The sequence below is a fragment of the Lissotriton helveticus genome, chromosome 6 (genome assembly GCF_964261635.1).
Source record: "Lissotriton helveticus chromosome 6, aLisHel1.1, whole genome shotgun sequence".
In the NCBI taxonomy this organism is placed as follows: domain Eukaryota; kingdom Metazoa; phylum Chordata; class Amphibia; order Caudata; family Salamandridae; genus Lissotriton; species Lissotriton helveticus.
Genome location: NC_136067.1, coordinates 172,978,543 through 173,122,721, shown reverse-complemented (window position 1 = coordinate 173,122,721; position 144,179 = coordinate 172,978,543). Strand labels below are relative to the sequence as shown.

Here is a 144,179-nt window from a genome sequence, read left to right as displayed (position 1 = left end):
TATGCTTACTATGCTCAAATAGAAAAAAGATAAACAACATTGCAAAATCAATAATGAGAAAGAAGAAGGAGCGATGAGAAAGAAAGAAAGGAAAGGAGACAGAAAGTCAGAAGAAAAAGAAAGGAGAGAAAAAAGAGAGAAATAGATAGAAAGCAAGAAGACAGTACACGTCCAAAACAGACGACTGAAGATCATACTTACGAACACAAAACGCAAACAAAAACGAGGGTCGTGGCATCAAGAGACGACGGCGACAACATCAAGAGAGAACACCAGGCCTCCGCCTCTAGGAGTCCAAAAGGCAGCATACACAAACAATATGACACATCGGGATAATAGGAAAAAGGGGAACATCTGTAAAAACGAGAGAAATGGAATAATGAATATAGTGACTGAGAAATAAAGGAAAAAGCATGGAATCAGATAAGTCAAAAGGGAAGGTAAATATATAAGGGTAAGACAACATCAAACTTGGGACAACGAGGTGTGAACAGAATCAGCATAACCGAGGTATCCTCAGGCCCAAATAAACATGTCTGAAGGTGTCCATGACGCCCGCTCCGTGACGACGAAGGAATTCTTGGAGAGCTGCAGGATCTTCGAACGTGGTGGTTTTATCCTTATAAGTAACCTTGAAAAGACACGGATGGAGAAGGCCATATCTAGCATTAAGGGCTCTCAGCTGTGGACGCATGTCCAGAAATTTCTTCCGACGGTCAGCAGTAGCCTTGGAAACATCTTGTGACAGGAAAAGACGATGACCCTCCCATGTAATTTGTTTCTTGAGTTTGGCGGCTGAAAGAACCTGCAGGAGATCAGTATATTGTAAAAACAGCATGATGACTCCTCTAGGTTTAGTAGAAACTTTAGGACCAAGATGGTGAGCTCTTTGTATATTGATAGTAGATAGGGCTGGTGTGTCCAAGAGTTTCGGAAGGAAAGATTGGAAAAAAGTAGTAGGGTTAGACCCCTCTGTAAGTTCAGGAAGTCCGTAAAGGCGGAGGTTATTTCTACAATTCCTTTTCTCCAAATCCTCCGTCTGTCGTTTGAGATGTAGTATTTCAGCCTCCATGGTGGGAATATAAGAGCAGGAGGATTGAAGAGATTCTGTCGATTGTTCCAGGATTAGAACGCATGAATCCTTGGACGACCATTTGTCTTGCATAGTCTGTAATGCCTTAGTGGTTCCATAAAGGGCTTAAGAGCGCGCAGTTCCTCCAAGATGAGATCCTTGGATGAAGAGGACGAGGCGCTTCCAGGAGAAGGAGGATCCTTTTTAAGGCGTTTGGTAGAAGATGAAGTCAATGGTAATTTGCTACCATTATGGGACTTGGGAATAGCGCCCGGCATCTTATCAGGTTTAGACACAGCATCATCCATATCCTGAAGAGGAGAGTCCGAGTCCGAACAAGCAAGTGTCTTGGTAGATGTAGAGAGCTTCAAATTACGAATTTTCCCCAGGTAGAAGTGCAATAAACTGATTGAGAATAAAGCAGCTGCCACCAATGGTTGGAGCGTAATCAGAGCTTGATGAACATGGAAGGGTTCATAAATGTAGTAGAAAGTCTATGCAAACAATGAAGCTGAACTTAGTCGCGACAGAAATTCCAATGAGGAAAGAGTAATGAGCTGTAAATCGCAAGGAGTCAGAGAAGGTAAGCAAATCATCCAACGGTCAGGGTCGTAACATTGAACCAGGGTAGCATTGCGCACTCTATTGAGAGAACAGCGAGCGTGAGGAGCAAACAAAATGACGGCCGGGACCAAAAAAACCCGAGTTGCAGTAGAAAAACCACATAGAAATCAGTAATTACTGCTTGAAGTAGGTGTCAAACTCCTTTTAGAGCCAGGAAGCATGGTAGGTGAATGATAGGAGGTAATTAGGTATCCGTAGAGGAGCAGGGAGGAGGAAGCGCGATATGAGCGCAAAATGGCGGACGGATCTGTGAGGGCCGAGTCGCGGCAATAATTTGCCAAAAAATGCACAGAAAAACAAGAGAACGAGGGTGCTGGGCTCACCACATGTTCCCAAGTCCCAATCTGCAATTGGTGTCAGGAAGCTTCTGACGAGTGCGGCAAAATATGCAGGAACACGGAGGCCGATGTCGGAGCTCCGACGCTACGCCGCCATCTTGGCCGACGCGCAAGCCACCCCCCGTCAAAGTCGCTTCTAGGTCTTCTTTTTCGGTTGGTGTGAGCTCGTCATTAACCACTAGTTGTTTTATGGTACTGGCGTTACTGTTTTTTAAAAAAATATATATATATTTTGGGCACTTTTTTAGCGCCTGGTTACCTGAAGGCATCCCAGCGCTAAGGACACTAAATCAAGATCATAACATGTCATATCCGGGAAAAGGAAAGGTTTTCAGCTGTTTCCGAAAACAATGATGATTAGATTGGGAACGAATATGGAGGGGAAGACAGTTCCACAGTTTGGCAGCAGAATATGAGAACATACGGCCTCCAATTCTAGTGCATTTAACTCTTGGAACTACTAGAAGGTATTTACCCTCAGATCTAAAGGCTCTTTTGGGCTGATAGGGGAGGATCATAGCCTGAACCAACCTAGATCCCTTTCCTTCCAGTGACTTATGTATGATACACATAGCTTTGAATTGAATCCTTTCGAGGATGGGAAGCCAATGAAGTGAGGCCAGAGCGGGTTTAGCTGAGGAGCTTTTAGGAACATTTAAAGAAGCCGAGCTGCGCAATTTTGAACAGTCTGTAATATTTTAGTGGTGGATATAGGGGCTCCAAGATAAATGACGTTCGCATAATCTAACCTAGATAGGATCAATGCTTGAATTAATAGTCTTCTAGCCAAGAAGGGAAGAATGGAGAGGATTTTTCTAATCATCCGTAAAAGGCCGTAGCAGACGCCTGCCACTTTCCGCGCCTGTTCCTTGAAGTCTAGATTAACATCCAATGTAGCTCCTAAACTTTCTATAGACTTTTTTGGGAGGGGAGAGGGTCCTAAGTTGTCGGGCCACTAAGAGTCTATATTAGACGGAGACATTTTGCCCAGAAGCATAATTTCAGTTTTAGCTCCATTAAGTTTCAAAAAGGAGGTATCCATCCACCTCGCCACTTTTTCCAGACAGGATGTAAGGGCCCCTTCTGTGTTGTCATTTTTATTCAATGAAATGATTAGCTGAGTGTCATCTGCGTAGGTGACAATCTGCACCCCAAATGGGGTGACAATATGTGCAAGAGAACTCATATAGACGTTAAATAAGGAGGGGTTTAATGCCGATCTTTGAGGAACTCCACAGGTTAGAGGCACTGGGTTGGAAATGCAGTATTCTTCAAGACAAAGTGGATACCGTGAAGGTGGCGTTCTTTGGGGGAGGACCAATCAATTTTTTTAACATGTTTATGTGAAACACCTGGGTACGATTTGGGGTTATCTGCAACTTATAGGTAGTTTTCCCGATAGTAGAGATTACTTTGTACGGGCCTTTCCACTCCACTTTAAATTTCTGAGTAGCTGTTGGAAAAAGTACAAATGTCCAGTCATTCACGCTCAGTGTTCTCCATTTCTTCCCTCGGTTGTAGTAGTAGGTTTATCTTTCCTGTTTCTTAGTGAGGTTTGAGTAGGCTAGATCGCGTAGTTTCCTGATCTATGTTTTTAGTCCTTGGATGTATTCCAACATCCCTTTGGTCTCTAGGCTCCTCTCTTCTTTCTCCCAGTCCTCTTTTGTCATCTCCAGGAGGCTTCTTGGTTGTCTACCGTACAACATTTCAAATGCTGAACAGCCTATGCTGCTTTGCACTTGGCTTCTTATCACATACAGGGCCAAGGGTAACAACTGGTCCCACTCTTTGGCGTTCACTTCCAGCATCTTCTTCAAGGTTGAATTTAAAGTCCCGTTCTATCGCTCCACTCGTCCATCAGTCTGGGGGTGGTAGACGGAGGTCTTAATGTGGCGTAGATCCAAGACTTTGCATACTTCTTTCATAAGTCACGAGACGAAGGGGGTCTCTGGTCTGTTAGTATTTCTCTTGGAAATCCCACTCTTGAAAATAACTCTAGGAATCTGTCGGCTATGTTACGAGTGGTGGGGGTATGGAGGGGGTATGCCTCGGGAAAACGGGTCGCATAATCAACGATTACTAGCATGTAGATGTTTCCCTTTTTGATGCAGGGCAAGGGTCCTATTACGTCCATCCCTACCCGCTCGAATTAGGTGCCTATCACTGGTAAGGGTTGAAGGGGGAGTGCTGGGGGTCCATGGGTGTCCCTTCTCTGACAAATGGTACAAGACTGGCAATGGGATTTTATATCTTTGTAGACCCCTGGCCAAAAGAAATGCCTTAACACATTCTGTGTGGCCTTTTCTGCCCTTGTGTGCCCAGACGTGAGATGTGAGTGGGAGAAAAAACATAATTTGGTCCCTAAAAGATACGGGAACTAACAGTTGTTGTGGATCAGTGGGGGTAGCCTGGCAATAAAGTATGCCCTCTTTTATAAGGAACCTTGGGTATGTGTTGGTGGGCCCATCCTGTGTGCTATGTGCCTGTTCCCACCCATTGTATAGGGTAGCATCATTGGCTTGGGCAAACCTGAAGCTGCAATCCAAAAGCCAGGGCTCGGGTGTTTTTAGAGTGGGGATTTACCCCTTTCCCCTGTAGTCTGTAGGACACCCCTGAAAAGGTTTAGAAAATCGGGCGTGTCTGTCCCTATGATTAGATCTTCAGGAAGGCTATCTAACACCCCTACTTTTATGTGGCTCCTTTGTCCGGCAGAGTGGAGTATTGTTATTACCACTAAGGGGTAGGGCTTTACATCTCCATGTACACATTGGATGTGTACTGTGGAGTCAGGCATCATTTGATCTTTGGTTACCCACACCCCCTGTATAACCGACTGCTTACATCCTGAGTCAAGGAGGGCTCTGAGCATCTTGCTATTCACCTGTACACGTACATGAAACACCGTCCCCATTTTGACGGTGTACATTATGGATTTCGGAACGTAACCCAGTTCCATGGGTTCCTCCTTTGGCTTCCTCTGGGGCACATGTGAGCTATGTGCCCCCACTCCCCACACTCAAAGCATTGGGGCCCTTTTACACCGGGTAGTTCGTATCTGATTTGTCGCGGTTTGGTTGGCTCGGGAACCTTCGTTTTTTTGTCCATCTTGAGGTTTTGGTGGCGCAGCTTTTCACATTCCCATCCCGCCACCTTGGGCTGTGCCCGCAAAAAGGTAGCCGCCATTTCTATGGCCTGTTGGGCATTCAAATTCGTGTGTTGTTGCAACCATTTCTAGGTATTGAAAGGGAGCGCCTCAAAGTATTGTTCCAAATAGATCTTTTCAATGATTTCTTCCTTGGAACTGGTGTTTGGGGTTAACCATTTATCGGCTGCCATTTTCAGCCTAAAGAACAGGGTTTTTGGGTTCTCCCGGGCGTTCCCTTTTCCTTACGGAAACGTACCCTGTTTGCCTCAGCATCAAGGCCTAGGTGATCAAGAATGATAGTTTTTATGTCCTTGTATGGGGAGTCTCCAGAGGCATTTGCCACTTGATAAGTGGCTTGCGCCTCTCCAGTTAGGAGAGGTGCCAGGAAGTACGGCCATTTCTCCAGGGGCCAGCTACAGACCCTTGCCAACCTTTCAAAGTTTGTGAAAAACGTGTCCGGGTGTTCCCCTGGAAGGTATTTTTGCATTGATACTCCAGCGGGAGTGGGGTGACTGGTGCTTCGGCTTTCTCGTATGTCCCAAAATGGACTTGTCGATGGTTCCGCCACCATCTTTTGTAGACCATCTATCTGGGCAGAGATGGTGTCTTTAAACACCTCGCAGTCAGCTTTAGCGGAGGCCATTTGTCGCTCGACAGCCCACTTGAGCTTTTCTTGGGCCTTTATGAGATGTTGGATCAAGGCTTCCATCTTCAAATCACAGATGGACTCTTCTTTTATGCCCGTATTCTCCACCAGTGTAACGGGGTCTGAAGGAATGCGCAAGAGACTGCGTCTGGAAAACAAAGGTTTTATTTTCAAATAATCAGGCTTCTTGCGTTCAGCCATTTTAAACATATAGTTATCATACAAGAAATGAATTTGCAGGGTGTTGCAGAGGGACTTCCTCCCCAGGCTTGGCTCCTCCAGGTTCTTGAACGGCTTTCGTCAGTGGACAGGAAACAGAGGCATGAGTGAGTCAGCCACGCTCCTCCAGGAGCGTGGATCGGCGGAGCGTGTCTCCGGTGGCCTCCTGGCTTCTTCGGTTGTTCTGCTCTCTCTCCTCCTCCCGGGCTGGTTGTTCCCTCCGACGGTCTTGGCTTTCCTCCACAGTCTTGGGTCCTCTCTTCCTCGGTCTCCTTCGGCTCTTCCGCGTCTCTGGTGTCCGTGCACACCCACATCTGATGGTCATCCTCCCTTATTGGTCTCCAGGCTACGACGTCATCTCGCGGGGAGGGGCTTTCCACCAACGCATTGCAATTAAAGGGGCCAGTGTCTTTCCGAAGAGGCTAGGTCCGGGAGTCGGTAGCCAGTCTTCCTGTTGAGGGGAAAACATAGGGGAAATTATGTCATGCGGTTCCCACCAGTCACCCGACAATTCCATGGTGTCCTCGCTGGCATTGTGACATCCCTGTAATCCCATAGAAGCTCCTGGACAGTTCAGCTGGAGCCCATGCAGACAGGCAGAATCCCTGTAATCCCAGAGAAGCTCCTGGACTGTTCAGCTGGAGCCCATGCACAGAGGCAGAAGTCCCTGTAATCCCAGAGAAGCTCCTGGACAGTTCAGCTGGAGCCCATGCACAGAGGCAGAAGTTCCAGTAATACCAGAGAAGCTCCTGGACAGTTCAGCTGGAGCCCATGCACAGAGGCAGAAGTCTCAGCTATCCCAGAGAAGGTCCTGGACAGTTCAGTTGGAGCCCATGCACAGAGGCAGAAGTCCCCGCTATCCCAGAAAAGCTCCTGGGCAGAAGTTCCTGCTATTCCAGAGAAGCTCCTGGACAGTTCGGCTGGAGCCCATGCACAGAGGCAGAAGTCCCCGCTATCCCAGAAAAGCTCCTGGATAGATCAGCTGGAGCCCATGCCCAGAGGCAGAAGTTCCCGCTATCCCAGAGAAGCGCCTGGACAGTTCAGCGAGAGCCCATGCACAGAGGCAGAAGTCCCCGTTATCCTAGGGTCCTCTCTGAGGAGGAAATCTTTTATTTTGTGGAATGAGTTGGACAGTGAATTAGCAGTGGGCTTGTACCAACTGCCCAAATTGTGAATACCATAGAAAATGTTCTGCAGTCCGCTGATCGTTTTCTGTTCTTGGACTTGGATGGGCCCTTTGTTGATTAAATGTATCCTAACTGTGGAGCCGGAATTCTCACTTCCTCTGGTCTAAAAGTAAGCCAGGCCTTTCCCAAACTCTGCTTTCCTGAAATGATGCTGACTGTCCTACAGTAGAAGTCCTTAGCTAGCCCAAGACCTTTCATGCAAAAAGCAGCTGGGAAAACAGATGAATTACTATTCATAAGGAATCAGAAGGGAGAGAAATGCTTGTGACGCGTTTCAGGCTCCTGTCCATCTTTTCAGGCCAATGAAAAGTCGTGTTGTAGGCAAAGGGATGCATGTTTGTTAGAACTTTTAAGCAACCCACTGTGGATTTGACTGGTTGAATGGGGTCGTTTGGACTGGGCACCTCACACGAGGAGCAATGTGGGAAGCACTTCAAATACCATAAGGCCGAGTGACAAACAGCGGCCACACCCACTGGGGATGTTACTAACTTTGACAGCAACAGGCATCCCTTTGCCTACAACACGACTTTTCATTGGTCCGAGAAGAAGGGCAGGAGCCCGAAACGCGTCGGCCTAGAAATGCTTTTAAAGACAGCCTCGTTCATGCTGATAGCTTCCCAATAAATGTGTCAGCATACTTACCTGTGTGGGCCCTATTCATTTGGAGGCACTTCTTGGTTGGATATATATATATATAACATCTTTTTGGGTAATAGAAATAATGCTCGGTGTTACAATCTCAGTGACTGGTCCCCACCAGTTTGGTAATTGAAAACCAAGATGATTTCATAAGTGATGTCATTTGAGATGTCATCAGTGATGTCATACATGATGTCATAGAGCATGCCATGAGTGATGTAATATGTGAGGTCATATGGAGTGCATGGCGGTACGCAAGTTATCGTTAGCTCTAACTATAACTGATTAATTTCTGTGTTTTATTTCAGTTCAAAACATTAATGTTGTCACTAACATACTCACCTAACTATATTGTCACTTTGCCCTTTCGATTTTTCAGTGAATGTGTGTATATATAGACCTACAAACACACACAAAATGTTCCTCTAAGTTACTGTGATAAAATTAAAGACATACCTACTGATTTATGTACCGAAGACATAACTGAACCCATAGAATCTTCCCCTTGGGGTACCCATATTGATGTCTAATAGCTCTAGGGATGTATGTCTTTGTGATAACATAATTGGGATTTATCAGTATCGGTTTCCAAACATGCACTGAAATGTTACATACATTGCCTGGTGCGCTGTGTTTTTGGCCATAGACCTAGTAAGTGCAAAGCACTAGATTGTACTGGAAGAGGCATCAAGGTATCTAAAATCATTTGTAACTCCGACAGGCATTTTCCAGTCCAAGTAGATGCCTTTCGGACTTGTAAGTGCTGCATCAGTATTTCAACATAGCATGATGGAAATGCTGGAAGGGTGAGGGGGAGCCATCACTTTCCAGGATGACATATTAATGTTTGAGAAAGATCATGCTCAATACAATAAAAAAAATTTAGAGAGAGTACTCTAATCATTGCCAAGTAAAGTGTTAGATTTAAGACTTGATAAGGACAAGTTCAAATCTGAACCAGTCTGAAGCAATGCCATGTTTAAGTTAGAATGGTTGCTCTTCATCCTATGTTGAAGGGACAATTATGCCGTTTGAGGGGCTGGCAGAGTTCTATGTGAAATATGTGGAGGATTATGTGTTTACGGTTGAACCCGTGTGTAGTAAGGACAATCCACACGTGGTTGGATTCAAGAACGTTTATTCAGTTCAATATTTCACAGGTGCTCCCAGCTTGACAGGACGGAAACTCTGAACATTCTACTGCTGCCTTCAAGTGACAGCTCGGGCCATACCAAGTGGGAAGGAAGCGGGAGGGGGAACAAATGGGAGAGGGAGAAACCAAGTGCAAAGCTACAACACATCATCCTCCCTAGGGAGACATGAGGGGGGACGGGCAAAGGACAGCTGAGAGAGGAGGCAGAGAGAGAGAGAGAGGGAGAGAGAGAGAGGGAGAGAGAGAGAGAGAGAGAGAGCGCGAGAGAGAGAGAGAGAGAATGCGAGAGAAAATGAGGGAGAGAGAAATACAGTAGAGCATGGGGAGAAGAGATAACTGCAGAGATGCTAACAGGAAACGCAGAGGGTCCTACACAGAAGACCTGAGCCCCGGTGAGAACCTGGGGACAACAAGAAGGATGAACCCAAGGCCTCTGCCAACACTGGCATGGGACCACTACAAACGAGATCAACAGTCTTTGTAAGGGCGGGGTGGAGGAATACAGTAACGGGAGGGTGGTAGCCTGTAACACTATCTACTCTCCACCCCCTTCCCCCATTCCTACCAACCGTAAGGTGACTAAAATTCCCCATAGTGTCCCGGTTACATCTGAAAGGGAAAGGTAGAACAAGGGCCGGGGACCCCAACATCCTGTCCACCCTGGGCCTCTAACTACTTAACCAGGGACTGTGGAACATAAGTCTCCTAATAATACAGGTGTCTGTGCTTAAGTAAATAATGTAGACACTGGTGGGAAATCACTACCCCGTAGTCATACCCAAAAAAAAGGGGCCAACACTTCAGACTTCTAGTTATACTCAGTAAAATGTCTCATGTGATATAACTGTAAGCAAAGGCTATAAGTTCTGTGGTGTCCACCCCAAAGTCAATCTTCTAGTAATCCTCTGTTCCCAATTACACAGGGGTATTCTTGCTAACGAGAGTTATACGTTCTGTGATGACCAACCAATAGTCCTGGCCTTAATCCAATGTGGAAACACGGACTTCCCAGGCGGACGCTGCTGGGTAAATGATTCCTAGACCTCCTGTTTTTCCGCTATGTCAGACATCCACCAGTCAGTACCTCAGATTGGTTCTATTGTGCACCGGACTTCTCTCCATCGTGTCATCACCTCCTTTCCCGGAGAGTGATAATAACTTTATGATCTTTTCCTTGGGTAGTTTTCTGGACCAGACCGCACTGCGTCTGCGCCTTGTAACCCCACAGACCTCATACTCCTTTTCAACCTCGTTGTCTGGTCTAGACCATCCTCCCACTACGAATTTCTTTCCATACTCGGCACCTGAACCTCGGGACACGGGCTCATTGCATGTAACTTCATGCCTCTCTCTCCTAAAATTTAGTCGAACAGGATTAAACTTTTCCTCCTTTACACCTTTGATGGGAGTTACCCTACATTTTCCTTTACTAACAGATCCATTTTCTTTTTTCCTGACTTCTTCACCATTCCCCTTCACTGGTTCCTTGCTTATATTCTTTCTCCTCTCAAGTCCTTTATGTGTACCCTGTTTTGCTTTGAGTTTGTCCAAGACCACATTTTTTCTCCATTGCACTCTCCAAGCAGTGCTTTTCCATGCCCCCTGACTCTTATATGGTGGTTTCCTTTCTTTTGACCGCTCAAACCAGGCCATTGGTGTACTGTTGGTTCTCACTCGATCACCCCTGAGTTCATTGCTTCCTAGGTATATCATTAATCTTAATATCTTTTGTTCATCCTTTCTCAGACCGGAGGGTTCCTTTACCGTGATGTAAGTCGACTTCCTTGTACTACTTTTCTCGTTTCTCACTTCCAACTCTTTGCCCCCTGTTATGTTATTGTCATCACCTATGTACGTTTTAAGGGATATGTTGGTCTCCTTGAGTTCAAATTCAAAAGCTTCCGCTAGCTTACTTTCCCACAAACTCGTGCTCACCGTAGAATAATGTGACACAGAACCAGCTCCATTATAAATTTCACTTCCTCCAAAGTTGATAGGACACCCAGGGATAACTTTACTCATGTACATTTCCGCTTTGTCATCCTTGTCCTCTCTGACATTTTCGTACCCTTGTACATCACGAGACTTCACTTGCATATAATGGTCCCCAGTATCTTCCATAACATCTTCACCGACATTCCTTCCAGCTCCCCTTTGGTCCTTCTTTTCAGTGTTAATGTAGACTTCTTTCCCTCTTGCACTTAAACTTTTCAACAATATCTCCACCTTGTCATTGGGAAGTAATGGTTGTTCCTCATTTCCTATTGTCTTTTCAATGTTAATATACACTTCTTTCCCTCCTGCATTTACACTATTCCGCAATATTTCCTCCCTCTTGTCATTTGGAAGTACCGGTTGTTTCTTGTTTCCTTTCATTGCTAAAAAAATGCGAAAATATTCCTTCCTCACTTCCCATGTAGCTGTTGTAGTACCATCCTTTCCACCAAATGGCCCCAGTGGTGGTAAATTGTACACTCTGTTTTTTCCCATGTTTATTTTGCAATCATTCCCGATTTGTTGTACCCCTCCAGTAAGTTTCGCTATGCGCGATATCATTTGAGTTGCTTTTGTTTACTTAGTTTTAAGTTCCTGTATTATTCACTTTTAACTTTGAAGTGTGACAGTTGTGTACTAGTTTCCAGAAATTCCTACTCTTTATTCACCTTGAGGCTCCAGTTCACTTTTACTCAATTATTTATCTCCTTTTAATCTTTATACACTAGACTGGTGCCTTTTGGAAGGGGTTTCCCTTCAAGACTGACACACACGTTATATTTCCTACCCTACGCGGCGTCTTCCTCATTCAAAATGGCCGTCAAACGCAAACGCGGTATGACGTTTGCTAATGACTGAACGCTAGGGAAACTTAATTCCGGATCTAAAGAGTCACCTTCCCCCTTTCCTTCCTTTTGTTAAGAATATGGCACTATAATGTCTCTTTATGGTGCTTCCTCTCGCCGTGCTATTTGTTCGAAGGCTTAATTATCCTTTTCCAAAATGTGCCCCGTCGCACTCTTGTTAAGTCTACATCTCAGAGAAAAACAGCTGTTTTATGACAGATACTCACCTATTTTAATTTAAAAACTCCTTGCGCATTGACCTCGCGCTGCGCGTTTTAAATGTGACTGCTCAAAGTCTCTTTACCACCCTGCGCAGTCCCACGCACCTGGCAGCTTCTGCTCTTGTTTATTTTCTGCACCCCTCAGTCCACGCACCTGGCAGCTTCTACTCTTGTTTATTTTCTGCACACTTCAGTCTACGTGGTTTTTACTTCTCAATAGAGCTGCTCCCCCTCGCACTCTGCCTTGCTTCACGTAAACTCAAAAATGCCGTCTCAGAGATACATCGCTCCCTGCCTCTCACACTTCTCCTCCTCCCGGCCACCAAGACTCACCAGATAAGCCTTGCTCAGTACAGTGTGCATACACTCCGGGTCTTCCTAATGCTGTTAGTCGACACCTCCTCCGCTAAGCGCCGAGGTGAGTCTCACTTCTTTCCTTCCGGCCGTTTTCCCCTGCGAGGGAATCTGCCCCTCAAGTGTGCCTCAGCTTTCCTTAACCCCGTTGAGTTGTCATGCGCCGTCCTATTCTTCCTGGAGATTTACATACTGCTTTATGTTCACAATGGACACCAGGTGGCAGTGCAATATCCCGTAAGCTATTGGGTATGCGCTGTAAAAATGAGAAAAATATCACCTCACACGCTCCTGAATGACGACGTTTATTTTGGCTGCACTTTGTTGATGTGTGGAGAATTTCACTTAGAACACTGTTTGCGCTGAATCACCTCAAATTCACTTGCGGTACCAGAGAACCCTTCGTACCACTGTCTTGCTAATTTCACAACTCAGAGACCGATGCTCTTCACCTTTGTTTTGCGCAAATTCCTTCCTTTATGAACTAGGTTTCCATATCATCACTGAAGCTTTTCTCACGATAAACCCCAGTCCAATTTTTTTTTTGCTTCTTTGACTGTCACGTTTCTTATGCAACACATTCAAGGCTCATTTTATCAACTTTATAACCCAGTGTCCGAGATTTTAAATTCATTCCTTTCTCCGCTCAGCTCCTCTCACTAAGCTCAATCTGGTCACTTCATTAACTTTCGCCTTCTCTTGTGTTCAACTACCTGGGTCTTACTTCTCTTTAATATTTCTTTCCACACGAACGCCCAAGGTAAATCATTAATTCGTTATATCATATTTTCTTGTTCCTCGCCCCAGCTCATATCATTTCAAGGGAGAACACCACACTGGCTCTGGCTCACCAGTATTCAACAACTCGGGTCTTACCTCTCTTCAATTTCTCATATTCCATTAGAGCGCCCCAGTCACTTCATCAAATGATTTCCTCATGTTTTCCTTGTCCAAGCTCATTTCACTCCAGGGGAGAGACACCACACTGACCCTGGCTCAGCTCCGTTTCCTCCGTCGCCAAAATTGTAGTAAGGACAATCCACACGTGGTTGGATTCAAGAACGTTTATTCAGTTCAATATTTCACAGGTGCTCCCAGCTTGACAGGACGGAAACTCTGAACATTCTACTGCTGCCTTCAAGTGACAGCTCGGGCCATACCAAGTGGGAAGGAAGCGGGAGGGGGAACAAATGGGAGAGGGAGAAACCAAGTGCAAAGCTACAACACCGTGCGATCCTTACTCAAGAAAAACATGACATTTGTGTGAGCTGATGAAGAAAAAGAAACATTTATGTGATTAAAAAAAGAAATATGTCACATGCCCGCTTAAAAAGCTTTATAGCATTAAGCAGTGGGTGATTTCTGTGGACATAACCCCTTTCTCCAATACCAAAACGTCGATATGGACAGAAACAGTGGCTGTTGGTGTATGGATTAAGGACGGCACAGAAGACTCAGAGAAACAATTTTTCGTCGAGCAAGAGTTATTGGCTTGCAGCAGGGTGACTGAGAAGCACTACCGCTGCATCTCCGTAGGGAACCTAGCCACCTTGTTTTTCGAAAACAACTGAAAACTCTTCCGTTTCCCTAAATCTTTCCGCTCTTGATCGTCAGTCTGCTCAGCGCTGGGAGGCCTCCGGTAGCCATGCGCTATATAAGTGTCCTTTTCATTTCATTTCATTTCAAATACTGAAAGCTTTGGTGGGGAGCCAATCTTGTCATCCAATCTGACCACAAACCCTCTGAACAAGCTATCACTGGGTGGAGGGAGTCTTGGTAGCAAAATTAGCAAGTTTAGCTGCCAAATTCCAAGCATTCTAGTTTGTAATTAAAAACCTGCATTGAAAGATGAATCAACTGCATGTTGTTTCTTCCTTTGCCAGCCTGAGGGATGGAGAAGAGCAAGTATTAATGTGTGGTGAGGTGACTTTTTAACTAAAGATGTTGGGTCAGCTGGGGAATGTTTGTTTGGAATAGGACTTGGATAAACTATGCAAAATGAATGCCTCCTAGAGGTTAGGAAGTATACTGACACAGACTGGCCAAAGGAACAGTAATAACAATGGAAGATGGAAGATTAAATATTTAGACAACATCTAAGGAGAATTGGTGTGGGAGAATTAAGTTTTAATGAGAGATGCTAATATTTCGCCATCATTTGTTGTAAGAGAAAGGATTATTACTCAGGGATTCAAAGGACATGTTGGGATGCTTGGCACCAAAGTGATATAGCCTCAGACTCCATTTTGTCTGTGACATTTTATTACACCACGTGAATAGACCCGTATTTTCATGTCTCTCTAGAATACAAATTAAATGTGTCCCATAGGACAGTACAGCAACCATCACAAGTTGGGAGGAATCTGGCTGTCCCTAGGAAAATGGCATACAATATACCTAGTTGTGTTCCTTTTTTTGTTACACACTTCTTTATTGAAATTTTGAGAGTATCATATGAAAACAACAACTACAAAATAAGTCCTCGCAAAGTACTCGGCACTAAGTACTAGAATACATGAGATCCTTAAAGGAACAAAAAGATCACTAAAAACAAAAGTAACAAAAGAGCCATCACGCTTAACCAGCACAATATAAACATTGCCCGAAACGACCTCGCCAAACATAACACATACCCCACAGAGACAAAATACCATCATACCTGACCAACCACCACCACATACCCTGCCCTTGCAAACAAACTAAAGACAGAAGTACTATAATTGTATATAATAAAGGGATCAGATCTGTTTGTCATCTAGACACAAAAACACTCCAGCTGCCAACCATCAAATAGACAAAAGAAACAGTCCCATGCATGAGAAAAAACAATTAAGGTTCACATTCAATCAACTAGGGACCCTATAACTCATCGTAAACGTGGAGTTAATCGTGAACCTTGTAGATATGGCATTCATATCTAGAGTGTGATTTTTATGTAACAGGAGACCACTTGCCCAAATATTTAGGAGGTGAATCCAAGCCGGATTGCTCTCTTACTTTCTATACTTTTGCATTATGATCATTTGAACTTTACTGAGTTCTTAATTGACTGTACTTTAAATGGGCTTTGCACTCTAACTTATTGACTAATTTATTTTGACCTTGCTAAATTGATTCCTGTATGCCTAAATTTCTATAAATAAAATCTCTAAGATTAAGGCTTCTCTGTCTGTGTTATGTTATGTTCTAAAGATTTGTACGGCTCAGCTTATCACCTGTGACAGTATTCAGGCACTGGAGCAGGAGTGAAGGCCCGGCAGTGATCATAGTTGAACAGCCAGGTCTTCAGCTTTTTATGGAAACTTTAGGAGAGGAGTAGCCGTTCTAACGTGTAGAGGGAGTTCATTCCATCTTTTGGTGGCAATGAAGGAGAAAGCACATCACCCTGTCTTGCTTTTGTGGATGCAAGGGATTCGAATGCAGGAGAGAGAGGTAGAGCACAGTTGTCTGGAGGTTTGGTAGAGTTGCAGTTGGTCATTGAGGGAGTCTGGTCCTGTGTTGTGGACAGCTTTGTAGTCGTGGATGAGAAGATTTAATTTGCAGTTTTTATGGATGAGTAGCCAATGCAGTTCTGTGAGGTAGGGGGTGATGTGCGTGCTTCTCTGGTCGTATTGGACGGGTCTGGTGGTGGTGTTCTGGATGGTCTGGAGTCTTTAGTGAGTTGTTTGGAGATGCTGACACAGAGTGCGTGGCTGTAGTTAAGTCTGCGGCTGATGAGGGTTTGGGTGACCATGCATCTTGTGTGCGTGGGGAGCCATTAAAAGATTTTTCAAAGTATTCTGAGGATGTGGCAGAAGTATGCAATCATGGCATTGAGTTGTTTGTTCACGGAAAGCTTGTGTGGTCAAGGATGATGCTGAGGCAAGGTCTGTGGGGGCGAGTTTGGGACCGAGGTTGGTCGGCCACCAGGAGGGGTCCCAGGGTACGTTCTTATTACCGAAGATTAGGAACTCGGGTTACTCCGTGTTAAATTTGAGGCAGTTCTCTTGCATCGAGTTGGACATGCAGGATGTGAAGTTGTTCCTGGTGGTGGTGTTCATGTCAGTGAGGGAGAGGATAAGCTGAGTGTCATTGGCACAGGAGATGATGTCGATGCGGTCGAGAGGTGTCATGTAAATGTTGAACATGGTTGGTCTCAGGGAGGAGCCTTGAGGGATTTTGAAGACGAGCTTGCTGTATTCGGAGGTGAAAGTGGAGAGTCAGACTCGTTGTGTCCATTTGGAGAGGGAAGAGGCGATCCATCTTAGGGCTGGTGTTTGGATTGCAGATTTCTGAAGCCTGACGATGAGGGTGCCATGGGAGACAGTGTTGAATGCAGCTGAGAGGTTGAGCAGGATAAGTGCAGCAGTTTTTCCTCTGTCCATGATTGATTGGATGTCATCCGTTGCAGCCAGGAGGATGGTGTCCATGCTGTCGTTGCTGCAGAAATCCTGACTGGTTTGGGTCCAGGAGGTGGTGCAGTTCACGATGGGAGGAGAGCTACTTGGTCACTTCTTTAGCTAGGACTTTGGCCGGGAAGGGCAGGAGTGTGATGGGCCTGTAGTTGCTAAGGTTTTTGGGTTTGCCAAGGGTTTCTTCAGCAGAGCTGTGACCTGTGTGTGTTTTCAGCTGTCTGGGAGATTTTTTTTAAGGACGGAGGAGTTGATGATGATAGTGAGGTTGGTGCTTATCAGTGTGCCTCCTAAGTTGCACATGTAGTGAGGGCAGGAGTCCGAGGGGGGCCGCAAGTGGATAGTTTGCATGATTCTGGCCAGTCATTTGTGGTGAGGGGGCTCCAGTTTGTTAGGAAGTGGGTACTCTTGATGGTGGTCAGGGTTGCGTGATGATGTCCTCTATCGTGGGTTGGGGTGCGAAATTGGAGTAGATCTTGAGAATTTTGTTGTGAAGAAAATATGAAAGGCTGTCGCAGAGGGTTTGTGAGGGGATGATGGTTGTTGGAGGTGGCTGTTGGGTTGGTGAATTCTTTGATGATTTTGAAGAGTTCTCTGCCAGAGTTGGTGCAGGATTCAAGTCTGGTCATGAGAGCCGCTTTCCTGGTTCCCTTGAGCTGTGCATGCTGCCATCTGAGTGCAGATTTGTATGTGTCTTGTGAGTTGATGTCTCAGCTGGTCGTCCATTTTCCTTCCAGCTGTTTACAATAGCACTTGGAGCCTGTAAGGTGCTCCATTAACCACCATGCTTGAGTGCAGGTTCATGCATGCCTGTTCTTCTTTATGAGGGCCAGGTTATTGGTGCAGTCTGAAATCCAACTGTTGAAGGTGGATAAGTTGTTCCGTATGTAACCAGTGAGGCTTGGTTGGATGGATCTGAGACTGAGTAAGACCAATGCTGTTGAGGCGTTCTAGGAGCCAGTGGCGTTTTGTCTGTACGGTCATCAAGGTGGATGTTGAGGTCTCCGAGTAGGAGGAAGTAGTTGGATATAATGGCGATGGTGTGGAAAATGACTAAATTAGGTATACATAAGCGGCGTTCATTTATGTTCACCACAGCCACTGTTGAAAGTAAAGTGAAAATCGTGAAACAATGGCCACGCCATCTTGTCCCTTTTTAGGCCCCTTCATGCACGTAAGTGGCAGCCATTTTGTGTGCCATAGCCTCTCTGCCCACTGCCAATAGCCTGCGCGTCTCTCCCCCTCACTCCCCGGCCTCGCAAGCATCCCCCCCCCGCGCCCCGACAGCCCCCGGTCTCTCCTGCTTGGGCCATAAACGCACCTCCAGCGCGACCCTGTCTCCGAGCCACATCCCGTGCTGAACCCCCTCACTCTTTCATCTCATTCATAGAACAGGCCCTTTGATAACTTCTTCCTCCCTGCCCGATTGTCCGACCTGATCCCAGGCCATCACCTAGCCCAACAGATGCAGTTTATTGCCCCCTACAGTAGGACCTCGCCTCACATCAAAGGAGCGGGGATTAATCAATGCCTTCACACCCCTAGATCCGACCGATCGCCCGCATTCCTGTTCCCAGCGGAATGTCCAGCTGCACGATAGCCATCATGCTGAGATTTGGGTGGGGACCCCTACTGTAGATATGTGTGAGAACGGGCCTGAACCGGGGATTCCAAAGATGCCTTTTTCGTACTTCAAAGCAATACCACGGATGTCATAAATGTAATAAAGCCATAAACTTGTGTATAAGAGGCCAGGCCTCAGAGATGCGGTTAGAGCACCTCGAGAAGATACCCTGTTGTCTGATTTGACGTGTTCTGCTCCGTCGGAATAAACTCCTGTTTCCTGCCTTCCAGTCCCCAGCGCCTGCCTCTTTGTTTGGTAATATTGAATGGTATGAGAGGCGGCTAACGCCGGGCAAATACTGAAGGGTTCTTGGTCGAATTCGGCTCTGCCTTTTTACAATGGGGTTGATGAAATCGGTGAGGAGGTTGCTGAAAGTGGTGCAGGGTCCTGGTGGTGGGTAGGCGAGGGTGCTTGAGATGGTTGTGAAGTGGTTGAGTTGCAGTTGGAAGTGTAGGTGTTCCATGAGTGTGGTTGGTTCATCCGAAGAGGTGGTGCAGATGACCGTGTCCTTGGGGATGATGGTGAGGCCTCCTCCAGGTTTGTGGAGCCCTTCACAGTGAGTGGTCTGGGGATGGCTATTGTGACTGCGGGAGTGGAAGATGAGCAGTTATTCTTGTACAACCAAATGGATTTTATGTCTCTGTCAATTGAAATTACCATTTAGAAAGCTTTGAAACAGATCCAGCGGGGAACACCAAAATCAGTATTGGGATTACACTACTCCCAATCAATCAGGCGCACACTGGGCAGTCATGAAATTATGGACTGGTCATACTTACTTATTTCTATACTTATAATTAATGTCAACAACTATTAAACATGGATGTCTTATGGTTGCTGTTATTAACAGCAAAAACTGATAAACCTTTAATAATGAAATTCTTAAAATTAAAATCTGATAAAACTTTTGTAAGAACCCTACTACCAGTGGCGCTCATGGAGGAACCCTGGAGGAAGCTTGGAGTGGGAATTGTGAGCCCATTTAATGTACATAATGGGAAAAGTGCTTATACTGTAGTTGCTGTGGACTATGGTTCCAAGCAGCCCAAGATGAGAATTTTTGAAAGGTATCACAGCTGGTATGGTGATTAATTTTAAGGTGATTTTCTGTAGAGAGGGTTTACCTGAGTGTCTGTTGTTGCGCTCTACCTGGTTCTATTTGCATAACTGATGGGCCAGGAGCTGGTTAATCCTTGAAGGATTTTGGTGCTCCGGACTGAACTTGGTTCTCTGTTGGCCTTCAAATTACAGGTAAAATGAACATGTGACTTACAGGATGACAGAGTAAGCTTAAACCTTAAAGTTTTCGTTTCAGATTTTAAGTCATACAATATATCAAATAGTGTAGCTAAATTAAATCAGTAGTTCGGAGTGTATAGCTCAGTCAGAATACAAAATTAATCAAACAACTTAGCAAAGTCAGCACAATACAGAGTATAAAATGGGAGAGTAAACTGTCAGGGATTTGCATTCCAGGGCCAGGGAGAAATGAGCCCTAACAAATCCAAAAAGTCTGTATTTTTATAAGGTTCTGAACTAAGAATGTTACTCATTTGGGACTGCTGCACATGGTTGCTACCACATGGGCCAATCAGAATTAAGCAAAGTGAAACAGTTGCAGAAGAATATATTTCAAAAGGGTCCCATAATTCTATAACATGGAGCTTCTCACAATTTCTTCCTATACTAAAACAAACATGGTTAAATTTTTACATAGGTTTACCATGACAGCTAGGTTAGACTTTGGACAAATACAATTTTGCTGACTCAACAAGTTAATATTCTTGGGAAAGTAAATGTCTTGTCTGGGAAATAGCATTCAGAATTATTTGACTGTGATATTTGAGGCCTATACTCTCTAAGTTAGCATCAATTCGGTTTTCATTAGTGTGATGCATTTAATTTTGGAAAAACAGCTACATCACATCTTCTGTCATATCACGGTCCATAGAGAGAATTCTTTTGAATATATGAATGGGAGTGGTATCGCACACTAGCGATCATGTGTCATCGTCCTGAAACCAGTGGTCAAGTGAAAGACTTTTAACTGTGTTACCAAGGAAGATCTTCAGCTGGCAGCTCTAGGACACATCTGTTGGAGCAAAGCCCTGCAAGCTGCATTGCTTTCATACAGAACCACGCCAAATTCTGTAACAATGTGTGCGCCCTATGAGATATTGAAAAGACTTAAGCCTTGATCACACCTAGCTCTGTGGTTGTTGAAGTGCAGACCTGTTATCACAATTGCTTCAAAGGAAGCAGTGTATAAGAGGGTCCTTAAGAAGGTTGATGAACACAAAATTAAGATAGGAGGGTACATGGGTGAGGAATATGGAAGAGTCTTCTGCAAGGTCCGAGCGCTCCGATAAAGCATGCTAGGAGAAATAAGAAGTCACATTCTATCCCTGTTAGGGTGACTGGGTTGTTCAGTGGGGCAGTTAGGAGTGAGCGAGGTGGCTTCTGGAACGTAGCTGGATTTAGATTTTCTTTTATCCCGGTGATTAGACTGATTTTGACCAGGACACAGGAAGTGCATACTGAGCAGGTGATTCTGGGTTGCCTACAATGGATACTGATAAAACTACTTGTTTGCCAGAGGGATCTGGTGAGTGGCTTGGGATTTTCTACCACAATCTGGAGAGTTGGAATTCTGCTCCTAGTGCTTTGAATGGTGGGTCGACTAAGGTCGGTCCTAGGTCCCACTTAGATAGCTCTGAATGGCATACTGCTGTGAGGCATAATTTGAGGTCTGACCGAAATGTTTTGTAAGCAACAATTCAAGGGCCTGAAAACTGTTTCCTTCATGACAGAGAGGTGGCTACCTTGTCTATATAAAATAACTTCTGACACCTTATTGTGGGAAGCTTTTTGGTCCACAATAACTCCTTGCAGTCAGTTCTGCTGTGTTTCTAGGGTTTTTTATTTTGCAGTTTTATATACTATGAACTCGACCCAAAGCTAAAGATATTGGAAGGCTTTACATCAGCCCCATTTACATTACGCAGGGAGGCATTTATTAGGTCGAGCCTTGGCAGTGCATGCGCTGTCTCTTTGAAACATGAGGTATTCACTTTGTGGGCTTATAGCCCACCCATTGCTTATTTATTCATCCCTATGATTGTCATTCAGAAATGCTAGCTTGCTAGTGGTTAATCCTTCCTCTTTGTCCCTCCATTTTGTTGTTTGATTTCCTCCCATGGAAAAATGTCCAAATACTGTTAACATTATGCTTCTGTGTACATGTGTTCATTTTGGGCACTATTTTTTCTTTGATTCCTGCTCGTGTCACTGTTTACCCGTCTATGGTAGTTCAGCTTCGGAGCCCATCACTTAATCTTCCCATCCCGTTCAAATACTGAGATTAAATGTTAGTCTCTTCAGATGCTGTTTTTGACATTTGCCTCGTTAATCTTCTCTGACTTTAAAGTGTGAGGATTTTCCCCAAACCCCTCCTGCTTCCCTGCTTTTTAGGTCTCGCCTGTCAATGCGCATGCGCATTGAGCAGAGCGAGACTATGGGGGCTTAAACAAAGCTTACCTACACTGGCGATTCACTGGCGATTTGATGAAGTGCATGTGCACTTTTAACTCAATGCGCAAGCGCAATTAGTTAAAATGCGCGTGCACAGCATCAAATCGTCAGCTTAGTGCCGCCAGCAGCTCTTCCCGCTCCGCCCCCTGCTGCATCAAAGGCTTGGCGCTCTGCCTCAGCCCAGCCATTCTCCTCCCCTAATTACCCCCTGCGGCATCAAAGGCTTTTTCACGGCCGGCTGGCCGTGCTTTCAGTTCACGGCCGGCCGGCCGTGTCTCCTTTTCTTTTTTTTTTTTCATTAATTGAATGTCTTCCAGCAAGCTCTCCTCATCCGTAGCTTTAGGTGTGATGACAGCATTTCCTTATAAGATTACTGCTCTCTTGGGAATATATGAGGGCAGGAAGCCTTCTGAATTCGGCTGATCATTATCAGAGAGTGTTTTGGTGAAAATACGGGACTTTTCTTATGCGTGCTGCTACAAAAAGAGCTCAGCTCTCCTTAGCTACGGGAAAGCTGTTTGGCTTACTTCTGCTCGCTCAGCCAGCAATTGTGCCATGTGGTGTGTTTTTAGCTTTACTAGCTCATTGGTGTGTACTGGCTTGCCACTTTGCTGGAATAAAGTACCGGCCATAACGTTGAATATGACTTTCTTTTAATTAGTTCACCAGTTTGCTGCCAAGTGAATTTGAGAGTAATAGTGGCAATCATGTTTGAAACTGCATAACGTGAGCGAAATAAGCTTGCAAGCCGCAATCACCCCACATCCACCACATCCACCACCACATCCACCACATCCACCACCACATCCAACACATCCACCACCACTTCCACCACATCCACCGCATCCACCACCGCATCCACCACCGCATCCACCATCACCACCACATCCACCACCACATGCACCACCACCTCCACATCCACCATGACATCCACCGCCGCCACATCCACCACCACCACATGCACCACCACCGCATCCACCACATGCACCACCACCGCATCCACCACCACGTCCACCACCACATCCACCACCACATCCACCACCACCTCCACATCCACCACCACCGCATCCACCACCACCGCATCCACCACCACATCCACCACCACATCCACCGCCACATCCACCGCCACATCCACCACCACATCCACCGCCACATCCACCGCCACATCCACCACATCCACCACCACCACACCCACCACCACCCCATCCACCACCACCACCCCATCCACCACCACCACCGCCATCGCATCCACCATCACCACATCCACCGCATCCACCACCACCACATCCACCATCACCACCACATCCACCACCACATCCACCATCCATCCACCACCACCACATCCACCATCCCATCCACCACCACCGCATCCACCACCGCCACATCCACCACCACATCCACCACCGCATCCACCACCACAACCACATCCACCATCACCTCCACATCCACCGCCACATCCACTACCACATCCACCACACCCACCACCACCACATCCACCACACCCACCACCACTACATCCACCACTACCCCATCCACCACCACCACCGCATTCACCACCACCACCGCATCCACCTTCACCACATCCACCGCATCCACCACCACCACATCCACCATCACCACCACATCCACCTCCACATGCACATCCACCTCCACATCCACATCCACCTCCACATCCACCATCACCTCCACATCCACCATGACATCCACCGCCACATCCACCACCACCACATTCACCACCACATGCACCACCGCATCCACCACCACATCCACCACCACATCCACCACCACCACATCCACCACCACATCCACCGCATCCACCACCACCACATCCACCACCACATCATCCACCACATCCACCACATCATCCACCACATCCACCACATCATCCACCACATCCAACACATCCAACACATCCACCACCACTTCCACCACCACCGCATCCACCACCACCACATCCACCACATCCACCACATCCACCACCACATCCACCATCGCCCCGACATCCACCATGACATCCACCGCCACATCCACCATGACATCCACCGCCACATCCACCACCACATCCACTACCACCGCATCCACCACCACTGCATCCACCACCACATCCACCACCACATCCACCGCCACGTCCACCGCCACATCCACCACCACATCCAACACATCCACCACCACATCCAACACATCCACCACATCCAACACATCCACCACCACATCCAACACATCCACCACCACATCCAACACATCCACCACCACTTCCACCACCACCGCATCCACCACCACCACATCCACCACCACCGCATCCACCACCACCACATCCACCACACCCACCACCATCACTTCCACCACCACATCCACCACAGCCACCACCACATCCACCACATCCACCACCTCCACCACATCCACCACCACATCCACCACCACATCCACCACATCCACCCCCACATCCACCCCATCACCACCACATCCACCATCACCACCCCCACCACATCCACCACCACCATATCCCCCAGATCCACCACCACCACATCTATATGTGTGTGTGTGTGTGGCTATGTGTGTGTGTAGGTGCAAATGCAATGTTCTTGGATTTTCGTCACAATAAAATACACTGAACATAATCTTCACAAAAGTTATTTACAAACGTTTAAGCTATTGCCATTATAAATTACAATAACATTTATTTAAGTAATAATTATTTACAAAATTAAAAGCCATTGTTATTTGTAATATCAATACATCTAAGTCACGTAAATACAACACACATTGCATTACAAATGCTATAGGTGTCACATTTGCGAAAGTTAAAACTATTGACATTGTAACTGACAAAGGTATTAATTTTGCTATTTTTAAAACCAACACATAAATAAAAAAAGTCAAACTTTCCTAATGCGAGACCTATTGCATTTCCAATGCTTGTTGCTTTAGCAAGCCTCAGTCACTGGACTTTCAGCAGCCCAACCTTGCAGCAAGGCTTGGGCAACTCCCATTGTATTTTCTCTGATGCTTGTTTATATAATGTGAACTCAAGCAACCCAAAGGTGTTGGAGCGCTTTACATGAGCACTAGTTACATTCCACAATGTCAGATTAATATTCAGGGGCCAATTATGGAGCGCCAACTCGACTGACCCAAAGGTATTGAAGCACTTTTTAGGTGTGGAGAGGTTAAGTGATGATGACGCTGTCCCTGTTTATTTATTATTTCCCCTTCACCTGACAAATGGGAGCAGAATTTGGACCTCCCACCTCCTCCCCTGTCACTGCATGCCCTACCAGCTGCCTATGCCTGTCGTCCTCCTCCTCTCAGAGCTCTAATTTCAAAACACATTCACAGCAGCTCCTCAAGGACTGTGGGGTATTTGATTTTATATAATGTGAAATCAAGAGACCGAAGGTGTTGGAGCACTTTACACGAGTGCTAGTTACATTACACATGGTCAGATTAATTTTTGGGGGCATTTTTATTGAATGCCAACTCGACTGACCTGAAGGTATTGGATCGCTTTACAAAAGCGCTGGTTACATTACACAAGGTCAGATTATTTTTTGTTGTTGTTTTTAAGTGCCTGGTGATTAACTTGTTAACCGTGGCGGCAATTCTGCCGCTTAGCGGAGTGTATGGGGCTGCATCAGCCAACGGACGTGCGCAGCACTACGGAGGTAGTGCTCGCGACCGCCGTTGGCCGACAAACGCAGGCAACGGGTTAACTAGTGCCAACGCCGTCCCTATTTATTCATCATTTCCCCTTTACCTGACAAATGGGAGAATTGTTTATGTTGTTGCTATGGCCAGTGCTTCTATACCCATGGGGCTGGGACAGAGGGCAGGCCGGGGACTTGCTGGTAAACGGATGGTGCAAGCAGAGTTTTGAATGGAAAACTCTGGAGAAGGGTGCCTAGTGAATAGAGGCCTTGGGGGGGAGGGATGTGATGTCTCTGCCATTGGAAAGCACTTCACTGCAATCACACACAGAATGTTACAGTGCTGTTGACTTGAATCAACACGTGTCTTTCTGTCTGTGTGTTAAAAAGCCTTGGAATGTGTCCATAAATGTTTACTGAAGAAATCATGTATTTCTGAATCACACTGCAAGACCCAATGTGTAGTAATTGTATAGCTCTTCAATACCTGACAGCACACACCCAGGATAACATGTTGCATGGCCAAATGCTTATAAGGTTCCAAAGGCGAGACCTATTACATGCATGCCAACATTTTAGAAGAGGAAATTGGGAGATTTTTTTTTTTAAATAATCAAGAGAACGTATTTCTCCGATAGACTTCTATTGAGGCCTAAATCTGGTCTATTGTCATGTATTGGAACTAAATGAAAATACCCATTTTTTTTGTTATCTTTCAGGAACACAGAGAAAGCACTATGGGTTGCAGAGTGAGCGTGACAAAAGTGTTGTGCACTAGCCTGCAGGAGGAGGTTACTGGCAATGCATACTCTGAGCCAAACAAGACCAGTCCCTGTCTGCAGAAGCCAGCAGAGGAATGAGATTTTTGCAGACAGGAATCGGGAGGCAGGAGACTAGCCTTGCAATCGGTAGTCTATACTTGCCAACATTTGAAAAGAAATTCCAGGGACACCATGCAGCACAGCTATCAATTACTTACTTGAAAATGTACCACAGCCCACTCCACCCAACCCACATAATTAGCATCATTTAACTCTGCCTACATATCATAGTGCAGATTATAGGGTCTACTCAATAAAGAGAGAATTGCAGGGAATTGAGACAGGAATTTAAAACTTGAGGCCAAAGTACCTGAGTTGGAAAAATTCTCCCATTCAGCTGTATGGGAGAATTGTGTCCAATTTGGCTACTTAGGCCTAATGTTTGAAATTCCCATCAATTCTGTCTTTATTGAGTAGGCCTGTGACTTGGCAGGGCTGAAGTGCTTTATCGGGACTGTCCCGGGATAGTGAATTACCCGGGACAGTCTCCAACTTGCTGGGACTGTCCAGGGCAATAAGTAGACAGTTGGCAGCTATAGCTATAGTTGTTTCTTTGTGGGCTGTAACTTTGCTGCTTTTTAAAACACCCTGGATTTTAAACTTTTGGGCTTGCCATTGCTTTGAGAGTCGCGCTGCGGGACTGCGAGGACCAGCAGCCCGAGCGCAAGATCATTGCCGGCACCTGGGACTCTTCCCGCCCACTCCTGACCGTACCATATAACTGCTCGCGGCCCCTGCTTCGCGGGCGCCGCTCGTAGCAGTTTCTTCGTGGGCTGTAACTTTGCTGCTTTTTAAAACACCCTGGAGTTTAAACTTTGGGCTTGCCATCGCTTTGGGAGTCGCGCTGCGGGACTGCGAGGACCAGCAGCGCGAGCGCAAGATCATTGCCGGCACCTGGGACTCTTCCCGCCAACTCCTGACTGCACCATATAACTACTCGCGGCCCCCGCTTCGCGGGAGCCGCTCGTAGCAGTTTCTTCGTGGGCTTTAACTTTGCTGCTTTTTAAAAGACCCTGGATTTTAAACTTTTGGGCTTGCCATTGCTTTGGGAGTCGCGCTGCGGGACTGCGAGGACTAGCAGCCCGAGCGCAAGATCATTGCCCGCACCTGGGACTCCTCCCGCCCACTCCTGACTGCGTTTAGCCGCACCCACTTCTGCATTCCGCGGGACGCGCACGCACGCGCCGGGCGAAGCCCGAGCCATGCGCGGGCCCGTTTTAGCCCGTTCGAGCCCGAGAGAGACCGGACCGGGCCCACTCTCTGTCATCTGCTCTCGGTAACTGGTGCTCGTCTTGGTATAATAGTAAACCCGCCTACAGATTCTGATTATATTATGTCTGCACGTGAGAGCAGAAGTAAAGCTGCAAGTGCAGGGACGTTATTAAATGGCACCCTGGATCATTATTTAATAAGAGCTAATTCGGTAATTGACCAAGGAATAATTTTAATGGAACGACGTGTGTCACAAGATTTGGCGATGGCTAAAAGATCCTCCATGGGCCATTTTGCGACAGCCCGTACACCTGACCATACCTCAAAAGCTAATCCTACCGAAGCCCAAGCAGTTATTCACTGCCCTCCTACCCCCCATGAACAATCACACATTCTGCCCATGAATGACTCACAAATATCTGAAACACTAGAGGCTGTTTTAACTCAAACGAGTGTAAATTCCCCTGAGATATTAAACACTAGAAAATTACGGGAGAGACGTGAGGGCGCAATTCCAAAGAGAAAGAGGGCTTACACGACAAACATTGGAGGTAGGAAATCTAAGGTAGCTAAAGGCACGGGTAAGAGTGATATTTCCTCCAAGCCAAAGGAGGATAGCGGTCGGAACACCCCGACTAGGCATGCCCTTCAGCCTCCGGTCACATTAAACCAACGTTTAACTTCCGGAGGTGATGTTAACATCGTGGGCAGAATCGAGGTGGAAGACGATCCCTTATTAAAAAAACTGGGGGCCCTGTTAAAATCTTCCATTGAACCTTTAGAATTTAGACTTTCACGTATTGAGAAACAGCTCTATCAGTTGGAATGGACTACTAGGGGCATGTTAGATGTCACAAATGTAAAGATGCCATGTTTGGGTACTGCCCAGTTAAACATGGGACCTGAAGAACAAGTAATTTATAAACCTCCTCCCCTGGTCCAGCAACCTAATTCAAATACTCTAATCGTACCAAAGTTAACACCCCCTGTAGAACCCGCTAAACCCACCTTGCATTCTATGGGAGGAATTATTACCAGACCCTCCAGGATATCGCGATTTCCCAATTTGCAAAAAAATCACGAAATCGGCAGTTTTGTAAAAATGCAGCGATTTTTACAAAACTGCCCGCGAAATCCGGCACTTTCTATTGGCTCCGTGGCTCTCATCACCACGGAGCCAATAGAAAGGGTCGCGCAGCATGTATATACCCCCACCTCACCTGTGCCGCCTCACCTGCTCTCCCTGCTGCTCCTCCTGCTGCTGCTCCTAGAGCCTTGACGCACGCCTGACCCTCCCTCCCAGGGTTTCGCGGCTGCGGCTGCTTCTTCTCCTCCTCTCGGGCGGGTAAGGGAAAGTTGTTAAAGTATGGTCCTGGTCCTCGGCCTCGGGTCCAGGGCCAGGGCCAGGGCCACATTCTGTGGGGGCCCGCCACACATGGGGCACGCGGCGGGCCCCGGGGGCATATCTTTTTTTTAAAAGTGTTCGGCCTCGGGTCCCGCCGCGTGCCCGGTGTGCGGCGGGCCCAGGGCCACATTCTGTGGGGGCCCGCTGCACATGGGGCACGCGGCAGGCCCCGGGGGCATATATATATTTTAAATGTGTTCGGCCTCGGGTCCCGCCGCGTGCCCGGTGTGCGGCGGGCCCAGGGCCACATTCTTTGGGGGACCGCCGCACATGGGGCATGCGGCGGACCCCAGGGGCATATATATTTTTTAAAGTGTTCGGCCTCGGGTCCCGCCGCGTGCCCGGTGTGCGGCGGGCCCAGGGCCACATTCTGTGGGGGCCCGCCGCACATGGGGCACGCGGCGGGCCCCGGGGGCATATATATATATATTTTTTTTAAGTGTTTGGCCTCGGGTCCCGCCTCGTGCCTGGTGTGCGGCGGGCCCAGGGCCACATTCTGTGGGGGCCCGCCGCACATGGGGCACGCGGTGGGCACCGGGGGCATATATATTTTTTTTAAGTGTTGGGCCTCGGGTCCCGCCGCGTGCCTGGTGTGCGGCGGGCCTAGGGCCACATTCTGTGGGGGCCCGCCGCACATGGGGCATGCGGCGGGCACCGGGGGCATATATATTTTTTTAAAGTGTTCGGCCTCGGGTCCCTCCGTGTGCCCGGTGTGCGGCGGGCCAGGGCCGCATTCTGTGGGGGCCCGCCGCACATGGGGCACGCGGCGGGTCCTGGGGGCATAGTTTTTTTTTTAAAGTGTTGGGCCTCGGGTCCCGCCGCGTGCCCGGTGTGCAGCGGGCCCAGGGCCACATTCTGTGGGGGCCCGCCACACATGGGGCACGCGGCGGGCCCCGGGGGCATATATTTTTTTTTAAAGTGTTCGGCCTCGGGTCCCGCCGCGTGCCCGGTGTGCGGCGGGCCCAGGGCCACATTCTGTGGGGGCCCGCTGCACATGGGGCACGCGGCAGGCCCCGGGGGCATATATATATTTTAAAAGTGTTCGGCCTCGGGTCCCGCCGCGTGCCCGGTGTGCGGCGGGCCCAGGGCCACATTCTTTGGGGGACCGCCGCACATGGGGCATGCGGCGGACCCCGGGGGCATATATTTTTTTTAAAGTGTTCGGTCTCGGGTCCCGCCGCGTGCCCGGTGTGCGGCGGGCCCAGGGCCACATTCTGTGGGGGCCCGCCGCACATGGGGCACGCGGCGGGCCCCGGGGGCATATATATATATATTTTTTTTAAGTGTTTGGCCTCGGGTCCCGCCTCGTGCCTGGTGTGCGGCGGGCCCAGGGCCACATTCTGTGGGGGCCCGCCGCACATGGGGCACGCGGCGGGCACCGGGGGCATATATATTTTTTTAAAGTGTTGGGCCTCGGGTCCCGCCGCGTGCCTGGTGTGCGGCGGGCCTAGGGCCACATTCTGTGGGGGCCCGCCGCACATGGGGCACGCGGCGGGCACCGGGGGCATATATTTTTTTTTTAAGTGTTCGGCCTCGGGTCCCTCCGTGTGCCCGGTGTGCGGCGGGCCAGGGCCACATTCTGTGGGGGCCCGCCGCACATGGGGCACGCGGCGGGTCCTGGGGGCATAGTTTTTTTTTTTAAGTGTTGGGCCTCGGGTCCCGCCGCGTGCCCGGTGTGCAGCGGGCCCAGGGCCACATTCTGTGGGGGCCCGCCGCACATGGGGCACGCGGCGGGCACCGGGGGCATATATATTTTTTTTAAGTGTTGGGCCTCGGGTCCCGCCGCGTGCCCGGTGTGCGGCGGGCCTAGGGCCACATTCTGTGGTGGCCCGCCGCACATGGGGCACGTGGCGGGCACCGGGGGCATATATATTTTTTTAAAGTGTTCGGCCTCGGGTCCCGCCGTGTGCCCGGTGTGCGGCGGGCCCAGGGCCACATTCTGTGGGGGCCCGCCGCACATGGGGCACGCGGCGGGTCCTGGGGGCATAGTTTTTTTTTTAAAGTGTTGGGCCTCGGGTCCCGCCGCATGCTGTTGGGGGGGATCACTCTCACACTTCCTAGCTGTTAACCCCTTCCATGCTCATGACGAGCTCAGCTCGTCATGGCATATACCTCTTAGGTGCTCATGACGAGCTGAGCTCGTCATGACCACACTCGTTTTCGTTGCTGTCCAGCTCAGCAGGGGAAAGTAGTAAGCAGCGATGTGGTTAAGTTTGGGGTTCTGCACACTTCTAGGGAAGTTTCATAATTCTTTATTTTGGTTCTTTTGCAGAGTCTCGGAGGAGAAAATCTGCTGTTTCAAGAGCCAGAATTGGGCCACCTGCTGCACAGCGCTGCTAAGTTTGGGGTTCTGTACACTTCTGGGGAGTTTCATAATTCTTTATTTTGGGTTTGGGTCTTTTGTAGTGTCTATGGGGGAAGTAACTGCTGTTTCAAGAGCCAGAATTGGGCCACCTGCTGCACAGCGCTGGTAAGTTTGGGGTTCTGCACACTTCTGGGGAGCTTCATAATTCTTTATTTTGGTTCTTTTGCAGAGTTCCAGAGGAAAAAATCTGCTGTTTCAAGAGCCAGAATTGGGCCGCCTGCTGCACAGCGCTGGTAAGTTTGGGGTTCTGTGCACTTCTGGGGAGTTTCATAATTCTTTATTTAAAATTAAGTCTGGCCCAGCTTAATGAAGCTTTTGAACATTCACTTGAAAAGGTGGGCAAATACATGGGGGAGGCCCAGCCAGGCATACAATTCTTGAAACAAGTGCGCCTTTTCAATCCTGCGTGACTCTGCATCCTGCCTAACGAGAAGAGTGCATATTCAGCCATCCCTGGTTTGAGCAAAGTTCCCGATCAGGAGCTTCGCCTCTACTTTGAAAATGTAGGCCCAGAAGCAGTGCAGGCATCTGTTTCTGGAGTGATTGACACAGACCTCTTTTGGCGTGGGCTGGCTGACCGCATTCCTGCTCTTTCCCAACTTGCAGCTGTGTACAAGGACTGTGTGACCAGTTCTGTAGATGCTGAAAGGAGCAACAGCATCTACAAAATTATTCTGTCATCCAGACGACGGTCCCTTTCAGAGCAATCCATCCGGGCATTATTGTTTTTGCATTATAACCAGCAGCACAATACTGGGCTAGATTTGGAGTGAATAGGGTAAAACACGCACCAACAAAGGTTGAAAAAGGTGTAGAATTGTCACGTGCTGCTGGGGCTTCGCTCTCTGGTCAAAAGGGCGTTGAGAAATCAAATAAAGCAAGTCCTTATAGGAATTGTCCCCCTGCGCACAGCGTGAAGAGTACCCAGAAGTGGGTATAATAAAGTTATTTCAGATAAATGAAGTAGTTCATCATTAATTTTATTTCATTAATGGCATTCCAATTTTTTCAGTTCTATTCCAAGTACAATGCAAAAAAGCTCAATGGTGAATCCCTATGCATTTCGGGCAATCCATATGCCCTTCATCAGGGGACTTCTCTACAAGGAAAAACAAAATACGGGCTGATAGTAGGAAGTAATACTCAGTTAACCAATAATTAGCAATGGTGCTCACATGGTTACTGTGTTTCGAACGATTGTGACAAATGGTTAACAAAGGAGGCTGAAGTGAAGACCGTGATGTACCCGTGACCAGTTGATCAACAAGAGTGAACATGAAGCAATCGTGTGGGAAAAGACACATACGCGATAGATAAACGTGGTTGCAAGCAAGTGTCATGCCGGGATTTAAAAGTCATAGGTTGTGCATGAAGTTTGTGCTTCAACGAGTGAAAACGGTATTCGTGCAAAAAGTGCAGTCTTCGATTTAAAGAACGTTAACACATAACGGGTGATGGCGTGGTGTGTTGATTAAAAACTAAAGGTTCGAGTTAACGTTAACTAATAAAGTGTTACAATAAGTAAGGTTAGGACTTACTGGAAGTTTTTCGACGTGCGACGCATCAAATAGTAAAACGCGAGTGAATGAGCGTGAGTCGAAATTGAATCCGAGTGAAGTAGCAAACAAAACCGGAAAGGTTGTATAGTGATTGGGATAGAAAAAGGACTGAGACTGCAGAAGTGAATGTCGGCCATATTGAAAAGGCAAACGATGGTAGTGTGTGAAGGGTTGGTGAAGGGCGACAGAGTATTCATGGATGATGTAACCAAAATGAAAAGTACAGCGTAACATGATTCATCATCAGGGGTGTGTGATAAATGTACACAAAAGGAAAGTGTGGTCACTGTATATACACATGAAATCAATGAATACATGATCAGAGGAATCAATAAAACAGTAAATCATAGATAACAAAGAAATTCCATTCTATCATTCAGTCCTGTGGGTTGCATCGTGCACAAGTATCTGATCCAAAAGTTATCTCTTTGGAGCAGTCTATCCTTCATATTCATGGTCTCTGAAGGTTGTACATTCTCTAATACAGTAAATTTCAATTGTGCAACATTATGTCTGTTTTCAGTGAAATGTGCCGCAACGGTAGATTTCATATTACCGGTGCGGATGTTGCTCTTATGCTCAAGGATTCTTGTCCTGATTTTGCGTTCTGTGTGGCCCACATAACAAAGGCCACACGGGCATTTCAACAGATAAATCACATTGTTAGTGTTGCAGGTTGCATTCACTTTGAGTTGGATGGGGTGACCTTTCATGGGATGGTGCAATATATTTCCCTTGATGGTGTTATTGCAATTAATGCAGTTGTAGCAGGGTTGTAATCCTTTGTGTGTATCGGAAGGTTTAGGACCTTTAGGACCAGTCAGTAGTTCTTTGATGTTGGGTCCGCGGGTATAGGCAAAGGTCTGTTCAAAAAGACCTTGGAAGTCCGGTTCTCTGCTTAATAGTTGCCAATGTTTCAAAATGATTTTCCGGTATTTATTACTTAATGTAGAATATTTAGACACTACAATCATGCGTTTGCTCTCAGTTTTAGTTTTGGATGAGAGTAACTCTTCTCTGCTGTAACTGTCGCATTTGGATTTGGCGAGTGTCAAGATTTGTTCTGGAAAACCACGGTCTTGAAATCTTTGGCACATAGAGTTAATGTGAGTGTTGCAATCCTTGGGGTCTGAGATAATTCTTTTGACTCTCATAAGTTGAGATAATTGTAGGTTGTTTTTTAGGCTGGGTCGGTGAAAACTGGAGTAGTGTAGTGTGCTGTTGCGATCCGTATCTTTCCGGTACAGAGTGGTTCTAAATTTGTTGTCTTTCAGTAGTACTGGAACATCTAAAAAGTTGATGGATGATGAACTACTTCATTTATCTGAAATAACTTTATTATACCCACTTCTGGGTACTCTTCACGCTGTGCGCAGGGGTACAATTCCTATAAGGACTTGCTTTACTAGATTTGGAGTGCTCAGAAGAACTGAACGTACATGGCCAAGATTAACATGCCAAGCAAGCATACATGTTCCGTGGCCATTCATTCAGTAACAAGTTATGTCCTATATGTAGCCTTTTAACCAAAACAAATGGCCTGAATTGTAAATAAACAAAATATACATAGCTCCATGTTGTAAAATAACTCAAACAATAAGATATCTGTGTTTGTTGTGGGAAAAACCCCAAAATAAAATGCCGCTAAATGCCGCTAAATTCCCAGATTTGTGCCGCTAAATTTCCTTATTTGTGCCGCTAAATTTACTAGTTCAGGCCGCTATATCCTTCCCGGGGGGGTCTGTATAACATCTAAAGCCCATTCCAGAGAGTCTCTAGGGGCCTTACTGGGAGGGAAACTCCAGGAGGGCTGTAGATTTAATTTACCACCAGAGACTAGCCCATACCTAGTTGTGCTGACCGGAGTCCCAGAATTAGATAATTTCATTCATGAATCTTATATTCTCTGAAAAACAAAGTGACATATTGGCTTAATACAAATCGATCTTTACCTCCATATATTATGAGAGAAATATTGATGGTACGGAGAATTGCATGGGTTGGAAACAGCCCAAAAACAATCCCAGGGGATTGTGTGCTGGTAAACTTCAGGGATCCTCGTACGGTGGATTCCATTTGCACCTGGAGAAACCAAAACACTAGATCATCTATAGAACCCGACCACTTTCGTATTTTTATCCATCAACTAACTTACCTGACCCTGGTGGAGACTGGACACGGGCCACGAAATACGCTCGTGACAGAAGGGAAAATAGAGGGTATGCACTATCAAATGACTGGAGAGACATACCCACTCAAAATAGGTTCAGTAGTTTAGATTTGGTGGACTGACTACATTCGATCAGAGAACATAAAACAAATAAGGAAGTGGGGCGAGGAGACAAAAATCTCCCAAATGGCCACAATATAAGAGAGAAATGTGATCCAATGGTTATTACTCAGGAGGGTACTCAAAATACATATGTAACAATGGATGAAGGGGGTTTGAGGCGAGTCCCTAACATCGACAAGTATACGGCAGGCACCCCCTGCGACTCGCTCCCTTCACACCTAGTCGTCGATCAAGAACAAGTTACGATAAACCAACAACAGGACTCATAAGTCTGCCTGGATCACATAGCTTGTGATAATAGTTTAGTCTCCTTTAAGAGGGAAAAAGCCTTAAGTAAGTTTACAGACAAGGGCGATGTTCTAACTTTTCTTTCCTGGAATGTAGCGGGTCTATCCAGGAAGCTAAATGATCCAATGTTTATGCCCTTCATAAATAAATATTTGATTGTTTGTTTTCAGGAGTGTTGGGAGTGGGTAGCCATTAATATAAACTGATTTCGAACCTTCCACACACCCGCTAAGCAAACAATGAGGGGCAGAAACTCAGGGGGACTTTGCACATATATATCAAACACTGCAAACATCAAAACATATAATACGGGCCAAATTATTATCAGTCTTTGATACTTAATGTGGGAGGAAATCAAAGTATTAATTTGATTCGTTTTTAAAATAATATTCTAAAGACAGAACAAATAAATGTCCTAGATGATCTCTCACGATGCATGCAAAATGTAGGAAGGGGGGCGTGGCCAAGATGGCGACGGAGTGAGACGTTCTCTGCGTTCCCTCCGGCGCCGAATTCAACAAAGCACCGAATAGCACCCCCGGGACCGTGCTTTGACCGGTGGTTCTGTTGCCAAGGGGCACCGGAGCATAGTGGCTGCGTTCTGGTGGCGGCGCTAGTCCCTCGGAGCGTCCCGCGAGGAGAGGCGCGCTCTTGGAGCGGAAGCGGTGGAGGGCCTGTCCGACGCCGGACTGGAGTAGGAGGGAAGCCGACAGGAAGTGCAGGCAGAGCGGTCGCCGTAAGGAGATGGAGGTCGGCCCGATGCCTGGAGCGGCGCCTCAGTAGCCTCAGTAGCCGACGGGATCTCCGGAGGTCGGCGTTTGCCCCACTGCCCCCTTCCCGTGTGTCGAGCTGTGTGGAGCGGCGGCGGAGCCGGGGGCTGAGTGCGGATCGGCGGAGCGGAGGCCCTGCAGAACGGAAGGAGGTGAGCGCCTGGAGGCAGCCGGGGGGCTCAGGACCGCGATCTGGCACGCGAAGGGCGCGACTGAGCCGGACTGCTGGGCGGGAATTGCGAGGAGACGGCATTGGGCTCTGGCCGAGAGAGAGGACGGCCTGGTGCAGGTTGGGCGGCCCCCCCTGAGTGGGTCAACTGAGGATTGCGGCCACAAGTAGCCTACGCTTGCAGGGCACCCTGGACGGCGGCGGCCTATAGTGGAGGGGGAGGCGAGGCACCTGGAGTCTCAGCTGCGACCTACAACCTGAGTGCGGCTCGGCTCGGAGGGCCTGTGCCGTGCAGCGAACCTGGGCGCCATTAAATTGGGGAGCAGTGGCCCGGACATGTGAGGCGCTCTCTGGTCTTTGGGGGCACGCGCACCACTGACCTGTGACCTGGTGGGGGCTGTCGCAAGATCTGAAGGGCTGGCCGTGAAGTGGAGCGGACCTGCTATAGCGGCCCTAGCACCTCGAAGAAGGACACAGGGAGGCCCGCGGTGTGGAGCAGGGGAGGGGGGCCCGCCTCGGTCACCTCACCTCGTGGACGGCGATTGACGCTGTGGGTTGTGGTCGCCGGCGAATTGTGGTCGGCTTGGGGAGACGCACACGACCGATCTTGTGATGGCGAACAACCAGAGGAGGGGGAAGACTAACAAGGATGGCCTGACCAGGGGCTCCCATCTTCCGCCATCGCCTGGGGCGAGCTCCTCCTCCACGTCAGGGGACGGTGAGGCGCCGGTCACAAAAGCATTCATGACTGAGCTGTATGCTTCCATTAAAGATGACATCTCAGAGCTGCGGTCCCAGCTCGCGTCGGACCTTAGGGAGGTGAGGAGAGACCTGGATGGGGTTGGCGAGAGGGTAGCCACCCTAGAGGACCATGATCTTACTCTGGCTAATGATGTCCATCAGCTGCAACAGGATGTGCTGCGTCTTAGGGAACAGAATCTGGACCTGCAGTCCCACGCGGAGGACCTGGAGAACCGCTCCAGGCGGAACAACGTCCGTATTAAGTCGGTACCATGGGACGGGGAGTCCGGCGATCTGAGAGGCTATGTCCTGGAGCTGTTCCGGCAGGTCTTGGGCGACGAAGAAATTACGGATGTCAAGATGGACAGGGCCCATAGAGTTGGTCTTCCTAGGCGCGGGGGGGGCCCTCCGCCAGACATCCTAGTCTGCGTCCACGATTTTCAGTTGAAAGAGCGCATTCTGAAGAAGGCCCGGGAGGCTACGTCTATCCAGTTTCGTGGGCACCACCCGCAGCTGTACCAGGATTTGGCAGCTTCTACTCTACGGAAACGGCGTGAGTTCAGACCAGTGACTGCCTTCCTGCGGGACCGCAACATTGCTTACTCCTGGGGCCACCCGTTCCGCATCATATTTCGTTGGAACAACAGGCTTGAACAGATCAGGTCCCTTCAAGTGGCCATGGATCTACTGGGGATCGACGGACCGGATGCTTCACCTGGCGATAGGAGTCCCTCTGCAAGGGGCCGGCGAAGGTCCCCCTCCTGGCACAGGGTGGGCGGGGAGGGGGGGAGGAGGGTGCCTGACAGGCCCACCAGCATGCAAGAACGGGTCGACGCGGTGGCCTCGGTTGCCACCGCCACGCTGTCTGCCTCTCAGCTTGGTTCCGGGGCGGCGTGATTTCTGAAGAGGGATCTGGCTGGCGCCGGAGGGGCGCACCCCTGCAGGTATCGTGGGTTCGTATGTACTTTGTGAGAAGACGCCCAGGTACGAGATTCGTGGGGGACATCGGCCGATGTCTCCTCGCCATCCCATGGAGGACTCTTTTGGACTTTTGATGGTTTGTGAGGGGGTTTCCGGGGGGGGGAGGGTCTTGGAGGGGCTGTTTGGGTTGTTGGGGTTGGGGGTGAGGGGGGGTGTTGGTGGTGACGCGGTCGTGCTGTGGATAGTGTTGTGTGGTGGTGAGAGGGAGACTGGGAGGTGCTGTTGGTATGGGGGATGCGAGGCGGGTAGGCATGGGACTCGAGGTTGGGACAGTGGGGCGGAGGGTTGGCGGGAGCCTGATCTTAACATGTGTTGTAACCAGGGCATCTTCCGGCAGGGGTGGAGGGCATGCCCCCGAGTTATAGAGGATTCTTGTTTTTTGTCTCCCGATGCCTGTTAGCATAGGGACCTGGAATGTTAAGGGACTGAACTCTCCGCAGAAAAGGCAAAGGGTGTGGAAATATATAACGGACCACCAATTAGATATAGTGGGTCTGCAGGAAACTCACCTTACACGCACGGATGAGCTGCGTCTTAAGCATAAGGCATATCCTCTGATATACAGATCCTCTGCGTCCACAAAGCACAAGGGGGTGGCCCTCCTCTTCCATGCTTCGCTGCGTTTCCAGCCTGTGGCGATACGCACGGACAGGGAGGGCCGCTGGTTGATGGTGAGGGGGCTGGTTCAGGGGAGGCTCTGTACCTTTGTTGTGCTGTATGTTCCTAATACTGGCCAGAATAAGTTTTTGCAAGGTTTACTGCATAAAGTGGGTGATTTTGTTGAAGGGCAGTTGTTCATCATGGGGGACTGTAATTTGGTGTGGGACGGGGCGCTGGACTGTTCTGGCGCTCGCAGGGCGGATACTGGTGTGTTCTCAGAGGTGTCACGGCAAAAAGTTGCGGACATGGGGTTGGTTGATGGGTGGCGGTTTCTACATCCAACGTCCAGGGATTACACGTTTTTTTCTCATGTACACCGCTCATATTCACGACTGGACCATATATTCCTTAGCCAGGCTCTTAGAGGAGATGTCCTTGACTCCACCATACTGCCCCTCTCGGTCTCGGACCACAGCATGCTGGTACTTACTCTGCGCTGGTCGTCGGCAGGCTCCGGGCAACGGAAATGGTATTTCCCGGCTTCGGTGCTTCGGGACGAGGCTTCTAACAAGGCGCTGCGGGTGGCCATTAGGGAGTTCTTTGCCCTCAATCCACCGTCTGATACCTCAGTACCCAACACGTGGGATGCCTTTAAGGCGTCCATCAGGGGCACTTGCTTGGGCCTTAACGCACAACTCAATAGGATGCGACGCAAGGAGAGGGAGGCCCTAGAGGCTGAACTGGCTTCTCTCGAGCAGGCGCATAAACTCAACCCCTCGAGGGTGACCCTCCGGCCTCTCACGGCGGTACGGGGGAAACTGAGGGCCCATTACAGTAACAGGGCGGAGTTCACCCTACTGAGGTTGGGCCGACAGTCCTACTCTTGTGGTAACAAGGTGGGGAGGCACTTGGCCCGACAGCTTCGTGACAGGCGGGAACGTGAGTACATTGGAGGGATCCGCGACTCTGCTGGACAGCTGCAGCATCGGGACGAGACAAAGGCGGCCATCTTCGGTCGCTTTTACTCGGACCTATACAAGGGGGAACAACTAGGAACGGCTGCCCAGAAAGAATACCTGGGGCGTCTACCCCTTCCGCAGGTGTCTAAGGAATGGAATGAGCTCTTAGGGGCACCGATTACCAGGGAGGAGGTGCTAGCGGCTATTAAGAACTTGAAGCTTCACAAGGCGCCTGGCCCGGACGGTTACACTGCTGTGTTTTATAAATCTTACGCTTCCGAGCTCTGCGACTTCTTGGTCGCCCTTTTTAATGACGTGGCCGCCTCTGGTTCCTCCACTGGCTCCCTGGCGGAGGCGATGATTACGGTCTTGCCAAAGCCGGGGAAGGATCCGGCACAATGCGCCTCCTTTCGCCCGATAGTGCTTCTTAATTTGGACGCCAAACTGTATTCGGCGATCCTGGCACGTAGGCTACAAGACCTTATGCCGGCGCTGATCCATCCGGACCAGTCTGGCTTTATCAAGGGGCGCCAAACGCATGATAACACACGTCGGGTGGTGCATCTAATAGAAAAAGCGGAACGATTTCGTATACCGGCGGTCCTAGTGGGCCTGGACGCCGAGAAGGCCTTCGATAGGGTGGACTGGGGGTTCCTATTCAATACCATGACTGCCTTTGGTTTTTCGGAGACCTTCATCACTATGGTGAGGGCTAATTACTGCTGCCCCCGGTCCCGGGTTGCGGTGAATGGTCATATGTCAGCGTTCTTTGCTCACACTCGAGGCACTAGACAGGGTTGCCCTCTGTCCCCCCTGCTATTCGCGCTGAGCATCGAGCCGCTGGCGGTGGCGGTGCGGGAGCATGACGGGATCCGAGGTTTACCATTCGCGGGGGAACAGCATAAGATTTCGCTCTTCGCGGACGATGTCTTGTTCTCTATTACTGATCCGGAGAGCTCGCTTCCTTGCGTCAGGGAGGCCTTGTTGGAATTTGAGGGAGTGGCGGGCTTTAAGGTCAACTATAGCAAGTCGCACATCCTGAATCTTACCCTGTCGCAGGTCGAGAGGGACCGGGTGCGGCCGCTGACTCCGTTGGCCTGGGCCACGGGTTCGATTGTCTACCTGGGGGTCCATCTGACTCCGACGGTGGGCGGGCTGTTCCAGGCCAATTTCCCATCTTTGCTGGCGAAATCCCGGGCGGAATTGGACAGGTGGAAGCCAAAATTTCTGTCATGGCTGGGCAGAATCCATGCCGTGAAGATGGTCCTCCTCCCTAAATTCTTATATTTGTTCCAAGCCTTGCCTATCCCCATGGGCAGCGATTTCTTTCGGCGCCTCAAGACTTATTTATTGCGTTTCGTGTGGCAGGGGGGTCAGGCACGGGTCTCCTATGCAGTTCTCCGTCGACCGAGATCAGAGGGTGGGGTTGGGCTCCCGGACCTGCAGTTATATTACAAAGCGGCGCAACTGAGAGTTTTGGTAGAGTGGTCGCAACAGACCTCCGAGAAACACTGGCTCCATATGGACCGATGCGTTGCCGGTAGGTCAATCTGGGACCTGGCCTGGAAACCGAAGAAGGACCGCCCCCTCAATGCATATATCAGCACTCCCACCAGCACGGTGTTGAAGGTGTGGGACTCACTGGCGGGAGATGACCGTTGGACCACGTTCCCTTCGCCGTTTACGCCCTTGCATTACAACCCAGCTTTCCCGCCGGCGCTACATGAAGGGCCGTTTGCGGTGTGGAGGGAGGGGGGGTGTCGGGCGTTGACCCATTTGTTCCACGGCCTGGACACCCTCACTTTCGCTAACTGTATGAGAGATTATGGGGTCCCCCAGACTGAACAATTCCGGCATGTTCAGCTGCTTCACTGGGCTACGTCGCCTGGAGTGGTGGAGGCGGCTACGAGACCACCGACGCCGTTTGAAGCCTTTATTTTGCGGACGTCTGCCATGAAGGGGGCCATTTCCTTCATTTACCAGCTGTTGCTTCAATCGACGATAGCTCCTCGACCTCGTTATATGGGGCAATGGGAGGAAATGCTGGGGCGAGATGTCTCGGACGCGGAATGGTCGGCGCTGTGGCGCGACTTGACGTCCTTTAACCATTCCTTGCACTTGAGGGAAGCCCACCTCAAAACGGTCATGCAATGGTATATGTGCCCGACTAGGCTTCACCGCATTTTCCCGGGGACCTCGGATAAGTGCTGGAGGGGTTGCGGACTTCTGGGGGACTTCCGCCATATCTGGTGGGACTGCCCGGTGATCCGTCCGTACTGGGAGGAAATCCTCTCCCACATGAAGGACATATTGACTTATCCCATTGATGACTCTATGGCCTGTGTCCTGCTAGGGCTGCGTGACCCTGGCCTCGTCTATCAGACCAGGGCAGATAAAAAGATTTTGTGGCTGTGCCTCGGCGCAGCGAAGCTCACACTGGCTGCGGCCTGGAAGAAGAAGGAGGCCCCGGCGGTCTCATTGTGGCATGCGCGGCTGTGGAGGTTGCTCAGTCTGGAGAGAGTGGCGGACATCTTCCTGGGCCAGTATAAGAATTTCCGATATCAGTGGGGTCCTCTGGTTACGTTTCTTTCTAAGGGGTTGCCCTCGGCCGTATGTCCGGCCTCTTTGAGGTCGATGCACCTCTTTCAAGTGTAATGTGGATATGATTGAGTGTTGAGTGAATGGCGTCACCACCGGGGGGGAGGGAGGGGGTGGGATGGGGATGTTGGTTGTTTTGGTTTTTTGGGCTGTGGAGGATCCGCGAATTGATTATCTGAACCGCTTGTATGGAACTTGGAGGTCTGGGGTCCGGCACATTGCGGCACTGGTCGTCTTAGCTGGACCGACCTAATGATAAGCTGGTAGAACACTGTGTACAGTGGTCCTAATTGCTATGTTGTCTCGAGCCTGGACTGGATATGCGTATGATATGGTTTGGGTCACTGCTGATGTGCGTACAAGGATTTTACCTTGATTTTGGGTACTGTGCGGTTCCCCCGCAGCCCTTTGTTTATTTTCCTATGCAACTCAAAATAAAATAAAAATTTTACAAAAAAAAAAAAAATGTAGGAAGGTGGATATCTGACTATGGTTGCCCCCAACTTTTTGCCTGGTGTTTTGCTGGTTTTTTTACTTAGTTGGCCTGGGATCCTGCTATTCAGGACCCCAGGCTTCCTGCTCTCTCTGTTAATATGGATTCCATGTACCTTAGGTACATATCTAATTGGATACTGGGTCACCTTATCAGTCCCTGTACAGTGTACCTTAGGTACCCAGGGCATAGGTGCACTCAGGACCTACCAGGGGCTGAAGCATGTATTATGCCACCCCTGGCTGGCCATCTAAATCTGACACAACTGGCTGCATGACAGCTGGGGCAAGGTGGTGTAAACACCCTTTGCTGTAGATATAGTATACCTATATCTAACCCTAAAATGGACACATATATTCCTATCAGTCACTCCTATGGAAGGCCTTATCAATCCTGAAGGCAGAGTGCTTGGACTTATGTGAAATGGTGCTCTGGCATGAGCTGAGCCCGTTTGCAGCTTGCGGAACCAAGTCCTAATAGCTGTTCCAAGATAACTCTATACCATATACTCTTAAGTGCATTATCAACCTCGCGGTTAAATGCTAACTCTGGTATAACATTATCAAAACATGTCGAGTAAGGTGTCATACGATTTGGAATACTACCCCCTCGCCAATTCTGGCGACGGGGGTAGCATTCCACCCTTCTAGAGGGACACGACATGTATGTAACTGTGAACCCCGGTTAAAGTTAACTCGAGGCTCAGCATCACAAAATGGATGCTGCCACCACAGACACAAGTCTGACCTCCTGCTGCTGGGAGTCCTTCCAGTGAGGATGGCTTGGACAAAGGGTTTCCTGCCTTGGTGGGAGGTGCTAGCACCACCCCAGACAGGATTTTGTGTATTGGGGAGGATAGGCCTGAAAGGAATGAGACATGCCTGGGGCACACAAAGTGCCCTGTGCATACACCAGTTCAAACCAGTTGCTGGGGCATCCCTGCCCCAGCTCTGGTGGGAAACCTGACAAAGGATAGGGGGTGTAACCACCCCCCTTCCTGGTCCCACCCAGGGGAGGGACCTAGTCAGTAGTGCAGCCCCCTTTAGGAGAATAAAGGTAGGAGCTGGTCCCATTCCAAATTAGATTATCCTGAACTATTCAACAAGAAGAAACTCTGGCCTTCGACGTTCTGCTCCACAGAAGACTGAAGAATCTCACTTGTGGGCATGGAGTGTCCACCCTGCAACTGCAGGCACCATCAAGCATCCAGCGGCTTCCCTTTGTCGTCTTCCCTTGAGGATCCAGACTTCAGAGCCCGACGAGACCCGGATTCCCAGACCTCTTCGACCTCAACCTACATCTGCAGCACAGCTGAGATCCGTGGGTGCGACGAGACACGTGGGACCGGCCATCTTGGAAGAAACTGCACTTCCCTTCCAGCACGACTCCCGAGGTGAACTCGACCAAGTGCTTTGGGGACTGAGAAGCCCCAGCCCCGAGCAGCCCCTGCACCGAAGATCAGCCCTCCAGCATCCACGAGATCTGCGTGGGGCCCTTCTGCTTGTTTGCTGCTCGACGGGTTGTCTGGTCACTTGCCGGCTGGCTAGTGGACTCCTAGACGACAAACCTTTGAATCTTTGCTGCTGGTTTGGTTGCTCCAGACTGGCCCTTGCTCCCTTCCAAAAGAGGGGCACCCCGGACTCTCCTAGTCTGCACCAGACGTCTTTTCCACTCACCGTGTGGGTTTCCTTTGCCAAGGCCTGTTGAGTCCAATCCCGGATCCGACACCGCCGACAGCGAGAGCCTGCGTGGGACAGCTTGTGCCTCCATCCTGGTCGTCGAAGACACCTCCTGGTCCACGTGGCTGCAGAGTCAAGCGTCCACTCTTCACCTGATCGCGACGACAGCACCTGGTTCCTTTCTGGTTCCACACCGGTCACTGGCTACTGACTTTGAACACTGTCCCCTCTGCTTTCAGGTCCTCTTCTTCACCGATCCACCCTTGGATCGCACCGGACATCTTCCTCCTGGTCACCTGCAGCATCTTTTCTTTCAGGCTCCATTGACTTCAACGCAAGAACCCGACACACTTTGGCACCTATGCACCCGCAGCCCGTGGGTGAGGTAACGAGAGCATTTCGGTGCTCAAGGGTAGTCTAACTGTCCTAGTGTCCAATTCCACAGTCGTTGTTGTCCTCCTACCTAGTCAGGATTGTCCGTACTTACCTTTTACTTGAACTGTACTGTCCATAGACGTTGTTACGCATCTCGCGTGTGAGTTCACACTCTGCACACGCGTTCCGTGGGCCTCCTATTACCTACCTGAAGTTAGTGTAGTGTGGTCCCATCGATCCTACAGCCTCTGGACAGCTCCATTCCTTTTATCGACTTTCACATTCCACTTACTTAGTATATGGTTTGTCGTGCCCCTAGGGCACCATTGTAATTTTGTTCAACTTGTAGTATTTTTCGTAAGAGATTGTCATGTGCTCTGCCCTCTGACCTCATAAAGAGTTCAGAGGTGTTGTTATTAATAAATATACTGTTTATTTTCATAACAACCTGTGTGGTGTCCTTTCATCTGGTATTCAAGGGGTTATATTGTGGTAAAACAGCTGGCTTCACATGCCAAAAGAGTTTAGCCTAAGACTGCTTTGTCCATGCTACCATTAGGATAGCTGGTCTATAAGGTTGACTTACAACCAATCACCATAAGGGTTGTTTGGACTGATACAAGGTGATCACTAGAACTAGTGAGCATCATATATCAGGCCAACTTCTCACATTGGTGTGCAGCGGTTGGGATTTGAGCTTGCTGTTGTTTTTACCACATGTAATCTTGAAATATCATTTGAAAGATCACATAAGGTACCTAGGTACATATAACAAGCTTAGAAATACTCTGAGTTCTACTGAACCAGCTGTTGTAGTAGAAAGGGCCTAGCACACCCTGACTACAACTCTTAGCAAGGGATCAGTAGGAAAACCCATAGTGTAGGTAGGTGCATCACTTACACCTCACTAGAAAGCATGTCTACCACAGGAGAGGCCTCAGTGACTCCCCTTGTGGTTAGTGACCCTCCACAGGTCCTTTCCAGATATGCAGCTCTCAGTTTCCAGGAGATGAGACAATTGTGTACCTCCAGGAAACTGAAACAGGGTTCTAACCCTACCACTCCTTTTCTGTTAGGTCTCTTAGAGACATATGATGCCAGAAGGGCTGCTAACACGGACTCCTCTAATCCAGATGGCCAACTTAGACCTACATAGGGAAGGATCTGGGGGACTCCCAGTACTGACCCTGAGCAGGCCTAACTATGGAGTTAGAAGAGATAGGTCTCATTCCAGGGACTCCATTAGATCTGTGCACTCTCGTGCCTCTCATGCATCTGCTCAGAGGATGACTTCCCCTCAGAGGAGAGAGCATGAGGCCAAGATGAAGGAAGCTAATCTGAGGATCCAAAGGGAAGAACTTGCCCTTGCCAAAGAGAAGCTTGCCTTTGCTAGGGAGCAACAGTTGAGTGGGGTAGTCCCCACTGGTGGCAGCAATATCCCTAGGGATAGAGACAGGAGTTTTGATAATAGACACCTGAGTAAAATAGTGCCCTCCTATAAGACAGGAGATGAGATCCACAAGTGGATAACTGCTTTGGAGAGAGCCTGCAAAGTACAGGGGCAGCTATATTGTGGCTCTTCTTTGAAGGTAAAGGTAGAGACAAGCTCCTCACTGTTAGAGATGAGGATGCTAATGATTACCAAGTCTTGAAAACTGCACTGATTGATGGGTTTGGCTTAACCACTGATCAGTACAGGTTGATGTTCAGGGATACCCAGAAAACTCAGGCTCAAGATTGGACTGACTTTGTTGATTGTGCCACTAAGGCTTTGGAAGGCTGGCTACTGGGAAGTAAGGTTACTGATTACACAGGATTGTACAATCTAATTATGAGAGAGCAAGTCTTAAATAATTGTCAGAACCAGTTATTACACCAGCACCTGGTAGACTCTGATCTGACCTCTCCACAAGAATTGGGTAAGAGGGCAGACAAATGGGTCAGAACCAGGATTAGGCCTAAGAACCAAGGTGGTGACCAAAAGAAGGAATCAACCAAGCCTCAAGAGAAGGGTGGGAATAAATCTACAGATCAAACCACATCGGGGCCCCAAAAATCCTCTGAGGGGGTGGGTCCCAGAATCCTTCCAATACCCAGAAGAAACCTTATTGCTATACCTGCAAACAGGTAGGCCATTGGAAAACTGACAGCAGTTGCCCAAGGGCCAACAACAATAAGGAGAACATACCCCCAAGTAACACTTCCAAGCCTCCTGTTACTACTAGTAGTAATCCCCCAGGTGGTGGGAGTGCCCCCAAGAATTTGGGTGGTTTTACTTTGGGAGTTCCTGGGGACTCTGGCCTAACCAGGTCCCCTAACTCAGATACTCTTGTCTGTGAGACTGGCATGGGGTTTGCCAACTTCACTGATTGTCCCAACACTTTGGGCAAATACAGACAGGAGCCCCTCATCAATGGTCTGAAAGTTGAGGCCTATAGAGACACAGGGACTAGCATCACCATGGTGACTGAGAGCCTAGTCCCCTCAAGGCAACTTACACCTGGTGCCACATACCAGGTGACAAACATTGATGGAGTGCAGAAAAACCATCCCATGGCAGTGGTAAATCTCAGCTGGGGAGGTGTCACTGGCCCCAAGAGAGTGGCAGTGTCATCAAACTTGCCTGTAGATTGCCTACTGGGGAATGATTTAGAGATCTCAGCCTGGGCTGAGGTAGAACAAGAAACCCATTCTCAAATGGTAAATCTTCCTGAACAGGTTAGGAGGGCTGTGCCAGTCTCAGCCCAATCTCAAATAGATTCCTTCCCTGAAAAGGTTAGCAGGGCTGTGATGGTAACAGCCCATACCCAAACTGAGTCCCTTCCTGAAAAGGTTGGTGGGGCTTTGATGGCCACAGCCCAAACTCAAACTGATTCCTGTGTTGTGAAGCCTGAAACTATGGATCACTCCACACAAACAGAGAGCATTGAGGAGGAAGATAAATCTCCCTCCCACCAGACTTTAGGAAAGGATCAGCCTCCTCAGGGAACTGATCTTACCCCTTGTGAAGAAACTGCCCCAGAGGTAGTCAGGCCTAGCCTGGCAGAGCCCCTGATGTCAGTGGACCCTTCCAAGGTGGGACCCAGTCTGGAGCAGGTAACCTGCCCCTCTCTACCCTGCCTCAGTCAGCCCAGGGCTACAGAGGTCAAGGAGGCCAGTGAGCCCCAAAGGGCCCCCTGTCCAATAAAACAACCCCATCAGCAGATTAGGGACACCAAAGCTAGCAGCCCTAGCAAGGTGAAAAAGTTAGAAACTCCTGAGGGATCCCCATTAAACTTAGTTAGGGACCTCCCCCAGATGGACTCTGTTGGGCACAGCCAAACTTGGGACCTAAGGGCCCCAGACCTGACCTGTCCCTCCAGTAAGCCAAACAGAGGGACCCAGCCTCCAGCTTTAGGTAGCCAGAGGTTGACCCTGAGAGCTCAACACAACTCAGTCTTGGAAAGAAAGGCCTATAGGGTGGATGATGATTGGAGGAAGCTGAGCCCAACATTAGTGGAGCCTCACTTCAGTACTCCATCTCAGCACCAGCCTTTTACTTTGCCAAAACACACCACAGGTAGATATTCCTTATGGTGGAGACCCTCAGATACCCTTAGGGTGTGGGATTGCTTAGTGGACCATGAGATAGGGGGTAACCATGCCAGTGCTGGTACTTCCTTATATGGCCACTTAGGCAATATAGGCTTACCTGGTCAAGGATAGCCGTATCTCCTTTCGTTTGGGGGGGGGGGTTATGTAGGAAGGTGGATATCTGACTGTGGTTGCCCCCAACTTTTTGCCTGGTGTTTTGCTGGTTTTTGACTTAGTTGGTCTGGGATCCTGCTATTCAGGACCCCAGGCTTCCTGCTCTCTCTCTGTTAAAATGGATTCCAAGTACCTTAGGTACATATCTAATTGGATACTGGGTCACCTTATCAGTCCCTGTACAGTGTACCTTAGGTACCCAGGGCATAGGTGCACTCAGGGCCTACCAGGGGCTGAAGCATGTATTATGCCACCCCTGGCTGGCCATCTAAATCTGACACAACTGCTTGCATGACAGCTGGGGCAGGGTGGTGTAAACACCCTTTGCTGTTGATATAGTATACCTATATCTAACCCTAAAATGGACACATATATTCCTATCAGTCACTCCTATGGAAGGCCTTATCAATCCTGAAGGCAGAGTGCTTGGAATTATGTGAAATGGTGCTCTGGCATGAGCTGAGCCCGTTTGCAGCTTGCGGAACCAAATCCTAATAGCTGTTCCATGATAACGCTATACCATATACTCTTAAGTGCATTATCAACCTCGCGGTTAAATGCTAACTCTGGTATAACATTATCAAAACATGTCGAGTAAGGTGTCATACGATTTGGAATACTACCCCCTCGCCAATTCTGGCGACGGGGGTAGCATTCCACCCTTCTAGAGGGACACGACATGTATGTAACTGTGAACCCCGGTTAAAGTTAACTCGAGCCTCAGCATCACAAAATGGATGCTGCCACCACAGACACAAGTCTGACCTCCTGCTGCTGGGAGTCCTTCCAGGGAGGATGGCTTGGACAAAGGGTTTCCTGCCTTGGGAGGTGCTAGCACCACCCCAGACAGGATTTTGTGTATTGGGGAGGATAGGCCTGAAAGGAATGAGACATGCCTGGGGCACACAAGGTGCCCTGTGCATACACCAGTTCAAACCAGTTGCTGGGGCATCCCTGCCCCAGCTCTGGCGGGAAACCGGACAAAGGATAGGGGTGTAACCACCCCCCTTCCTGGTCCCACCCAGGGGAGGGACCTAGTCAGTAGTGCAGCCCCCTTTAGGAGAATAAAGGTAGGAGCTGGTCCCATTCCAAATTAGATTATCCTGAACTATTCAACAAGAAGAAACTCTGGCCTTCGACGTTCTGCTCCACAGAAGACTGAAGAATCTCCCTTGTGGGCAAGGAGTGTCCACCCTGCAACTGCAGGCACCATCAAGCGTCCAGCGGCTTCCCTTTGTCGTCTTCCCTCGAGGATCCAGACTTCAGAGCCCGACGAGACCCGGATTCCCAGACCTCTCCGACCTCAACATTCTGCAGCACAGCTGAGATCCGTGGGTGCGACGAGACACGTGGGACCAGCCATCTTGGAAGAAACTGCACTTCGCTTCCAGCACGACTCCCAAGGTAAACTCGACCAAGTGCTTTGGGGACTGAGAAGCCCCAGCCCCGAGCAGCCCCTGCACCGAAGATCAGCCCTCCAGCATCCACGAGATCTGCGTGGGGCCCTTCTGCTTGTTTGCTGCTCGACGCGTTGTCTGGTCACTTGCAGGCTGGCTAGTGGCCTCCTAGACGACGAACCTTTGAATCTTTGCTGCTGGTCTGGTTGCTCCAGACTGGCCCTTGCTCCCTTCCAAAAGAGGGGCACCCCGGACTCTCCTAGTCCGCACCAGACGTCTTTTCCACTCACCGCGTGGGTTGCCTTTGCCAAGGCCTGTTGAGTCCAATCCCGGATCCGACACCGCCGACAGCGAGAGCCTGCATGGGACAGCTCGTGCCTCCATCCTGGTCGTCGAAGACACCTCCTGGTCCACGTGGCTGCAGAGTCAAGCGTCCACTCTTCACCTGATCGCGACGACAGCACCTGGTTCCTTTCTGGTTCCACACCGGTCACTGGCTAGTGACTTTGAACACTATCCCCTCTGCTTTCAGGTCCTCTTCTTCACCGATCCACCCTTGGATCGCACCGGACATCTTCCTCCTGGTCGCCTGCAGCATCTTTTCTTTCAGGCTCCATTGACTTCAACGTGAGAACCCGACACACTTTGGCACCTATGCACCCGCAGCCCGTGGGTGAGGTAACGAGAGCATTTCGGTGCTCAAGGGTAGTCTACTCTAACTGTCCTAGTGTCCAATTCCACAGTTGTTGTTGTCCTACCTAGTCAGGATTGTCCGTACTTACCTTTTACTTGAACTGTACTGTCCATAGACATTGTTACGCATCTCGCGTGTGAGTTCACACTCTGCACACGCGTTCCGTGGGCCTCCTATTACCTACCTGAAGTTAGTGTAGCGTGGTCCCATCGATCCTACAGCCTCTGGACAGCTCCATTCCTTTTATCGACTTCACATTCCACTTACTTAGTATATGGTTTGTCATGCCCCTAGGGCACCATTGCAATTTTGTTCAACTTGTAGTATTTTTCGTAAGAGATTGTCATGTGCTCTGCCCTCTGACCTCATAAAGCTCTGCGCAGAAACGGCTGCTCCCCTCACCTCCCTCTCCTGTTGGTATTGTTGACCTACTGCTTATCAACTCGCCGCACTGTTCATTTCTTGCATCAGCTTTGTGCAGCGCTCTCATTACTGCTAATTAACCTGCCGCACTGTTTAATTTCTTTTATCTGCCTTGTGTAGCGCTCGTGTAACATCATTAGCATTGTCTGTATATGCTCAGCCTTGTGTAGCGCTCGTGTAACATCATTAGCATTGTCTGTATATGCTCAGCCTTGTGTAGCGCTCGTGATCCACGCGCCTGTGTTACATCATTAGCATTGTGTTGTTCTGTTAAGCCTGTGCAGCGCTCGTGTAATAAAACAACTCACTTTGGAAATCTGTAACTCTGGGGGCAGCGCTCGATAACGCTACTTGGCATTCACTTTCACCACTAGCGCTTTCACTGCGGTGCACACCGAGGTTTGCAGCGCTCGAGATAATTGACCTACGCACATTTGTTTACCCTGCAGCCATTTTGCTCTGACCCCTTGGCCCGTCCCAGACCCTCCCTGCACCTAGACCCCACCTCACTGCTGACCCTCCCACCCACAGAGGTAGAGCCTACGCTTGCCCTCGTGGAGAGCTATAGCCATCCTGCTCTGCGCAGAAACGGCTGCTCCCCTCACCTCCCTCTCCTGTTGGTATTGTTGACCTACTGCTTATCAACTCGCCGCACTGTTCATTTCTTGCATCAGCTTTGTGCAGCGCTCTCATTACTGCTAATTAACCTGCCGCACTGTTTAATTTCTTTTATCTGCCTTGTGTAGCGCTCGTGTAACATCATTAGCATTGTCTGTATATGCTCAGCCTTGTGTAGCGCTCGTGTAACATCATTAGCATTGTCTGTATATGCTCAGCCTTGTGTAGCGCTCGTGATCCACGCGCCTGTGTTACATCATTAGCATTGTGTTGTTCTGTTAAGCCTGTGCAGCGCTCGTGTAATAAAACAACTCACTTTGGAAATCTGTAACTCTGGGGGCAGCGCTCGATAACGCTACTTGGCATTCACTTTCACCACTAGCGCTTTCACTGCGGTGCACACCGAGGTTTGCAGCGCTCGAGATAATTGACCTACGCACATTTGTTTACCCTGCAGCCATTTTGCTCTGACCCCTTGGCCCGTCCCAGACCCTCCCTGCACCTAGACCCCGCCTCACTGCTGACCCTCCCACCCACAGAGGTAGAGCCTACGCTTGCCCTCGTGGAGAGCTATAGCCATCCTGCTCTGCGCAGAAACGGCTGCTCCCCTCACCTCCCTCTCCTGTTGGTATTGTTGACCTACTGCTTATCAACTCGCCGCACTGTTCATTTCTTGCATCAGCTTTGTGCAGCGCTCTCATTACTGCTAATTAACCTGCCGCACTGTTTAATTTCTTTTATCTGCCTTGTGTAGCGCTCGTGTAACATCATTAGCATTGTCTGTATATGCTCAGCCTTGTGTAGCGCTCGTGTAACATCATTAGCATTGTCTGTATATGCTCAGCCTTGTGTAGCGCTCGTGATCCACGCGCCTGTGTTACATCATTAGCATTGTGTTGTTCTGTTAAGCCTGTGCAGCGCTCGTGTAATAAAACAACTCACTTTGGAAATCTGTAACTCTGGGGGCAGCGCTCGATAACGCTACTTGGCATTCACTTTCACCACTAGCGCTTTCACTGCGGTGCACACCGAGGTTTGCAGCGCTCGAGATAATTGACCTACGCACATTTGTTTACCCTGCAGCCATTTTGCTCTGACCCCTTGGCCCGTCCCAGACCCTCCCTGCACCTAGACCCCGCCTCACTGCTGACCCTCCCACGCTCCGCCCCCTCCACCCTCCATTTATGGCCAATGCCTCCACGCGCAGCGTCCACGCGCTTCGGCCACGCCGAAGGCGCGCCAAAGGTAAGCCCGTCTACGCCCGTCCGCGCCTGGACCGCGCCCAGCGCCAGACCCCCTGCCCCTCGCGCTGCCCAGCCCTCCCGCATTACCTACGATGCCGCCACCATCCTAGCCCTTAACCCCGGTCGCGCCCCCAACTGCGTCCAAGCCGCCCCTGGACAAACCCATGGACCTTTCTCCTGCTACACCTGCAAATTCAGCGGCACCGACAACATCGCCACTACGACCACACCACAGACTCCCGACCCCAACCACCTACAATGCATCCTTCTCAACACCCGATCAGTCCACAGGCACGCCATTGACCTATGGAATCTACTAGACACCACTTCTCCGGACATCGCCTTCCTTACGGAAACATGGATGAATGCTTCCTCCGCACCAGACATCACCATTGCCATCCCGGAAGACTATAAGATCACTCGCAAAGACCGTACCAGCCACACAGGAGGAGGAATCGCTATCGTCCATAAGAAATCAATCCGCATCTCAACCAGCTCTGACGCCAACCTCGCCAACTCCGAACACCTTCACTTCCAGATCCACATCGACCCCAAAACCACACTCAGAGGCACCCTCCTCTACAGACCACCAGGACCCCGCGCAAAATTCAGTGAAGACATCACGGACTTCATCACCCCACACGCGCTCCCCTCCAAAGACTACATCCTTCTGGGAGACCTCAACTTTCACCTTGAAAAGATCAACGACCGCAACACCGCCACCCTCGTGGACAACCTCGCCAACCTCGGACTTAAACAACTAGTCACTTCCCCCACCCACATCGCAGGTCACACACTCGACCCCATCTTCACATCCAGCAACCATGTCTCCTTCAGCCACACCACGGACCTCCTCTGGACTGACCACAGCTGCGTTCACTTCACCTACAACAAACCAAAACCCAACATCCACCTCCAACCCACCCTGCAAAGGAACTGGAACAAAATCACCACGGACCAAATCTCCGCATCGCTCCTTCTAAACACCCCAGCCCTCTCTTCTAACGCTAACGAAGCCGCCGCCAACCTCACCCTATGGCTATCCAACACCGCTGACACCTTGGCACCACTGAAAAAACGTCAAAACAAACCTGGCAGCAAGAAGGCCTCATGGTTCAACGATGATCTCAAGAAGTCCAAGAAACTCTGCCGCTCCCTTGAAAAGGCCTGGAAAAAAGACCCAACCACCAGCACCAAGGACGCCTTCAAAAGCGCCACCCGCACTCACCACCAACTGATCCGAAAAGCCAAGAAAACAGCATTCAAGGATCGACTTGACAACAACGCCCACAACAGCAAGGAACTTTTCAACATCGTCAAGGAATTTTCCAATCCCTCGGCCAACTCCAACGACATCACCCCCTCTCAAACCCTCTGCGACTCCCTAGCCTCATTTTTCCACAACAAGATTGCAGACATCCACAACAGCTTTGACAACCAACCCGAAAACCAACCCACCCAACCACTTGCTGATCATCTTCCCCCCGTGAACACCCTTAACGACTGGAACCCAATCTCCACTGAGGACACCATCCGCTTGATGAATTCCATCCACTCAGGATCCCCCACAGACCCTTGTCCTCATCACATCTTCAACAAAGCAGACTCCGTCATAGCACCGCACCTCCGAGACGTCATCAACTGCTCCTTCAACTCCGCCACCTTCCCGGAAGACTGGAAACACGCTGAACTCACCGCCCTTCTGAAAAAACCCACAGCGGACCCCACCGAACTCAAAAATTACCGCCCCATCTCGCTTCTTCCATTCACGGCCAAAGTCATCGAGAAAGCTGTCAACAACCAGCTCGCCACCTTCCTCGAAGCCAACAAATCCCTCGACCCCTCACAATCTGGCTTCCGAGCAAAACACAGCACTGAGACCGCCCTCATCGCAGCAACAGACGACATTCGAACTCTACTAGACAACGGAGACACAGTCGCCCTCATCCTCCTCGACCTCTCTGCAGCATTCGACACAGTCTGCCACAGCACCCTTTTACAGCGCCTCAATAACATCGGAATCCAAGGAAAAGCACTTGAATGGATCACCTCGTTCCTCACCGGAAGAACCTAGAGAGTCCGCCTTCCACCATTCAAGTCCGAGGCCTCTGAAGTCATCTGCGGCGTACCACAAGGATCCTCACTCAGTCCCACCCTCTTCAACGTATACATGAGCCCCCTCGCGGCCATAGCACGCCAACACAACCTCAACATCATCTCGTACGCGGATGACACTCAACTGATCCTTTCCCTCACCAATGACCCCAGCACCGCCAAAACTAACCTACACGAAGGAATGAAAGAAGTTGCCGAATGGATGAAACAAAGCCGTCTGAAACTTAACTCAGACAAAACAGAAGTCCTCATCTTAGGTACATCCCCCTCTGCATGGGACGACTCCTGGTGGCCGGAAGCCCTCGGAAAAGCACCCATCCCGACAGACCACGCACGGAACCTAGGCGTCATCCTGGATTCTTCACTCTCAATGAACAGACAAGTCAGCGCCGTATCCTCCTCCTGCTTCAACATTCTTCGCATGCTCAGAAAAACATTTCGCTGGATCCCCACCGAAACTAGGAAAACAGTCACCCACGCTCTGGTCACGAGCCGACTCGACTACGGAAACACCCTCTACGCGGGTACTACCGCAAAACTCCAGAAGAAACTCCAACGAATCCAAAACGCCTCAGCAAGACTCATATTAGACATCCCACGCAACGAACACATCTCTGGTCACCTTAAAGACCTCCACTGGCTACCCGTCAATAAGAGGATCACTTTCCGACTGCTTACCCACGCACACAAATCACTCTACGACATCGGTCCAGAATGCCTCAACTCACGACTGTCCTTCTACACCCCCTCCCGCCAACTACGTTCTTCCAGCCAAGCCCTCGCCACTGTACCTCGCATCAACAAGACCACCATGGGAGGCAGATCCTTTTCATACCTGGCTGCTAAAACATGGAACTCACTCCCCGCTAACCTTCGCCTTACCCAGAACCACCTAGCATTCAGAAAGCAACTCAAAACGTGGATATTTGACAAGTAATCCTCCTCCCCCTTCCTAAGCGCCTTGAAACCCTCCGGGTATGTAGTGCGCTATATAAATTCTTTGACTTGACTTGACTTGACATAAAGAGTTCAGAGGTGTTGTTATTAATAAATATACTGTTTATTTTCATAACAACCTGTGTGGTGTCCTTTCATCTGGTATTCAAGGGGTTATATTGTGGTAAAACAGCTGGCTTCACATGCCAAAAGAGTTTAGCCTAAGACTGCTTTGTCCATGCTACCATTAGGATAGCTGGTCTATAAGGTTGACTTACAACCAATCACCATAAGGGTTGTTTGGACTGATACAAGGTGATCACTAGAACTAGTGAGCATCATATATCAGGCCAACTTCTCACACAAAACACATGTGATGACTGCTCGAAGGGGAACTGTGTGGTTTGGGCGGGAGATTTCAATTGTTACTTGTGCACAAATAGTCACTCAGGTGTGTGTGGGCTGGAAAACCTAGAAGGTGACCCTTGCACTCACTTTGCACACACTATTACAGGAAATCTTTTAAACAACGTACTTTTTCAATTAGACTTGGGATTTGCGAATGAACTTTGTCACCCACAAGTTGTTTTTAAACCTACTTTTAATGGCAGGGGATGTAATTCACTGATCTATTTCATTCTGGTATCAAATAGTCCTCTTTGTAATGTCCTTAAATTCGAAACCGGTGATATCTCATTAAGTGATCATTTTCCTATTAGCTTGTCCTTAAATGTCACCTCTAAAAATAGCAAGAAAAATGATGTTATAGACAATCTACGTAGCCATAGGTTAACCCTAGCTAAATTAAACGGTTATTCCATAAAATGGAATAGAGTGGAGCCCACTGCCTTCCTTGAAGGCTTAGTAAAAAATAACTATAAAGATTTTATGATCTGCTTAGCAGAAAATAATGACTGTGCTTCAGTCATTACGGCCTTTCGTGGTATCTCAGAAGAAATAAACAAAGCCCTTTCAGGAACTCTGAAGAAGAGCTCAGGCAAAAAGGATAAGGGTTGGTTCGACTCAGAGTGTAGGGAAGCGCATGCAGTTTTGAAGCAAACACTCAAAAGAGAACCGAAAAACCCTCTTGAAATAAGAAAGGCTAGAGCCACTTATTACACAGCTATAAAAAAACGGAAGAAGGTATTGAAGCAGGAAGCATGGCGAGTTTTACACCAAGCCTGTATCTTGAAAGACAACACTGGGTTTTGGAAGGCGGTGAACGCACCCTTCTTCGTAGACAGGAACACAGATACTATAGAGATGGCCATTGATGAAGGTTCCTGGGTAACCCACTTTACTGAATTATATAAAAGCGATGATATAGGAGGGAGTGGCCACGTAGAAATAGCTGCGACGCCTGAGAAGCATTTAGAGGGATCATTCCCATTAGATATCTATTTTACGTTATCCGAAGTTGAAACAGCCATTACAGAAAGTGTGGCAGGTAAAGCCCCTGGGCCAGACGGGGTCCCTGTAGACATTTATAAGACAAACACGGATTTATGGGCACCCCTTATGACCAATGTTTTAAACAGTTGCAATAAAGAAGGGTTTTTGGATTCATGGCAAGAGGCAATCGTGGTCCCCATCTTTAAGAAAGGGGACCGTAACGATCCCAAATGTTACAGGCCAATCTCGTTATTAGACTCTCTGATGAAAGTGGCAGGGAGAGTGATTTTAAACATACTGCAGATATGGGCAGAAGACACAGGAGCCCTCTCCAAGTTTCAGGTTGAACCTGGCAATAATTATAGGCAAGCACGTGGTAGCAAAAAAAGGCAATCTATTTCTAACTTTTGTCGACTTAAGTTCGGCGTTTGATTGCCTGAGCCACGAAATATTGTGGGATACCTTGTTACAATTAGGCATTGAACCAAATATACTGAACTTTATCAAAGAACTATACCAGGGGCGGGCGCAAAAGTACGCTTTGGAAATGAGGGCCAATGCACTTCAAAATTTCCTATAAAAAAAGGAGTACGTCAAGGCTGCATATTAGCGCCTTTTTTATTTAATCTTTATATAAATAGCGTGGCAACCCATTTAATGAATGAAAAACAGGACTTCTCTCAAATTGATGGTAGTCCTGCCCCCATTTTACTCTACGCCGACGACGCAGTAATTATGGCCAGGACCCAGATAGGCCTACAGAGAGCGCTTAGTTCTTTGTCAGACTACATGGGTGACAGAGGGTTAAAAATTAACATTGGAAAAACTTTTAGTATGTGCTGCACGAAAAAGAGAAACGTCCAGTGCAACATTTCCCTAGCAAAGTCAAAGATAGAACTAACTAACACTTTTTTCTATCTGGGGATTAGTTTTGATAGGAATGGGACATGGTCGGTAGCTGCTAACACGAGGAAACTAGCGTTTTCCCGTGCAATTGGGGCAGTAAAACATTTTGCAAATAAACTGGGGGGCAGACCCGTACACATTTTGGTGGATATCTACAAATCAAAATTTGTCTCTACTGTAATATATGGCGCAGGAATATGGGGGACTGCAGATACACGTGACATTCAGTTATGTGAAAATGCTTTCCTCAGATATCTGTTAGCTGTCTCCAAGGCAACCTCCACGTATGTTTGCCACAAGGAACTAGGCCTGGACTATGTCACAGACCTTATTAAATTGAGTCCTGTTCTGCTGTGGCATAAGGTATGGACCTCGGACGAAACTGAATTAAACAGGAATATAATTCAGGATTGCCTTAAGCTTCAGGGGGCACTAAAAATTGATTGGTTCATATATGTCAAGGGTTTTCTTAAAGGAATTGGACACCCTGAATTTTTTGACTCACCGAGCTTACTAGCTACAATTTCAAGAAAAAAACTGAAAGATATCTGCCTCATTCTGTTAGAGAACAAACGGTGGCTGCTAGAGGGTAAAAAGGTCTCTGTGATGGAGAATCAAATAATCTTACAGGGACAGGATATCCAGAAATATTTAATACATACCCAGAGTTGTTACACTCGGATGTTACTGACACGCTTCAGGGGGGGGAATTTCTTTAGGCTAATTACATTCCCAGAACCTAACATCTGGTCGAAAAAATTTGACACTCTGCCCCTGTGATGACATATCACAGCAGTCACTGATACATTGTACTCTGTTTTGTAAATTGTACACATTGCCAAGGAACAAATACTTAATATTTTTATTGAAGCAATGGGGTTTGAGACAATGTAGACCGGCATTACTGAAACTGCAAATGTTGGAAGATGAGATGTCCATGTACTTAGTTGCCATGTTTTTAAAAAGCGTTATCAGATGTAGATCAACAATGTATTGAAATCTTATTATGACTGCTTCTTGGTATTTCTCAGTTTTAAATGAATTTTATTAATGTCCATTTTGTGTATTTATTTGTGCTTTTGTGATTTTCTTTAACTGAAATCGAATAAAGCTACTTTTTGACTTTGACTTTGGCTATAGTCGTCTAGTCTCCTGCTTGATTCCAGAGGGTTGGCATGCATGCTATTAGCTTAGCCAATACTTGTTTTTTGTAAGCATAGGAAGATTAAGTGATTTACCCAGAATCACCCAGAATAACACAGAATGTTGAGCCAATGCCAAGACTGAACCCGGTACACCAGTTCCAAAGTTGGCAACTCTGGTTGTTATGCCACATCCTATCCACTAACAAGAAATCTCTACCTATATAGCATGGTATGCGAGGATCTAATTACTATTTCCTGGCCGTTCTAGATTCAGTAGTCTTTCTGAAACCTTAAAATGTGAAAATCAGAAGTCCTAGAATGGGACAGAAAATAATTTCCTCTCCCAGCCTGCAGCGTTCAACGGACACTCTGTGAAGAGGTCGGAGTGCTGTGCCTCCCTGATGCCGAGTGCAGTGCCAGGGGACAACCTGGGAAGGTTGTCCCAACTGGGGCATGTTGACTACAGCCTGGCTTTCTCCTCCCTATGTAGAGGGACTGCGAGGGCATGACTAGCGGGTGGAGCCCTTGGTTGTTGTTTGGACTTATCTTGAAACTAACCAACCAGCCAGGGCACAAGTCCTAATGCGATTGCATCAGAGAAGCCAGCGAATGAGCAGCGTTTTGAATGGGCTCCGATCTCGCCCTAGAGAGGCCAAAGAATTAATGTGTGGCTCCATTCGCTCCAGTTATCGAGCTCCCAGTAAAATAAGTGGGGGGACGCCATCCACCCGCGTGGTACCCTGAATCGAGCCCTGCAACCAGCCAAGACCATAATGTTATGCTATATAATATCATTATGTTATGTCTATATTCTTTGAACTCACTTCCTGCCAATACTGGCAGATCGTATCTTAACTTTTTTAAATTGCACATCTTTCGTAAAAACCATTGTAACGTTTTCCTTTTGTGTTTTGACTTATGTATATGTTTCCTATCTTATATGTAATCCACGTACTCTGCAGTCCTTATGTAATGTAACAACTGGTTATATTGTAAAGCGCTATGACACCTTCGGGTAAAGTACGCGCTATATAAAAACCCACAGATAAATAAATAAATACATAACAGCGGCTCTGGTCTGGAAATTCCCGCAAACCACAGAAAACTTTGAACACAGGTCAGCTGACTATCCCAACACATCACCATACGTAACTCCTCCCACCAGCCGGCTGCAGCAAGGCTGGGCCAGGTCACGCGGTGTTTACCGTGGGAGCGCGGTCACATGACGTAGTCGTCTGCAGCGCGAGGCTCAGGGCTGGGATTCTCGCCAGTGGCGTCACTTCTCTGTTATAAAATCCCAACCGCGCTGCGCTCGCGCACTCCCGGGCCAGGCAGTGTTGCGCGGGGCTCCCTGCGAACGTTCCATTGAGCCCAACAACAGAACAAGAAGGTAAGCGAGATGCGGTTGTCCGTTCATGCGTCTGACGAGTGCTGCCACGGGAGCAATCACGCACGAGTAACTTTAATACCATGTCGACCTGGGTGTGGTGTAGCCTTACCTACATCTGTTGATTGGGGTCTGCAAATTCTTATTGGGTCTGCAAATTCGTATTGTGGTTTCTTTCGACCTCCCAGTAAAACCTCGGGAAACTGGGATTTGGGGGCTATGCATTGTGGAACTTGTAGTCCGGTTGTTGAAAATCTAGGAGTGGTGTAAGATGTTGAAAATGACTTTGCAACTTCATATTTTTTTTCAGAGCTGTTAACAGCGCGTAAAATTATTTATTTTAAAGATGGATAGGTGTAAATTAATGTTTTGAGGCTGCTTTAATGGCTAATTTGGTCGATATTTTGTTTCTTTTGTACATGGATTGTTATCTCCGCTTCCCGTTTTTGTCAAATCGTGATTCTGGGCGCTCGCACCAAAAAATTGTAAACCCAATTTAAGTGCAGTACTTACCCCTCTACCCTCGCTCCCCACTATGTCGAACCCAACTAGCTCTCAGCACTCTTGGTCCCTGGCTGTGTTCACTCAACATAGAAATACCATTGTATCCAACATATGTTTCAGGAATAGTTAAAAAGCTAATGCTGGTTAACCGAGAAAATATCTCTGATCACTTGTACAGGACTCTAGGAGTAATTGACGTTCATTTAACATGGGTGTTAGTGTAAATCGGTTACACATCTACTAACGTCAGCTGTGCAACCTCAGTCATGGCATCTCTCACGCGCCATAGGGTTGTTTCTTTGTTTCTCTACGGTACACCGTGCACTTCCTTATATTTCCTGAGGTTCCATGGTTGAGTAACTTCCAATGCCAACGTACTTTCTTTTGCCACCAGTTAGTAAAGAGAGATGCATGCAGGGCCCTCGTGTCTTGGCGCTGCCCAACGACAAACGAGAATAACCAGTACGGCCATGTTGGATTTATGTAAAGGGATGTTGCTGAGCATTCCGCTTCGTCACGGAACTACTTTAGGAGAAATTCCAGTCTATTTGTTGTGCGCTATTTCACTGAATGCTGTTGCCTCAAACAATGTTTTGGATATTGTAGGTAGTCTGTATGGTCACAGTTGATACTGCAGAGCTCGGTCTGGAGGTTCGGGCCTACGCACGTAAATCTTGTTTTACCATTATAGAAATTCTGAGAAGGTTAGAAAATACGTCGTCCTTGAAAGGTGACATACAGTTTATACTGACCCCTGAGTGAAAAGATTGCAGATACCTGGGTCAGAGCTAGTTAGGACATTTCCCCAGTTGCTTCTGTAATGCATGGGTGGTTTCTCAGTGGCCGTTCAATTTTTCAACAAGTATTGGCAATGACATTAGGTCTGACTTTAAAAGAATGTTTTATGGCAATTTAAGTATTATAAGTAGATAGTGTGGAGAAGGATATGTATTTGTGTGGAAACCAAGAACTGTAGAATATTGGTGTGGGTTTAAAGGCCGGGTGACAGTTACACTCTAAAGCCAGATCTAATAAAAATCAGTGTACGTTAATGACTACCCTCCTCCCATCTGTGCTCCTGCTAGAGAACTACATACATTTTCTAGTTATCTACGACAAGTTAATGGCATGTGTGTGTGTCCTTGAAAGTTCAACCTCAAGCAGCTGGATGAATACATACATCACAGCTGTGTAGAGAGCAAGCACTCTTTTGGTAAGTACACCACTAATGCCCAATCAAAACATTTACTCCTGCCTCCCCCAACGTGTCCACAGATCCACTGCCCCTCTCCTGGTTTTCTTACATAATTGTCTGACAATTGTGCTTACAAGCCAGGCCATAAAAATCATGGTGCTGTCCACTAAAATGACTTGTGACAAGTCGGGTGGAAACTTAGCAATCCACCAAAAGGCTTCTTGTGGGTAACGCCTCCGATGCTCTTGGAATCACAATGCGAAGCGCTGGCTATGTTTTTCCTTAATAAATTCATTTAACACATCCAAAAGCATTACTTCACAGCTAACTACATCCGTACCTCACTCTGGATTTCAGTCGGAGGTACAGGGGGAGGTCTGCCTTAGTAAACTTGATCACTGCCTCCCGTTAGATATCTCCTTCAGTCAGATCTTAAAAAGTCCCAAATCGGGTTCCCCCCCTCTGTTACCACACTGCAAATACTTGAGACCCATGCTCTACCGCTGATTTAACCGCATCAAACTAGGTCTCACCCAGGTATCTGCAATCTTTTCACTCAGGGATCAGTATGTCACCCAGGCCCTCGTCACCAGCCGACTGGACTACGGAAACGCCCTGTACGCAGGAACCACAGCCAAACTTCAGAAAGGCCTGCAACGCATACAGACTCCTCCGCAACACTCATCCTCGACATCCCTCGCCACAGCCGCATATCTTCCCACCTGAGAAACCTGCACTGGCTCCCCGCCAGCAAGAGGATCACGTTCAGGCTGCTCACCCACGCACACAAAGCGCTCCACAACACGGGCCCCGAATACCTCAACAACCGCCTCTCGTTCTACAGTCCCACCCGCCAGCTCCGCTCCACCAGCCTCGCCCTTGCCACCGTCCCTCAGATTCGCAGAACCACCACCGGAGGAAGATTGTTCTCCTACCTGGCAGCCAAGACATGGAACTCCCTCCCCGCACACCTACGACTAACCCAGGACCATCTCACCTTCAGGAAACACCTCAAGACCTGGCTATTCGAAGTCTGAGCACAGTCTGCCGTCCTAGCTGCAACAACTAAGAGCAGCACTGGATGAGGGACGCACTTCGCCACTGATCCTATTAGATCTCAGTGACGCATTTGATACGGTCTCTCACCAGATTTTGATAGAGGTTGAAGGAGGCTGACATAATGGGCCCTACCCTGGAATGGTTTATCTCCTTTCTTTCGGAGAGGTCCTTTTTAGGTGTCGGCCCCTCCCTTCACCTCCAGATCCCATCCTATTAAACAGGGAGAGCTGCAGGGCTCGGTGTTGAGTCCCAACGCTTTTCAACCTGTATGTTCAGCCCTTAGCTGAGGTAGCCAAGAGGAGAGGGTTGACTATAGTGTCATATGCTGATGACACACAACTAGTTGTCGCCCTCTCTGATGACTGTTTGAACGATGCTGCAAAATTCCGAGGTGGTCTAGCGGACGTCACAGGGTGGATGACGGCCAACTGTCTCCAGCTCAACGCCAGCTAGTCTGAGGTCTTGCTGGTCGGGAAAGACTGGGAGCTGTGGAGTGAACAGTGGTGGCCCACCACCTTGGGCCCTTGGGCCCAGCACCCACCTCTAAACAGGTGGTGAAGAACCTTGGGGTCTGGGTAGACAAGGCCTTGAGTTTTGAAACCCAGACTAAGAAGGTAGCAGTGCCATGTTTTGGCATCCTGCGAGGCTTCAACCCTTGCTGGGTTTCTTCGACCCTTTCATCCGACAGATTATTGTCCAGGCATCCGTGCTGTCGAGACTGGACTATGGCAGCTCGCAATATTTGAGGGCCAACAAGACTGAGATTGTGAGACTACAGAGAGTCCAAAATGTGGCTGGCAGAACTCTTCTAGGCCTGCCTCGCCGCTTCTCCACCTCTACCTCCACTGCCATTCGTCAGCTTCATTGGCTGCCAGTGGCAAAACGGGTGGAGTTTTAAGTCTCTCTGTTTTGCGTTTAGGATCCTGAACTCCCCGGCTCCTGGCATTCTGGCTGACTTGTTCTACGCCCCCGCCTGCCGCCTTCGTTCTGCAGGTCAACACCTTGCAGCTGTTCCCCGGGTTAGGAGGGCTAGGCTGGTGGATGCTCTTTTTGCATTCTAGCATCTAAGCTGTGGAACGCTCTTCCTGTTTACATTCAGAGTATGGGCAACTACCTGACATTCCGGAAGGCCCTGAAAACTCACCTTTTCCCTTCCTTCTAGGTGTGGTAGTTTCTCGGGCCTCTTTTTGCTTGTTTTATGGACTCTTTGCTGTCAGTGGGCTTTTATTGCTATTAGCGCCCGGACGCCCCTTTGCTGGGGCAGCTGCTGCGCTTTACAAATCAGCCTAACCTAACCATAGGAGTTTGTGATAACTGCTTTCCGAATGCCCAGAGCTTTCTGGTTAAAGATCTTATAGTTTTTATTTAAAAAAAATAATAATAATGTTTTAAACATACACACATAGGTTTCAGTTTGCCCCTCATCATCCTTTGGCCTGTTTTTGTCATTCACATTTTGCTTCTGCCCACCACAGCATACAGATTGGAGAATGGATTAGCCAACTAAAGCCATTGGTTCCCTTTCCCCTTTAGTGCTAGGTATTTGGGGGGGTGGGTGGAGAGCATTTCCTCATTACAATTCTTCATTTTAACGTTTTACAATTTGTTATGAGGGCCCAGCAGCTACCCAGATTTTACTGGAGTTCTTGCTGATACATCCTGTACTGCCACGGCACCCCTCCTTAAATGGTGGTTGAAGCCATTCCAGGATGCACGGTGGCAGTCTTGAAATAAGTTTTCTTATACTTGGTCTAAAACAATTACAAGATGGCAGCCCATGCATCCACATAGCCTGCTATTTTTATTGGACTTTATTATAAATGTATTGAATAACTAATCCAAAACAATCAATAGCAAAATCTGCAGCTTGGCAGCCAAAGCAGAGTTGGCTTTGCCAGTGCTTGATTTCTTTAGTGAATCTCTCGAAGCTTACTGCAATTTAATTGCATGCAATGAGGCCATTAAAAAGGGGTTACCCTGTTGCTCAGCCCACTGCTCTAAGCGAGTACTTAGCCATTCACTTTAGATGCAACAGTATTGTGATACCAGTGGTGATGAAAAGTAACCCTAATAATTATTGGCTTCTGGCCTCTGACTGCCATGGGAACCCAAGATATACACAAGAACAAGCTGACAAAATCAACAACACAACTTAGTATTGCACCTGTAAAATGCATGAGAAACCCATTACATTTTAAGCTATTCCTGATGAGGGCTGTTAGTCAGCTTTCTGATGAGGTACTGGGTTTTTAAGAACTGGCACAGAACCGGTAACCCAGCGGTGCCAGGGAATCAACACCCAGAGACCTCGGGTTCTTCCTGATCCAGACCACAGAAACTCAGAGTCTTCTAGGTGAAGTCAAAGATTAGTTTATTGGCTGCAACCAAGGTAACAAGTGTCCTAGAAGTACAATACAGGTATGTTCTCAGGAGACTGCACACTTTTACAAAGTCAGGCTTCTCTTCTTATACACAATTTTAGGCTTCAGGCAAAACATTCTTGGTTGTAAAGTAAATCGTTAACATACTTTTAGTACAAAGAAAAAGCAGAGTCATGATGACATGTCCATATTTCACTTCGTGCTGCCTACAACAAATCATTTGGCAAGGCCCAACATTTCATCAGATATCACTGGACCCCTAATAAAAACGGGCACCTCCCCACCATAAAGTAAGTGAAGCAAAAGAGTGGAGATAGATGTGAGCGAGATATGGCAGGTGTGCGCGCTGAAATGGTTTTATGGTTTGTTGAGCCTAGATGCTATCTTGCTCGGCCACTGGGAGGGGAACTGACCTAACGAGTTCGGCCTGGGGCAATGGTTCCAACTTGTACAGGTCATGGAAAGTCGATTAAGGAGCATGTGTCCTTGTGGAATCGAATTCAGCTGGATTAAGGCCTATGTAAAGGGCAACACATAAATGGAAATGAAGGGGTCAGAATGTAAGTGACGATTTCAGGGTGAAATCGCCACTCGAATAGGCTGAAAATACATGTACATGATGTACTCGTCATTCTCGGTCTTTTGATACCAAATTCGTCATGTTTCGACTAAGTTTTAATTCTCGAGTCCAGAACTATTATATGAATCCAGATTTTCAGAACCACAAACCCTCCTTTTGCCCTTACATAGGCAATTAATCTATCCTCATGTTAGTCTGAGTCCAGATCTATATTCCTAAAGTCATTGAGATGTTGCTGTAACATCATTCTAGTACTTAGTTCATCTCTTGACACAGGCTTCCTTACACATAATGTAACACAGAGGCCACATACTGCAGGAGCACACTGTATGCACAGACAGAACATGAAAAGAATGGCTAAGACCATCCCAATGACCATTAGAATTTTCCATCCCCAGGCAGATATCCGTTCCCAGAACCATCCCATTAACGACCAATCTCCTTTATCCACATGAATAGATTCGGAAATCTTATGCAGTTTGGAGATGGCCCTGTACACTGTTGGAGCATTATCTGGGATAAAAATGCAACAACTAGACTGGATCAATTTGCATACTCCACCTCGGTCTGCGAGTATAACATCCAAAGCGACCCGGTTCTGAAGGGTCATAAGTCGATCCGACTGGAGCTCAGCAGTCAAGTTACTAAGGGCACCAGCAGTTTCAGTCACGGTGGATTCAACTACCCTTGTTAATTGCCTTATGTTTCTGCTGTTGGCCATGGATCCCCAGAACGGCAGAAAACCCTTTGCAAAGTCCCCAAATTCTTGACCTGCAGTGTCTTCTTTACTCAAAACTCCTCTAACTACCCTTGTCCGGTGGTAATCCGCCGCTGCTGTGTAGGTGGGAGGCAACAGGAATGAAACAAAACATGAGCCCGAGAAATCAGGGGGCAACCATGTATAGGCTCTATCATGGCAGATGAAATAAGTACCCTTAGCGGCTAAAAACGCAGGGGAAGTCTGAGATCCAAAAACATACGTTTCTGTACAGATACTCTTCCCTAGCTGAGCTCTGGGATTCTTGCCAATACCTTGCACACACAGGTGACCTTGATGGGGTATGATCCAGATAGGGGACGATCTTTTGGCTTGCTGTTTCTCACAGTGCCATATCCGGTCACGTTCCAACCTACATATGCAAGTATCTCATCATCCGTAGTATCTTCATAGGAAGTTACTTCCTTGATCATGTCAACTATACCTTTGACTAAGGCGCTAGTCTTGAGGTTGTCTTTTACAGAACGTAGGGGTTGGACTTCTCGTGCATATATGAACATTGTCCTATATGCCCATACTGAGCGAATAGAAAAGTCTTGATGGCGCGCCTGAACAGCAAGAGATCATCAAGGGCACGGATGTAGGGGGGGAGAGTTCCACATATTCGCCACCAGCGCAGCGTGTTTGATACAGAGCACTGCCTCGGCAGACCAGTCACCACTCTGGCTGCAGCCGGATGACTTCCGCTTGATTGATCCCCACCAAAAGCGGACTAGCATAATCCAGCCGAGAACACTGACGCCTGAACCACTAGCTGCCTGGTGGGCGGGTCGAAAAATTTCAGGATAGGTTTTAGACCTCGGATAATGCCGTAGCAAGTAGCCGCCACCTTCTTGGTGTGGCAGATGAAACTAAGGGTCGGATCCAGCCATACCCCTAGATTTTTTATCTCCGACACTGGGGTAGGAGTCACACCCAGTTCAGGAGGCCACCACAAGTCACCCAATAGCTCCGCCTGCTTGCCGACCACCATGACCTGTCTTTTTGGCGTTTAACTGGAGACAGTTGGTATTCATCCAGTTGGCCACTGCCCGAAGTCAGTCACGGAACCTGGGAGCCTCCATGTCAGAGTCCCCACTCAACGTGACCGCCAGCTGCGTATCGTCAGCGTATGAGACCATCGTCATGCCCCACCGCTTGACGACCGCAGCTAGCGGCCTCACGTCAAGGTTGAACAGAGTGGGGCTTAACGAGGAGCCCTGCGGGACACCCAGTTCCAACGGATATGATTTAGACTGGCAGGGCGGAATCGCAACCTTGAAAGACCGATCGGCAAGGAAGGAACGAACCCAGTGGAGGGCGGAGCCCGTGATGCCTACTTCCTCCAGGCGTTGGAGCAAAATCCTGTGCGAGATCGTGTCGAACGTGGCACTGAGATCTAATAACAATAGTGCCGCCGTCCGACCCGAATCAAGCACAGAACGCAGGTGTTCAACCATAGAGAGCAAGGCCGTCTCCGTACTGTGACCAGAACGGAAGCCGTTCTGGGTAGGGTCCAGGATGTTAGCCCTCATGAGATGGTCTGAAAGAATACCGTTCACATGGGCCTCGGCTACTTTCGCGGCCCAAGGAAGAAGGGAAATAGGGCGGTAATTCTCAGGTTTGAGGGGGTCAGGGGTAGCCTTCAGAATAGGTGTGACTACGGCCTGTTTCCACTTAGTGGGAACCACACCTGAAGATAATGACAAATTAATCAAAGAAAGCACGGCATAAAGGGGACATGATCCTGAACTGAGCCAGGTTAAGCGGATCCGCAGGAGATCCTGATTTGATTTTAAGGCTCAATGTGTTAAAGGCCTCAATTGATAGACAGGGTAGTAAGAGACTCACATCCACCCAGGCTACAGCTGACCGGCTCCGCGATGTGAGTGCCACTCGGGAAGGTTCGATAGATGGCTTGAACCTTCTCGAGAAAGAAGGAAGCCAGGTCCTCGCAGTGGGAATCCGAACAGATTTCCACCGCCGTTGCCCTTTTAGCCATCGGGTCCTTTAGCACCTTAAATATGAGTTTTGACGGATTGGAGCTATTTTGGAATTCTTGGGCATAAAAGGCTGCTCGTGTTCTACACACCGCCCTATGGTAGATTTTTATTTTGGCGAAGTAGCATGACTTTTTCCTAGAGTCAAACGATTTCCGCCACTCCCTCTCAGCCTGTCTACAGGCTTTTTTAAGAAGCGCTAGAGAGCTATCATACCAGGGGCTGGGTTCTTTTGGGCGACACTTAGAACAAACCATGGGGATCAATGAATCGAGGGCACGGGTAACCCACTCACAGAAGAGTGTAGCCGTGTTCCGCATTGATTATGGGGCCCAACGAGGCCTCTTCCAGCAGATGGTAGAGATCCTCCAATCTCAGTTTGTTCCAGTGGCGCCTGAGTACTGTTCTGAGGTTTAAAGGGGTGCTCATAAGAAGGGCATAGCATTTTCACCAACATATGGTCTGTCCAAGCGATCTGAATAGGGCTTAAAGCCCTAGCCCCCGCTAGGTTGGTGAAAAAAGGATCAAGGATATGCCCTCCAATGTGCGTAGGACATGTGACCAACTGGGTAAGTTGCAAGGCCTCTAAGTCGGCCAGAATACTACTGATAGTAGGGGGGTCGGGCAGTCAAAATGAAGATTGAGGTCTCCGAGAATACTGAAATTAGCACATCCTAGTGCCAAGGCCTATCACCGGGCTATTCTTGGCGCCAAGCGGGATTACCTTGCTAGGAGGATTGAGGCGTCGGCGAACTCCTGCAAGGAGATCTTCACGATAGTGAAGGAGTTCACGTCCCCGACCTCTTATTCACCCCCGCCTGTGTCACCTGAGGCGTGGGCGTGTGATCTGGCCACTTTCTTCACCAACAAGATTAAGGCAATTCAGGCCTCCTTCTCGGAGAGCTCAATGGAGGATGGTTGCGGCCCTGGGGCAGGACCTGGAACATCGCCCATGTCCACGGCAGTACTGGCTGACTTTCCACCTGTCTCCAGTGACATGTCTCGGACGCTGCTGGCCAGCCTTAAATCTGGCTCACCACTGGACCCATGCCCCGCCAAGTTTTTGGCGGGGATGGCGGCAGTGGTGGATCCTTTGGTCAACCCGATCCTCAATTCCTCCTTGCGGGAGGGGATTGTTCCACGCACCTGGAAAAAGGCGATGGTGATCCCCCTCCTGAAAAAGCCTGGTCTTGATGCCGAGGTGTTGGCCAATTACAGGCCAATTTCACTTCTCCCGGCTCTGGCCAAGATCACGGAGAAACATGTCCATGGCGTCCTGTCGAGCTTTCTTGAATCCAACAATTTGCTCCATCCATCCCAATCCGGTTTCCGTCCGAATTTCAGTACGGAAACAGCGTTGGTGGAGGTCTCGGAGATCATCAGGGAGACCTTGGATGTGGGTGGCAAGGCCATGTTAGTCATGTTGGACCTGTCGGCGGCCTTCGACACCGTCCCCCATGAGGCGCTTCTCGCCAGGCTTTATGACATCGGCCTAAGGGGGACGGTGTTCAGATGGTTTACATCTTTTCTGGAAGGCCGCCGCCAGACGGTCTGGGTGTCCCAGAGCTCCGCCGAGATGCCGCCACTGGGAGTCGGGGTTCCACAGGGATCTGTGTTGAGCCCGACATTGTTCAACATCTTTATGTCCCCTCTGGCGGCTGAGGTGGAGGCTTACGGAGCCCAGATCGTGTCCTACGCCGACGACACGCAACTCCTCTTCACATGTGGCAAAGATCAGCCATTTGATGGGGAGAGAATTCGGGACTGTCTGGATATGGTCTTCGGTTGGTTCCAGCGTAATAGCCTGAAGGCCAACTCCAGCAAGTCGGAGGTTTTATTCTTCGGCTGTGCCATCGATCCCGAATGGCGGCAGTGGTGGCCGGTCGCTATGTGCCCTCCGGTGCAGTCCTCCCTGGTTGCCAAGAACCTCGGTGTTAGGCTTGACAACAAGCTTTCTCTGAGAGCGCATGTTCTCGGCCTGTCCGGCACCTGTTTCGGTATTCTGAAAATGCTCCGCAAGTTTCTCCCTTTACTATCTGCGGAGCACAGACGGATTACAGTGCAGGCGCTAATCGGATCTAGGCTCGATTATGCCAATGCTCTCTTTCTAGGCCTACCGGACTATCTGGTCCAGCGCCTGCAGGTGGCACAGAATTCCGCAGCCCGTGCGATCTTTGGTCTGCATAGACTACGGGCTTCTGGGCTGCTACAGACGTTGCATTGGTTGCCGATCCGTAAACGGATTATGTTTAAAGCCTTGACGCTGGTGCACAAAGCTCTGTTTGGCTCAGGTGCGGGATATCTGCAGAAGAGATTGGTTTTTTATCGTCCTGCCCGCTCTCTTCGCTCTGAATCCCTCTTTACTGTTGTGGTCCCACGGGTGAGGAAGGCTCGTACGGGGGGGCGTTCTTTTAGCCTCACGGCCTCCCAGTTGTGGAACTCGCTCCCACTGGTACTTCGCAGCACTCCCAATTTGTTTCAATTTAGAAGGAACCTGAAAACTTGGCTTTTTAATCTTTCTGTCTAGGTGGATTTTCTTTTTCCTGCTTTTGGGAACTGTTCTTTATGTTATGTGTTACACTGTAGCTGTTGTGGAAAGCGCCGGGACACTCTTTTAGAGTAGCCGTGCGCTATATAAACGCATTTTAACATAACATAACAAGGTGCTAATTAGATCAGGGAGGGCTGCCCTAAAAGCAGAATCACAGCCAGGAGGGCGATTAAATCAAAATGCCAGAGAAGGTGAAGTGATGACTAATTGAAACTTTGAAGAGGGCGCTCTCCCAACCTGGGAGTTTTAAAACTTTCCATTCACACGGATAACACGACTTGATGGCCATCGCAATACCTCCACCCCTGGTTGCACGATTGAGCGTGAAGATGGAATATTCCGGGGGGGAAAGCCAGGTTGAGGATGGATGTATCCGTATCCTGCAACCAGGTTTCTGTAAAAAAAAATAAGTCCGGAGACTCATCCTTGATGAGATCGTGTATCTCCTGATGATGTTTTACCAGCGACCTTACATTTAGGTTCCAGATACTAAGCTCACGCAATTCTGCCGTGTGCTTATGCGAGAGTGGCTTCTCCACCGCTCGAATAGGGACAGGAGTGTCTAATGACCAGCCTCCTCAAGCACACAGGTAAGGACCACATAGCGGGCCAACAGGGCTGTGGCCACAATTAATGACCCGACCTCTGATGGCCAGCAATTCATCCCTTAGATATATAATATTAGGCGATGTCATGATGAGACTGGAGCTCCGAGTCCTGCCGCGACCCGCGCCTTCTTAGTGCTGACGGGCAGGACTCTGGCACGACTCAGGCGCAGGGAAGGCGCGCCCGCTGCGCGTTGTGGGGAGCTTTAAATAAGCGTCCCGCGTGGCTGCCGGAGCGCTAGACCGCTCGATAAAGGCGCCCGCAATGTGTCACTACCACACCTAAGATGGCGCCTGTAGTTCACCGCCCCAAGAACCGGACCCGCTAAGCAGCGGTGCTCGAACAATTATGGTGCAAGTGAGGGGGAGATTGTAGCCCAATTAAAAGCAAGGGAAACAAACTGAGTTCAACACAAATAAGAAACAGGTAGGGTAAAATGTAAACAGCGCGCCTGATAGAGCGCAAAGCGCAGGAAGCCTAGTAAGCAAAGCGGCGTGAGGGTACCTTGTCCAGGCTGCCCTCAGAAGTGGTCGCCTTAAATAAGCGTCCCGCGTGGCTGCCGGCGCGCTAGTCCGCTCGATAATGGCGCCCGCAATGTGTCACTACCACACCTAAGATGGCGCCTGTAGTTCACCGCCCCAAGAACCGGACCCGCTAAGCAGCGGTGCTCGAACAATTATGGTGCAAGTGAGGGGGAGATTGTAGCCCAATTAAAAGCAAGGGAAACAAACTGAGTTCAACACAAATAAGAAACAGGTAGGTTAAAATGTAAACAGCGCGCCTGATAGAGCGCAAAGCGCAGGAAGCCTAGGAAGCCAAGCGGCGTGAGGGTACCCATGCTGTTCGCCCACGATTTCCACTCCGCCTCATGAACAGAAACGGTGCCTCACAATCCGCTCCTCTGTACTACCCCCTGTATCACCACCTCTTGCAGTGCTATACCTCCTGTATTATAACGTACCTTCTGCCAACGTTCCCCTGTACTACCCCCGTATCAAGTCCATTCCCATCAAGAAAAGCTCAAACACCCTCGGGCAAAGTCTGCGCCATCACAATGCAATAACTAAGTCCATCATAACGTGCAATAAATAAGTCCATAATACTCCACGTCCCCAAGCCCCGGCGGCCGTACTGACCCTTCGGGTGGGTGTGGCGGGGGCGCACCGCCCCCTTCTCGTCACGCTTCCAAGACTGGTCCCTCGTGGGAGCGCGACCGCCCGCACCAGGCAGAGCCGGCCCATCCTCTCGGCCGCGTGGAGCCGCATGCTGCTCTCCCGTTGAATGTCAAACCTTTTTTGGCTTTGTCAATCCTGGTTTTTACTATTATTCTAAAATTTGGCCAACTTCAGAGTGATGGTGTTCTGCTCTTTCCCGAAGAAGACACCTACAGTTTGTTTTGCCTTCAGTGTGAGGGACTACTTTGGCAATGTGTGTTTTCTGAGACAAAAATATTTCTGCTTTCAGACTCCCCCCCCCCCCCCCCCCCCCCAAACACACACACACACACACACACACTTTTACAGGAATGCTGGCAGGAATCCTGGCCTGAGAAAGCATATTTTCTTAACTTGAAGGGGTTAGGGAGAGCACGCCAATTGACCCACCAGTGTGGGGTTTCTGTAGTTGCTTCTCATTTAAGTACCTCTATTTCAAGGCAGGGTTTCTGACTGGAACAGAACCCGGCCTACTGGGTGGCAACGTGGGTTATTTAAGAGCAGGGCCCATGCACTTTATCTGGAAGCCGTAGGCTCAGTCAGGCTTGTTCTGCAATGTTCTTTCTCTTGGTAATCTTGAACAGTTGGCAAACACCATAACCATAAATCTCAAACTAAAAGCCACTATCTTTGTTCCACATTTAACGCTGCAGTCGTGTGTGTTGTGGTTATCAACTCCTGTTGTAAGCAAGTATCGGTTCGTTATTTAAGGAAGAATATGTAGGTGGACGTGTTTTTTTCTGCAAGAGAGGAAATGAGACTTCAATTCCTCTTCTCTCTCCCTCCCCCACAACCCTTTTCGCCCAGCATTAGTCAACTGCAAGCGGCAATTGCATAAAGCCCTTCTTTTGTTGTTTGGTGGGGTAATGATTATCTAAAGCTTGTGACAGGACTCGAATCTTGAATGTGTCATGTGTAAAGAGCCATCAGTAGTTAAGGGGGTGCAGAAGAGTCTGACCTTCCATACCAACAATATCGTGGAGGCAATTCACCTCATACTGGGAACTTTTTTTTTTATAAACACACCTGTTTGCCAGAATCATAATTTATAGAACCGCTTCCTGTGCACAGGTTTCCAAGCTGTCAGTCTTCCTTTCAAGATGCTCAACCAAGCCAGTGCATGTATAAAGGGCTGCATCACGAGGTGTGACCCATTATAGTTCTGCAAGGACCGGAGTGGTAACAGATTATTAAGATAACCACTCCGTATGCCACCTAGTTCCATTTAGATTAATGTTCTATAACTGCATCTTGTTCACGCGATTAAAACCTGGCATGCCATCAACTTTTTGGAGCGGTTTCCTGCACAATAGTTCGGTCTTTGTCTGATGTAGTTGACTAAATTCCATATGTGCATACATGTTCTTGTAATTGCTCCAAGTAACTGAATTATTTGATAGCTACCCTTAAACCTGCTATGAAACAGACAGTAGATGATTAATGGCTGATTCTCTTTAACCATATTTCCCTTGCTCTTTTCTGAAATTATGCAGCCTGGGCTGCTCTTCAGTTGCAATCCACTAGTGTTGGCTGAAGGAGCATGACTTTTTCTGTTCTGTGTATATTTGGATATTTCTTATCACTATTTGTGTACCATGCTGGGGTTAATGTAATTATGTTACTGTTGTGTCTACCTAGCATATCTGCATCAAGTTGAATTGCTAGGTAAGACTTTTTTTAAAGTCCTTTTCGAAACTTACAAAAGTTCTATATTCTGAATTGTTTCAGACTTCTGAGACGTTTTGGGTTTCCAGATAGTCGAAGAACAGGTTTGCGTGCTATTGCAAATACAATTGTTCATGTGGAGTCTGCTAGGTTGCATGTGATCCCTTGCAGACAAGATTACGTGAAGCCAGCTATCTTCATTCCACAGGCTTCACCATGGAGCCAAAAAATGTAAAGATTTATGGTTTTAGGAGTCACATTTCAGCAATTGCCGAGCAGCCTGCTCTATCTTGCACCTCATACCAACCTAGGTATGAATTTTTTTTTTTTTTTTTTTTAAAGTTTTATTGTTTTATTGCAAGGAAATACAGCAAAACGTTATACTCAACAACATAAACAGAAAAAAAGCATGTAAGCAAAAAGAGCAGATTATTTTCAGAGAAAAGCAAATTATATGACAGGATTTTGGCAGAAAACAAATTAAAATAGCAACTATAAAATACATAGATTTAAATCAAATCCACTCGGCAATTGGTGCCCATATTCTCCCATAATTCTTTTTTTAACCCCCTTGAGCTTGTAGATAGCCGACTCTATATTAAACATAAATAATAGTTTTTCCTTCCACATCAAAAAAGTAGGGGGTTCCTGGCTAATCCATTCCTTGGTGATACAAGATCTAATTGCGGCCATACACAGAAAAAGAAAATAAGAGATTGGTCTAGGCCGAGTAGTAGTATGATCTATACCAAGCAATACTAATTCATTGGTTATCTTTATATTACTTTTCAAAATAATAGACAAAAAAATTTCAATTTGTTGAAACAACGGCACTAGCTTAGGGCAAAAAAAAAACATATGTAGTTCATCAGCTGCATACAATCCACATCGGCTACAATTCGTGCCTGCCATCGTGCTCCATTTAACTACTTTTTTGGGAGTATAATAAAGGTTGTGAATACACATAAAGTGTTGAGATTTCATCATCCCAGTTATGAGACATTCTGCAGCCATTCTAATTGACAATAAAACATCAACATTTACTATGTCTAGACTATTGGCCCATTTGGTCTGACATTGGCCTAGATCATCACCAAATTCCTGCATTAGGCTTAGATATATAGGACCTATGCGAGGTTTTCTTTGTAAAAGCTCTAATAAAGAATTTTTAATCAATGGAGTAACAGGGTGGCGCTGTAGGAAACTACGTAGTTGTAGATATTTAAAAAAATAATTTCTTTCCACGGAAAAGTTGGCCATTAGATCCTGGAACGAGATCATTTGCCCATTGCAAAATAAATCCCCCAAGTACTTAATTCCTTTCTGCTGCCACCTGTGCATAGTTAAATCAAAAAAGACTTCTGGAAATAGCTCCGTTGATATAAGAGGAGTATAGAGATTTAATTTCGCTAGTTTAATATGTTTTCGGATTTTCTGCCAGACTCCAAAAGCAGATTTCAAAGTCTTATATCTAGTTTTTTTGTAGTAGCTGGGTTCTACTAGTCTCAAAAAGCTACCCTTAACTTTCTCGCCTAGAAGCAGTTGGTAAATTGATGGGGTCTGGCATTCTGCAAGCTCAGTTCTTTCACCTAAAATGAGAGGACCAATATATTGTAAAGCAGCAGAAAAGTAATAAAGAAAATACGGTACATTCCAGCCGCCACATTCCTTACTAAGAATCATTTTTTTAGCTGCTTTTCTATGGCGTTTATAGCCCCAGAGAAAGCGAAATGTGGTTCTTTCTAAGATTTTGAGAGAGTGTAATGAGAAATCCAAAGGAATTGTGCGAAACAAATATAAAACCTTCGGTAGGACCAGCATTTTTAAGATGTTGGAACGGCCAAAGAGGGACAATCGCAGATGATCAAGACGCTGTAGTAGGATGTTAATTTGGGCAATAATAGGGTTTAAATTACGTTCTGCAATTTTTTCTATAGGTAGTGAGATTTTAATACCTAAATAAGTGACTTCTGAAGAAGTGGAGATATTAACAGGTAGGTTTTCTCCAGAACACAAAACTTGGGTCTTTTCTAGATTAAGTTTGTAGCCCGAAAAGTATCCGAACTGTTTGGCAATTAGATCAATAATAGGTAAAGCTGTTTGAACGTCTGTAGTTGAAATCACAATATCATCGGCGTAAGCAAGGACTCGGTAATTAATATTGGCTAAGTGTATGGGTTTGATATCCATTTCCGAAAAAAAACGATTAATTAAGGGATCTATATAAAAAGCAAAAAGTAAAGGGGAACAGGGACATCCTTGACGGGTACCTCTGGAAATTGATAAAGGTGAAGATAATTGTCCATTAATTCGAATATACGCTTTTGGGGTAATATACAAGGTTTTCAAAGCTTTAACAATCCCCCGACCTAATCCCTTCCTGAGCAAAATTTCCCAAAGATAATCCCAAGCAACCCGGTCAAAAGCTTTTTCAGCATCTATAAATACTAGTCCCATATTAGACCGAGTTGCTTGAGACCAATCCAAAAAAGAAATCACACGTCGAATATGATCAGCGGTGTCTCTAGCTGGAATAAAACCATGTTGGTATTTAGAGACTAAAGGGGAAATAATATTAGAGAGTCTACCCGCTAGGATTTTAGAAAAAATTTTACTATCGGAATTTATAAGTGAGATAGGGCGAAAAGATGAGGGCAATAAAGGAGGTTTCCCTTTTTTAAGAAACACCGTAATGATAGACTCATGCCAGGATTGAGGAGAGTTACCTTGCTGTGCGTTTAAGCATAAATCTAATAGTTCTGTTTTTAATACTTTCCTAAAGTGTTTATAAAATTCTAGCGGAATGGCATCAGGTCCTGCAGCTTTTCCTGAGGCTAGGGACATTAAAGAGAGTTCAACCTCCTCCCAAGTGAATGGCAAATCTAGTTTCTCCTTCTCTTCAATAGAAAGAATACTATTCAGTACTGGATTGACAAATTGGTTGATCTGGTCTAAACACTCAGGACGAGCTTCGTCCGTATACAGTTGGGAATAAAAATCTCTAAAAACTCTCAGAATATCTTCAGCTCTGCTAACTGTTGTCCCTAAATGATTATCGATTTTATCAATACTAGCATAAGCTGCCTTCTGCCTTGCCCTCTTTGCCAAAATTTTTCCTGAATTTTCCCCCACTTCATATAGCTCTGTCCTAAATGCAGAGATCTGTTGTGCAAGTTTCGTAGCATATCGTTGATAAATCGTATTTTTTAGAGCTATTAATTTCTTTGTGGTATTTTCCGTAGATGACCCTTGCTTACATAGTTGCATAAGTTGAATCTCTAAAGCTCTGAGATTTTTAAATTCAGAAGTTACCTGATTCCGGGTCTCTTTTTGTTTATTCAAAGAATAACTAAGTGTTTCGCCCCGAACCCCACATTTAAAAGTATCCCAAACTATTTCTAATGATGTAGAGTCTTTATTGTGGTGAAAAAATTCTGGAATCCAAGCATTCATACGCTCAACATAACCAGGGTCATACAATAATTTGCGGTCAAAAGACCATGCACGGGTAGTATTAGCCATATTTAAAACAAGCTTAAGTATTAGAGGGTTATGGTCTGAAATGACTTTTGGAAGAACCTCAAATTCCATTTGTACTAAATCATATAATCCCTTATAAACAAAAGTTATCTAATCTGAAAAATCTTTGATGCGGTGCAGAAAAAAAGGTATGCCCAAATATGTTTCCTCGCTTCTCATGCCCTACATCAGCTAATCTATACTCTTCGATGATCCCTTTAAGTGCTGTAAACACCTTCTTCCTCCCCTTATATGGAACCCTACTATAAATATCAAAAGTTTCTTCGAGGTGCAAATTAAAGTCTCCACAAAAAATATTGGGTGACCATTGTGCCAGCTCTATACTTAAAAAATCCAATGCACCCGAATCATCTAGTATAGATCCATACAAGGAGCATATAGTAACTACCAAACCTCCAATTTTAAGTTCTGCAATTACCCACCGTCCAGTTGGATCCTCTTTAACTCTTTTAACTTCACCCAATCCACGTCTCTTAAGTATTGCAACCCCACGTGTAGTGGAACCATGACGAGTGCATCCTACCACTTCCAGCCCAAGATCTTTTAGGGTCCCTCTATTGGACCAAGCAATGTGAGTCTCTTGAATGCAAACTACGTCCACCCGCATAGTTGATAACATCTGGGCCAGTATACCTCTTTTCCTTTTATCATTCAAACCACATACATTAATGGAATATATTGACAATTTAGCCATTATAAAATATTTTTGAATAAACTAAGCTAAACATAAACATATGAGCAACATCTGCCATAATTCGATATCTGCCAAAAATAAGCCTTATACAAAAGTCAACTAAACATTCCAGCTGTATAGCCTTGCACCCCAAAAAAAAAAAAATCTTCCCACCCTCCCACCCCATTGTTCCCCCCACCCCTCCCTTCCCACACCACCCCCCCACCAGAAGCGTAAGGGCTAATGCCCTCATTGATGGTATGTGAGTATCAGCTGTGAGTTGCCCTCGGATCTGACCCTCCTGATAAAAGTAGCCTAAGGAAGCCTAAAGAAATGCAATCCAAAAAAAAAAAAAAAAAAAAAAAAGCACCAAAACCCAATACTGCTAGGAAGATCTGTCTGTTTGGAGTAGCTAAATCACAACCGATTAAACATAGCTTTGTTCCTACAGCATTTTACTACATAGTCTCTAGATATTGTTGAGCCTTTATCTCTGATACAAAAAATATAGTTCTTCCTTTATGCACAACTTTAAGTTTAGCAGGATTGAGTAAGAAAGTTTGACCCCCCTTAGCTTGCATTGGTGCCATCAGTTGTTTTAGTCTCCAGCGTTGTTGGACAGTTGCAGCACAGAAATCTGGTCTCACAAAAAATTCATGCCCCAAGCCTTTTCTGGGTTTCGAAGGTCTTGCTAAGTCATACAGAATCTCACGGAGAAGATAATTCTGCACACAAATAAGAATAGCTCTTGGATATTTGTTCCTGCCTTCCTGGTCAGTCTTTTGGTTAAATGGAAATCGATGAGCTCTTATAATCTCCTTATCCCAATCCCAACCAGTGAGATCCTGAAAGGCATCAGCAAACAAGTCTATTACAAAGCGTCGAGTGTCTTTCCCTTCAGATTTTTCTCCAATTCCCAGGACACGTAAATTGTTACGTCGGGCACGATTCTCTAAATCAATTAGCTTCCAGTCCACGTCTTGCCTGGTGCTATCCAGATCTTTGATTGAATTCTTATGTAGCGTTAACTCATCTTCTACTGCTGAAATACGCGTTTCCGTCTCTTGCACTCTCACGTTAGTATCCGTGCTAGACTTAGCCAGGCGTCGTACTACATTTTGAAGTTTTCGAACTGCTCCCTGAGTCCGAAGACCTTCCGCCTTGGTTTCTTCTCTATGAGTTAGTATCATACGATACATGGAGGCCTGTAGCTTGTATATAGATTTTAAAGTAATCTCCTCAGACTCTTCTAGTAACTCAGGAGTTTCAGAGTTTTCATCAACCGCTTCATTATTATTAGCACTGGCCCCGTCCCATTGAGGTTGGTCCATAACTAATATTTTCTCCTTAGATTTTCCCTCTATGACCTTGCGAACTGTGTTTGAGACTCCTTCATTGGTTAGGAAGTCAGGGCCTAGCATATCTTCCTCTGTAATTTGATTACACTCCTCCGCCCAATCTTTGACCTGAGAGTGTTCTTCTTCGCTGAGGAGTTCCTCCTCCATATCACCTTCTGAAGCAACAGATAGATCAGACATAGAAAAGAATTGGCCCCCAGATTCTACCGATTCTACATCATGTTGTTGTTGTGGGTCATTTGATCTGGGTGAGACTCTAACTCCCTCTACTGCAAGGCAAAGCTCTGATACTGCGTCATCGTTGCTACCTTCCCCCCCTTACACCATCTTCATTGACGTTGAAGTTAGCTCCAGCTAAGCCAGTATCATTTTTGGATGGTTGGTTCACATTGGATTTATCAAGGTTAGAGCATTCAGTAGCCCTTGCAGGGGTCGCTTCAGTTGTAGAGCTTTTATTAATGGTAGTCGTAGGTTTTTTCTTGAATAGCTCAGGTATTGTGGGCTCTTTTACAACCCCATTAGACTGTGAATTACGACGTTCCAGATATGCTACTGTGGTGCTTGTTGGAGCATTTGCAGTACTCGAAGCATTTGCAGAATTGGCTAAGTTAGAGGCATTCTTTTTAGTAACTCTGCCTTTGGGAGCCATGTTGAATATTTCTATACAAGAGAAATCTTCTTTTCCCAGTGCAATCTAAAAAGTACAAACTTTTACTGGGCTTTGCTAACTGCACAAAAAGTATTTACTACGTGCAACCAGTTCGACAGTATAGCACAGAATAGCAAATTCAAAAAAAAAGTGTGTACCTCACTGTAGAAGAATGGGTATGTAGCGAGAGGAAAGAAAGTTGCAACACTTGCGGACCGCTAGAGTTGCAAATACTGTCGTTATACACCTTAATCGTGTTCACGCGACAACCAAAACCATTGTCCAAATCCTTCAAATCCTTCGTGAATTGGTACTGGCAACTAAGTATCCACAATGTCCGCAATGTAGCAGCAGGCGTCCCGAGTTGCTACAAACACTCTCACAGCAGTTCCACAGCGATTTCCGCGACTCAGTCCGCCCGGTCCACAGCTGATTTCATCCTACGGGCGCCGCGGTTGAGAAACGCCGCGGGCGCTTGAAAAGTACTCAGGCCCTCCCACCAGCCGGCAGGGAAGGCGGTTAGCACAGTCCGGTAGCCAGGACCAGCGGCTTCAGCAGTGTACACGAGGGTCGGCCGACCCTTCTCGTTTCTTCTTACTCCTCGGTGCCACAAAAAAAGCTTCGTCACACGTCTCGGCTCCACAAAGCAATCAGCAGCGGCGGCAGAGCACCTCTCTCACGCCAGGACGGGACAGATCTCCGAGGGAAACACGCGCAGCTCCTCACACGGCTGCAGTAGCGGCCGCCATCTTGCTTTACTACCTAGGTATGAATCTCGATGAACCTACAAGATACAAAAGCACCCAAGTCGTAAGTGCCATGGGGGTGGGCCAGTCTTGAACATTAAAACAACTTAAGTCTCTCATCCAGTCTTGCACTGACTGCGTGGTAGTCATTTCGGTTCAAGCTTCAGGGTGTCAGCTGAGCCTATCCTGTGGTCAAGATATAATCAAAAACATAACTTTGGTAAAAACCATTACAACTCTTGCAAACGGGAACACTCCAGTATACGAGGATGTCCTAATCCGCATGCTGCCCCTCCCTTCATACATTTAGCCCCCTAAAATCGCTACTATGCTGCCTTTTCCCCCCCACCCCCCTTATCAAGACTCTCTGTATTAATTTGCTTTCACCATCCATATTTATGCCTCTCTAAAGGAAAGTTTTTGACCTTGCTCTTGCTAACCTCTCCCTCGAGTAGATTTAGTTAGTTACTCCAGCTAACCTCCCTCCCCACGCCTCTGAACCCTCACACACTCTTTCTCCGGTATTTCCTACATCTCTGCGCTTTCCCCTCTGGTTTCAAATTGTAGATACACAGGATCGTTTTTTAGTTCAACTAGTCGGAAGGCTCCCTTTACCTAAATATCAACATTAATCGAACAAAATAGTTTAGTGTCCTCCATTCTGAATGGATTCAAGTCTGGAAGAAGCACAGTCAGCGCTAATCTCAATCTGGGACAACGTTAAGAACTGTAGTCACCGGTAGGGGCACTGCTCTAAAACGACTGAAGTGTCCTCCACATTTTGTAGAGTAGGTGCGCAGTAGGGCTCAAAAAATTCTGCTCCTCAAATGTACCAAATCCCTATTCCTGACATCTTTCAACCTCACCTGCTAAATCTATGCGGTTAGCGCTCGGATCATGCTAAAACTTAAACAGCCCTTAAGTTCTATTTATCAGGGTTAGCAGTCTGCACTGGGGAGTGCAAGTGGAGTAGTGCAGTAGTACTTAAAAAAAAAAAATGTGTATATATACACACACACACACACACACACCTTTGGAAAGTATTGTCAGAATTGTGAATGCTAGTGAACAAGTACAAGAAATAGCTTGGTTGGTCATTCCCGCATGTTCGGTCATCGCTTTAACTGGAGCCCTGCATACTCTTCTATGAAATTCATTTAACTCTTCCAAAATTGAATTGAGGATCTATTCCTGTACATTGCAGTGCTTCTTTGAGGTGCTACAAACAAGATGCCCTGAAATGAAACAAATTGTCAACAGGGACTTCAAGTTGCAAACATACTGTGAATGTTCTCTTGTTGCTGCCACAGTTAGTTGGTTATTGCTGGTATTTGTGTTTGTAAAAGGTACATGTGTGGTGCTAAACTGCATCCTTTGATTTTGCACTGGCTTGAAGTACATCGCAGAGAAACTCTGCTAGCTGAGTGTTCTCTTGGGTCATAGAACCCACCAGCAGTGGGAGAACATTCTGTAGAGGGGATGATAAAATCCTCATTTTCCTATACCTTGTTTATAGTGGGCGACCTAGTTGACTGTGACTAGGCACCGCCTCACTCCCTGCACTCCACTTTAGGCAAACCTGCTTACGGAGCATGTGAGCTTTGCTACTTGTGGAAGTGCTCAGTGGAACTAAAATTCAGTTGTTTACCTTTTATGGCTCTGCATGAAGTAACTTATTTTTGTTCTCTTTTGGTTTTTGTTCCTCTCAGGTTTGCAGAGATGTGGAAACCGGTGATTGTTTGTTTGCTGGCAGTGCTCACGAGTGCGCGCAATGTTCCATACTCTGCTCCCTGGTCTCATGATATGATCAACTATATTAACAAAATCAACACTACCTGGACGGTGAGTAGCAGCAGCGTTCTGTTTTGCAAGTTAAAGAAAACAAACCTTGAACTTCACCAGCCCGTTGCAGTAATCAAAGGAGGTGAACAAAGCTCCTACCCTGAACTACCGATTTGTAGTTGGTTTGTGATGTTCATATAGCATAAATTCGTATGCTGTCAGTATTAGGCTATCCCTTAAAGTTGATCAACATAGCAGTTTGTTGTCCAATTGCAATTTATTTTGACATCTGCTGTGGACAGATCTAGACACCAGACCCTCTTGAGCTGTCAATGGTGCACCATGTCTATTTGGAACATACTTTTCCATAACCTTTTTCTGTTTTGTGTGGATTAGATGAAGCGGGCTGAAAAGCAGATGTATAGCTAACTGGTGAACGCATGTGATTTTGTGAAAGAGCCACCTAGTAGTACCTGTTATGATTTTGTGCAAGCAATCGAGTGCATGTTTATTTCCACTATCTCGCGAGTGTGCTTCTTGATGGTGGTGTCCATGGAGGGCATGGTGAACAGATGCTTGTAAGAATGAACTAGTTGATTCAGTGGGTGGGTTGCAACAGATTGCGATGGGCTTGGGGTGTGAATGCATTAAAATGGCACTAGCACATGTCTTTCCTATTTTGGCAGCCATGTAGTCAGAAAGGGACTGATGTTGGCACACAATGCCGTTCTTGCTCCTTTAGATCATGTCTAGTTGATGTCTTGTGAAACGCACGCGTCTAAGCATTGCTCATATGTAGTGGGGGTTGGGTTCCAGAGGGCAGCAAGTTCTGATGAGCGGGCTGGAACCTCTGTCCACGCGGCGATTACTGCAGACTCACAGGAAGGGGTGCTTAGATAGCAATTTAAACATTCCTTGACTTCCCTGGAGATGTACAGCGAGTTTGATGAAACATTCATTAACATGAGAGTGCAGGGACAGGCTAAACATGTAGGAAGGGGCAGGGCTAACCTGGCGGGAGTGCGGGCAGTGTTGGGCCAGGAAGGATAAAATGCGCAGGGGACTTAATGTGAAAGGGAGTAGACGCAGTTAAAACCTTTTTTTTTTTTTTAAATCTTTTTTTTATAAAATTCCCTTGTTCGGGTATAAAATGTTAAGGGGCTTCAAGAGCAGCCCATTCTGTGAGTGTGGCGGAAAGGAGGCCCCCCGCAGCTGTGGCAATAAAGGGCACGGGCGTGGAAAGGGGTAGAATCAGCTGTGTGGAGTAAGGGTTGGCAGCTTTATTTGGCGGAGGGGCGAGGGGGTTGAGTGGGTGTGATAAGGAATGTAGGGGAAGAAAAGGGAGTGGACAGGTGGGAGCCTGAGGAGGAGCAGGCCGGGGTGTAAGTGACCGTGGGAGCAGGCTGGGCTCCCATCTCCCCCAGAGTTGCTGCTTGGAACTTGTTTGGCGCCAGGGGGAGGCTGCTGGGGACTGAAAGCCTGTCACTAACTAACTCACTGTGAATTCCAGATCCGGAGGCCATAAAGTCTCTGCACAATTATTCCTGTCTTTAGAAGTGATCAGCAAAAAAAGGATGTCCTTATTGAACAAGGAACGCAACTCTGACTTGGCTGAGGGCAGAAACCCGGAAGGTGGAGGCTGGGACAGGTCTTCTCCCAGATTAAGAGGGTTTTTAGCATGATTAATATCTGCGTTCAGGTGTCACTGTGCGGTGCAGGGCTTCAGGGCGTGGTCACAGACTCCAGGGGCTTCATGACAGAGTGGAGAGAGGCCTGTTGGTGAACGTTGAAATGTTCAGCTGTGAGACTCGCACAGCATGGGCTTGGACATTTAACATGGAAAGAAAATCCATCATCGGAGACGCCGACCTCAGAACTGGGGATGCAGGCCGGTGTCTCAGCATCGGCTCCCCGGTGCCCACAGAAATGCAGGGACATGCCCATCCCTCCACCCCCTTTGACATGTTTATTTCCTCTCCTGTTTGCAGGTAATCGAAGTGATTATTTATGGTCCCCGGCAAACCGTATGGAACTTTTTTGTGTTTAAAAACACCCAAAACATACCACCAGGATTTCTATAAAAAAAAATAGAAAGAGCAGAAAACTACATATGCACTATCGGGCATTGGCTCTTCAGGTTATTTTCTTTCAAAGGGGTGCCTATGTGAGAAAGTAGTATGTTGCTGTAACAATTTTTGAAAGCGATATGTAGGTGCAAATAAGATAAATTAGCAAAACTGTGTTAGTTGTGCATGTTCAATGCTTTCTGTCATAGGCTCTACCTTCTGTGTGGTGCAGTACACTTTGAAACCCGAGCAGAAGGACTTGTCATTCAGCATCTTAGAAGTTAAATCGAAAAGTGCAAATTTGATTCATTATTCGGTGGCCCAAATTCAATAGGTGACCAAATGGTTGTCTGGGACATCCGTGGCAGAGTCTCATGTGTCTCTGCTTTAGCTGGAAGGTAGAGAAAAGAACTACTGTTTAGCCTAAGCAGTGAGGAATATGGAAAGAATGAGTGCCAGTGCCCAAATCTCTGCTCAGAAGCCTACAGCTAGTGCTATTAAATGCTGGTGACCACGCTTATAGTATTAAATCCACCTTATAACTCTTTAATCTACCACCAGACACACCCTGTACTTTTATCTGTCTCTTGCAGGTTCCTCATTTCTCCCTTTCTGGAGTTGTTTTCCATATTTATCTTCTTCCTTACTTCCCCTGTGTTTTTTTCTCCTTTTCTTGCTCTCCGACAATGTTGGCAAAGAAGTGCTGGTCCACAAACGAGTGCCAGTGTGCCTCACTGCAATCACCGGCTCAAATGAGGTACTGGGCCAAAGCGCTGGGGAGAGGACAACTGTAAGTGGCTGATACTACTGAGCTAGTCGCACTCTTACGAGCCCTATTTGGCTCAGTGGTGGGTAAGCTTTACAAGACCCGGGCACCAGAACCATTCAGACATTGACGAGGCAGTGATACCTGCAGTCCCAGTGAGAGTTTCTTTTTGGGTCCAGCTTAAATGCAATTTGACTGACTTGGGGATGCTTCTAGTAGGAATCTCCCCCCCCCCCCCTTTCAAGGGATGTTTTACATTGGTTTATATTAAGTGAAGGGAAGCAAATGGGGAACATGTTGGGCTAAACCTGTCCAAATGCAGCCTGGAGGTCCTCCTTGGAAAGTGGCCTTTGGCTCTGGAGTGTGAACTAGCTGAAAGAGATGGGATTTGCTGCACTGCATCTGTCTAAAGTATTATCGGAGTCCTGTTTAAGATTATTGCAGTACAGTACTTGCATAAGACAAATGGAACCTCCAGTAGGTGTCGCGTAGGGAATGCCGACTTTAATAATATGCTCTAGTTGTTCTCTGAGGAAATCTACTAAGGAGAAAATCATTGAAATTCATATCAAAATGGTGAGAAAATCTGGATTCATAAAGCAGGGGGTATTAGGCTTGATACCCAGACCATAATCTAGAGGCCGAAATATACATTTGTAGACCTAGCATTGCTACTAGGCAAGTAGCTGCAGCAACACAGTGGGATTTCACTCCTCCCCTCCCCTGATGTTAGGCACAGGCCCATTTCTGAAAATCTGCCAGACTAAGAACTCATACTAAATGCTGAAAGAGGAACAGCAGCTAATAAGCCACACAATACTGATCGAGGGGTGAAATGCTTATTGCATTATCCAAGATGGGTGAGTGATGGGCCGGAGCGGATCAAGAATGGCCACATCCAAGATGCTGGAGTTACCGTAGCCAGCTACAGTCTGCCGTGGATATTTGGAGATCATAACTGTCTAAATAGAAATGGCCTGTCCCAGTTAAACTTAGATATTTTGTTAAAGTAAAATGGTTCTAATGTTCCCTTTCTAAACCTTGTGTGCCCAGCATTACTTTGTACAATTTAGGCTTCACCCACAATTCCATTAATGACTCCGAGGAGCAAAACTTCGAAAAGTTGCTTTAAGAACTAAATCCTCTACTGTAGCTATCATGTTTACTTCAGCATTAATTGGGATGTTTATGAAGGAGCGAGACCACACACACTCTCTGGAATATTAATATATTTGCAATTTGTGCAAGCCTGCAAAGCAGCAGTTACCAGCAGAGACCGAACAGGATGAGTGGTGACACAGCTGTAGGTTTAGATGGCAGGATTTTATTATTTTGCAGTGTATGCTATTGCTGGGTGGTATCATGGCATTGCGCACATTGCATCGAAGGGGGAAACCGAGAACCGGAGCAGAAGACTTAACCGGAAAGCTGTGTTTTCTCAGATTTCGGAAAGAAGTGTTGTACAAAATCAGAAGCTGCCCCGGAGATATTAGTTCAGCCAAGAATTTGACAATTCTACTCCCGCAATATGCCCTTTTTAGGTCTCGCCTGTCGATGCGCATGCGCATCGAGCAAGCGAGACTATAGGGGCTCATCTACACTTTATCTAACTTGCAAGGAATCGTGGCGATTCCTTGCAGTGCCCGTGACTTTTAAGCTCAATGCGCATGTGCATTGAGCTTAAAAGCGCGTGCACAGCCGCCCGCATTCCTCCGACACCTTTGAAGTGAAGCTTAGCTTCACTTCAAAGGCCCGGTTCTTCACACCCACATGCCGCTCTGCCCTGCTCCGCCCCCTCCCCTGAGTCATCCTGCCTGCGTGTCGCATTTCTCCTCCCCCCTCCCCCCTCCCCTCTCTTCCCTCCGTCTTGTTAAATCCATTTCTCCATTCCACTAACATTCTTTCCAGACACTTCTCTTCACAACCGCCCAACTTCAACGCCCGTCTCCTCACTCTATTCTTTTTACAACCAGTTTACTCCCCGTTTCTCCACTACCTCTTTGCTGCTCTCCCTCTCACTTATCTTCGTTTCTCTTCTCTCTCCCTCCTCTTGTTGTCTGTGCGTCTCTGTTTACCCGCTTGTGTGCCGCTCTTACCTGTGTGTATCTCTGTCTGTTGTTACTTGTTTTATGTCCTTTGCTCTTTCGGTCTCCGGCAGGCCCCCTCACCCCCACCCTTGCACTCCTTCCCCAAAGCACGATATGACTAATAAAAATGAGTCTTCCCAACCCTCCTCTTCTCTCAGCCCTACTACTGCTCCTTCAAAAACGTGTGCTTTTTTCTTGTAACGTTTTGATGTTTCCGAACATCGGCATACTTTCCTAAGAACTCACATGGCAACGCGGAGACCCACCCACTATGCCTGGCAGTGGGGGTTGGGGTTATTGCTCTTCAGACTAATGATAAACACACTTCCAATTGAAAAAAAGTCTCAGCTCATCCACTGCCCTGTTGTAAAATTTAAATTCTGTGGCTTTATACTCACTGAGCAAAAACCCGTGTGCCGTCTTGTGTCCATAATAAACAAGCGCATTTCCCCGTCGCAGCAAAAAGGGTTCGATTGCAACGAAGGACAGACTGCTAATTTTAGGCTTGCACTCCGACTGTGTCCATATTTTTCTCTCATAGATATGATCACAATAAAGCGTCTCTATAAACATTTATTTCTGTATTTAAGGGATATAAGATTTTGCCTTTCTGCCCGTCTTAATTTGCTGCTCCCCATGGTCACTGTTTGCGTGGAAGTCCCCAGTCACTGTTCCTTCACGAGACCGTCCTCTGGGGCACAGATGGCTCCCTCCGAACTCCAGACACAAAGGGCAGACGGCACTCCTAGAGCAGAACGGGGCGAGGGTCAATTTTGTTGGTGCTTTGGGATGTTTAAAAAATAAAGAAAACAGTAAACCAGTAGAAGGGTAGATGTGAAAGAAGGAGAGGTGAGGAGTGTTAAAAGCACTCTGTGCCGCTGCATTTCTACGTAGGGCTCTGCCTTCGCAGAAGTTTTCATGGCTCTCGTGGACACCCTTGGTGTGTGTGTGTTTCCTGCCCTTTCCTGTGACCCTGTTGCTTTTCTGTTGAAGTGTTTTCTGGGGGCCTACTGGGGGAAGGAGTGGGATGTGTCAGCCTTCCTGCACCCAGCACACTACTCGCACTAACTATCACACTCTCACAGACTCTCCCTCTCTCACACTCTCACAAACTCTCACTCTCACTGACTCACTCACACTAACTCTCTCACACTGACTCTCACTCACACTGACTCTCACTCACACTGACTCTCACTCACACTGACTCTCACTCACACTGACTCTCACTCCCACTGATTCTCTCACTATCATGACAGACTCTCCCATTCTCTCACTCACTCACTGTCACTACCAGACTCTCACTGACTGACTCTCCCACTAACTCACTCATTCACTGTCCAGACTCTCACTGACCGACTCACCCACTCTCTCTCACTCACTAACTAACTGACTCACTCACTGACTGACTCGCCCACTGACTGACTCGCCCACTCATTCTCACTCACTGACTCACTCACTCTCAACACATATTGCAGTACAAATGCAATAGGTGTCACATTTGCGAAAGTTATGACTATTGGCATTGTCATACACAATGCCAATAACTCAAACTTTAATGCTGCGAGACCTATTGCATTGTAAATGCTTGTTAAATGATGATCATGAACTACACCTGCTGCTCTGTGCCAACACTAGAACACAAAGGATACTTTTAAAGATTTATCTTAAATCAACTTCTTAGTTTAGTGAACATATTATGAATATTAACCACACTGAAGATTAATAAAATGACCGCAGCAACACTTGCCAAAAGCGTAAATAAGAGCCATCACTCCAACATGATTGCTGTTCTAAAGCTACAGCAATCCTACCCCTCTTCTGCTACTTCTAAGTGCTAGTTTAGTTCAAGTGCAGCAGAAAATGAAACTTTTCAAGTTTCAGAAATGGTACACCTGCATACCTGTTTGGAACAGTATGTTCAATGAAATGGCGAGGCCAGCTACACTGATAAATCAGTGACCAAGTTAAAGTGCCTCCGACCTCTGTAGCCTTCAACTGCGCCTGTCCTGGTTTCACCTGGCAGAAAGATTCCGCTTTATCCTTCACTCCATGCTCAACTTTGACAACATAATCTCGGTATTATAAACTCTTAGCAAATCAATGAATTGAATGTGTCCTGATGCCCTTATAACTATTTGCGTTCTTTTGGACCTGTTCTCTGTGATAACAAACCAGTCAGTGGTTAACTTTCTAGAAACTCTTAGAAATCAATCCGTTTGCGTTTAGAATAAACACTATATATTCATGTAAGCTTGATCTTGTTACGACAAATTTAGTTTCTATTATGCGCAGTATTTAATCACACCTATTCAGCACTTTACTAATCCTATTCACTTACTGATAAATTGAACTCCAGCAGGGGGATACCTAGAATAGAAAAAATATATTCAGAACAGTTTTGGGGAGATTGAATTGGACAGATCTACTCGAATCCCCCTTAATGATATAGACTAGCGGATTTAGTTGTGTATCTAGTGCTTGATAACATTTGTATGGGGAGGTTTTTGGGGGGCGAGGGGGTGGTGATGACTTTCTTTTTACTGTTCAGTTATTTCATGAATTGTAACTGTATATTCCTGCATTCTGCGATTGGAAATTGATCAGCTCTGGTGAGCCTACTCAGCTGTGTAACCTCCCTTTTCTCATATGAAAAGAAATAAAAGCCAGGTGAAGCTTGACAGAATCTGGAGTGATTGAATAACAGAATTTTGAGTTGCATGAGACAAGTGAAAAATTGAGACCATGCACCTGTCCGGTGTGCCCTTAAAGCTTGGAGTTTTCAGGATCCATGTGGGGAAATCTTGTTGTGTTTCAGAACCAGCAAGTCTGAAGTGCCGGGTAGTTCTACAAATCAAAGTACGGGGCTCTTTATGGGCTGTAAGTCTTAAGATTATAAAATGCCTTCAAACATAGCCTGCCTCAATTGATAAAGTGTCTCTGGCAGGAGTTATCCCAGTAAACTCATCCCAAGAGGTGGGTGAGCTTTTACTGAAGTATGGAGGATAAGCTTGGAACTGGAGTGAACTGCAGAGTCCTTTTATGAAGTAAAGTTGATGGAAGACTAGGAGTTCTGAGTGTTTTGTATCGGACTAGTAGGGCTCTTGTGCAGCCCTGCTATAATCAAAAGGTTATTTGTTCTATTTTTTACTTTCATCCACAGATCATTAGGTCTTCCGAACTACGCATATTGCTGATTCTTGTTGTACTAGATCCACTTGAGTTATACAATGATTCCATTTATAGGTCGTTTTTTTTTTTTTTTTTTTTTTTTTTTTTTTTTTTTAATGCAGCGCACATGTGCTGTCTTTGAGACATGCTGTATTCACTGTATGAACTTTCATACTGCCTAAAGGCTTGCCGGCGCCATTGTCACTCTTCTATCATTCTGTTGGTTTATGGCATGCATCGGTTATTCATTCATTTCAATCTTTATTCGGTTTAAAAAACCTTATAAGATACAATATATTCAATCATAATACATCACATCACAATTTAAATATTAAAAAAAAGGTTGCGGGTGGCTAAAAATATAAACACACTTCCCTTGCATATATACATAGAATTCAGTTCATTTCCCAGTTTTTTCCACTTAGGGGTGACTTGATCTTAGTTCGCCCCTCTATGTACAAGAACACTGAATAAATATACAAAATAATAAAACAATAAATTAAACATCTGTTTTTGTTTAAAAAAAGTACACCAGAAAAGTAGAGCAGGCAGCACTTTAGCAATTAACAAATGACTCAGTAACATGAAAAAAAAAAGCTAGCCTATTTCCTTACGTTTTTTGATCTTTCATTTTCCTAGTCAAGGCCACGCATAAGAGGAAACGGCTCAGGCTGAACACAATTGGTTGGGCAGTGTCTCCCTTGAAAATTCTTAATCCAACCTTGATTTGACGAAAGCCTAACTTTTTACAGATTGGCTTTAGCCATTTTTTCCTGGCTTTAAGATATGCTGGGCATATAAACAAGACATGGGACACATCCTCTTTCAGCCCCATCTCACAAAGCTCACATATATCGGAACCAACGGCCCCGACCGACCCCTTATTGCAGTTCCAGCTAGATGTCCTTTCTTTTAATTGCAAAATACCATACCGGAACTTTAGGTATAAGCTTTTGGCCAATGGAGGGTAAATTTCATCCATGAGGGGCTCTAGTTGCATTGTCACCTTAGATTCAAAAAATGTTGAGGTTAGAGTCCCTGTTCTGGGGTTTGATAGCACTGAATCTCTAATATAATCCCAGTACCTTTGTTTCAAGATTCTTTTTGAGCTATTTGTGAGAGAGTCAGGGTCAAACCAAAAATCACTTAACGCTAGTTTTTCTAGCCATTTTTTGACGTACTCTAACCATGGCAAATGCGTAATATTCCTTATGGTTAATATCTCTTTCAGTGCTTCTCTATAATCAGTCAGCTCCTCAATGGACCATAAACGGACCCAATAGAGCAGCGGGCGAAGAGAAGCATAGTCATCTGTACGTCGAAAGTTAAGGTCCCATAATACGGGTGTCATTGGTGTTGACCCTGGTACCCCTAGAAGTTGTCTAATAAAGGAATTTTCCCTCACTCGGAAAGTATCCTTTGAAGCATAAGCCCAGAGATCCGCGCCATAAAGTGAGGATGATTGCACTTTATACTTAAATAGTTCAATGGCTGGTGAGACTGCTTTAAAGTGGCTATTCTTATGCCTCTTTATAATCGGACACTGGTTTTGAATCAACCTTAATTTTGAGCTCTCCAATTGTGTTTTCCATGTGACTTTACTATCTAAAATAATACCCAGGTATTTAAAATTGGGGACTTCTTCAATAGGTTCATTATTTATCTTAAAAACTTTGCTAAAACTCTTGTGAGGGTTAATTGTCATAACTTTTGTTTTTGAGGAATTAATTTCTAATTCCTTGTCGTGACAATACAAACTAAATTTATTTAAAAGATTTTGAAGCCCCCTGGGTGTCTGAGAAATTAAAATAGTGTCGTCTGCAAACAATAGTGCCGGAACGGCTTGCCCACTCAATTTGGGAGAGTCATGCTCGCAGCCCAAAAGAGTGTCTGGGATGTCATTAACGTATAAGGAGAATAAGGTAGGTGCCATTACGCACCCTTGCCTTACCCCTTTCGCTATTTTTATCTTCTCGCTGACTTCTCTGTTTGGTCCCCATCTAACTCGTGCGTAATTATTCTCGTGGAGTTTAATTAAAATTTGAAGGATGTTTCCGGGGACGCCCATGTTATTTAATGTCTTCCATAGTGCTACCCTCGGAACCATGTCAAAAGCTGCCTTCAAATCAACAAAAGCCACGTATATATGGGACCTTCTTATAATCGTATATTTCCAGCATCGGTTATGCCTCTGGCAGTGTTTATCCCTCTCCAAGAGCAGCCACCAAGTGCAATCTCACTCCACCAGTTCTAACTGTCCCATGTGTTTCCTGAACTAATTTTTGTTTGCAAACCGATTCAGTGCGTCTGTGTCGCTGCGTGCAGTTCACTTAACCTCCTTGTATCGTCCCCCCTACCTACCTCCTGCCTGTCGCTGATTGTCGTGTTCAGTGCTTCAGCAAAGTGCAGGTTTATATGTGTTTGTTTTTTGATTTTTTGCAAAGTGGCACACTTCTGAGCTCTGGCTTTCACTCACCCATATCCACCACTCTTCCCAGACTCTCAGTCGTTTCCTTGGAGACCCTCTGAGTGACCGGAGCTCTTCTTTTTGGATCTATTTCCCTCAAATCTTAGCTACGGGCTACCCAGTAACACTGGCACCTGATAGTCATCAAGACTGACTGCAGACTTAGCTCTGCTGGCCAAGGATTTCTGGGATTATGATGGCAGCCCACTTCCCACTACGATGCAGGTATTATTTCTTTCACCCCCACAATCCGTTCTGGTGCTATGCTCTATCGCTTGACCCATACCTCGCTCTCGGTTATGGAGTGTTGCTTGGTTTTCGCGGTTATTAGTATTTAATCTTTTGCAATGGCGACCAAAAAGGGAACTAGATTTTCCTATCGAGTACTATGAAGAAACAGGGAAACGCTGTTGAAAGCATGCATCAGAACAAGATATCCAAGGGGTGTTAGTCCAGTGTTTCTGCCGTGACTGTTGACGAGCCACGCTCCTGGGATCCTGCAAACTCGGACCCTCGCCTTCACATCTCTCAATCCGCTCTTTCGCACCTTCAACTACAAGTTAAACCACAATGACGCGCACAGTTTGTACCCATTTTTTGCTAATTAAACCAATTAGGACGCGGCCGGTGGATAAACAAACACCGGGATCTATACCAAGTGTGTTTGTCGCCACAATGCTAGTTTCTTGCTGCCAGGTTCTGCATCCTGAGACCAAATCCGAGTCTGACAGCACCATCTTCGCCACAGGAGCGCAGTATGCAAGCCCCGTGTTGCTGTCCTCCCGGGGCACATCCGGTCTTCCTGTAGGACAGGCAGGAAGCAGCTAACTCTGCCTCCGTATTCACTAATTTATGTCTGATTAAGGGACTTCCACCTAGGTCACACGGCTGCTTGCTTCCAAGGTACTTGACACGACTTATGAAAGAGAAAGCACGGAGAGCAATTCAACAAAAAATTGAAACCATATTCTGTATTTTGTTGCTAAGATTACCCTTAGAATACATTGTACTCTGGAAGAAACGGTATGCCTTGGTATTACCCAGAAACATCCCAATATTCTCAATGCAGCGGTTATGAAGCATTCTTGTCAATTACCTTTACGAGCTTAATTTTATCTTCAATTGTGTTGCTTCACTCCTTGATCTCATTTTGAAAGCGGATGCTTATTGTAATGTGACATTAATACATGCTGACTGTCGTCCGCGCCTTTTTAGAGGTGAAATTGGTTCCTGGCACATGTAATATGACCCTTTAAAAGCTCTTAAGCTATGAATTGCCTTGGCAAGCAGGAGCGCGCTCTGTCTTCTCAGAATCTTAATATGTCCTTTAAAGAATACAGTTTGCATTGAAACTGATAATTCTGACACCCAGTGTAGTTCTCGGCCCAAGAGCAGGTACATTCACGGGGAGGTGGGGGAGGCGATTTAATATTAAATTGCACAACTGCTGCTGTGGGACCACAGGAAAGATAGTAAGAGTCATTGCACATAGACGTCATTGGCGATGGCAGGGTGCCAGCTGCTATCTTTGGCACCATGGCACTGCTGTTGATTCTCGTGGTCCTATAGTCCATTAAGACAGTGGCAGGAACAACCTTCGTTGGCAAAGCCAATAGGTCTGACTTTAAGGCACGCAAACTGACGTTTACAAATGCGGGTTGCTTGTGTTGGCACTTTAATACCTAATGGCTTACTACAACTTCCAAAAATTCAGTCGATAGTTGAAAGCCCACAGATACAACCGTGGTGTCTTGACCCAATAGAGCAAGGTGGCATCACAGGTGAATATACCCCCTCCCTCCGATGTATGTTTATTTCTGGATTTAATAAAGTGGCGAACATACTCGGCTGTTGGGTGCCTGTATGATGTATCTGCAAGGTATGATTGATAACATTCGCAATGGATACATGTAACCAAACCTCTTCTTTTCCAATTGTGCTCTCCTTTTAGTACCAGTTTGACTTGTACTGTAATTGCATTTATATAGTGCTTACTACCCCTGACGAGCTGTCGAAGCACTTTTTCGGCGAGTAGCACGATACTCCGGGACCCATAGAGGATTAGTGTTGAATTAGTATAGTGAAACATGCAAGTACATTTTAAGTGGTGGATAGCTCAGTCAGTTATTTGGGTTTGGAATTATAGCAGAAGGATAGAGGAGGACAAAGGTTTGTATTTATATAGCGCTTGTTGACTCACGCTATTCAGGAAGCCTACAAAGGATTAGTGGTGAATTAATATGGTGAAATATGAAGTAATTTCAGTGGAGGATATTAGTCAGTTACTTGGAGTGAGGGATAAAAGGGGAAGAAAGATTTGCAATCATATAGCACTTGTTACCCCTGATGGGTGTTGATTCGCTTTTCAGGCGAGTAGCACGCCACTCCGGAACCCATAAAGGATTACTGTTGAAAATTGGTATAGTAAAAAAAATATGAAGTAATTTGAGTAGTGGATATGTTATTCAGTTATTTGGGTAGTATATTAGTATAGTTTAATATGGAATTTGAGAAGTGAGCATGTTAGTCTGTTAATTTCGATTGAAAAGGATAGTGGAGGGATAAAAGTGAGTTTTTTTTTTTTTTAGGTCTTCGCATTAGGAGGAGGCTTTTGGATGAGTAACAAGGAGTTTTGGAGGGGAGAACTCCGAGGAAAGAGTTTAGAAAGAAAGGTTTGTTTTAGGGGATCGGTATAGTAAGAGGTACCAGATGATGCGAGGAGGGATAGAGTAGGAGAGTCTAGAAATGGTTATTTTGGTAATCCTAGTAGTGGTATGGGTTTTGGGATAAATGAGTGGATGTAGAGGATATATTGATAGATGTATAGGATGAGAGATAGGGTAGTGCATTGGAAGGAGTAGTAGAAGAAGTTTGAGATGAGTCAGAAGGTTGGGCTTAGTACCAACATAACCTCCAACATGTTTATCCTAAAAATATTTTGTAGAAGATGCTGTCACATTTTTATTGTAGCAGGAGTGTTTTGAATGAGGTGCTGAGCAGACCGTGGGCTGTGGATGAGGTTTGATCGATGTTCACTTCAATTATGTCTCAGCTGTGAGAAATGAAGCCTTTTTTTCTGCTGTCCAATTCAAAATCTTAAAACGAAACCTTAATTCAGCCTCCCCTTTCCACTCTCTAACCCTCACCCATTGCCATTTCAGTTTGTTAAATTCAGTTTTTTGGCTTTTTTTGTCACCACACCAGATTGTGTAGTTTTATCCATTTATTTGAAACTAATCTGTAAAGATTCTCTGCTGCCTAGGCGCCTGTTGGCCTGCATGGTTGAACGAGTTACTTCAGTGGCATTTATTTTCACATTGAGTACACTTGAGTGACAAAATGTTGTTCCTTCATGATTCATTGCTGGCAGTTTTTTGTGAGTGGAATTTAATACCTTTTGCTTACTATTTCGCCACTTTCAGAAACGTGTCTTTAATGGATGATATTTGCATTTTAGGCTCGGCTAAACTTTCCCAATGCAGACATGAGTTATGTGAAGAAACTCTGTGGCACTATCTTGCATGGTGGACCAAAGCTTCCAGAGCGGTAAGTAGCCATGATGGATTGCTTAATCTAAACTTCAGTTTTTGTTTTTTTTGTGTTCAACGCATACCTTGTTTCCACTAAAGAAATGAGCTGTCGTGCAACAATACTTGATGTGCATACAGCTTACCCAGAATACCAACTCCTTTATAAAAATTAATGAATGCCAAGAATTGAGTTCCCACAGCTTTTCACTGACCAATTGCTAGTATCCAGCACGCTGCAACAAATGGCACTAGTTTATAGTTTTGTTTTGGTCTAAACAGAAGTGTCTTTATTCTGGGGTCTTAATGTAAACTGACATGTTTCTATAAAGACTAATGGTGTAGATCTATCGTTTCTCATTTTTTTCTTTACCAGTAGAGCTGCATAAGAAACATTTCTAAAACATTGATTTTAGGTAAAAGAGCAAAAGCCTTATTGAAACATTGTCAAAATCTGTGACCAGCCGTACTCTAATCTTTTCAGAAAAGTGGACACAAGACTTTGTGCTAGATGTATAACTGCTGTAATGGTACAATACACATTCCATGGAGTATAAAATACCATGTTGGCACACGAGCCAGTGGCTCAAGTCTTTTCCTGACCTTCTTGGCATAAAGGATGGTCTCTTCTCCTGTACACACTAAAGTCCGAGGGGCTTCCTGTTGTAGAAAATCCATCATTGGCAAAGGCTAGCCCTGCTTTAGTTTTTGCAATGAGGAGCAGACTGGTCCTATCTGCAGCCTTTAATTTGAAACCAGGGAACCATGGCATGGAGGAGCCGTGATCTTAATATTCCAGCACTCCCAATCTTGCTTTTTAAATTTGGCGCCTTTAAGGATGCTACCCTGTCCACAGATGCGTATTGCCCAATTCTGAGCCTGCCTGTTCCCCGAGATGCAGTTTTTCTATTTAAATATGTTGGGGTCTCCGAAGGTGTCGTTTTTTTTTGTTTTTTTTTACATTTTCGGTAAACCAGCAGTGGCAACGCCAATAGTTCTCTCCTTTTTATGACACTGCGCAGTTTGCCAATTTTTGATTGTATTGCATAAAATAGATTAAATAAGATTTCCAAGATGGCCACCAGTGAGCCTGTGACCTTGCACACGCATTGGAGGTATTTTTGGAATGATTTTCTTTTAGTATGATTAAAAAAAAAGTGTACATTTTTAGATGGCAGCTATGAAAGCTCGTTCCTGAGTGACCACCTTGGAATGGCTTTTCTCATAAAAATAATTCCAAGATGGCTGCCCCTGCTTGTGTGCGCTTACTGATGCGCGCTCTATATTTTCTTTACTTCATTTTACGTTCAAAGATGGCCAGTGACCATTTCGGAATAGTAAATTAAATGTATGGCAAGATGAGGCAGAGACTTAAAAAAAAAAAAGTAATGCGTGGTGGCACTGCATCTCCTGAGCCTGCACAACATTTTTTAGAAGGTAAGCTAAGAGTCAGTTAGATGGAACAATTGCACCAGTCGTGAAGCACTCCGGCTGTTGCACACTGAATGCCAGGGGGTGAACGGGAGTTCATGCTCTGAAAACCTGGCTCTTCGACTAACCTCTCCAGGCGTCAGCCGCCTGCTTAAGCGCCTGGATAACCTTACAGGTGATTAGTGTGCTTTAACTGTATACCAATTGCATCTTGTTGCAATGCACAGAATGAGCTTTGATGTCGGTGACCTCCACATCAAAAAGTGGCAGTATGAGCCATAATGAAGATCTGCAGGTAGGCGATGCTGGGGCTTTGTTGTAGGGTAGATGGGCCCCTAAATGGAGGCTCCCCAATAGGGACTTGGCCAACAGGCTTTTCATGTTACTTGACCAGCTATGATGCACACGTTTTTGAGCTTTAATATTAACGTTTCGGGACATGGGCTTGGATATAAAGCGGCGAGATTCCATTTAACAATAACAAAGACATACATTTAGACCTTTCCTCTGCATTCATGGGTGATGGCGTTCTCTAGTGGTACCCTTTGTGAATATTGTCTGTTACCCATGATGCCCCAGGCGCTAAGCCACCAATTAATTTCAACGGAATAATCCGTTTACTCCCTTTGTATACTTGACTCTCCATAGACCGCGACAGAAAGTGGTCCAGGCTAGCATGTTAAGGAGTTGTAACTTTGATAGTTAACACTGATCCCTATTGCTAAACTCAATGTTCAGTCAGTATTTTTTTCCCCCAAAGAGACTGGGGGACCTGACTTGCAGAAGAATGAAACTTCAAAAATATGATCAGTGACTTTTAGACTAAGCCCACTACTATAAACCATCTCTAATGGCTCCACTCGCACAAAGTATCCTACAAAGATGGTGCCCTACATTCTGCCCCTCTAACACCACTTTCTTACCTCCAGCACATTCACCGCTCCCCTTGATGACCCCCTGCACTTTCGGGGCTCATTCAGGACCTACGGGTCACTGAACTACACCTCCAGACCACACACTGCATTTCTGGTTCTAAACTTTAAGGGTTACACTAATGTGTCACCACTGAATGTTGCAGTACTCCAATGCAACAACCTGCATGATTGGAGGATTGAGATGGGTGGTGGCAGGACGCGATCATATTATCAGCTGTTTAGCTTCTCTAAAGTATAGAACATATTTAAAGACTGAGTTTTTCGATTCCTTTGCAAAATCCTTTTATTCAGTATCAAACCGCGAAGGGCATCAGTTACACCGGCTTTGTGTCCTTTCCAGGTCTCCTTCACACCTCCTCCGCTCACTTGGCATTCTAAGAAAATCTTGGGGGCAAATTTCTAACTCAAAGAAAAGCTTGAGGAGGAGCTAGAACGGCCCTAGAAACACTGTGTGAATGATTGTATACCATTATTCCATCAAGGGCCACATTGAGATTCCGTTAGGTTACAGGACTTTGTTCATCCACTTACACTTTCTAGAGTGCACACATTTAACTTGGCACTTTTGTACCTTTATATGCATCGCAGCAGAGCTCAGAAACAGAAGAGGGACTCATTGCTCACTGTTTCAGAGCAGTGATGTCTGTAGCACGCGCCCTGACTCGAATAGGAGGTAACTGTGCACTTCAGGAAGTGTAAACACGGGCACTCAGTTGTGTATGCAGGCACACTTTCATGACACTACCGTAGTTCTATAAATCCTCCTCTTTTAAGCACTTCTCCCACTGGGCAAACTCTTTGTTGATTAATAGAATTCAAGAAGATCATTGGTTTCCTGATCCAAAAAAGTTCATTGGGGACAACGGATGATGGTTATTAGGTTTTTGGACATGCAGCTTAGGTGCGCTTGTGCAAGCAAGGTGGTGATTTCAATGAAAACGGTCCTGCTTAAAACTAAAACTTGGCTAATTTACAAAACCACGTGTTAATAAAAGTGAAAGCATTCAACCGCCCCCTGGGCAACTACAAGATGGTGTTCACCGCAGGTCAGCCTCAAATTTATGAAATGAACCAGACTTTGTCTCCCATTTCTAGTGTGTCTTCCTTGTTCTTGTGCTTGCTGTTTACCATTCCAGTTTTTGAGTTCATCTCTTCCATAGCACTCTTGCTCTAATTCTCTTCAGTGTTAACGTGGAGATTCATTTTTCAAGTTGGTGTTTTTGTGAGGCAGCTAAAAGTACTGGAAGAGGTGTGGCGCAGCGGCCAGGGTGCCTGACTCCGGACCACCGGGTTCAAGGTTCGATCCCCGGCTCCGGCGGCAGGTTAGCCCAGCACCATGTGGCTCTGGGCAATAGCTTGCTAAATTGTCCTGACAGCCCCCAGCGCCAGGGCATCTCTCAGGAGGTAGCTTCACAAATGCTGGGATTTACATTTATTTATATTTACTACCTAAGCATATACCAGCGGCACTGGAAGGATGACTGATCGACTAGTCTGGACACCCAAGTAACCTGCCAAATCCTATCAACTGTTTACAGTGTAATACCCTCGGTTATTACTGTTTACTGCGTAATTGTTTTAACCATCAACCTTAACCTTTCCAGTATTAAAAAATAATTTTAATACACAATCAAAAGATATAAAGACAAATGGCCCTATATTCAAGCATTTGTTATAGTACATTTTGCAACACGTTTTACATAGACTATAAGATTATTCATAGGACTCCTGCACAGTAGATCAGCCTAAACTACCTCCCTATTAAACAGTGTGACAATGCTTAGATTGTTCGGATCTAATTCAGACTTGCATTGCACACACAAATGTTTCTCCTAAACTTGCTATCCATCCCTTAATACACTTTAGTCTGGGTTTCTGTTTTTTTAAATTGAGTTTAGTAATCGGTGCTGCCTTTAAATGAAGTAGAAGTAGTGGTCAGAATTTTAGTAATATGAAATGTCTAAACATTCACAAATAAATGACACCCCATTTTTGAATTCCAGACGCTTAATGTTTACTTTTTTGGTGAAGAACATATTGCCTGTGAAGAAAGGAACATCATAAATCATATTTGTGGTAGATTGTGTGTAAGATGGGACAGTTTAGAAAATTTCAACTCGTGCTGATGTTTCATTTAAATAAACGATATTATTTTACTTAAAGAACATTTAAATGCAGTATACTGCCTAAAGAAATAAGCAAGTAGTCTTAGTTCGCCCTGTAGTCAGCCAGGCGAAAGACTCCTGCCTGGGAGGACTGGTGATGCTTGGGAAGGTCCTGCCCTACAATTGGTTATATTTTTGTTTTTAAATGTAAAATTGGAAAAAGATTGATTTAAAAAAAAAAAATGTAAACCTGCTGTATGCCATGGGCTTTTCCTGAATAAGACGGACAGCCAAACATGCCTGGTTGAAATAGGGTATGGGTCAGCAAAATGGGCCAATGGCTGCAGCTGGCCTCATCAAACCCCTTATTGTGTATTATGTGTTGTGTATTTACATGTTGTGCGCTCCTATGTTTTGTCAGACGGCTAACACTCTGTATGGTGAGACTTAAAATAATGCAGATAATGACAATGGTTGCAACTGATTAATTCAATATATGTATGTGATATTTGTGTAGTGCAGACTTGGCCAGAAGGCAGCGGTCCTTCAAAGTTTCCTGCAAGTTGGCTGTAGCTAGGGTTATAATGTTCCGAGGATGAAATATTTGCAATTGTTTACAAAAGATTGCCATCACTTTCTCCTAGGCATAACCGTTTAAAGTTTGTAATCTCTGTTCAAAATGTGTAAATGCGTTGATACTTCTTTTAGACAAACATTTGCTGAAATACTTGGCCTGCCTGACAACTTTGACTCCCGAACGCAGTGGCCGAATTGCCCCACTATTCAAGAGATCCGAGACCAGGGCTCGTGTGGCTCCTGCTGGGTAAGCTCTTTTGACCACTTGCTTGTTGAGACCGCCAGCTTTGACACTTCAATGGGTGAACAATAAATGCAGTCTACTTAATCCAAAGATGTAGGTCTGGTCTGTTGGTGAGTTTGTTTATAACCTAATGGTGGATGAAAGTATTGTATATATTTTGTTGGGGGAGGGGGGGGGCTTTTCAGTGATGGGTTTGCACATTTTCTTAGAGGTAGCACTATGGGGCTAGGGCATTTGGTTGGCTGATCTGTTTTCCTGATACTCCGAAAGCAGCCAGATCGAGATGTTTCAAGAGCCTTCCTTTAAATAGGGCATCTGGTAGAGAGCTGCAAATATGGGGCTCTTTAAATGAGATTATCCAGTCTTTATTCTCAAAAGTGCATGTGCTGTTTAGTTGGGAATGTGTATATTTTCCTGTAATTAATAAATGATGAGCTGCTTGCAAGTTTCATTGAGTAAAATGCATTGACTGACTTGTAATGGACAGGTAGTGAGCTATGGGAGAGGAAGTTTAGTCTGCGGGCTTCTGAGTTAGAAAGGCGGCCACATTCTGCGCAAATGCACTTGCCGTACACTTGGTGCATAAAGACCAAAGAATGTTAAGTGCCTTTCAGAAATATATAGTAGATTTCTAATGGCATTCTTTTATTTTTGTTAGTCTGTCTTGTTAGTCCTACATGGGGCAGACTACATTTATTAGTTCCCATCTTCCTGTTTGCATGCGTTTGGTGACTAGGAGTAAATCCTCATTCCCTCAAGCAGATTGTACAAGGTGCTTGGTGTTGAATGCAACTGGTAAATCAAGATGTATTAGGTTTATTTAGTTTTATTTTGTGTAAAATCTACCAGATGGGTACTAACTAGCGCACTTTACATGTTGAAGGATTCAGTACATGAGAAATGTATTTATTTTACATTGCATTTAGATATGCCTGTTTAAAGTCAAAGTAATTTTATTGTATATAGTTAATTAAACCCTTTACAATTTTTGTGCTAAAATCATCCAGATGACGTTAAAAAGTAAAAAGGATGCACATGTGGTATATACTGTCATATTTACAAATTTAACATTGAGTTAGATACTGTGCAGTGATTTGCTCCTCAGTACTTCAACTGTAGACTTTTGATTTCATACTCTGAAATGTACCACAGTATACCGATCCTTAAATAACAATAACGATTACATGTTAAAACTGGATATGAAAAACAGTACAAAAGGAAAAACTGTCAATTCGGCATCTTACTTTTCCAATTCTCAAATTCCAAAATATATTTTTCAGATTACTGTAGTAAAAAACTGACTTTCTGCAGGAACCTGGTGGCCCTGCCTTCTGCCTGTAACAATTGACTATCCAGTACTAACATTACAGCTGGCCGACATGATCTAATTTGATTTGTATGAAATACTTGTAATAAATAACGTCTCAAGTTATTCGCAGTTGGAAAAATGCACAGTAAATGAATCAAAGTTTCTTCCACTTGGCCACAGAGTCTGCAGAATGTTGTTGGGCAGGTTTGTTTCCATGGTGGAACCTGATCTTTTGAGGTGAAAGCCCCCAACCGATAGGCCTGTTCGAGTTATAATAGGGAAAGCATTTATTTTTGTGTGATTTGGGTGATAAACAAAAGAAAAAAATAAACGGTTAGATGGGGGCATTGCTATATCTAGGAAAATGAAAGTCCAGTGAGGGAGAATAGTGGGGGACATAAAAGCTTTGAGAAGGTGGGTGGCCATTTTTCCTACCACTCTGGCCACCGCCCGTCTCATCAGAAGGAGATGACCTGCAAAGCTGAAGGTTGCAGGCGAGTTGCTTACCAGACTGGTCAGGTCCAGCATTGTGGCAATCAGAACTGGTAGAACATAGGCAGTGTCGAGCTTGATGTGAGATGGGGGGCACCAACCCGCCAACTGCCACTTACCAGCGAGGAGCACCCGGGAACCTTTGACTATTAAAGTGATGTACAGCTGTTCTCAACTGCAAGAATCCCTTTATGCATAGTGATAAATGAAACCGCAGACCACCGGATTGATACATTTCTTTTCTGTATTTTTTTTGCCCAAAACATTTCTTTTAGCATCCTTGTTGTAGGTTTAGATTTTTGTTCTACATAAGTCCAGCAGCTCGAGCCACTACCACCGCTGTTTGAACCAAGTCTTGATCAGCAACTTTAAACTAGGCCTGGGCGGTGAACTCCGCTACGTTCGTGGAGTTTGCAGAGTTTTCTGCACTCTGAGGAGCTCGCAGACTGCAGGAAACTCCACTCTCAGTAGTGCAGCAGAGTTTTTTTCCACTCTTGTTCTCGAACAGGAAGTTCGCGAGCTGCAGCTTGGGTGGAATTTCTACCCGAGCTGCAAAAAGACTAGTGTGCACTGCAGTTTTCACTGCACTCCGCCACTTGCGGAACTTCTAGTTTTTTTGTTACTTCAGAGTTCCAGGCCTGCTTTAAACTCCCCTTCTTGCTGCTCTTCCTTCTCTTAGAGCGGGGCCTGCTTGAGGCAGCTGAGGGCATCAACGCAGTAACTGTATCCAACCATCTCTCCCCAAGAACCTTTGCAACCTGTGCCTCTGTCTAGTTATAAAACATCCTGGGAATTGTCATGGATATTATTGGGAGTTACAGAAGCCCATAGTCTGCTCTCTAGGGATGGTACAGGAAATAGAATTTGAGTAATTGGCTGAATCAGCCTGATTTAAGGTGGGCCGTTTGAGCAACAGTTAAACTAATGCCGTTTATGACAAATGTGCTAAATTAGATTCATAAACCTGGCTGATGGTAGGATCTTCGCTCTGGGGAATTGACGGGAAAGTGTTTGAGTTCCCAGGTGCACTTGAGAAGATATTAGCTGTTCTCTGAGGTATTTTGGGTGCTTGTCCTTTTTATCTACAACCTGAAAGAAAGGGTGGTTGGTACCTGTGGCTTTCTCTTGTACAGACTGTGGACAAAAAAGCAAACTATTTTGTTTGCAGACAACCATGCGATTAAGCTATATCCCAATATTGTTTTTAAATATCTGCAGCTTGCTGAGGCTAATTGAAAGAGGCACTGTGACTGGGGATTTCTTCACCCTCTCTTTGCAACGAAAGAGTCTCCTGTGGCTGTAGTAGCCGGGAGGTATTCCAATGTAAGAGGCGCTCTGCTTTATCTGACCCACCATTCTGTAGCACAAATTAAGGAAAGTAGGTGTGGGCAGGTTGGGCTTTAAGTCTGGTCTCAAAGAGAAAGTGTTGGTAGTTAAATAAACCACACAGAGTAGCTATGGCCTGTATTTTGGCGCTCAGGATGTGTAGTAGGATTGGGGTCTCTGAAACTTCTATACTCTGACTATTAAACCAACAGTACAAAGTGAAGCTTGTTGCTCTGCAATTATGCAGTATTCCACAACCCTTCATGCCTACGCACAGCAATGTCGCCAAACCTTGTGTACCCTGACTTACAGTTAGTAAATGTTGTCCTATAAAGGTGCCCAATATCCAGATTCAAATTGAAACCCTGAACACGGTTGGAAGCACTATGTAACTGCTGTGACACAACCCATTTATTTGAATTCTTGCATATTTTTTTCCCGTACTCTTCGGATGTGGGGGGAGGGGTGACAAACTGACTCTGAAGGAGCCATAGTATGCCAGTTACACACGGAAATGGAATATTTCTGTTCAGTACTAAAACGTAACATTCATATTTTGCTCTCTGTTCTACTTGTTTGTTTACTTTTTCTGACATTGTGCAATGTTCTTGCAGGCTTTTGGAGCTGTGGAAGCAATTTCAGACCGAATCTGTGTCCATTCTAATGGAAAGGCAAATGCAGAAATTTCAGCAGAGGACCTGCTGTCTTGCTGTGGTCTGGAATGTGGAATGGGGTGCGTATACCTGGAATCTTTTTATATAAAAAAATATCGGACTCTTGTACTGATTGTATAGAAAATGGACACAAATGGACTATATTTTCATCATTCATTTTCATTATTACGGTGTGCCCCCTTTTTTTACTAGCTCAGCAACCCCTCCCTCTCAAAAAACCAATGTAGCTTTATAAATTCCTGAAGCTTACCAAGTTGCCTCGCAAAGGTGGGCAGTAGAAAAGACCTCTAGCTTAGGTGTTTTAGATGTATACCGATTGCAGATAGTAGTTCATGGGCAAAATTGTACTGCAAATGTATAAATATAGCAATTTTGCTAACTATGCCAGTTAGACAAAAGTTTACAAAACTACTAGGACCTTGGTTATCATGCTTTCTTTTTTGCCTTGAAATATGTGCTGAGATACTGAATTGTGTAAACACCAAAAATAGGGTACTTTTTATTTATTTATTTTAATTGGCGACAAGGAGCTGGAGAAAACAGTAAATCGGCAGTTAACCATTAAATAAAAACTTTAAAATGGGGAACGTCACATTTGCACACCAAATGTCACCAGAGGTAGATTTCAAACCATGCATAAAACTTTCCAGGCAGCCTAAAACGGTCTGTCAAGATTGATGCCTGTGGTTAATGGAAGTGAAGCTAGAAACTACTTACCCATTATGGTCAACAGTTAAAAGTTGAGTTTGGTTTATCACAAATAACTGAACTCCTATATACCTTCAGTAGCTGCAAAAGAGTTTGCACTAAAGTGGAGTTTTTTTGCTGCTGTACTTTGCTAGCTATGCAGAACTCTCTTTCCAGGTGATGAGGGAACTTCAAGCCACAATCCCTCTTATCACTACAGACCCCACAGTAGCCAATGATACTTTCAATAGTTGGATAACTCAGTCACTTGACACCATTCTCCCAGTAATAAAATCACGGACTAAAAGATCCAGGACGTCAGCCCCCTGGTACACTATGGAGCTTAGGGAGATCAAACGCAAGTGCAAGAGGCTGGAGAGAAAATGGCGTTTGGGCTACACAGATCTCGACAAAGCTGCATATAGAAAATCCATCAGGGATTATAAGCTAGCGATTAAGAAAGCTCAATCCCAGCACTATACGCAAAAGATTAAGGATGCTAGGTCCAATTCGAAGTAAATATACAGGATAATAAGTCTCACTGTCCTTCCCCAGCCTCCCATAAACAGCGACGATTTACAAGTCCGCTGTAATGAGTTGGCAGATTACTTTTTTAATAAAATAGATTGTATTTACTCTGCCTTCCCAGCCATTCAATCAAAGAATCTAGTAGCCGCTCCTGGCCACTCCAAACATGGTATGATAGATAACATATCACCAGTGCTGGAGAACTTTCCTTTGCTGCATTCGGACCTATTAGCCATTCTAATGACCCAGGTAAAATCGGGCTCTCCCGGTGATCCGGCCCCTCCTAGTTTTTTAAGAACCGTTAGCGAGACCATCCTCCCGGTTATGCTGAAGGTACTCAATGCCTCAATTTCCACCAATACAGTTCCCACTAAGTGGAAAGAAGCCAGGGTGAAGGCACTTGTTAAGAAGCCTAATATGAGCATCAACAATTTCAGCAATTATCGTCCAATCTCCCTGCTCCCCTGGGCCAGTAAGCTACTAGAAAAATATATCAACAGCCTTCTGACCACTTTTTTGGAGGAAACCAGTCTCCTTGATCCCTCGCAGACTGGCTTCCGCCCCAAGCATGGGACGGAGTCGGCTCTGTTGGCGGTCCTGGAGGAAACAAGGGGCATTTTGGATCGGGGAGGATCGGTGGCAGTCATCCTCCTCGATCTGAGTGCCGCTTTTGATACTGTAAATCATACAATCTTGTTACAGCGCCTCCGGGAGATCGGGATTCAAGGAGGAGCATTGGAGTGGATTTGTTCATTCCTATCTAGTAGAAAATTCCAGGTCTTTGAGGGAGCGACTATCTCTACAAGCAGGCCCTTGGACTGTGGAGTCCCACAGGGTTCTTCACTAAGCCCGACGTTGTTTAACCTCTACATGAGACCGCTGGCTGGGGTCGTCCGTCCGTATGGTATTAAGATCGTGACCTACATGGACGATACCCAGCTGGTGGTCTCTCTCACGAGGGCTGGAGACCCTGTGGGCACAGTGGACCTGATGGGATGCCTGAGCGAGGTCAGTAGATGGATGACCCTGTCTTGTCTCAAACTTAATGGGGACAAGACATGGGTCATGATGTTGGGACATCCAGCTCCATCTACAATTGACCGGATCTGGCCAGCGTGCCTAGGCACTCCCCCAGTCCCCAGGGATGCCATCAAGAGCCTGGGTGTCTGGTTGGACAAGTCCCTGACATTTGACCATCAGGCTGTTGTACAATCTGCCACCTGTTTTTGCCTCATTAGAATGTTGAAGATCCTTCCGTTGTTACCTTTTGAGGCAAGACAAATTGTGGTCCAAGGACTAATTCTCTCGAGATTAGACTTTGGAAATGCGCTCTATCGTGGGGCCCCAGATTTTACATTAAAAAAGCTACACGTAATTCAAAACTGTGCGGCTCAGACTTTGCTCCAAATCCCCCGTAGGACCTCTGTGAAAGCTGGACTGACGAGATTACACTGGCTTCCGGTGAAGGACAGGATCAGCTTCAAATCTCTGTGTTGCCCACCAATCTTTTTGGGAAACCGGTCCATTAATTAGTCGCCCTTTAATTACTCCCTATTTACCCAGCAGACAGCTATGGTCTACTAATGCTTTACTCGCCGCTGTGCCAAAGATCAAACGGTCTAGATCAGGAGGTCGTTCTTTCTCCCTGAATGCGGCCAAGTTGTGGAACAGTTTGCCTTTTCACCTAAGGTCCAATTCGGACCTTACCTCTTTTAGGAAGCAACTGAAAACTTTTTTGTTTAATAAATAGGCTGCTTTTCTTTTTTGCATTTTAGCCCCACTGTGATCACTAGTTAGCATTTCAGCGCTGGGACGCCCCCGGGCAACTATCTGCGCTTTACAAAACCCATTTTCATTTCAGGTTCTTGCTTTTGACCATCTCAGTGGCTTTTATTCTTTCGTCTTTAGAATCTCCCAGATTATCAGTCTAATTCAGGACATCTGTCCAAGTATCCACCACCAGCAAGAGTAATGATCCACAAGCAAACCCAGGGATTCTCTGGTGCGAAAGTTGGGCTGCTGACTAGTAAACCTATGCATTACTGCCCAACTACACAGGGCCTTTAACCCCACTCTGCAATCAGTACCTGTGGTCATCATTGTAATAAACTTGTGATTTAGGACTAGTAGCTGCTAATAGTGCACGCACCTACTCCTTCACACTAACCTTGTAATGGCAAAGATTAAAACTAAAGGTGTAACTGACATTACCTGAATTTTCTTACTTCTACACCATTATCTCCTTCTCAAGAATACATCCACTGAAGCACCACCAATTGTGAGCTTTCAGAAAAAAGTAAATCTGTATTAACCTACAGTACTTGTATTACTCTACTATATGGTTGACCGTGTTTCCAACTAGAGGATTCTTGAGTCTCCAGATGATACGCTTCTTTTAAGGAGTTCATGTTGTAACCTCCAGCGTCAATCCCTCCGACTTACATTTTCCTACTAGTTGTGTTTGTAACTTTGTAATCCTGGGTGAAAGTCTTCGATTCTAGCCCTTCTGGTTGCTGCAGATGTGCTACAGACCTTCGTTAAGCTCGTGTAGATTTATTAACTTCCATTGCATGAACATATTGCCTACACCCTGTGGTAACCGAACATTAGCTGCATTTGCCTATGGCTTATTTTAAATCTTGAAATGCTCTAAATGTAGTTGGGCAGAATCGGGAAGTCCCTGAACACACACATTCCTGTTGGTTTAAAGCTAAAAAAAAATGTTTTGCCTGCACTCCATTTGTAGAGCCTTTGTTCAAGTCACCTGTATTACGTCACGCAGATGAGGTTGACTGAGATGATACACGGTCTGTTAAATTCAGCAAAGAATTAAATGTATTTGATTGGGGATTTGGTGAAAATCTGAATAGGTCAGACTCCTATATCAGCCACAACCACACTGGTTGATATCTGTTACTATAATACACCCACTGAAAGCAGTTATTTCTCATCACTCGTTCATAAAAACCACCAGCATTCCATTTTTTTAAAGAACGTATAGGTCTACACAGACCGATAAAATCTGCCCTTGTTCAGTATGTAAACGCGGTTGTACTTTTTGTGCAGTTCTCCAACTTTGTACACCATGTATTTTCTTGATTTGTGCTTTTAGATGAGCTCAGTTTCTTAATCCTAGTTCAATACCTTAATATTTATTTTCAACCCATTTCGTGCAGTTGTAATGGGGGTTATCCTGCTGGAGCCTGGAATTACTGGACAAAGCACGGCCTTGTATCAGGTGGACTGTATAACTCTCATGTGGGTGAGTGTTTATTTGTAAATCTGGTCATGTAGAGATTATAAACTGTAATTTCGAGTTTTGGTCCTATACTTGTTAACCTTGAAAAACCCTTAACCCATAATGCTCTGCTTTTCTCCATTTTCCGCATTTGATAAGCATTCCTCAAATAGAGCATTTATACCCATGATTGCTTCTAAATCTGGTCCGCAACGTGGCTCCCTTAATACAGCATGACTTGTGTGCACATATCCTTATCATAAATTCAAAAGGGCTGCCCTCTGTCGACAAATGAGTATTTCATTGCGACATTGCAAACCAATTTTAAAATGAACAAAAACTGCATATTCTTGCATGAACATCTTTTAGCCTTGTTGGGACTGGAATGTCCCTTGCATGATGGTACGCATGTCCATGCCCTGAATGCCCAACCAATTGTATAGCTTATGGCATTTTATTTGGGCCCTGGCATCCAGGGACGTAACCAGCGCTTCAGACGCCCGGGGTGATCCCTCCGATATCTGCCCCCTTTGGGCCAGTAGCTGGGGGGAGGGGGGTGTTTGGGGGGGGGGGGGGGGGAGTCGGGGGGGGGGGGGGGATGGAGTCGGGTGTAAACTGACGACGAGCAGCGGGCGATTGGACGGATTTAACTACGCTTCTCTACTTCACGGCCTAAGGTGGAAGCAAAGGTCGGAGGGGCTGCGTGCCTACATCTGCAGCGTATTTGCTCACCCCACAGTCACTTTACATCAGCACTGGTTTCGTCACAGGCAAACGCATTCATTTGTGTTATGCACAGGGAGATTAAGTGATCTAATCCCTTAATCTCCAAGGTAGACCGCCGCATCCATTAGGCCACATTCACCCTCTTATATGCATAAGGGGCTTTCTTTGAGTCTCTTGTGGCTGTTCCTGGCTGGATTAAAGATGTTACTTACAAATTCCCACCTTCAATGTTAGAAACGCACAACGCTCAGTGGCTCACATGATGCTCAGTGGGCTGGCACCTTGGCACACAGACCCAATGTGCATCTGCAGGTAAGACCTAGCATGGTTCCCTGCACGAGACTGGCATGAAGAGGCTCAACTCCCGCCCAAGCACAGCCACACGTTTTCTGACTCATGTGCGTTGGGCAAACAGTTCAGTTTTTATTGAGCATTTTAGTCAAACTACATATGAATAATGCAACATAACAAAACACTCCCAATATAAAACGTTGGCAAGCAACTAAATTAACTGTATGCACTACAGAGTGCATCCTACAAATATACACACAGGTTAATGTATACTGCAGTCTGCCCATCATAAATATAGGTAGGTGAATTCCGATTTTTTTTTTCTAATAATCAGGCTGCAAATGCTCGCTTGTTATAGAGAAGCAGTCGTATTTTAAAATAAGCACTGACAAATGCAATAGGTTTGGACATTTAAGGTTTAGGTTCAGAGTAGAACATAGAATTCACTCACTGTGGAAAACAGGACACATGGGGGGGGGGGGGGGGGGGGGTGCAGGTAAAATACGACGACCAGCAGCGGGGTGGATTAGATTTGGACGGGATTGGCAATGCTGCAACTCGAGCACCAGGTCCTGATCTGCGCAAAACCATGCGCTAGACTGTTCCTCCTACTGCTGGAAAAGAACCAGTCAAAGGTGTGTGTGCTGATTCTGCCGAAGCAGCCGCTCGCGAGCTGGGACATAACGAGGAGTGGGGAAACGGCCCTGTGGCGCGTGTGATGCGTCACTGGCTGCATTTTTGGCGCAGGGGCTAGCCAAAAATGATGCCCTGGGCTGTCATTGGTGGCGCTTTCGCGCTACAAGATTGACGGCCCTGGGACCCACAACAAACGCAGTACGTCCTGTACTTCAAACATAATTGCACGTCACGTGTGCATTTGCTCCGGGCTCCTGTGGGTTTACTGTGTACATCACTCACTGTACGGGCGGCGACCGTGTGACACTGGTGGCCCGTGGCGGTGGCCGGCTTTATAATTTATTTGGGGACACTGACAGTAGTCACAGTGAGTGTCCCCAAATAAACTATAAAGGCCGCCGCCGCAGGCCACCAGTGTCGCACGGCTGCCGCCCTCAAACTAGTGCCGCCTGCTCCCCCGCCCCCCCCCCCCTCCCCTAGATACGCCAGTGCTGGCATCACACTAATCTAAGCAGGCCCCTAGAAGCCTCGGCCTTACCCTGATTGAGAGGTTTTGGACCTGTGCTATGACATGGAGCGGTATAGCGCATAGAGTGATGGTGGCAGTATACCATGGTTAATGGAGACCTATAATCAGATCCGACTTTTTTATCAGTCACTCTGAGGCCTACTCGCCAGCCAGAATTTCTAAAAGAGCCAAAGCTGCCTTTAGAAATTCCACACTGCCTTTTGTTAGCAAGAAGCTGCTGATCAGTTTTCCTGATTACTGCCATTTTATGTACAGTAGGGGTGACTTCTGGTGTAGTCTTTAGGTAACCACCCCCCCTTTTTTTTTTTGTTTTATTGTTTTTTTGTGGTCTATCCCAGATTATACTTTTATTTGGACTGATGACAGCCGGGTTCAGAATCTTCACACCTCTGTGCCTCGGTTGTGGGTGCCTCAGGATGGAGACAGGCCCAATGCTATCTGGTGTGAAGTTTCACCACACAATACTGTGGACCTGTTTCACGAATGATGTCTGCATTCGTGGTGGAGGACTGCAGTTGTGAGGCAGTCTCCGAGCTTTGGATGGAATCTCCACAATGAACTCATTGCGGAGATTCCGCCCCAGGTGTGGAACTCTCCTCCAACTGTGGGGCTGCCACCACAAGTGCGTAGCCATTGTGTGAAACAGGCATTGTGTGTAGAGAACAGACTGAAGAGGGCTCTTAAAATGAGAACCACTCCGATTCTGCAGTTTGAGACAGTGTATCCACATACCATGTCCACATGTGGTGCCTAAAAGTGTGGCCCAAACTACCCCACTTTGTTCTCGTTGAAGTTCTTTTTGACCAAGGGATGCAGTGCTCTGCAAAACCACCAGGGTTGGTGTTTGACGGGCAGTCTTCCAGAGGTGAGGACACATCACTTGAAGTCTGGACATGCCCAAAAGCGCCTAAAAGCCCGACTGTTTGCTTAGAGAGGTGAAGGAATCTGCCTAGCCTTCCAGGAGGCTTCAGAAGGAGTAATGTCAGCACATTCCCAGTGGATGTTGTACGTTGAGGAAGAAGCACACTGATACTGCCCAAGTGGATTCTAAAGAGCATCCTAGTTCCTGTGGACCTCCTAATCTCCTCATTGTTCCGATCATGAACTGCAGCACCTCTGCTTCTTTTCATCCCAGAATGGGTTCTGCAACTACCTGATTGCACTGTTGCAGACCGGGGCTGCAACAGGCTGCACCTACCTGCGGTCAGCCTTGATCTGCAAACTGCTGGGACTACCACCGACCAGCTCGCATGCTGTACGGAATACTGCAGTGACCGTAACTACATCTACGTAGGTCCGGCACCACAACCTCAACAGGAAGGGCTGGGTGACCATGTTGCCTTGTGAGCTGTGCTTGAGTGCACAGGAAGGCCACCCTGGTATGAGGCAACCTCAGAAAGACTTAAAAGGTATCCCCTATCCTAAGGAGGGCTAAAGAACATTTGGCTCGTGGGCACCTATAACTTCCACATATGAGAGAAGCCTAACTGCTCGCCTTCGCTACGTGAGATGAAAGTGTTGTTGAAGGGGTTGTACTTGGTGTAGATTGCAGAGGGATTGTAGACTGGGCCCTGGAAACTATGGTGGCAAGTGACCTCCGCTTCTACAATTAGGCCCAGTAGCTCCTGCTGTAGCTATGGGATCGAACACTCACCCCCCCCCCCCCTGCCACGTCTCCCCTCCCCCACACCCCAATTCCAAATGAAACTAGACCTAATCTGTTGGTGCTCCTCGGTTAAAGAAGCTATAAAGCAACAATTGAGATGCCGTAGATGTGTTCTCCTCTGCTACTTGCCTGTGATATTATACCTTTGTTTTTTCTTTTCCATCCTGATGACAGCAGTACAGGTGTAGGAGGGTGCCATACATGGAGAGGATGGCTGATGTCAGGATAATTTTGCTTCTACTCATGAGCAATGTCCCCCTGTAGGAAATAAGTCGTGGGGTCAGGTGGCTGCAAAGTATTTTGCCTGACGTTTAATTAAAGATTTTATGAATTTGAGGCATTCTTCCCTGTCGCTAATCCTGTAGGCTTTGTTATATCTGGAGGAAATTTCTGTGCTTGACTGCATTGCCACCATGACACTTTATTCCCCCTAAATCTGTAATTGTGGTTCATTCTTTCATTCCTCAAGTTCGAGGCATCCCTGTGTAGTCCATTTTCCTTGTTTTCCAGCCCTTGTACTTGCCACCCCTAAAGTTCACCTCCAATCCCAACTAGCACACTCATACTCATCATGTGTGCTATCCCAATATGCATCTTAAACATCTACCACAATCACCTAGCTGTAGCCGTAGCCAATAGTCTACAAATAACTTTCCACACCGTCCTCCCCTTTGATATTTTAACCTTCTTGATGCAAATTTACTTAGCTCATCGTCCAGACAGATGCTGAGAAAATGCTTGAGGCATCCCCAGTCTCCAGAAAACTGATTCATTTATGATGTGGAACCTAATTGACTCCATCTGATGCCTTCGCAAACTCTCTACGCTAACAGAACCATACTTTTCCCGATCTATTCCAGTCAATTAATGAGCTTCCCTTAAGGCTACTTCTAACTTCACACGCTGCATTTGACCCGGAAACTGCTGACCAATTATTCCCATGCTTCAGCATGTTATTTAGTTTACACTCCTTTACATCTGTATTCATGCGGAATTAACTATTAATCTACTATATCGTCAATGTCCCATGCCGGAAAAGTACCGTTACTTTTCAAATTAAATTGTTCCCCTTGACCGCTCATAAGGTCTGTAGCAATTGCCCTTGCTGGTCTCTAAATAAGCTAATGTTTATTAATAATAAGAGGGTGGTGTGGAGAGAGGTTGAGGGGGATGGGTGGATAGCCAATTAATGGTAGTATTCAGAGACACTAGACCAAGTTGTCAAAACCCATTTGTTGATCTGTTTTGACTGGTGGGTGATCATTCTAACAATGTAATAGACCAAGGCTTTGCTTTAACAAGACTTTAATTTTTCACATACAGGCTGCAGACCGTACACCATTCCCCCCTGTGAGCATCATGTGAATGGTTCACGTCCTTCATGCACTGGAGAGGAAGGAGACACACCCAAATGCGAGCAAGCATGTGAGGAAGGCTATACCCCTGCATATAAACAAGACAAACATTATGGTGAGTATCAAGTGGTGTTCAGTGTAATTTACCCATTTGATTCGGGGTATTCATAAAGCTTCGGGCTAGTCGCAAATGTAAAGTGCTGTACAAAGCAGCAGTATGCAGAACAAACATGTAAAAATACAGGAATATTCAGCCGTTTGCCATTCAAAGACATTACGTTTGTACATGGGCAGATGGCTCCCAAACCTTCCATTTCACTGGGATGAGGTGAGGTGAGCAAGGTAAATAATCTAGGGACTGATGTGCCGTTATTTAATTTGCAAAAAGTCATTGGTATTTTTTTTTTTTTTTAATTATTTTTTACAAATGGTATAGTATTTGCCGATCGACTTATGCAGGTACGTTCAGAAAACACTGAATCACAGGAGGTCAGATTGGCATGCCTAATATTCATCAGCCGCAATCACTGGAATGGTGGCTTGGCCTCCAAAGAACAGCAGACAACCATCCTCATGATTGCAATTTAAAACTGAACACATTTAAGAAAAATAAGTTTTTAAAAGCGGCCGTTTTCCTTTAAATGGACACGTTACTTTTAGCCCTAGTGCAAGAAGCATGGAGAACAAGGCTAGACTGAGATTTTACAATACCTTTTGATGAAGAACTGGTTTGGGGAAGTTCATTAAGCTTATCTAGTAGTTTGTCAGTACAACATTTTGTTGGCTAGATATGGCTGTTCATGTATGTGTGATACTTCAGATTAATATTTGTAAATAGCGGCAGATGCTTTAAAAACTCATAGGAAATACTAGCAACACAGCTACTAGAGTTAAAAGCATTTTTAGGTCGAGCCTAGACAGCACTTGCTCCTTGAGACATATTTTATATACTTTGTGGCCTGCAGCCCGCCCACTGCTTTCCATTTATTTGTTTCAGTGTTTAAAAATCCTTGCTTCCAACGGGTTATTTGTTCCGATGTGTCCCTCCTTTTCATTGTTTGTTCCCTCCCATGGAGCAGCCCCCCACCAATTGTAGGCTTCCACTTGTGCCATTTTAGTTCCCGACTCTAACTATAAAAAAAAAATCATGCACTTACCACAGTTTGTGTGTTTGGCTTAATCAGCGCGTTGCCCGCTTTACAGCCTTCAAAGGCCACGCACCTTAACATTTCCCTCTACCTGACGAATGGGAGCAGCATTGCACCTCCTCATGTCACTGCATGCCTGCCCCGCTACCTCTTCCTGTCGTAGTCTTCCTCCTCTCAGATCTCTAATTTCAAAGCACATTCACAGCAGCTCCCCAGGGACCGAGACATTTTTTTTTATCATATAATGTAAACTCTAGCACCCGTAAGTGTTGGAGCGATTTACATGAGCGCTAGTTACATTACACAATATCTGATGCGTTTTGGGGGGCATTTTTATAGAGTGCGAACTCTACTGACGTGAAGGTATTGGAGTGCTTTACAAAAGCTTCACTTACATTACACCAGGCCAGGTTAATTGTTTGGTTTTTAGGTGCACCGAGATGAAGTGATGCTGTACCGGTTTTTTCATTATTTCCCCTCGACCTGATAAATTGGAGTATTTTGTTGTTCCTATGTTCAGTGCTCGTATACTTAGAGAGAGGGCGGGGACTGAGGGCGGAGCTGGGGGCTTGCAGGTAAGATGGTGCTAGCAGTGTTTTGAATGGAAAACTATGGAGAAGACCGCATTATGAATAGAGGGCTCTAGGAGGAGGGATGTGACCTCTTCACCATTGGAAAATACTTCACTGCTTTTTTTTAATATATTTTTTTTATATAGGCTATTCAACACTAGTGATGCAGTCGCAAACAAAATCTAATATAGTGCTGTTGACTGGCATCGAGGCACTTCTCTTTCTGTCCATGCATTAAAAAGCCTTGGAATGTGTCCATAAAAGTATCCTTAAGCAAGCATGTGTTCCTAAATCAGACTGCATGACCCAGTGTGTAGTAATTGTATAGCTCTTCAATCCCAGGCGGCTCAGCACCCAGCATATTGTACTAAATGCTTATAAGGTCCCACAGACTAGTACTATTGCCAATGCTTGTTTTATGTCTCTTAAGGCTCATTCAAAATGGCAGTTCCAGATACATACTGTCAAAGGCCAGATATGTCAGAATGTCGTTTTAAGAGCTGAGATGCATTAATAAAATTTTGGAAGGCTAGTGTATTTTGAAAGTATTTGCTTTATGGTTCTCGGACCTTGGCTTCAAGACTTTAAAACAGGAAAGGGCCTGAAGAGTTGTGAGCACTTCTTACTAAGTTTAGTCATTTATTGATTAACAAGTGGTTCTGCTCACTAAGGACTTCTGCTTTTCTTTCTTCAGGTGCTACGTCTTACAGCGTTCCCAGCAGTGAGCAGGAGATCATGGCTGAAATTTACAAAAATGGGCCAGTCGAGGCAGCCTTTTCAGTTTATGAAGATTTCTTGTTGTATAAATCAGGTTTGTCCTGAGAAACTTAACTCCATGCACTATTTATGTTATCACGATAAACCATGGAAGTTCTTTTTTTTATTTATATATTTTTTTTAGTTTGAAAATGTTGAGTTGCAGGCAACGAAAGTCTTCAAAGCTTAGACATGACCGTTGTCATTATGTGCCTTTTTCTTTAAAAAAAAATTCCTGCTAACTTGGAAATCTAAGCAAAAATCTGATTTTACGGTGTGCATCCTCCAACTACATTAATATTCGTGTATCCTCCAACTACATTAATATTCATGTACTGTTTGCTTTCTTTGGAAAATTTGAGGAGCACAGACCAAGCCTGTAGCTCTTGCCTTTGACATTGGGGCACATAGCTATTGGCTTTGCCAGTGCTCGTTTATTTTTGCCATAGTTTGTGGAAAAATCCATTGAAAGATGGCCATGCATTTTGTTACACTTTATTAATTTACATTTCTAAGATGGCAGCCATCCGTTTACTTACAGTAAATTAAAGTATACAGGGATGCAGTGCACATATATCCAAACGGGTGGCTAGTAGTGTGCAGCTGCTGTGTCCTACCTTTTATTATAAAAGAGAAATGTGGGAGTGTTGGGGTGTGTGGGGGCGAGCATGGAGGAGAGTAAGCTGACTATGTGGGAAGAGATGTCCTGGACCAGGGGTGAGCAGAGACCGGGCAGGATGCATCAGGAACAACGTTTTCAAGCTTTCTCATCTTTGCCCGAACAGTTCCCATTCTTGTTAAACTACTGTTCCTGCACAATTAATGCAACCTTGAGTTGCCTAAGGCTGAAAAAGCAGGGAGTTGTCTCCTGAAATTTGAAGGGGAAGGAGAAGGGCGAGGCAGCTAAAGAAGAAACTATCCTTTTGTCCAGGGTGCCTGTAAACACCAATAGAAGTACATTTTGCAGTTGATTAATCAGCAAATCTTAAGGCTACATGGAAGCCCTTATAGACTTTATATAATAATTTGAAGCTTCATGGTGTCAACATTGAATCTTTTTAAGAGGTACTGTAAAGCTGTTCCCAGTTCTGGAACACATCCTTGAAGTGGAAACCTCCGTTGGCACTAGGTACAACCAGATTGTGTATTACTAACAATTCAGCATTTAAAATCACTGTAGACAGTTAAACAGAATAGTTTCCACATTTTATCGTAGCCCATCTAATACTGTGTATTTTTATTTTATTTTTTATTATTAAAGTAATTCACATTGCCTCCTCTCCCCAGGTTGGGGGTGCATGGTATATCCTTTGTTTTAGCAAGGAAGAGGAGGTGAATATTGCCCCCTTAAAGGGCGTAGGGTGTCTTTGTGTAGGAAAAAAATAGTGCTCCTCTCAGATGTTCCTGTTCTCTGTTGCGGAATCACACAGACCCAATAGCCTTCCTCCCTGTGAGCAGTGATTCTGCTCTGAGGCCTCCCCCACACACTCTTGTCCATCTCACAATCCGCCCCCACTAACCTTCACCCCCAACTAATTGCCTCCATCCCTACCCCCTCCTCACTTTTTCATCCAGTCTGTCAATCGCAGTTGACGCTCATTCAGAGACGGATAGGTTCACCCCCACCAAGTGTTTTTATTTCTTCCGAGAAGGCTGCCACGTGGGCTTGCCTAAGTGACCCTGTACCTGTTGGTGAAAGGCTTATCTTGGACTGTGTTTTGGGATTGATTAAAATTGTCCTTTTGAGCTTGTGGCATTAAACATATCCAGTTGCGTCAATCGGGCTAGTCACACTGACATCAGATCAGTTTGTGACCGTTATTGTGCTTTGAAAGAAATTGTATATATTAAAAACTAAACAATTTAGATCTTCTTTTAGGTTTCTGTTATTTACTAACTTGACAAGAACTTTTTTTTTTTTTTTTTTTAGGAGTCTTGGCCGACATAAGAATTTGGTTACTAAAGCAATGGAGTAGATAAGAAAATTGAGAACTGATTATTTTATCTGCATACATGCCTTTACATAATATAGTAAAATAACGAAGTAATGTGTGTGGTGTACATGGTGCAAGCTTTTTCCTTAGTCTTACAGAATAGTTTGAGGAGAATGTAACAGTGTACCCTCCAGACGTACTCTTTCCACCTTTCCAGAATGTAACCCTGCCACACGTAATGGCTTCTAACAGTGAGCAATAGTAAACACTCCTGCTGGGTGCCTAGAATTGAATAATACAGCATTCATTTTTATTTTCCTCCTAGGTGTGTACCGCCATGTCACAGGAGAAGAGGTTGGAGGCCACGCCATTAGAATTCTTGGCTGGGGTGTGGAAGACGGAACAAAGTATTGGTTGGTCGCAAATTCTTGGAACACTGACTGGGGTGATAATGGTAAGAGACCTGCATTGTGGTGTATCTCACTTTGCTGTCCCTGCACAACAAAATTTGTATTAGAACAAATTACTGTGTAGGCCTGTACTCCTACGTTGTCTTATCTACCCATGTGGTCTATTCCTACAAGGCATCACAAAGTATGCGGGCATGTCAGTAGAATTTGAGCTTATGCCAAAGCGCAATCATTACCATTTTGGCATATCCAAAACTACGTTCAAGACCAGAAGTAGAACGCTCGAAGGGCCAGTACCTCAGCCTGTTTCTTTAATCTTTTCTTCCGGATTACTTCTGCACTTCATTCCACTTTGACTCTAAATCATTTTTGGGGTCCTTTAGTATTCCTCTGGTTTGTAACCTGCATCTGCAGATTTCTTGTTCTGCGGACTCTTACCAATTTGTGTTGAACTTGTGACTCTTCCTGAAACACACCGTGCAGCATGGGACTGGAAATGCACCACCTTCAAATGAGAGCCACATGATTGATGCTTTTGTAAAATAAGTTGATGAGGGATGCAGCAACCTAGTGGTACATAGCCAACTTCTGTGAGCTTCTCTCAAGGAAAGGATGACTGGTAGAATTTAAAGGAGATAAAACAATTAGATCAGCATCTCCTGGAAGCCTACCACAAACATTGTAGAGTAGGTGCAAAAAAGGAAAATCCTATCCGACTCCAACATTGCTGTGCCTTCGATTCGTTGATCTGGCCTCTAGAGCAGCGTTTCCCAGGTCATGAGAAGATTTTCTGTAGGTAGGAAAAGTGACAAGCTATAAAGGTGCTTTTCAGGTCAAGCCTACAGAGCTTGCGCAGAGGTGATCTGTTGTATGTACGTTGTTGGGTTAGATTGCTCCCATGGCTTTGGATTTGTCTATTGTGTTGTCTTGTAAAAATCCTGCCTTGTCAGTGGGTAATTGGGCTTTGTGGTGCTCCCCTTTTTGCAGTCTGCAAAGGACAAAGCTCTACCATGCAATGCTTTAGGTTTATTAAAAAAATTGCTGCCTCATGACCATTAACGGTTGGCAGGTCTTGAAGGTTTAATTTTAAAGACTAACTGGGTCGTGGTTCTAAAGTTTGGGAAGCACTACTCTGAGGATTAGTTTCATTCGTTTCATAAACTTTTATTCGATTACCACTGTTTGTAATCATAAAAAGTACACATTAAAAACAATAAGCATACATGTAGTGATTGTAAAATACAGATTCGTCAAAAATTTAAAATGGAAGTTTCATATCCGTTATAAGTTTGACGTATTTTGATACGAATTTTTAAAAAGGTGGCTATGCACTTCGCAACATGTGGAGAGTCCAAAAGCTGCAGGAAAAGAAATGCAGGATGACATAGTCTGTAACCTGAAGAGTGAAGAATTGGGAGAATCCAGAATTTTCGTGGTAGTTTATAATATTTGCAAAAGAAGATAATATGGATTGTTGATGGTGAAGAAACTCCATCACATGGGCAGTTCATAAGAGTGCGAGACCAGTTTTGAACTTCAGGAAAGGAAACTAAACGAAAAAAGGTATTGAAACGAAATCTAGTCAAAAGGTATTTCTCGTAATTAGACAGATAGTAAGTCAGATAAGGTTGCATGCCTTTAACAGTTTGTGTTGCACAAATTTGGTTGTTCGAGGTTTTTATAATCTCCGTCTGGTTGCGCAGCTCTCTCAAATGGACCAAGCACATCTTTTTTTAACTCTTTTCTGGAGATGTCTTCGATGCTAGGTGGATCGTCAAAATAAGACCTACGGCCAAGGTCATTGAAAAATTTCCGCACATAGAGCAGCCAGGGGATCTTGTGCCAGTTAGTTAAGGCTATACAGTCCATAATCAAGGATCGTGTCAGGTGGCACTCTGGTTTGGACCATATGCGTTGCCACAGTAAAATTGGTTGGGAGCGAATCGTGTCTATAATATATTCCATACCAAGCTCGTTATGTGAGGCATAGTTTGGGGCGCTTTGCGGAAGGGCCAGCAGGTATTTAACAAAACCATTCTCTGTTATCTGTATGGGGTCTATATGGCCATACCCCCAAACGCCTGCTCCATAGGTAGCCACACTATGGCATTTAGCATAGTAAATTTTCAGGAGTTCGGGTGGAGCTGGTTTGCCTAGCTTTCTTGAAAATGAGACCAGGGCCGATGTTGCTCGTTTGAAGAGAAGGTTTCTACTGGCCGTAGCCTGTCGCCAGTTCAAGGAATCATCCACGAGGATGCCCAAGTATGGGTAAACAGAGGTTTTTTCTAGTCTTGTATTGTCCACCAATATTGGTTTAGGATTTTTGACCCTAGGACCAATATACATGGTAAATGTCTTTTTTATATTAATTTTCAAGCCTAATGAACCCATAAAGCTACTGTATTTGTTGAGTTGTTTTTGAAGTTGATTTAGAGTTCGGGCTAAGATAACAGAATCATCTGCATATAGCAGTGTCGGTATTGGACGGTGATTTATCTGTGGAAGATCCTGGCTCCCTTCCAACATGGCCTGCTCTAATCCATTAGTGTAAAGGTTGAACAGGAAGGGAGCCAGTACACAGCCCTGTCTTACTCCCTTTGATATTGAAAAGGAGCGAGGTAACTTACCGTTAGTGCCAAATCTAACACACCCTGTGGCGTCAGAATAGAGTTCCCGGAGGAAGACTATTAGGGGTGGATCCACTCCGAGGTCACTAAGTATTGTCCATAGTTTTGCATGCGGAACACAGTCAAATGCCGCGCTAAGATCGACATATACGAGGAAGATGTTACCTCCTTTTGCGCCTACATATTTTCCAGTCAGGCGGGCGAGGTTCAAGGCCTGCTCCACAGTCCCAAGACCCTTCTGGAAGCCATATTGCAGGTCGGTCATGATGTTATTTTCCTGGGCCCAAGATTGTAAGCGGTCCCGGATCACTCGACCTGCAATTTTGCCCATGGAGTCCAGAAGGGAAATTGGCCTGTAACAGGCAGGATCGTTACGATCGCCTTTTTTAAAGATGGGGAGCAGGATTGATGTTGACCATGACTGTAGCAGACCAACAGATGTTACTGCTGCCAGAACCTGGGTGATTATTGGTGACCATAGTTCAATGTTATGGAGAAAAATGTCAATTGGGACTCTGTCAGGACCAGGAGCTTTGCCTGGTTTCGACGCCTTAAGTGCTTTGATGACTTCCGCGTGGTTGAAATAGATGTTTATCGGATAGATGTTCTTCTCCAACGTATATGCTCTGCTATGATCTGTTCCTGATGAGTCTAGTATAGAGTGACCAAAGATTTTAGAAAAATGCATGACCCAGTCATCTGCCGTAATTGCGACATCTAGATGCTGCCCCTTTGTAGTGTCAGCCAAGAAGGGGGATCTGATGACTTGCCAGAATAGCGCACTGTCTTTACTTTGGCAGCTATCGTGGAGTTGCGCCCAGAGATTTTTCTTAATTTCTCTTCTACGTTCCCGTCTAACCATATTATAGAGTCTCCTTAAATTTGAAATTTCCACTAGGTTCCTCGTGGGTCTATGGAGGGCTTCTTTTAAACTCGAAAGGGCCTTTCGGCAGGCAGTGTCAAACCACCTCGGAGAGGAAAGCTTATTGATCCTCGGTTTACCAGAGTTCCTTTCCAATTGTCTTCACAATGTTCTGGAAACTACCCACAATTGTCTGGGGAGTAGAATCTGGTGATAGACAGTCGAGTACCCAAGGTTTAGTTTTTCCAAGGACTCTTTCTGTTACTTCCGCCGGGTCAACCTTGGCCCATTTGACTGTATAGCCATTCAGTTTGTTTATGGTTAATGCGTTTTGTTGTAGGTGGCTCAAGGTAAAAGAATGTAACTTAACCATTTTTGGCTTAACTCTAACACTAATCGGGAAGTGATCACTGCTAGCGTCTGTCCCTGTGGAAAAATTAGTCACTTGACCCTTAAGAATCTGGGAGGACAGAATAAAATCTATAGTGGTTGAGGAGCCTCTACCATGGAACGTTGGGGGAAAATCTTTTTGTGGCTCCACTAGATCGTTTACAAAGTCCAGTTCTAGAGAAAATATGGACTCGTTTAGTTTGTTTCCACATGTAGAGTGAGCAAAATGGGACAGAGGACTGCCATGTTAATCTTGCAGGCCACAGTTTCCGTTTTTATAGTTGGGACATAATGGAAGATTAAAATCGCCGCCCCAAATTATGTGTACTAGATTGGGATAAGAATCATTTTGTAAGGATGCTAAAAAAGTGGTAATTTCGGTTAAAGTTATTAAACAATCCATTGTAGCTGAATTGTTATAGTAATTAATCAAGTACAATCTTTATTAAAATTTATTTGCAGGATTTGATAAGTCGGGAATTCTTTTATCATCCGAATGGATAAGAAAGGGAGAGTGTTGGCAGCATAAACCACGAGACCCCCCTTAGGTCTACCCATAGCTCCCTGGATTGCTGGGATGTGGAAGGTTTTATAGCCCACTAGATGGTTTGGGGTGATAGCCAATGTTTCCTGAAAGCAAAGTATTTGATGTTCCCTTACTGTTTCGAGCCACAGCTCTGATGTCCGCTTGGAACGCAGACCTGCGCGTTCCAGTATATTATGGAGAAATTCACGCTGTTTAGGTCAGATGGTAAATGACAGACAGAGGATTTGGATGGAGAACGCTCTGATGGAATCGTAGTAGTTTCAGTATTAATACTCAGATCGTTGGGCTGATGGAAATTTGTGTCAGTAGTACCCGTAGAAGTTACCAGGAATTTGGTCATCGTTTCGTTTAAGGTGGCATTACGAGATTCTGCAATAGTCCCAGACTGGGAGTTAGTTAGTAATAATAGGCGAGAGTAATTCTGCTTGAACCCGGGGTTTAAGCGGGTAGGACTGAGAAACGGAAATTAGTGGAGTGATCGTAGTTTGTGGGGCCTGGATCTTACTTCTTATAGCCCTTAACGGTCAATCCACCATTTCTAGGCAATCGTACCTATTTCTTATTGGGAAACCCTGCCAACCCTCCAATGGATAGTGAGATCTACCCACTTGCCAGGGCTGGTTGTGCCAATCTCTATTCCTATTTCTGTTTCTGTTAGCGTAGCTATAGCTGTATCCCACCTGATTCCATTGCTCTTCCTGAGGATGTTGCCAGTTTGAAGTGGGAAGGTATTGGTGTGTGTTCAATGGGGGATAGAAGAAAGAAAGATGTTGGGCGTCGATTCCGCCCTTTTTTCCCAGGGTTGGCCATGAACAAATATGGTCCACGGTACTAGGGTCCCTGTAACTTACTATAATGCAGTCACCTTGGATTGACTTGTGTTCATCACCTATCCATGTTACTCTGCGGACTATGGAAATCCCGCCAGTATGGTAAGGCTCTAGTGGTCTATTTATGCTTAACCACTGGAAGACCTTATTCTTGAGTGACCAGGCGGATTCAACCATACCTTCGGTTAATTCGGGAACACCTGTGAGAATAACCGTGTATGGGGTTGCCTCCGGTGGGAGGTGCACTGGGCGCCTTAATCTTGGTGCCTTTTTGGGTGCCAACGAGGGTTGTGTAACCATCGTTTTAGAAGGTGAGATCGGTGGTTTATTATTTGTAGCTTGATTAACGATTGTAACTGCTGTTGTATTTACAGGTTTCAAAGTTTGTACGGATCCTGTTCCTAATGAAGTCTGAGGCGAATCAGTATATATTTTAGCCTTTTGCGCACTAGGCGCTGGGTGATGCTGTTTTGCTAGTGGAACAGTATGCTTTAATTTTAAAGGGGGTGGAATGGTCATAGGAGACTGTTTAGTTCCTACACCGGGTTGAGGTTGTTGGGGAACTTTAATAGGGTGAGTAGAATTTCCCATCCTTTGACTAGCTGGATGTAAGCTCGTCACACTATTGTGGGTGCGTGATAGAATTGCTATTTGAGCTTCCAAATTCCTTACAGTAATTTGTATAGGTTTTAAATGCTGGGAGAAAAGCTCTTTAATTGTAGTTAATATTTGCGAGGTAGATTTACAAACTTTACATGGGTTATCTATATCCTCTACAATAATGGTAGGTGGTATAGAACTATTTTCAATTGGAGCATTTATACCTGGTTGTATGGTCTGTGGAAGTCGATCCCTCCCAGATTCCCTCCCAAATTCCAGGGGGGTATCGGGCATCACTGTTACCGCATGGTGTAGTGTTTCCTCGTTTAGGGATGGCTCCTTCCCTCAGTCCCCGAAATTGCTTATCTATGGTTGATTCCATTGTGCCCTGTGTTTGACAAGCCTCTAGGTCCGGGGTATCCTCTAAGTCGTCTGATAGAAGAGAGTCAGACTCTGATTGAGTTACTGATAGATCCACAGAGCATGGTACTGTATGAGTATCTGCAACAGTTACAGATGGAGGGAGAATAGCGGTAGTAGGAGCTTGTTGGATGGGAGATGCCGCAGTTGCTAAAAGGCCCATAGAGGAGCGTTTCGCTTTAATGAGGTCCAAAGAAACTCTGCGTTCCAAAAGGGAAATACTGTGTTCGATGGCCTCATTGGTCCGTGAAAGAAATTGATCTGTAGGACCAGTGATCTGGGCAACAGCCAGTGCAGATTTTGTTTTGCTTCTGGTTCTTCCTGGCATGATGGATATATGCGGAATCCTGAGTTCAGTGTCTCGTCTGGATTAACAGCAGAAATCAAGGGGGGTGGCCCGGTCCGGTCTCCACCGGTCACTAACGGGCAACAACGGGCCCGCCCTTGGCCCGGGCTTCGCCCGGCGTCCCGCGAGACGGGTCTGGTGCCAAATTTAAGCGCTGCCTGGCGCTTCCCTGTGTGGCGGAACACTGCAAGGGCCGCTGGACGTTGAAGTCCGCCCGTCTCCTCTCGGCGGCCCCTGCTCCAGGTGAGCAGTCGGGCGGCGGGAGACAGGCGGGCGGGTCCGCAGTTGTTTTCTACTGGCAGCAAAGAGGTGCGTGGCTCGGTGTAGCTGGAAACAGCAGCAGGCTACTAGCAGACGTGTTCAAAAGTGATTCCCACTACTCTGAGGAAATTATCAATGTCACTCTTTGGTCCCTGTCAAGATTTCACTTGAGAGCTAGCAGCATATATTCAGTTCATTTTGATGGTGAACACTTATTTTGGCCCACAAGTGGGTTCCACGATAAAAAAAAACACTCGTATTGCGAAAGCAAATTAATAATTGGCTACAGCTCCAGCGTGCCTGAAGGGATGCTAAAGTTGCCTCAACAATGCAGCATTTTTGCTTCCAATAGCACCAAACAATTTAGGAGGGCCAAACCCAGAAGTCCTATACCAGAGGAGAATTTAAGAGGTGCCTCTGTCTCCAAGCAATAACTTGCCTACCATTTCCACTCATCCACACAACCCCTATCAGTTAGAATCTGGGTTTTCCATCCACATTCGGAGGAAATGACCTTTGACAAGTGGGTCATAGAGTAGTGCAAGAAGAGGTGCAAGCACTGCTCTGCTAAGGTGCTATGGAACATGTTCCTCTGCACCAACGGAATTCACAGCTGTACTTCATCCCAAAGACTGCACTCTGCGGCCCACCCTTGACCTCCGGTCACTAAATCATTACATATTGTCAGAGCAATTGATGGCCACCCTGCAGACATCATTCAACTTTTGCTGCATGAATCCTGTTTTTAATTGACGTCCTGCCATCTATTAATTGGGTCTGGAAAAATCTGTGTTCTTCTTGGACGCCGACCAGTAGGTGGGTAGTGCCATCCGTGTACACCAGCAATGCCCCAGTGCATGGTGACCATCTCCAGATTCTTTTTTTCTGATGCTAGGCTCTGAAGAACAGACCACAGCTCTAGGTTTGTGATAGTTTAACTGTCGGAAAACACCAAACAGGAGCCTAAATCTTCCATCTTCTAAGGAGAAAGGATTCCATCAAAAACCGAATTTAGGTTTTTCACTTTGGCTTCCATCTTTTTATTTATTTTTTTATGTAGCTTGTAGAGCGCGCAGCTACCCCCGAAGGGGTGTCCCGGCGCTGAAATTCAGGGGTTGCCAAGGGAGAGGGGGAGTGAAGAAAAGGAAAATGGATAGACTAAAGTCCGGAGAAGAGCCAGGTTTTAAGTTTGGCTCGGAAGATTGCTTCGGAAGGACAGAACCTCAGCTCGAGTGGAAGGGAGTTCCACAGTCTGGCAGCAATGACACTGAAACCTCTGCCACCGGTTCTAGAAAGTCTGAACCGGGGAGAGATCAGGAGGCGGAGGTCATTGGATCTCAAGGATCTGGAGGAGCAGGATATCGAGACCCGTTTTTTCAAATAGGAAGGTCCATAGTTGTTTACGGCTCGGTAAGTAAGAGTAAGGACCTTGAATTGAATACGGCTAGCCACTGGTAGCCAATGGAGTTGTCTCCGGTAGGCAGAGATAGATTGACGGTACGGGATATTACCGATCAGTCTGGCTGCAGCATTTTGGACAATCTGCAGCCGGCCGATCAGGTACTGGGGAGCCCCAGCATAGAGACTATTAGCATAGTCCAAGTGGGACGTGATGAGAGCCTGGGTCACTGTGCGACGGGAGTCCAGAGGGAGATAAGGTAGAATCTTTCTTATCATGCGTAATTTCATAAAGCAGGCGGAAGTAACTTTATTAATCTGGGTTTTGCATGACAAGGAATCATCAAATTGGAAACCAAGATTCCGCGCCGAATGGACAGGGGACGGGGCAGGATCAAGCGCAGTGGGCCACCACCAAACAGAGGGAATAGGGGTTTTCTGATTGAATGCTGATAAAACTGAGGTTCTGTTTTTCAATCGGAGGTGGTTCGCAGTCATCCAGCCACTGATGTTATTAAGACATTGGCGGAACTTGAGGAATGCGGAGTCCGAGTGGTCCCTAAAGGAAAACACCAGCTGAGTGTCGTCAGCGTAAGAGACCACCCTAACTCCGTAAGACTCCACAACGTCAGCCAAGGGGGCTAGGTAGACGTTGAAGAACAGGGGGCTGAGGGCAGAGCCCTGCGGCACCCCGCATGATAGAGGTTTTATCTCTGACCTAAAAGGGCGTAGCAGTACCCTTTGACTTCTATGTGAGAGGAAGGACTCGATCCAGCCAAGGGCAGTGCCACCTATGCCAATCTGCTTGAGTCGGTCGAGGAGGATGGGGTGAGAGACCGTATCGAATGCTGCGGACAGGTCGAGGAGAACCAACATGGCCTCCTCGCCCCTGTCCACGCATTCTCGGATGGTTTCCGATACTTCCAGCAGGGCCGTCTCCGTGCTGAATCCGGCTCGGAAACCGGACTGGGATCCGTGTAGCAGAGAGTGATCTTCTAAGTATTCCGTAAGTTGGAGCTGTACGGCTTTTTCCAGGACCTTGGCGGGTTTAGGGAGGAGGGAAATGGGACGGTAGTTAGTAAAGACAGCGGGGTCTGCGTCTGCCTTTTTCAGAATTGGGATCACCAGAGCCTCCTTCCAGGTGGTAGGGAAGAAGCCCTGGTGGAGGGAGGCATTCCAGACGGCAAGGAAAGGGCAGGCAAGTGAAGGTGCCAATTCTCCCATGATTTTTGCGGGAACAGGATCGGAGGGGGCACCCGATTTGCAGCAAATGAGTAATCTGATGGCCTCGTCCAGGTTGAGTTTATTGAATGAATGAAAGGACGGAGACTCTGGGGGACTGGTGAGAGAAGAGTGGGTGACCAGCTCAGTGGGGAAGGAGACAGTTTGTTGATTTTTTCCAGAAAGAAATCTGAGAGTCCCTCACAGAGAGCTTGACTAGCGGTGTTCTGGGGGGCCCTGGCCGGAGGATTAATAAAGTCTTTAACAATGTTAAAGAGCGTTTTAGATGAGTTTTTAGCTTTATTAATTTGAGCGGCAAAGTGATCTTTCATCGCGCCTTTTTTAAGTTTAAGAAATTGTTTTAGGGCCGTTTTATAAAGATGTTTGGCTTCAAGGTCATAGTTAAGTCTCCACTTGCGTTCAAGAGCCTTACATCTGCTTTTCTCCTCCCGAAGGGGAGTGGAGAACCAGGGAGCAGAGGGTCGCGACCTAGAGGAGGAGATGGATATCTGGGGAGCAATAGAATCAATTGCTTTAAGGAGAGTGGAGTTCAGCCTAGAAATAGTTTCATCGATGTCCGGGGAGAGGTGCTCCGATTGAAAGTGGAATATTGGGTCTAGGGTAGCGCAAGTAACCTTATGCCACTTTCTTCCCAGCTCCTTCCTAGGGGCCATTGGGGCAGATTTGCGTCCCAAGGTGAGAGAGAATGGGATGAGGTAGTGATCAGTCCAGGTAAGAGGGAGTGGCTGAAGGACCGTGATGAGTGGAAAATTAGCGAATACAAGGTCCAGCGTATGACCTGCCACATGAGTGGGACCTACAACCAGTTGTTTAAGATTGAGGCTCTCCATAGTATCTACCAGGTTGGTAGCCTTAGTACATAGCGGGTTGTCTATGTGGAGATTAAAGTCGCCCAGGACAATAAAGTTTTGGTGTTTAATAGATAGGTCAGCCACTAGGTGAACAAGGGCAGTGAGGGAGGGGGCGGTGACGGGGGGGGGGTAGTAGACTAATATGCCAGCCAAGATAACTGACGCAGAGTCAGAGACAGAGAAATACATGGCTTCGATTGTGCCTATATCAGCAAGTTTGGTAAAAGTAAGCTGGAAAGAGGATTTAAATATGATGGCTAGACCACCTCCAGGTTTACCTCCAGCCCGATTCAGGCATTTGATGTCATAACCTGGGGGGATAGCCAAGTATATATCCGGCGAGGAAGAGTCTGTGATCCAGGACTCTGTTAGAAAGAGAAAATCCCATTCGTCAGACGAGATGGACATCCAGATGTCATTGGCATGGCAGGGAAGAGATCGACAATTAACCAGCCCTGCTCGTAGAGTGTTCTGATTGGAGGATGATAGTTGTGGAGGGGGGCGAGGGAAAAGGAGAGGTTGGCAGGGCGGGAGGGAGAAGTTGCATTGTGAGCAGTGGTAAGAAGCAGATTCCAAGTGTATGGGGATACAGCGAAGGCTGTTCGGGCATAGGCGCGTATTGAATGAGCGAAGTTGGGCAGTAGTCCAACAGATGCGGGGAGGGCTAGTGGGTGAAACAGGGGGACTGGCCCTGGGCCCGGTCCAGGCCCGGACGGGCCCAGACGGGCTTGCCTTTGGCGCGCCTTCGGCGCGCTGACGGCGCGCCCGCTGCGCCCGTCCGCTGCGCTTCCTGCCGAAACACATCTTTTATGTCCGTGTGAGAGGGAGCATGGGGGGTGTGGCCAGCTGAGGTGGGCGTGTCCGCCGTGGCGCCTCGCCCTCAGTGATGGCGGCAGGTAGCGTTCGTTGCAGCGCTAGGAGCGCTGTTTAGGTGCACAGGTAAGTGTGGTTAAAAGCAGAGTATTACACAGCAAAGTTTTTAAAAGAAATGGATTCACTCCCGGCTTCCGCCTCAGGAGACTCCCAAATTATAGTGACGCGCTTTTCCAGCAGCGCGCGCTATATAGTATCAGAGGGGGGCGTGGCCAGCTGAGGTGGGCGTGTCCGCCGTGGCGCCTCGCCCTCAGTGATGGCGGCAGGTAGCGTTCGTTGCAGCGCTAGGAGCGCTGTTTAGGTGCACAGGTAAGTGTGGTTAAAAGCAGAGTATTACACAGCAAAGTTTTTAAAAGAAATGGATTCACTCCCGGCTTCCGCCTCAGGAGACTCCCAAATTATAGTGACGCGCTTTTCCAGCAGCGCGCGCTATATAGTATCAGAGGGGGGCGTGGCCAGCTGAGGTGGGCGTGTCCGCCGTGGCGCCTCGCCCTCAGTGATGGCGGCAGGTAGCGTTCGTTGCAGCGCTAGGAGCGCTGTTTAGGTGCACAGGTAAGTGTGGTTAAAAGCAGAGTATTACACAGCAAAGTTTTTAAAAGAAATGGATTCACTCCCGGCTTCCGCCTCAGGAGACTCCCAAATTATAGTGACGCGCTTTTCCAGCAGCGCGCGCTATATAGTATCAGAGGGGGGCGTGGCCAGCTGAGGTGGGCGTGTCCGCCGTGGCGCCTCGCCCTCAGTGATGGCGGCAGGTAGCGTTCGTTGCAGCGCTAGGAGCGCTGTTTAGGTGCACAGGTAAGTGTGGTTAAAAGCAGAGTATTACACAGCAAAGTTTTTAAAAGAAATGGATTCACTCCGGCTTCCGCCTCAGGAGACTCCCAAATTATAGTGACGCGCTTTTCCAGCAGCGCGCGCTATATAGTATCAGAGGGGGGCGTGGCCAGCTGAGGTGGGCGTGTCCGCCGTGGCGCCTCGCCCTCAGTGATGGCGGCAGGTAGCGTTCGTTGCAGCGCTAGGAGCGCTGTTTAGGTGCACAGGTAAGTGTGGTTAAAAGCAGAGTATTACACAGCAAAGTTTTTAAAAGAAATGGATTCACTCCCGGCTTCCGCCTCAGGAGACTCCCAAATTATCTTGTTGGAGTGATCTAGGAGGGGGGGGGTGTAAGATATCCCTCATCTCCTCCTAAGATTAGAACGAACGGAAAATAACTTACGTTTTGTCTGAAATGCCACCACATACTCACCCAAAAGTACAAGGTCTGCAATCTCTACCTGCATAAGGCTGATAAGTCTCAGGGGTGTAAGGTGTACGATGTTCCTTCCCAGAATAGTCAAGGTCCCGGAAAGAACGAGTTGGGCACTTTGCACAGTGATGCAGGCTAGACCAGTCTCAGTTAATGGACCCAGGCCTGAGTGTTGAGAATTTGTGAAGTGGAAGAGGCCCAGAAATTTCAGGTGTGCTGTGCCAAAAAACTGCTTATGTTGAACCAAAAGGGGAACAGATATCCATGAGCACTACTAATCGGCCTCGGATAAAAACATGCCCAGAGGTTGCAGTGGGACTGAGTCGAACGTTTCGGACTCCAAAATGATCCTCTGCCAAAGCTGCGGTAGTATTAAAGAAGAGCAAATCAAGAGACTACGAGTTGAAAGCAATGACTCCAATCCTTCAGACTTGGACTCTGTTGCAAAAAAGAGTTAAAGATCAGACAAAGAAAGGATAAAGGGTTGAAGGATAAATACCTTGCAACTGTGAAGCGAAAGTCTGATCCCAATGCTGTACAGCAAGCGATTGACATTGAGAGGATAAAGTGCACTCGCAAAGCCAAAATGGTGGCTCTGCTAAAGAAATATATTTGATTAATCCCTTAAGGGTTTTAAAATTACTGCCACGCCAGAGCAGGGCAGAAGAAGAGATATAAATTAAGCTACAGCCACCCCTAACCCCTCCCCTTGAACTCCTGAACCGTAAGAGGAACAGGTATCCTTGTATGAAGTGGGTGAACAATATGAACAGCCCATCATGAAATTACAAACTGGGAAGGACGTAAGGTAGGACTTAGTCCCTGACTCTCCAAAAGAGGGTTTTGAATCATACATTTCCGGGCATCCCCATTGGACGATCTCTGTATCATGCAATGATTAAGGTGGCAGCTGATGTCCATGAGTGGAGGATGAGGGAATAACCGGCAGAAACATTCTACCTATTAGAAACACTCCTTCCCTCACAGAAGAGGCTATTTCTGCTGTTGCCACAAAGCTGAGGGGGCTCTTTAGGGACCATAATAATCAAACGAACCAACCCACATGGTAGCAAAGTTCAAATATCTGCACAAGACCCAGTGTATATTGTGGTTAATGCTCCAGCTGACTCCATTTTACTGTCGACAGAAAGGAAGAGGGCCCCAATGCTCCAGCATCTGCTGAGCCCACCACAACAACCATAGTAAATGCATAGAAATGGTGGCAACGCACGATGGATTGACCTGATGTAACATCTCAGTGATCAATATAAAGAGGACAAAACCTATAAGAATGAAAGATAACTGCAAATACTTGTCTAAAATAAGCACTTGATGCTGCAGGCAGGTGTGGCCTAACTGCTAGAGCAGCCCACCTCTGAGCTGGGGAACCGGGCTAGTCTTGGCAGGAACGCTCAATATCCTGTGATTCTGGGCAAATCCCATAATCTCCCCGTGCCTAACAAAAATGAATGTGTCCGTCTGTAATGCAACTGGTGCTCATGTAAAGCGCTCCGATACCTTAAGGTCCAGTTCGTGCTATATAAAACTCCTTCTCTTCTTCCCCCCCCCCCCCCCCCCCCCCCCCATAAAAAAGACATGCCTGGCTAAGAAGCTGAGATTTCTAATGGAGGCCTGCATCTCTTGTGTTAATTCAGTCAGTTGAGGCATCCACATCTGAAGGATGTACGCCTTTCGATTTGGGACCTGAAATCTTAATTTGATTTCCTTCCACTGTCAAACTTGTATGTGCTAATTTTGTCGGGTGCGCAGACCTACAACATGAGATTGCTATATCTCAAGTTGAAAACTATTTGTCCTACTGCCTGAGCAGACCTGCACAACCTCTGCAAGCATCGGCTCAGGATGGTAGTTTACACCTTTTTGCATAAATGGAAATCCGGATTAGCATGCAAATGCTTTAGACTTCATTTAACAGTGGTAGCTGCTTCCATGCAAAATAGACCGCATAGAGATTTATTTAGGATAGCAGTAGTCCAAGCATTTATGGGTGGTCTTCAGTTATTTCTCCAATATCGCCACAAATTCCTACATGGGCCCTTAATGTAGTGCTTGCCAGGCTTGTGGGCCTCGGTTTAAGCCATTACGTAATTGTCAGATGCAATATCTGTCATGAAAAGCTGCATTTTTAGTAGCCATAATTTTTTTTGTGCAGGGTAGTGAATTGTAAGCATTAACAGCGAAAAGAGCCCTTCATCGTGGTTCTTCAAACTTTGTCACCACTTGGTTCCTTTCACAGTTATCAGTTACGCGGCTGAGCCAAAACCACCTCCCTGGAGCCTTGCATCTCCCTGGAGCCTTGCACCTCCTACCAAAGCAAGCACCGGCATCAACCCTCCTGGGTTTACTCTGAGCATATAGGGGAAAATTCCAAGGGGTGAGGTACAGTAGAACCGTGCCTGCCAAACAGTGAATGTTTAAACCCCCTCCCTCTTCGACCACACACCTGTTGAGGGAAGGCTGTAGCGGTTATTCACCTACTGGCATCACATCACCACAGATCAGTGGGTACTTTCCATTCTGGAGCAGGGTTACTACCTAGAACTTGCTGCCACATCACCAAATATCCTCTCCCCGCAAACACTCCATCTCTGCAGACCATCAGTGCCTCCTCCAAGAAAGTCCAAGCTCTCGGACTCTGAGCAATAGAGCCTGTGCCGCCAAACCAACACGGGAAAGGAGTGTCCTGAGTATACTTTCTAATCTCAACAACAAGGATGGGGTATCTCAGGCCCATCCTCGATCTCTGGCCCCTCAACTACAAATTGTTTGAGCATTTCCACATGGTCAGGCTCCAGTACGTCATCCCTCTGTTGCTGGAAGGCAACTTCATGACACCATTGATCTGGAGCCCACTTATTTACACATTCCTATCCACCCAGTGCACTGACGCTACCTAGGGTAAGAGGGCAGCACTTTCAGTTCAAAGTTCTACCTATTGGGGTAAGTTCCACCCTTAAAGATTTCACAAAGTGCCTTTCAGTGGTCACTGCTTCTCTTCGCAGAAGCGATGTCCGTGTCTTTCCTTTCCTCAAATTGGCTGGGGGAGTGTGGGAGGCAGGGGGAGCACTACACCCAGTTTCTTACAATCATGAAAATCACTTGTTAAATGGGGAATTATCACGCTGTAACAGGCTGTACTAGGGTGTTTATTTTTTCCATGAAATCTTAGATATCCAATCCATTGCCTAGTATGGTAATCTGTCACCCACTCTGACAATCATTGAGGTGTAAGATTTCCATTTAACAGTTGAAAAACTGCTCCTCAGAAGTGTCGTGCCTTCCTTTCCCACATCCCGGGACCAGTCCAACTTTACAAAGGGACTTCCACCACTCTGCAACACGTCTTGCTGTATTTTGTTAGTCACATTTGAACCATTCAAGCTAGAAGCTAATTTTTTTGTTGTTCAAATCTGCAGATTATGCATCAATCAGATCGATAGCGGCAAATGCAGCAATTATATTAGAAAATCGCTGCAGACACACAATCTCATAATTCCAGTGGCCCTGAAAAGAACTCGTTGATAGGCACATTCCAATTACATTTTCGGAGCATTATCTCCTTTAAAAATGCTCCTACATCCTACACTTGTGTGGGACAATTGTGTATTGTCTCAATGAACATCCTTATGATGAGTAAACCTAGAATTGCAGATGGTAATATTTTCTTCTCCTGTAGAACTCAGTAATATTGATTGGTCTTGTGAAACTTAATGGTGGACACTACAACTCAAGGAGTCATTGGCAGTGCCTAATGTGCAATTAATAACAAACTTTACCGTGAGGATTGTGGTGTATTATATGGTATGGTTGCACGACCTTAACCCCTCCTATGCTGATGCCGAGCTCAGCTCGTCATCCGCCACGGTGTTCATGTGCTGATAACGAGCTCAGCTCGTCATGGCTGTTAGAACGCTCACACGTGGGGATAATTCCCCTGCTTTGCTGAGCGTTCTAAGGAATGGGCGTGGCCGTGACGAGCTCAGCTCTTCATCAGCACACGTGCACCGTGGCTGATGACGAGCTGAGCTAGTCATCAGCACCGGGGCGCTGTGCGCGCCCCCCAGCACAGCGGGGGAATTACCCCCACTGCGAAGGGGGTTAATGTGTAATACATTCATGAACCAGTCTTTGGTCCAGTCAACCTCTAGCTCAAGCCTGGTTAGCTGTGGCTTTGCGCAGCAAGGCTTAAACAAAGGGACTAGTATGAAGCATTTAAAGCATTCAGAAGCGCCAAACAAAGAAAAAAAGTCACTCAAAGAAAATCCGACACCTGCTTCTAAAAATAGATTATATTTATAGATTAAGGGGCAGATTTATGTCTGACTTGCGCCACGTTTACGCCGCTGTTGCGTCACGCAACGGCGGCGTAAACGTGGCGCATCCCTGCGACCCACTTACGTGACGCATCTAGGCAGATGTGTCGCGTTGTAAAGCCCTGTGCCACATGTGGGCGTTCCGGCGCTGGGTGGGCGTTCCGGGGCAGGTGCGCCTCGCAAAAGTGCCTGCGTGAAATCTACAAGATTTCACGCAGGCACTTGTGCGACGCTGCTACGTCAATTCCTTATGCTTGCTTGGAGCAGGCGTAAGGACTGACGCAGCACGTTAAAAGTGTAGGGCACACCCGAGCATTGCTGGAGTCTCGTCGCACTCCAGCGATGCGCCGCCCTTGCGCCACGAGATGCGTCACGCATCTGCCTACCCTTACGCCACGGCGCGCTGCATTGTAAATGCGGCGCATCCGCCGTGATGCAAGAGTAGTTTTGCATGACGCATTTGTTCTGGCGCATCCCTGCTGATTTGCAGAGATGCGCCAGAACTCATAAATATGCCCCTATATTTATATGAATTTTTAAATACCAAGATTAGCAAAATCCAAGGGGGGAAAGGGGGGGATGGTACTGTAGATCTAGATTAAAAAAAAAACTTTAATCTTTGCTTTTTAGTCCAATGAGTAAATATGCATAACTTGCTCCCTCTTGGAGTATAGGATGCCAATCGGGACTCTCCAGCCATCTCTGTCCTGGACTTTTCTTTCAAACTGACTCCTGGTGTAACCCATCAGCCTAGAAGCCTTGATGCCGGGTGTTTCTTAGCTTTCCTTTTTTCCTTTTTCTCTTGCGGGTTTTAGGTGACAGCTTGCCTGCTGGCCTTTGATAAGGCTTGCGGAGAGTGACTTCTCCATCCTATACGTCTTTTCGTGATTTCTTCATGAGCAGGGAGTTGGAAAGTCTGCTGCCATAGGTCGTTCTTCCTGACTGTTCAGTGGATGTGGAGGAATTTCCTCAGACAGGTTTTGATGAAGGTCTAGACTTTGATATGGAGCTGAAACTTGGAGGACAACAGTGACCACCACCATCAAAGGACCGATTTTATGTTGGTGTTTAAAGAGCCTTATCTTGAAACTAGCAGTGGTAACTAAAGTTAGAAAACTTTTGAAAAGTTTGGAAGTGTTTTGTTCAGCTACTCTGTCCCAGACTGGGGAACCAGTTTCTTCTGGGAGAAGGTAAGAGGAACCAGGGGGGGTTATGAAGCAGTAAATGGACTACCAAGATCTCTCCCACCCTATGGCGCTATGTGTGGGATCTACGAGTCTGAGAGAGCACTATTCTGCCTTTGTTATGCGCTTTGTAGCTGCCAACCAGTCTACCTGAACAAAGGGGCAGCCTTACACAAATGTGATCGCCATTTGCCCACCAGAGGTGGCTTCCCTTTTGGAGCTTGCCTATTGTGCCAATACCTTGTTTGGCTTCCTGCAGTGGGGAGGTATCACCTCTGTGGCTTGCTTGTATTCTGCACAAAAGGAGCTGTTCACAATACGGCCCAGGAGGGCAAAAGGCTCTCTGGTGGCCAGCAACTGAGAGGCCACTGGGTAAACTGGACAACAGAGTTGCAGTTTTATAAAAGTTGCCCTTTCTTAAGTGACATCAAACTTTGGCCTCGTTGGTTTTAATACCACAATTACTTTGATACCTTGAAGTACTCATTTCAGTAGTCTCCTTCAGAAGATGTAAGAATTGAGATGTCGGCCTATAATTCTATATTAGCCAATGAAGCTACTATCACTAACCTTTCCACAGTAAATTTGGAAGTTTAATTGTTAAGACATATTAATGTATATGTTCCACTAAATAATATATAGCTCTTTCTTAGGGCTCGATAGGCCTTCCTTAGGGGATACTTGTGTATGTTAAAGTAAGTGGGGGTTTTGCCGTAGGTTTAAATGGCAAAGTCAAACTAGCAGCTTTTTTAAACTGTTCTTCCAGACTGCTGTGGCAGGCTGGAAGAAATTGTGTACTAGTCTCATGCAGGGTGAGGCAATCCACTGATTTAAGGAATGCAGAGCTGGGTGGCAACATTAACTTATATACCCTTGTTACCATATACTAGGGATTCAGAAGTAAGTCTGCTTATGCCAATTGAGGGTAGCCAATTCAACTAACCTTTTGTAAAGGGTTGGAATACTTGCACTGAGATCAGGTCACCAGGCCTCAGTGCTTCGAAAAACCAACAGCATCAGTCCGAAACATTGGGGTGATCATGCAAAAAGATGCATTTCCTAACCTACTTTTTTTTATGTATTTTGTGCACTCTGATATAACTTGCAGCTACACATCCATAGTTACTTGAGCCAGGAGATGGCTGAAATCCCCCTCCCCACATTTCCTCCCACCCAAAAATGTTGCGTCAGATAAACCCTTAATCTCAGACACAAGTCTGGCATTAAGCTGCAAGGTCAATGGTGATCACTGTGCTATTCAGATATTCCACGTGTGTGTAAAAATCTACGTGCTGTTCCTGAGGGCTCCTCTGATAAACTAGATATGGGTGCGAGACATAAGGGAACAGGAGGCCTGGGGAGAATATTAGTAAAGTGTTGCTCTTGGTAAAACTCGGCTACTGCGAGATGTGCCTTCAGCTTAATTAGACCATTAAACTACACTAGCATTGGGCTGATCCACAATCAAGTAGCTTTAATTTATTAACTTACACACTCTTAACTATGCAGCTAGCCTCTTAGGCCCTCCCTCCCTCCCTCCTCTTGACAGTCCATTTTTGTGTATCTGGGATTTTTGGTTTCCTATATGGCACAATAAAGATTGTATGAACTCTTGTGACCACCTCCAATCCATATTGGGTAATTGTTTAACAGCATTTATTGTGCATGATAAATAACTTCAGAGTTGCACAGGATCACAATGCCTTCTTTGTATTCTTTTCCAAAGCGGCCGTCCCCACAAGCCTCAGAACAGTGTAAACCACTCTCTGTGAACCTATAGTTTCATACATAATGTGTACTCAACCATTTATTCACTGCTTTCATTTTCCAGGTATGTTCTGAGAAGGACTTATGCAATGATTAAAGTGACGAATGACACGTGGAAAGTTGCTTATCTTATGAACTGGCTATCAAAATGTCAACTGCCGTAATTTTGTAATACTTTCCTTTTTTATTTATTCTTTAGGTTATTTCAAGATTGTCCGGGGAGAGGACCACTGTGGAATAGAATCTGAGATTGTGGCTGGAGTACCCAAAAATGAAATGTATTAATTCTCTTTTTCTATTGGCAACAAAATCTGAACATGGTTGCTTGTTGACTTGAGAGCTTGCAACGGTGCTGCCATATTTGTGGGTTATTCCTTTTGATTACAGCAGTACCATTTTTAGCTTGAAGCTGCTGATAGAGGAGAAGATTGCCATTTCTTTTTTGGTACCTTTTTTGGGTTAAAGTTTGGTAGCTGGCTTCCACAACCTTGCACTCATAAATTGAAATGAATCTATTCTGGCAAACACACTTGATCTACGGATTTTAGAAAACCATGTATATGCAAATATCGGTCTGTTTTGTGACCCTCTTTCATGAATCAGTATGTTACCCTTAAGAACAGTAGTTTTAAATGTGGCACAATCAGTCCATTACGTGTATTGCTGCTTAGGAAAGAAGGGTGATCGATTGATCACTACAAATGTTTGGATTGCTCCTGGACGACTAGGAGCTAAAGCAATTACAGCTTGTTTTTAGCCTTCTAAGCATGTTTTGTTTTTAACTGCCAAAGGCACTAGTGCTAAAGTTTGACTTGCCTTAAATTGCTTAGTGACCATTTTTAGATTGTTGTCTTTTACGGACAAAAACATACTGACCTTGAGGGGATAATTTTGGAAGGGGTTTTTTGGGGGGGGAGGAGGGCACATTGTGTACAATGTGCTAGACAATGCCAGTTTTCCATAACAAACTGTTCCACATAGAAATGTTAAAATGTTTTATAGCTTTTTGGTCCATTATAAATAAATATTGTTTTCTATTCCTGTGGTGTGTACATAACTGACAATAGAATGATCTTGTGTGTATGAGGTAGGTTTTACTTTTGATAAACATGTGTTCAAATCTGTGTTATGTTGGCAAACCACTGAAGTCCAATGTCCCTGTTCTGATCTTTTGCTTAAAAAATAAACTTTAAAACCTTATTGTGCCTGTTTATATTTTTTCATGCCCAATTTTATTGGAGCCATAGTGCACCACCGACTGAGATTAGTTTCTACCATTAGGCAAAACTAGGTGGCCGCCTAGTTTGGCAAAAGAGGGAGGGTGGCAAAAAACATGTGCCTGAAGGTCTTGGGCCCTTGAAGGCCCCAGCGCGCTTTGGTAGAGTCCTGTCCGAGGACGCAGCATGCACAGCACTGTGCCCCTGTCTTGAACACAGGGGAGGGCGCCTTGAGTCCCCGAGGAAAAGCAGAGGAGCTAGACGGGCGGGCAAGGGGCATCAAGCCGGGTCCATGGCTCTGCTCGGAAGGACGTTAGAAGGTGTCAAGACCTGCCTGGGCCCTGGCTTTTAGCAGTGCCTCCCTCCCAGTGCCCGCCTCTAGGCACTTGGACAGCCTCCGGTCGCCAACTGTGGGCAGTGCACAAATATTTCTATTCACGTCCATGCCGAACTGCATTTGAAGATGTTACTCGGAACACTGAGGTGCCTAATCCAATTTTTGTCCCATTTTCTGAACAGGTAATGGAGGTTTGCACTGCCTGTGTTTATAACACACACTATGTGGAGTTAAGACAGCCCTTTCATGCCAATCATTAGCAGGGCAGATAGTGGTTATTTCGAGAGGTAGTGGGAGCGTTACAAGGAGCTCGATTCTTCCTTCAGTAACACCTGCTGCTTTCACCCGGCACATGGATGCAGATGTGAGGCAGGCCCAGGAAGGCCTGGCCAGGTCCACAGAGCCTTTCATTAGCTCCGCATTTCATCCATTCCACAGAGCTGGATGGGGTCCATCTCCCATTAAGAAAGTATCTTTGCCCTTGATTGCTGCCTGCCGGCACTTCGGAAAGACACCCTCACGGGCTGCTTCTCGCAGAGGCTTGAGGATATCTGCTTGGCAAGAAGGGATGTCTGTCCAAGCCAGAGCTAGACATCCTCCCAAGGCCACCGCCAGCTCGACGCTGTAATTCCAGCAGGCCGCTTCTAGTAAGTAGTAACGGAGCAACGCTGCAGAAGACGGATGTGTCCCGTCCTGAGCAAGCACTAGAGACTGGCTTCATTTCTTAGCGCCGCCTAGGGCTTCGGTGGTAAACAATATGAAGTTTATTTCAACTAAAAATGATATGTTCGAGGCATATGAGCTGCAGGTTGTACATTTAGCAATAGATCGCCACCTGGTGTTGGGCTCGGATGATTGCAGGTTGTTGTTGTTTTCTTGGAAGAAGTCTTTGTAGTTATGAGATAGGTGACTCCTCCCTTGGACAATACTGCACATGGTCATCGACTCCATCCTCAGATTGTTTTTTTCCGCCACTGGGTTCGGATGAAAGTTTTCCC

General features: G+C 46.4%; 1 protein-coding gene across 1 annotated transcript; it reads left to right on the top strand.

Annotated features, from left to right (window-relative positions):
* The first annotated feature begins 60,744 nt into the window (after positions 1–60,744).
* Positions 60,745–142,827, top strand: CTSB (cathepsin B). Its single transcript, XM_078647582.1, has 10 exons — positions 60,745–60,946; positions 84,131–84,263; positions 98,215–98,303; positions 103,464–103,578; positions 107,317–107,435; positions 111,768–111,853; positions 117,001–117,147; positions 119,447–119,563; positions 121,768–121,896; positions 141,827–142,827. Exons 2-10 carry the CDS (start codon positions 84,141–84,143, stop codon positions 141,910–141,912), a joined length of 1,011 nt encoding a protein of 336 aa, XP_078503708.1. The 5' UTR covers positions 60,745–60,946; positions 84,131–84,140; the 3' UTR covers positions 141,913–142,827.
* The last annotated feature ends 1,352 nt before the right edge of the window (positions 142,828–144,179 follow it).

Coding starts and splice junctions, on each gene's coding strand:
- CTSB (XM_078647582.1), top strand. CDS start 84,141: ATGTGGAAACCGGTGATTGTTTGTTTGCTGGCAGTGCTCACGAGTGCG. Junction 107,436..111,767: donor GGTCTGGAATGTGGAATGGG/GTGCGTATACCT, acceptor CATTTCGTGCAG/TTGTAATGGGGGTTATCCTG. Junction 119,564..121,767: donor TTTCTTGTTGTATAAATCAG/GTTTGTCCTGAG, acceptor TTTTCCTCCTAG/GTGTGTACCGCCATGTCACA.